General features: G+C 39.3%; 6 protein-coding genes across 6 annotated transcripts in view; 3 read left to right on the top strand and 3 right to left on the bottom strand.

The window, feature by feature from the left end:
* The window catches only part of SERPINE3 (serpin family E member 3), a 9,060-nt gene extending 494 nt beyond the window's left edge, over positions 1–8,566 (bottom strand). The window contains exons 1-8 of the mRNA XM_053456057.1: positions 8,482–8,566; positions 7,008–7,289; positions 6,001–6,234; positions 3,865–4,062; positions 2,184–2,382; positions 1,333–1,433; positions 1,156–1,242; positions 596–679 (exon numbers count right to left, since the gene is read on the bottom strand). Coding sequence (XP_053312032.1) covers positions 596–679; positions 1,156–1,242; positions 1,333–1,433; positions 2,184–2,382; positions 3,865–4,062; positions 6,001–6,234; positions 7,008–7,289; positions 8,482–8,566 — 1,270 coding nt within the window. The remainder of the gene's footprint in view (positions 1–595; positions 680–1,155; positions 1,243–1,332; positions 1,434–2,183; positions 2,383–3,864; positions 4,063–6,000; positions 6,235–7,007; positions 7,290–8,481) is intronic.
* A 7,735-nt stretch (positions 8,567–16,301) lies between these two features.
* FAM124A (family with sequence similarity 124 member A) lies at positions 16,302–39,051 on the bottom strand. The gene is made up of 4 exons (XM_053456315.1): positions 38,867–39,051; positions 29,497–29,528; positions 20,646–21,382; positions 16,302–17,653 (listed from the first exon to the last, which is right to left on the bottom strand). Exons 1-4 carry the CDS (start codon positions 38,920–38,922, stop codon positions 16,883–16,885), a joined length of 1,596 nt encoding a protein of 531 aa, XP_053312290.1. The 5' UTR covers positions 38,923–39,051; the 3' UTR covers positions 16,302–16,882.
* Positions 39,052–51,078: 12,027 nt separating this feature from the next.
* Positions 51,079–52,922, top strand: C2H13orf42 (chromosome 2 C13orf42 homolog). Its single transcript, XM_053456786.1, has 3 exons — positions 51,079–51,495; positions 52,180–52,327; positions 52,693–52,922. Exons 1-3 carry the CDS (start codon positions 51,079–51,081, stop codon positions 52,920–52,922), a joined length of 795 nt encoding a protein of 264 aa, XP_053312761.1.
* A 1,177-nt stretch (positions 52,923–54,099) lies between these two features.
* On the top strand, positions 54,100–73,716 carry LOC128473830 (guanylate cyclase soluble subunit beta-2-like). Its single transcript, XM_053456056.1, has 15 exons — positions 54,100–54,105; positions 56,141–56,214; positions 56,958–57,052; positions 57,786–57,946; positions 60,733–60,832; positions 61,949–62,172; positions 62,525–62,576; positions 63,239–63,342; positions 64,440–64,656; positions 65,553–65,873; positions 66,550–66,698; positions 67,589–67,735; positions 68,367–68,521; positions 69,537–69,706; positions 73,592–73,716. The coding sequence occupies exons 1-15, from the start codon at positions 54,100–54,102 to the stop codon at positions 73,714–73,716; spliced, it is 2,100 nt and encodes a 699-aa protein (XP_053312031.1).
* Positions 73,717–74,571: 855 nt separating this feature from the next.
* RNASEH2B (ribonuclease H2 subunit B) lies at positions 74,572–84,140 on the bottom strand. Its single transcript, XM_053456314.1, has 11 exons — positions 83,983–84,140; positions 81,778–81,849; positions 81,513–81,620; positions 79,920–79,996; positions 78,464–78,581; positions 77,870–77,934; positions 77,534–77,639; positions 77,044–77,125; positions 76,444–76,486; positions 75,801–75,878; positions 74,572–74,748 (listed from the first exon to the last, which is right to left on the bottom strand). Exons 1-11 carry the CDS (start codon positions 84,044–84,046, stop codon positions 74,635–74,637), a joined length of 927 nt encoding a protein of 308 aa, XP_053312289.1. The 5' UTR covers positions 84,047–84,140; the 3' UTR covers positions 74,572–74,634.
* A 5,473-nt stretch (positions 84,141–89,613) lies between these two features.
* Positions 89,614–91,463, top strand: DLEU7 (deleted in lymphocytic leukemia 7). Its single transcript, XM_053457754.1, has 2 exons — positions 89,614–90,287; positions 91,096–91,463. Exons 1-2 carry the CDS (start codon positions 89,760–89,762, stop codon positions 91,297–91,299), a joined length of 732 nt encoding a protein of 243 aa, XP_053313729.1. The 5' UTR covers positions 89,614–89,759; the 3' UTR covers positions 91,300–91,463.
* Positions 91,464–137,331: the final 45,868 nt, after the last annotated feature.

Genomic DNA, 137,331 nt, shown 5'->3' with positions numbered 1-137,331 from the left:
AATCGGTAATGTCTACTGTATTGTAGTGCCAGAATTAGTGTATGTAAGTGGATAGTATGTGCATCTGCATTAGCGTGTATGGTGTTGTGTATGTTATAGTATTTCATTAGCATAGTGTCTGCATAAAGTGTGTGTATTTGTGTATGGTGTTAGCATGTGTGTACATAAGTGTAGACTGTGTGTTGCTCTAAGGTGTTTGTGAGCATAAGGGGTTAGCATGTGTGTGTGAATGATTAAACAGACAAGATTGAGTCTTTGTGGTGTAACCCCTTGTCATGAAGGGGTTAACTGCTGTACTGTACAATCTGGTGCAACACTGAAGAAAGGTATGTTTTATGTTGTATTTCCCCAATTAACATCTTCTAACTGCAGACCAGGGGGTAATATATGAAAATAAAACCATGACTGGGGAAGGAAAGCTGCAATATATAGATAATATGTCTCACCACTAACTGTATTTAGTTTCTTCCCTCCTTCATTAATACCAAATTATAGAGACAGACTCGAGTGGACTCAGTTAGTAAAATACCAGAGGTAAATGATATGCGTTCTTATTGAGTCTCCGATGTTAATTGAAAGCGTGTTGATACAGTACCTGAGCTGGCTTGTCTTAAGAAAAAGAAAAATGGCCTGTCTGCTTTAAACACGGGCATTCTGGATCGTTTCAGCAACACCATAGCTAGTAAAACAAGAACAAGAATGGCAGAAGCTGTCATGGTTATACAAATAACAAGGTAACATGGATATTAAAATATTAAAAGCATACTGCAAGTCAGAGGTTTTTGTCTAGGGTCTCTAACGGTTTAATTACTGTAATTAAAACCACACGTGCTAGTAGTTGTATCAGAAAGTCTTTCGACTAATGGGCTATACCTGGGAAGTCCTCAGGACCGGTCCCCTGAATGTTTTCTCTTCCTGCTCCTTGTGGTTAATGATAGACAGTAGTAGGGCTTCCACCACCAATATACAGGAATTGAGGTTGGCGCTGGGCAGAGCAAAAACGCCGATTCCCAACATAGATGAAATGCTGACCTAATGCCTTGTAATCGGTGGCGGGTCCTGGAGGCTCTTGCACACACCTTGAACGTTCTCAGACATTGGGTGCGTAATGTGCTCCTGAATACAAACAATGGCACAGCACACGCTACCACTTACCTGTGACGCCTGATGCCCTCGTGCCCCCTTCTGCCACTTCAATCTCTGCTTTATGGATGGCTTGGGATATGTACAGACTGTCTTGTTCTAAAAGATAAGTTGCAAGCTCTCATGCAATTTACTGGTTATCGTGGCAATTTCCAAAAATATCTAAAAGTGAATGTGAAAATCAATTACCTGAAATTCCGTTAAAATTAGCTTTTGCTGGATCAAACAGGTCAGAGACTCCAAGGGATGGCAAAACCATCCTTAAATCACTGTAGCTTTGTAGTTTGAACCTGAAAGCCAAGGTAAGGTTAAGCCATTGACATATATATATATATCGGCATATTCTGCAGCGCTGTACAATGGATAAACAGGACATAAGTCATGCATAACAAGAAACATAAGGTAAGGAGGACTCTGCTGAAAGAGCTTACACTGTTTTTAAATGTTACATGGCAGCTGCTGTGGACTACAACTCCCATTAAGTCAGGCATGAACTGCCATAGGAGCCAGCATGTACAACTGAACTAGTGTCCTTGACCAGAATTATGGTGCCCTTATTTTGATCACTTGCGGCACTTCCCATGGCCACTAATATAATTCCTGTTTCCTGTTACCCTGATTCAGGGTACAGTTTATTTCTTAAAATATATATTCTACATTATATTACAGTAAACATGTTTTATCTATGCAGACTGAGACAAATGTAAAAAAAAAAATTTCATTTGTAACCAAAAAAATAATCCCTACATGCTGGCAGCTGATCGATTGTAATATCAGGTTTCCAGCATGTCAAAAGAATAAAATGAATGCGTGATAGTACATAACACCCTCCCCCCAACCTGTTATAACCCCCTCTTTCAAATACTAAAGAAGAATCCCTACTTACAAGCAGTAATCAGAGTTTTATTAATGTTACTGAGTTGCTACAGGTTGATCGCTGTGACTATTGAGCAGCCATTTCTCTGTCCATTTGGCATCTAAGAGGATGCCTTGTTTGGCCACCCAAATGACATCAGATACCTGCCAATCTGAGAGTTTACCTGGGCAAGAAGATGTCCATTTTGATCCGCTTCATGCTGCTAGTCCACAACGCAATACTTTTTGACGTCAGGTTTGATTCAATGCACGACAATTGTGTATTTTTATCCGTTGGACGCACAACAAACATGCTGACTGTGTTCCCAAGGTAAGGCAGTTCAACAACTGTATACCTCTCCGCGGACGGGGTGTAAAACTGACCTTAAAACACATACAAGAATGGCTTTTGTTCGATACAGTGTATTTTTAAAAACATTAAAGAATATGGGGATTATGGATTAAAGGTGACCGGTTATAAAGTATCTCCATAGCAGCCAATGAAAGTACTGGGCATGTACACTATCTCACAAAAGTGAGTACACCCCTCACACTTTTGTAAATATTTTATTATTTATTTTCATGTGACAACACTGAAATGACACTCTGCTACAATGTAAGGTAGTGAGTGTACAGCCTGTATAACAGTGTAAATTTGCTGTCCCCTCAAAATAACTCAACACACAGGCATTAATGTCTAAACCTTGGCAACAAAAGTGAGTACACCCCTAAGTGGAAATGTTTTTGCTTATTTGTTACATTTAATTGTTTCAGACCATTCAACTTAGTTAACAATGACTTTGTTTCTGATCTTTTCTTGAATTTCCTTAGATTACGATCATGAGCTGATTTTTGAGACCTTTTAGCCTACTTCACTTTGCAAGACAGGTTCTGTGTACATGATGTTTAGATTCAACAGGACCGTCAGTAATCACGCCTGGGTGCTCTAGTGAAATTGAACTCAATTTTCAATTACATTTGGTTAAATAGTTAATTTAGTAACTAAAGGGGGATTACTTTTTTTTTTTTTTTATTTTTACTTCGGGTCGGATAGCTATTTTTTCCTTCTATAAATGCAATTATTTAAAAAATGCATTTTGTGTTAATTTGGGTTATCTTTTTCTAATATTAAAATTAGTTAGATGATCTCCCTTCCGAAAAAAATACTGCAGTTTTTTCTGAAGTAATACTGCAGTTTTTTGGACATGAAAAAACTGCAATACTGCACTTTTACTGCAGTATTACTGCACATTTACTGCAGTTTTACTGCATTTGTACTTCACTGTACTGCAGTTGTACTGCAGTTATTTTTGTACGGAAGTATAAATGCAATAAAGCTGCAGTACATTGAACTACAACTGTAAGTTTGCAATATATAAAAAAAAGTGCAGTAAATGTGCAGTAATACTGCAGTACAGTGAAGTACAAATGCAGTAAATGTGCAGTAAAAGTGCAGTATTGCAGTTTTTTCATGTCCAAAAAACTGCAGTATTACTTCAGAAAAACTGCAGTATTTTTTTGTAAGGGCTGAAACATTTAAGTATGACAAATTTGCAAAAAAATAGAAGAAATCTGGAAGGGAAGGTGTGTTCTTTTTCTCATTTTACGGTAGTAGTGTTTAGGTGACAGCAGTGAATCCCACTTTTTTTTATAAGGTAAGTTTTTCAGGAAAATGGACTCCAGATACCCTCGCCTCTGAAATGTATAATTTGCCTGTGGATGCTTTTCTGCGTGCTTGTCTTTCTCAGCTATATGTCCTCATAAAAATACTTTCTTTGTACTCATTCTGTCGATCTGTGTCTTTGCTTCTCTTTATACCCTCAAGTTTAGTCTTTAAAATGCTGAAATATTTGTTAAAAGTCTTACCATAGTTGACATCAGCAGTTTGATGCATCATGGGAACTTTAACCACAGATCCATCGTTGCTGATGAATGGCAAGGTCTGTGTGTCCGTGAAGGAGAATTTTGTTTTCCACGTACTTTTGAAGTACATGGTGCTGACCAGAGCAATCTGCGTAAGTCCAGGTCCAAAAGCTTCAGTTGGCACCAGGGTATGTGTCCCACCTTTGGAAGGGAATAGATTTATATACAACAGTATCCAAAATATATAGGTGGTTCCCATTAACTGTAAACATTTCTTTATTACAATGAAAAGGATCATTATAGGACAATGATGTTATTTGGAAATCTATTTACATAACTCATTTATTATTAGCTTCACTGGGAAATTAGTAAAAAAAAACTGTTCAATGGAAAAACACAGAATTTTACTTGTTTGGTCCCTGTGCAAGTCTAAAATAAGTAGTAGTAAGTTTTCCAAACAGTAATAAGGGGCTTTTCTATTAGAATTAGTTCTAGAATTTGATGAACAATTTTAAACTCCTCCAAAATAGATTCCCAATTTAAAAGCCGGAAATATAACCATTAACAGAATTTTGAACAAATGCTAAGATTACAGAAGGTAACCTAGAATTATTTTCCATGATTTACCAATCAGTTACCAGACTGTTAAGATTGAGAGAGTAAGATTATTTTTTGATAGCTCGAAGTAGATTCCAATTACAATATACAGTGGCAAGAAAAAATACCTTTTTTTCCCCCATCAATTGTTCAGAAAATGTGATCTGATCTATATCTAAGTCACAAGTATAGACAAACACGATGTGTTTAACAAATAATACACAAACAATGATAAACGTTCATGTATTTATTGAACCCATTAAACATTCAGAGTGCTGGTGGAAAAAGTAAGTAAATTTAATTGGATTTAATAACTGGCCAAACCTCTTTTGGCAGCAATAACCTCAAACAAGTAGCTGCGGATGAGCCCTGCACCGCATTCAGAAGGGATTTTAGACCATTCTTCCTTACAAACCTGCTTAAGCTCAAGCATATTCTTAGGATGTCTGGCATGAAAGTTTCTCTTGAGGTCATTCCACAACATCTCTAATGGGTTGAGGTCTGGGCCACTCCAAAAGGTGGCTTTTCTTTTTTAAAGACCGTTCTGGAGTAGATTTACTTTGATGTGCTGCATCACCCAACTTCTACTGAACTTCAGCTAGTAGACATCCATCCTGACTCCAATTAGCTTTTGTTGAAGTGATTAACTTTAAGAGTTCACATACTTTTTCCAAACCAAACTTTTAATGTTTGAATGATGTATTTGTAGTCAATATGGGCAAGAACGATAAAACAGTTTGTGGTATTAGTTAAACAGATTGCATTTGTTCATTATTGTAACTTCGATAAAGATCATACAAATTTATGTATGTTATTCCAAAGGGTTCCCTTTAAAAAAATGAAAATTTATAATTTATTCTAACTGATTTATACTTAAGAAGAGTGAGCTTTCTGCACCTCCAGACCATGTGCAATTTGGTTTATTCAATTTAGGCCAGCTGGCAACCTGTCCCTTCTCATAATCTCAAGATTTAAATTTCTTCTACTGTAAATGGGTCATAATTATTCTGCAGGGACTAATGCGTGCCGTATTCTTGTTTATATTACATAGCACTTGGCAACGTAAGTATTCAGTTTTTGTCCAAAAGGTAAAATGTACACGTCAGGAAAATTAAAATATATGTATCATTTGTTGAACACATTTCTAAAGCTTCAATGCCATTGTAAATAGATTTGAATGTACAAATCCTGCCTGTAAATAATAATTTAATCTTGTCACATAAAACAGAATTAATTTTCTCTGGGTAAGCTTAATTATCTGTAAACACATGACACAAAATCTTGAACGTAAAGAGTGTAAAATAAAAGCACACAAACGGAAGGCGTCCAGAGGCTAAAAGACATTGTTGCCATAGGAACATAAAAATCTTCTTCGTTTTTGGGATTTTTGTTTGTGGTTAAATATTCCAAGGAAAGAATAACACCAGACCTATTGAAGTTCCTTTTGCTTTATAAATAATAATAATTATTATTATTATAATGGGTTATTTTATTTTAGCGATACTTTAAAACAAGTAACTTTATCATTGGTGGATTACTTACCCCCTGTCTTGCTGGTAACCCATTGATTTATCTGCATCACAGTCCTGTTATGTTCTCTGAAGTTTGCCAGTTGGATTCCACTGTTTGCCCACCGAGCAGCATATTCAAGAAAACGGGGTGAAAGCGGGGTTCCTGTTTGCACAAACAGGGCATATGCCAAGTGAATCACTGTATCGTGGCTCGAGTTGGTCAGCTCCGTATGTATGTCCTGCATGAAATTCTGCACGTTTTCATCTGGGGAGGGACACAAAATCAAAGTATATGAAATCTCAATGTATTGCTAATGAGACGTTCTGCAAGAGACCAGTGAGAGATCACTAAGAGGCCACCAGTGGACCCTTTGATGACTTCTGCTGCTAATGAATATTGTAATTACCAGCCATGCAGGCATTCATTTTAATCGCTAGTTAAATGGTATATTCACTTGGTGCTGGGTGCATTTTATATTCTTAGGTAATGTCTTTTGGTTGAATAAATCAGTGCCATTGAGTAGTAATCCTGGGTTAGGGTTACAGCAGTACAATTATTGATTATTGCTTATATTGATTCAGTTGTTGTAACTTGTAACCACTAATTCAAATTTATTGGGGTGATATGTGGTAATTTAAATAATATCCCCATATGACTATAAAATATTTGTTTTGTGTGCAATTTTAAAGTGTGTTTGCGAAGGGGGGGGGCTTGGAAACCCTAGGGCTTCATTAGCACCAAAACTCTGCAAGGTCAACCACCAAGCAGGAAGTGGAAGACTAGACGGACTACATATCTGTAGACATGTTGGACATCCAGTAAGCAGGGACATTGTTGTCACTCACCTATGTTAATTTAGAGCGAAGTCATATGAGTTTTTATTTCTGTGTTTCCTGTGTAAACCCATCCTAGTAACTGAAAGATGGTATATTGCACTCATAGCTATATGGTATAGACAGCCTTGACAAGGGATAGCTTTTGATGACCAATAATAACTGTGTGAAAACAATACCACAATTCTAAGCATGTATTGTTACCATGGACATCGTATCCCAGGGCATTTTCCATCTGAGTAAATGTATTCCCTTGTGCCCCAAACTGTAGTAGCCCCAGAGAGCTGGCGACGCTGCTTGGGGAGACAACCAAGTTAGTCCTGTTCTTGGTCTCCACTAGCTTCTGGTACAATCTGATGGCAAACTCCGTGTTCAGTTCTCTTAGTTTATCATACGTATTGCAGCATCCTTTGCCGAGGCAGCAGGAACCCACAAGGAACAGGATTAAACATACAGGAGGCATGGTGAATGCAGCAATGATCCGACCTACAGAAGCAAGAATTGTAGAATTACAGGGCAGACATTTGTCTTGTCCTATATTTCAGATTTTATTATCGTGTAATTTTATTTTTTGTATTTAAAAAATGTTTTATGTTATATTATTTCACTTAAATGTATCTCTTGTATAGATTATTATCTATATTTCATTATCATGCTTATTATTTGCTTTTCACTTGGATTATTGTGTTTTTTCTTTTGATCTAAATATGATACATGAATAATGTGTATATATATATATATATATATATTATAATATATTGTCTATTTTATATGTTATATACTCCTGTTATTTTCAATAGAGTCTCTATAATGAAAGTATTTTATATCAAGTTTTCAATTACGTCGATTTTACCGAAAGAAACAGAATGTGAAAGCAGGTAAGAGCATTTGGCTCATCTGTAAGATCTCAAGTACTATTTGTTTAATGGCCTTCTTCGTATAGTCAGGATGCCCATTCTATGTGTGCTTACTGTAGTTACATCTACTACTTCTGCTAGTAGGCTATCCCACCTATCCACCACCCTCTCTGTAAAGTATAACTGTTCAAGTTATTTTTATTTGTAATTGGCTTAGCATGGCATTGCCAGCGGTCTGCAAATAGCATGTACAACTCCTATTTTTGCTCAATTGCTTATGTGTTCCATGCCAAAACGTAAAAATTTTTTTTTGCACTCAATGTTTGTTTTCATAAGTTTAATGCACATTAAAATGTGGTATTTTCTGCTAGCGGTACAAGTTTTGTCTGGCAGTGATGCAGTTAAAGTAAAATGCAGTAACTTTTTAATGCATACAGTACATCTTAATAAAAAAATGACATTTTCGGGTGGCACTTTGTATTTATTAAATGCTATCAGGACGAGGTGGCTGTAGGGCATTTACATAGAGACACAAAGTCTGATGGCAGATAAGACCCATTTGGCACATCGAGTCAGCCCATTTCTCCTGATGTAAAGAATCAGACATTAATCAGTCCTCAGTCTTGTCTAAGATTGAGGATAGATTTATGCCTATCCCGCGCGTGTTTAAATTCCCTCACTGTATTAGCCTCTACGGAGTCAGCTGGAAGGATGTTCTACTTATCTACTCCTCCTCACCATAAAGTAAAACTTCCTTACATTACATTTAATTTATGTATCTATTTGCAGGAGATTAGGTTACCCCAAACAGAGCTACTCACGGTTGGAGGTCTGCGATGCTTGTATCTCCCCGTATACGTCTTTCTTTGCTGTATAGTTGAATGGATCTATGTCACGAGACTGCATAGAAAGTCATCGAGCCTCAGTCTCTGCTGGCACAATCTGTACCACTCTGGACATTCCTGTGGACTCTATATAGAGCGGGGCTGGGAGGCAGGTCACCAACTAGCAAATCCACTCCTGGGAAGCAAACACTTACACCGAGTGATGCAGGCACAGCTCCATTCATTCACTTATTATTGCCCTGTGTGATCGGATTGCACATGACTAGATTCAAAATACATTTCTATAAATAGAAACGACTTAAACCACTCTATTTACTAATACTCACCCAATACCGTATTCATTGCATTAACTACAATCTGGTAATATCAGTTATTCCTATCCATTACTTCTACCTCTGTGACTACAGGCAAGGGAAAGGGACGGTACGGGGAACAGTGCCGCGTAATCATTTGGGGGCAATTTGAATATGTTGGGAAAACTACCAGGGGCATTTGTGATGATGGCGTTCACGGTGATCTTAAATAAAAGACTAAATAATTCAGGGAGATAATGGATTGAAATTAAGGGGGGCATTAAAAAAAGACTGTAAAGGCATCAATTAAACCATGTATCTCCCCAATAAAATTGTTATTTAAATTGACACTACAGTACATAGTTTTAAAACTTTTCTTTCAATATTTGGGCTGGCTACCAATAGGGGAGTGACTGGGGAAGTCACTCCAAAAATCACATGACTCATAACAATGGCCGCCTCCAGATCTGCCAATAAAGGATGTTTATTGAGCCAAAAGGGGCATAAAACCAAGAAGAATCATCTGTTTTAGTTAATTTAATTGATAAACACGTGTTCTTTTTGTATATACTTTGGGGGGTCTATTCACTTAAGGGAGAGTTTGTAGGAGAGCTAAACAATTAATTTCCCTGATATCTCTATGCAATAAGAAAGGCCAACCCCAGCGAGCCTCTCGTTAAAGATGGCTGAACTGATAAAGTATAATGCATAGCTAAATAAGCGAGTTGAGTTTTAAGAACTGTTAACTATGCCTCATGTAGCGCCAACTCAGCCTTTCTTCCAGGAGAAACTCACTGAGGTCAGCCCTTCATAATGTATAGTGATATAAAGCAGTGAAAATGTTCAAAGCACCTACAAACTTCAGCAAAAAGAGGTGAAGAAGATCCACCAAACATCCTGAATCCTGAAAAGATGGACAGAGGGATTCGAGTCCCAGAGAGAGAATGACCCCTCCTAGAGAGAGACCCTTGGGGAAGCATATTGAGAACATCAGTTTCATCTTAAAAAAACAGAACAAAATATTTTTATTTGTTGGAGAAATGGGGCCAATACTGGTACTCCTTTAATGTCACCCTTACCAAAAAAACAGCTGGTGATTATCTGACAATTAAACTATTCCTTATGTGTTTTCTCATCTTTGAACAGTGGTAGAAGATCATCTGGCACCAGGTCTGTAGTAGGAGCGCCTTACCCTAATCATAATCCTGATCACCCTTAGTGCGTTTTATGTAAAATACTACAAATACGAGAGAAGACTCGGTTCATCTTAGAAATACCCATTAATGTGTTCTTATTCCTAAAGATTAACATTTCTTGCGATGACTTAATAACATGATATATATGAATCTAGGGAATAGCATTGTTTAAAAAATATTTGTCACAAACACATATTTTATATGAATTTTATTTTTTCAGGGGTCAACTGCCACTTGTGCCACACAATACACTGCATTGATCAATTGCAACTTGAAAGGTAAATGTTATGCAATTTTTTTCCCCCGTAAACATTCCATATTAATTATTTCTCATTTTTCCAGGTCTTGGACTTTATTCTGGAACAATACGCAACACACAAGATGTACCCATGTGAAACATAGGTTTTTGTTGTTGCTCATCACGCTGCCAATCAGTTTATGGTATTTGCTGGTTCTTACATTCCAGGGTGAATCTCCAGTACTGAAATATGTTGAATTCTATTCAGAGCTTCAATTTAGCAGCAATTTATATAGTTGTGGAATTCAGCTAAATACCTGGCTTTGTTTCCTGGGAAAGATTGCATGGGAAACAGATTGGCATCTTACAGCTGAGACCGGAATGCCAACTAGAATTTATCTTTAATGCAACGTACGCCGATGCATATTTCAGAAAAAATAGGAAATATTATTTGGAAATATCCCAAGTCTTGAAAGAAAAGGGTAAAAATACCAAAACATTATACCTTTAAAGTTCATATTATTACTAGTATTATTACTATTATTATTATATGTATTTCTAGTGGTTACAATGACCCTTTTAGCTCCATGTAACTTTAATATTAATACAGTTAATTTTAATTATTGAAACGCCTTTCTTACCACTTTAAACTATTTCTAAAGTATTAGTTGGGACGCTCATTTGAGTTTTGTAGTGAATATGCGCTAATATGATTTCCGAATCATGTATGCCTTCAGAATTTTAGATCCGGTGTCTGTTTGAAGCCGAGAGTAATTCGAGTTGTAGAAAGTCCTAGTTTTCTTTTCTTTTCTTTACTTTCGGCTGACGCGCCTATCGGTTGTAGCAGTAATTTATAAAATACTCGTAATTGCAGAATTTCGTTAATTTCTAATGGTTGATGTTACGCAAGCAGGTCCATAAGATACTTAATACTTCGTAACCCCCAATGCCCTATTTACACAGAGAGAGACTGTCAGCATGGATTAAACTGATCCTAATTAAGAGAGTTGCTCATATTCGGAGTTTGCGTAGTAATGAACTGCCAGGTACGCAGAGGTAAACTGATCTGGATTAGCTGTCAATATGAATGTGTCCATTTCTCGACAATACCTATCCACAATTAATTAAAAGGCTTGTTTTTCATTTAATACCCATTTACAAATTGGTGTTGTTTTAAGAATTAAAAATAAATGATAAGCTTTTCTGAACAGAAGATTTCATTGTGCTGGTTACAAAATATAAAGAAGAATTTTATCAGGACAGGTAAGACTTGACTATACGGATTGCAGTTTTCCCTAGAATCCCTCCACGTTTACATTAATAAGCCAGTGGCGAAGTGTAAATAAGTGGGGGGCTGAATATGATGTCATACTTCTAGAGTGTAAGCTCATCTTTGCTTTTTGTTAAGTACTATTTACCCTTGTACAGCTCTGTGAAATATGATGGCAGTATAAAACATAATAAATAATAATACTTGGTGCTTTAGTCAGGCATTGGGAAGAACCAAACAGAGCTCTGTCTTGGTTGTAGGCAGCAATAGGCTTTGAATTTTACGAGAAAATGCCACAAAGGCACCAATTATTTTCATTTGATGTCTGGGTATATGTATGTATGTATGTATGTATGTATATATATATATATATATATATATATATATATATATACGGTATATTCACTAATGTGTGAAGATGGCAGGTGAATTTTCAGGCAATTTGAGGGCAGGTAAGAACACTAAGACCCATCTTGTTTGCCCACTTTTTCTCTCCTTGGTCTTGTTTTATATTCAAGATGCCCTTATGACTATCCCATCAATGTTTACATATAATAAGGTTTGGACCTCACAGGCACCTTAAAAATGAAGGATTTCATTCATTCTCTCGCAGTACAGGTCGGACATAGAATGTTACCGTTTTCACATTATCATGAGTTTCCGACCCTTTATTTCTAAGTCGAATTTACTTATTTCCCCAAAATGTGCAGTAACCCTGATCCTTTAAGTGCAACCTTGTTTTAAAAGTCACAGGTATTATTTTTCAGATTAATTTAAAAAACCCTATATATAAACGATTAAGCATGCTTCTGAGATATGATTACTTTAAACAGCTATTGAAGAAACCGTAGTGCAATTACATTTGTGTTGCTTTCAAGAACAATTCTTTTCCTGTGCCCAGGAACTGCTTGGTGCAGCATCACCCCCAGCTTAGATTCATATTCTACTTCAAGCTTTTAATCTGGTGTTTGGTGGCTGGCACCGAAGTGTTAAGATGTTCCAATTTTTTCCCTTTCATGTTTTTTATCCCTACTCTGCTCCAAAGGGAAATCTTAATGCCTAATAAGTTAAGATCTCACAGCATGGTCCCGTTTGTTATGAATGAACATGACAAAGGCTCGGCAGAGCCAAGTGTAAATGCTCAGACATTGCGGCATGAGAAGTGACAGTTTCTATTCTTCTGTGAAATGGAACGCTAAATAATATTTATTAGAATACATAATGAATGTCGTTTTGGCTGAAGACTCTATGCTGTTGTTATAAAACCTGATTTAAATTGAATTTTGATCTTGTTCATGAGGGGGACTCAAGGGGGACACGATATGGTGAATAGGGAAATCAGTTGTGCAATCTTATGTATCTATCTATATATATATATATATATATATATATATATATATATATATATATATATATATTTCTCCTTTAATTAATTTGACCCTAAAATCAGTGCCCTGGTGGTTTTCAGGAAACAAACATCCCGACTGCTTATCAAGCAACTCTTAGCAAATCTGTCAATTAAAACTAAGAAGTATTCCATTAAGGTTGTTTTTGTAAATTGTTTTACATGTTCGTGGTATTTTATCCTTCCACACAAGTTCATCTTAGTCATCCCATGAAGATGCAACCTGAATGTAGGATCCTGTAATACTGATACGGCCTGTACTCTTTTTAACAGGAAATGTATTATGTCTCCAGAAGACCCTTTAGGCAATATGGTTGCCAGATAATTTTTTTTTTTGAAGCCCTGTGGTCAGTGGTTCAGCTGTGAAAAAACAAATACCAGGTGCCAAATCGTGCTAGAACGCCCGCAGGAGGGGCAGATCTTTGTCCTTCCTCTCAAGGGAAGGGACCACTGAAATCTTCAATAGAGGAGGGAGGTCCACTTAAGGGTGCTACTTATCACCGCTCCTCACCAGAAAAGCAAGGACCTTTTCAGAGCCCTGGCTCCACCATGGTTTTTTGTTGTCTCCATCAAAGTGATAATCTGTGCCCAAAAATCTGTGTCACATGAAATTTTGTAATAAATATTATAACTAGTAGGCAAATGTGGTACCTGTAACATACAACGTCTGGGTGAAAAACTACCAATCTCTGTACCACTTGACCAAATTTTAAAAAAATGCAAATAAGACAAAGGGTGGTGTGGATCAATGTTTCTGTCCTTGGTCTGGTCTGGGTCATCGCTTATTACATTTATTTATAAAGCACCGGTAGATTCCGCAGCGCTGTTACAGTCAGTAGACCAATTGCACATACAAAAACACACACAATAACAAACTGGTACAAAAGGAGAAGAGGGCCCTGCTCTTGCGAGTTTACAATCTAGTGGGTGGTTGAGGGGGAAGTGGGACAATAGGAGAGGACTGCTTGGATGGAGATGTGTTGCTCTGGTTCCGATGATGTGTTGTAGCCGCTTTCTGCAGTGGTACCTAGTATGTCGATTCCCTCCTGTTTAACTCCAGTGTAACTCTTACATAGCCACTTATGATGAGGCCACGTGGGGAGAGGCCACAGCAGCTAGATTTCCAAGCAAGCTTGTTTCCAAGTGAGGTCTAGGAATAGATAGGGCTTCCTCCCAAGTGGTCAGATAAGGTGATTGCATACAGGAGGCAGATGTTTCACACCTTGGCTTACAATTGCAATTAAGCTAGACTGGAGGGCACCAAAATTAACCCTTTGAGAGCAGCAGGGTATGGAGACAGGCAGAATAAAGACATACCAAGTGGAAACAGGGGTTACAGCAGGAGATAAGGGTTTCAGGTGAAAGGTGTGAGTCATACCTTAAGAGAAGGAGATATGGCAGACATTAGTGATTGCCAGAGGAGTAGTTGGATGAAAGCATGAAGACCAGGGATGGATGTCTGGATGGTCCAGTGTAACTCTTAAATAGCCACTTATGATGAGGCCACTTGGGGAGAGCCCACAGCAGCTACATTTCCAAGCATTATTGTTCAACGACACTCACACAAATCAAGGATTGTTGTATTTTTTTCTTCTACAAAAAAAAATTAAATAAATAATGTTGTTGCCATTTTTTCTTGATAATTTAATATTCTTGGTTCTTTATTGGGTGAATCTACGCTATCAAACATGTTTCCAGAGTTTGATTCTACCTGGTGAGGCTGAGTTTATAATCTTTCTTTTACATTCTGAACACATCATGTGCATTGTCAGGTTTGCCGATGGCCGTAAACTGAATTATTTTATTTCCGAGCCCTCTGGATGTAGTAAGCAGCAGTTTTTTTCAGCCGTAATCTTCTTTTCCAAATTCTGAAAGCAAATCTCGTATTTGTGTGTTACCATTCTTGTATTAGCATTGCCCTTTGCTTCTGACTTAAGGAAAACACAGCATTCATGTTTCCAATAATAATTCGATTCGTTGTGTATAGTTTGGTCATTTGATGCACCCAACAAGTCTCCTAGATTTCATTGGATAGCCTCAAAGTCTGTCTAGTTGTGCTAACCCCCCTGCTGGCCATGATTTGGACATTCCAGGTCTTTCCACAAAAGGTTGTAGAATGATACACATATCCTTGTGTTTAAAGGGTTAATAGGCTATATGCTCTCTGTGAAATGTGGTTAATAAGACTTTGGATGCATAAATAACATGGGATTTTAATATTTTATTTTTTCGCCCAAGGCTGTGGTTACTGGCACAATAATTAAAAGTTGGTGCTGAAGCCAAGGCCAGTTAGGTCTCATCTCCGTTCCCACCACATGCTCTCGTATGATTCGCAACATATTATAACTACTGAACCTCACATTTCTCCCCTTCACCTCTTAGCACCCAACAACACCCAGCAATACAACAGTTTTACACCCCTTACGCCGAGCAGGGAGAGCCAATCACCTTCACAACTGTGGTCATATGGGCAGGACCTGAAGTAAACATCTAAATCATAATCCACCAATCACACCATGACTGGACCTCTGCATTAAGCCCCTCCCAGTGGACCCAGCATTAAGCCCCTCCCATGCACACTGTGACATGATATAATATATATACATATACACACATATACATACACACAGAGAGATGATAATACACTTAATCTGACAAGTTAGTCTGATTTAACAGATAGGATGTCCTATGGAAGATAATTATTCTTTGACCAATAAATACAATGTCATATACAGTAATGTAGTTTTGGAAAATTAGGTATCAGGTATATTATTTTGTTTTAATATCTGGAGACCTGTAGTTTGCCTATATAAATCAATAATAATTAATAATAATACTTGTAGGCAGTAATGATACTCAGAGACACACACACACACACACACACTAAAATACCCTCTCACAAACATACCCAGACATACACTTTCACTAACATCCCCAGAAAACATGCTAATATGCCCAAAGACACACGATCACACACAAACATATGCAGACACACACTTTCACTAGCATATCCAGGCACACACTAACATACTCACACATGTTTACACACTAACATACATGCCCAAAAACACATATTCACACACTGATTTATCCCCCCACATATATAGACAAACACGCAACATACCTTGCAAAGCCTCACCCTGTTTTTCATGAAGCTCGCCCTGGGTATATAATATGGCTTCATAAGAAAACCCTGTTAATCCTTTAAAAACAGTATATCATTTGTTTGTACACAGTAAAATGAGAATTGGGAAAATTGTGATTAAACAATATGAAAAGCAACAGTCTTTGGAGTTTGGTCCTGAAGGGGTTAAACGATTGTTTTGTTTAACGCAAGGCAGGGCTAAGCTAAACAATAAAAACATATTACGTAGAATTTAGACAAAAAAAAATATTTTTTGTTTTGTATTTGATTTTAATGTGATACCAGTAATAAAAATGATCAAGATCATGATCCCTACTGCCTGAAAACGATTGAAAATTGGGAACGTATGGTGACAGCTATGGAAAATAATGTATTCCAGGTTTACTAACATACGTAAAATATATTAACATAATATATAAACATTATTTATGCTCTGTTGTCTATCATAGCAGAAACGTTAATGATGAATGCTCTTTAACTGGGACATAATGACAATGACTACACAATAAGGCACTGGCTTTTGATATCACACTTTTCTTTATCCGCATTCCTTCAAACGCATTAGCAACGTATAATGTGTACATTAAATTATTAAAATTATTCTAAACATATTTATGTTACTGGGAAATTAAATGTATTTTTAATGATGGAAATATGACTAAAGCACAGATATCCCCATTTGCTAACTTTCCTATGTTATGTACTCAAGCAACGAGTGGCTTTCAGGGCAAGGCAGTCAGTAAAAATGCTGCAAAAGTATGATTTTATAACTGATGTTCTGAATGTGTCTTCAAATATATAGCCATGTGTTGGTGAGAAGAACTGAGAGATCAGATGTAGAATTCTTCCTCTTCTGTGTTCAGAGAGTCTGCCAAACGCTTGGTTATTTTCACAGTATTTTGATAATGGCTGAAATGATCTTTCCGAGACTCTGTCTGTGAGTTTGAGTTGCATGTAGCGGGGCATACTAATGACATGAAGGAGCTGGAAGACCGTTCAGAAATGGAAGATAATGACTCATAAGAAAGCTCATGGAGATTATTCCTTGCAGGTACTGCATTGTCTTGGGAGGGAGTTTCTTGGTCAGAAGGAAGGGAAGCTTCTAAATCTCTAGACAAGCCATTTAGTGGTGAATAGGCTGACACAACAGACAAATCTGATGTGGAAAGCTTCATTCCTGTGTCAACGTCTGTCTCCTGAGCCCCCTCAAGGTCATCAATGTTAAACTTGGGACTGTTCTTCCAGATGGCTGTGCAAAAAACGTCCGCTTCTTCTCGACAGGACTGCGCTGGTTCACTGAATGGGAAGGATGCACACGATGGGAAGGATTGGAGTGATGGCAAACATATCAAAGACTTGCTTCGCTGAAATAACTGTGCTGCACTACTAGCGTCTTCTGAACTTTGAAAAAGGTTTCCTTGGTTTCTTGTGAAGGCATTCATTGACACGCCAAAACATGGAGCTTGTCTGTTGCCGATATGGGCCTTGTGTTTGTAAGACTTTGGCTTGTGACCCTGATGGGAACCGATGCTGATGAGCGGCATTGCGGTGAAATTTCTCTGATGCTTCCAAATAGTTTTTCTGGTCAAACGGTGCACCTGCTGGGAAATTAAATAAAGATATTTCACAATGCCACACACTGAATTATTGAGTATATATACATACATAAGCATTTCCAGGGAATATTTTGCCTTGCTTGCATTTGCCATTGTCAAATAGACAATACCTGGCACTGCAGCTGCTGTGGAATTCATTGATAGCCTCAAACAAGCAAGCCGTGGAATTTATTATAATTTTGCGAGTGAGGTATCATAACCTGCCATTCTGTGTCTTATACACGCAGACTGGCCGAGAATAGGACATGAGAGGTCTACTCCAAGTTGAGCACTTAAGGGCAAACCTCCAGTTCCCCTTCAGAAAACAATGACTACCATCTGTAGCACAATCTCATGAAGGTACATTGTATAGTTACAAAATGGGAACCCCAACAAATAGGTAACCCAATTCCACACATGACCTCATGATGCCTCTGATATGATAACATCAGGTGTATAGTCATGTTTATCCTGTCCGGATTCTCTTTATATGTGTTTTTACAACCATATAAATTGCTTGCTTCAAAACAGAACCACAACAAAGACAGAATGTGTTGGCTGTATATAACTTAATATATTTATTAATAAAATATAAATAAAATACTGGGTATTTTCCCTTCACAGTAAAAGTAAAACTCTGATTTACCAAGCAGATAACACATATTATGAATAATAATAAGGTGTGTTCTATTTTTCAGTGTGGGAACTAAAGAATGCAAGCCATAGTACAGTAGATTTTATTTCATTTGAAGCTAAGCAGTATACAAAGCGCGCCAGACTCCAGGCTTTCCATGGGTTACAATAAAACTAAAACAGACACTTAGGGCCCTTCTGACATTATGTATCAGACTCCCAGTCGGTCATACACAATATACCGTGTAATGACTAACTGTTGGCATAAAATGGTAAATAAATAGGGACCTTTGTAAAAATGTCTGAAACGATGCCGCTGAAAGGGCTATTGCAAGACAGTAGATTGTCCAGTAGATGGCGCTGTCACTTTGTGTACAAACTGTGCCAGACTTGAATAAAGCTTACAGCAGGTGAGAATCAGACTGGCAAGCATGTCTAAATGTATAATGTTACTCTCTTTAATAATGCATTCTTCAAGCTCTTAAATCAAAACTGCAAAACACAAAAACCCTCACTCCTCATCCTACGTAACAGTAATAAAAGCAGCCTCCGCAAGCAGCAGAGATGATGTCATTTGTGCTTGCTAAATCTATAGACATTCTTCCATTGAAGGTATTATTTTATGCCCAATAAACCGCAAAAATGGTATATATATATATATATATATATATATATATATATATATATATATATGATAGATAAATGGATGGCTAGACATATAGAATGACTGATCAGTATGAATTTAGAAAAATTTTGTGGTGGAAAAAAATGCAATTAGCAGACAGGTACAGGGATTGGTGATTTCCAACTCATCTTCTCTAGGAATAACTAAAGTGGATTCAACTAAATTTAGAGAATTCACTGCTACTAATAAACTAGTAAACTTCTAAAGGTAGACAGATAAAGTTACTTGCAGGATAAACAACTTTAAAATCATGATTTCTGTACTTGTATAGAAAACACATGGGATGTAATTTACTGAACAGACAGGAATACCGGTAATATATTTTTTTTCCCAGGAAGTGGCCTGTCAATATATTTAACACATTGTTGATGTCCCTTTACGCAGGAGATTGATTTATATACAAGCTTCTTTAACATAAGAATATTTATGGCAGAACCATTTCTTGGCTATACGTCTACCAGGTGGAGTAATCATTTATTGCAAAGCCCATTCCAAAAACACTGATCTAAGGGATCAATATTGGGCATTCCACCACACTATATGGGCATATATCGCTTTGCCTGCCACGTTATAGTACCACAAAGTTTTTGGCGAGTCCTTTCTAATAGATTACATATGACTTTGAATGGAATGGTATTCCCTTGGTATGCCCTGAATTCTTGCTTTGTTTTGTGTACTTACTGGTTATTATTCTAGCAGCAACCCTGGAATCTGAATGTTTATGCCTTTTACGCTTTTTTAGGTTGTGCGCTCCCCTAGTTTGTATTTTTTGTGTTGTATTTATAGCAAAATACATATCAATTATGACAATCTATCTATGCTAAAGTAAAACTAACCCATGTCTTTTCTGGCTATTTCTGTTTCTGTTAAAACAAAGTTGAAAGGTTGCAAGCTGTCTAAGCTTATAATTAATAAGAGATTGTTGAAGCACATCAAGCATATACAGTATGTGTTTATATCGAGATGGAATACATCATTTAGAACAGAAATGAGTCTGAACAGTGCGGATTTCTGTTCCCTAACAAATCCACTGGTTGTTGTGGGGTTTTCTCCAAAAACTTGAGGGCGCGTACAGTCTTGCTGGTGTTGCGGGCGGTCAGGCACTGTACCTGCGGGTCCCGGTGATCCTGCACACTCCCGCGAGTCAGCCTTCGCGCTGCTCCCTTACAGCGTCTCTTCTCTTGCTCCGCCCAGGAAGACGGCGGAGTCACGTGATGTGACGTCACTTCCCGTGACTCCGCCTTGTTCCTGGGCGGAACAAGAGAAGAGATGCTGTGAGGGACCAACTCGAAGGCAGCCTTGCGGGACTGCGTGGGAAATCTGCAGTTCAGATAAGGAGGTGGGCGTGATTGGCCACACTTGTGGCGGGAGCGGGCGTGATTGGCCACATTTGTGGCGGGGGCGGGCGGGATTGGGTGGAACACCCACATTGCGGGGGCGGGCTGAATAGGACAAAAAATCAGCGGGAGCGGGATTAAAAAAGCAGTCCTGCGGAGGGCTCTAGTACCAGGCATACCTTCTAGCTGCCAGGAAGTAATTTCTAGCTGACATGGCGACCTAGCACCCAGGATTTATCCAGCCCTGATATACACATATATATATATACATACTGTACAGTGGAATGTTTTTTCAAATGATTTGACTTCAAGTATCATTGCATGTATGATGAAAAACAATTACCTGTAAAAGTATTTTATTGCCATCGTGATCTTCAGTCTGCCACCTTCCTTCACTTATGGGACTGCATTGGTTGGGCAACAGTGGAACAAGCTGTCCGAAGTCTTTTACTCTAAACTCTAGCAATGAAGACTCCAGAGGAGTTGGGCTTTGTCCTTTAAGGAGCCTCTTCAGAGAAAATTCAATGTCTATGTCCATATTTGAATAAATTGGAAAAACACAAAAATCAGCCTTTTTCTTCCACACAGACCTTTTTAGTATAAGTTCATACATTTTCATCATATCTGCAAAGTTTTCATAGCTACAGTAGATGGTAAATCTGATAATTTCTTTCCCATAGTGCACCTGCCTAATGGCCCACAAGGGCGTTCCATTAGCTAGAGTAAAGAAGTCTTGGTTACATGGCATGTAAGGAAGAAACTTGCCATGTACACGCTCAGTGTGATGAAACTTCCAAGGTGGTTTCTGAAAGCAATCGTGGAGATGTAATATCTGTTCTTCTCCATATTCTTCTTGTACAAACAGAATGACGGCAAGGGCAGGTTGTGATGCAAATCCTTTACATGGCTTCCTTTTCTTTGAAATTCTTCTTTCTGAAACACGGAACAGCTGGAGATCTGGGTGTATCCAAGCCAACAGCTTGTCAACAGCGTCTTGTAGGCATCTGGATTCTCCAGGGTCGGTGATAATATGAATGCTGACTAGGAATGGATCCTGGGCATCTTCTACGGAGAGCTCACCTATTAAAACCAACAAAGAAAAACAGTTTTGTAGGTGCAACTAACAGACTTCTAATGAGCTCAGCTCTAAATACGTAAAGGATCCCATGTTCTTTGTTACAGTCCCCAATAAACTTCACCATCATGAGGGTATAGCTCAGTATTTCTCCAAACATGTGGTATTTATCACCGACGTGTAAATAATCTCAAGCAGGACTTTTGATTAGTTAAAGAACATGTGAAACAAATTTATATTAATAAAAAATGAGAATAGATCCCTATAATACATTACTTTAAATGTTTTTTTTGCAGTTACCTCAGACAATTAAGATATTCCATGATTTCACAAATGTTTCTTATTCATAAAATATAATAATAATAATATTCCACTATAATTCTAATCATTTTGTCTACTCCAAGCCATCTCACTACTACCACAGATATCATTTAGTAAATTGACATTCGAGTAGCTAAGTATTAGATATTACAAGAAGTCAAGTAACGACCAATTCGTACTGTTCAAAATTTAGTTCTGTTATCCCTTATTCTTCTCCCTTATATCTCTTTAATAAAACATTTTGATAGAAAAAATATACCACATTTAGCTCTGTTACATTTTGAATGCCCATAGCTTGCTAATTTAAAGGAACAGCTATGTCAAAACGATTGACATAGTTCCTTTATCTTAGATCAGTCAATCCTCCCCGGTCCCTTTGCTCTGCAAAATGTTTCTGTTTTCAGCTTGATGGAATGCTAGCTTGGCTAGAAGTATAGCATGCCATCAGCTCTATAACTTTCCTAAAACATTATATCTCGCCCCACCACGGGACACAAGCTTTCAGACCAACAATATCTGGTTCTCTTGGAAGGGTCCATGCCAGTGTCCAAAGGAACCGTTAGCCAGCTGAGTGGGTGAAAGAAGTAGGCATATGCAGAAGTTAACTTTTACACATAAAACTGTGGAAGAGGGTCTTTCAATATGTTTTGGCATTTATACTGGCGGACATTGGCACTTAGTGAAGAATCTTTCTCAACGTATTCATTGGGAGTACATAACATGGGCATTCCATGGGTATGGTCATGGCCGTATTAAACCATAGATTTTTTCTTCTTCTTTTGTATATGCACCCTTGTAAGCGGCTATCATTACTTCGCAACTTCAAGCCTATATAATTCTAGTCATCCTTTTTTTAGAACTACATGTTTCTCTCTTCTTTTTTACTCCAAATGTTATTTGTCTACCAGTTGGGCTCACCAAGAGATAAACTTCTTTTATAGTATAACAAGTAAAGTTTGTAGAATCTGTGTGACAACACAGGAGAAAAGGTACATAACGACAATAAAAGATTTCCCTAATTCTTTTCTTTGGCAAAGAGCGATCCTATGTGAAATCCAAACTTAAACGTCTCCAGCAACCTCAGAGGGGATTGAGATGTGAAACACAGAGGCATCTCTCATAATGCAGGCTCTGTGCTTGTTAGAAAGGTATTCTTACTCCGTCACTTCACTCTCTTGTCTCTCAGCATGATCTGTGCTCTAATGAATGCTCTGAATGATGATAAAAAGCAAAGCTTTGTGAGACCCATCACCATGAATTAGTATTCAGAGGGCGGCAGCAAATGTGTCATTTGGGCTAAGATGGTAAAACAAACAGCTTCAGAGGACCACCAGAAAACTGTACAAAGCCATCATTGGGAGCTAGAGTTACATACACAGAGGAGAAAATCTGCTTTTGTTGAGCTTGGCAAACGTGAAGGCTAAGCCAGAAAAAGAACAAAAAATGGCTTAGCTATTTAGCTTGAAGTGTACTGTCCACTTCAGAAAATCACAGAACCTTCTCTTGTGTTTTTGGCTTTACACCTGCAATGCAGCGACTCCCTGAAATATAATCACATTACGACTTCTTGACCATGTGAAATGTGACGGAAAGATAAAAGAAGTGGCTGTGTCCGGGCAGCTGTCAACTTTCAGGAATCCTTCCAAAGGTCTCTGCCTTCTAACAGGTGAATTGAAATCTGCAGGTACGAAAGGATCCCACTCCCTCTAATCTTTAGTAAGCAACACGTTTTCAAACAGAATACAGCAGAATAAGGAAGTGGAAGGGAACTATTCAATTTAAGGGTGTTTTCTTCAATTTGGAAAGGCCGAAGATTAGCACTTTATTGACAGTGACGTAAAATAATCATTATTTAAGTTATTGTGCAAAAAAGCCAGTACTCCATTAAAGGTGCATTACATTAACCCTTTCAGTGTTAGAGGGCCGGGCACTGAAATGGTTATAATAATGTTGGTGGGCTTTGTGAAACCTGATCTGGCTGCCAATTAATGGTTTGAGTCAAACTCCCAGTAAGTGTTTCATTGAGCTGCACCATGTGCCTCATTACCCAGCAGTGACAGGGTGACTGGACATGCTTCCTTTCCCGCTTCCTGCTGCTTTAGGCACCCTTCTGACACTACAAGAATAGCAGATTTATAGCTCTATTTTGAGAAACATGTCACTCAATATTAAAGAGGTACGGTCCTAGCTTTCAGCATAACTAATTTACTTTTTTACCCAAAGGAAACTTTTTGTCTCAGGGCGGCAGGGCCAGCTTTATCTAATCAATTTCCTCTGCTTTTTCCTCAAGTCACTTGTGCAAAGGCTGCCTAAATCAATCAACAGCATTCAGTAGCTTCACAATAGCAAGAGATAACTTCATGGGAAGTATATTAATACAGATCCAGTGAACAGAAAGTTAATATCCGTTGCTCTCTTGGTATACATTTGAGTTGGCTTTTTTTTTTAAATGTTAATATTTTAATATGTAGTTCTCATTGCATTGATTTATTTAGATCTGTAAAATGTAAGACTTAGGAAAAAAAATAACAGATCTGTTGGCACACGTTATAATGCCCTTAACAACCTTATGATGTAATACTACTTTCTCATGACAGGCTGGATGTTTCCATGTCTGTAGGAGCCAGCATCACTCAAATGTAAGTGGTGCTCTGTTACACTTAACAGTGTCTGAATGCCTAAACTCCTGTTCAGGCATTCCCTTGCAGCAGTGTCAGGACCGACACAGCCGTAAACACTAAGTCCCGGTAGTAGTGACCTGCCGGGACCTCTGGTGACCCCCTGCTGGTTGACTGCACACTACAATCAGCAATGCAGGGCTATACATTAAACTGCTAACATTATAGTCTTCCCATCTGAATCCATCTAAGGAAGAAACCATTGATGTTCCGAAAGTTCATGTAATTTTAATTCTTTTTCTATGTTGCCCCAAAAAAAGATATACGGTACATTTTGTCTGAAGACTTAATTTTCTTTCTAATAATGCTATATGGATTGTCCTCAGCAAGATTAACATTGCTGGGAATTTTGTGAATTAAACAGTTAAGTAAAACTTTCAGATATGAACTTGACATCATCTTTTAGGACAAACTTAATAGGACAATGTGGTTCCTCTTTCACAGCTTTCACAGAACTTTCATACCCAATTTTAAAGAGTCACCCCACCCTCATCTTCCAAAGGAAATGACCATCAGTTGTCATGAGCCTTGAATAGATGACCAGAAAAGCTGATTTCTTCCTTAAGATGGTAAATTAAAGTAAAACTTAAATTAAAAATTAAAGGAAGACTATGAACATAGCCAGAAGCTGCTTTTTTGTACTGGTGATTTCAATGTACATGTGTTTTATTACTTTCCACTCTGTGTCATCCTTTCAGTTTTACCCTAAATATGCAAAATAGTACACGTGGGAATAGATACGTCGGATACATACAGAAATGCGTTTCTGTCCTGCTTTTTGCATCCAAGGTTCATAATGATGGAAAGTCTTGAACGAGAACAGATTACTGGCAATTCCTTCAACAATGTTCTCATATCATACGCAGGTGCAAGAGGAAGTGCAAAGTGTTTTTGTTTTATGTGCATTACATTTATGCTCTGGGTATTCAGCAATCCCTCTTGTGTTTGCTTTGCAATCCGTGTGGGATAGGTGGGAGCCATGCATTCTAACCCCCCCGACTTACCAGGGCAGACTCCCGGGTGTCTTGCAGGGCCGGCGGAAGACATCTACGCAATACGCGTATACAACTTCCGGTGCCGGCACTTCCGCTGAGTGCCGGTACCGGGAGTTGTATACACGATGTGCATAGATGTCCCCCTCCGGCCCCGTAAAACACCCGGGAGTCTGCTCTGGTAAGTCGGGGGGGGGGGAGGACAGAGTGGCAGCATATCGCGGGGAGGACAGAGTGGCAGCGTATCTCGAGGGGGGGGGCAGAGTGGCAGCGTATCTCGAGGGGGGGGACAGAGTGGCAGCGTATCTCGAGGGGGGGGGACAGAGTGGCAGCATATCTCGGGGAGGGGGGGAGGACAGAGTGGCAGCGTATCTCGGGGAGGGGGGGAGGACAGAGTGGCAGCGTATCTCGGGGAGGGGGGGAGGACAGAGTGGCAGCGTATCTCGGGGAGGGGGGGAGGACAGAGTGGCAGCGTATCTCGAGGGGGGGGGACAGAGTGGCAGCGTATCTCGGGGAGGGGGGGAGGACAGAGTGGCAGCGTATCTCGGGGGGGAGAGGACAGAGTGGCAGGATGTTTTTTGGTGCTTTTTTTTTAAAGAAAAAAACTTTTTCTTTAAAAAAGCACCAAACTTTTAGGGTGCGGCCTATATACGGGGGCGGCCTATATCCGAGCCAATACGGTAATTTTTTTGCATAGTTACATTTGTGCTTGCACGACCCTTAGTAAATCCGGAAATGTGGTGTGACATCATTACATCCCCTACGTGTCAATGGCAGCCGCCAGATATTTTCTTGTGCACTAATAACAGGTATTATCCCTTATCTTTACCCCTGATAAAAGCGTCTATGGCGAAAAACAGGTACATCCTGTTCATATTATATATCTTACCTGAGATTGCGATATATGAATATTCATTTATACTGATGTGCAAATACAATGTAATATTTAACTTATTATGTACTATGGCCTTTGAATTACAAATCTATATAGCATTATTGGTGTGTTGCCTTTGTTTGACTTTTTAATGTATTATTGGGAGGACAATCCCTTAAGGTTATAGAACCTCTCTCTCCTGGCCTTGCGTTCTTGCTTGTGCTTTGACTCCTGAATCTCTTTATATTGGACATAGGATAGATAAAATCGAACAATAATAAGACAGTAGAGAAGACGAGAGCAGGGCCGGACTGGCTATCTGGCTCACTGGGGCCACAGCCCCACATCGTTCCATCCTCACTCAATCCACTGCTCCAGAAGCAGATCAGGTCCTGTAGTGTGGGGCCACCGGGCACATATGTCTGGCTGCCGGTCATATCCACCCATCAACTGCGCTTATGCCATTAGGCGGACATTGGCCCTGAAGTGTCATGGCTGACTCATTATCCCCAGCCTAGCCCTGCCAAACATTAATTTTAAATAGCACTCTGTCCAGTAACCAGCCATCCAATAAAACCTGCGTGTAAATATGCTTTGGGCTGTATTTCACACTGTTAATAATGAGGTGCCAGGATTTATCAAGGTTTCCTAGTTGTCTACTTCTGCCAAAAGCAAGTAGCTGCCTCGAATAGCTCGCAAGTATAACATCTGGCTTAGCATCATGAGATTTGCAGTTTAATTTCAATAGGATAACTACTAGCAGCTAGCCACAATACTATCATCGTCACAAAAACCTGTTACCAGTCTTTCGATCATGGTTATCAGCTTCTAAATGCAAAATGAAAGAATAAAAAACTCTTTTAATGTTTTAACGGGAAAAAACCTAATTTAAGACTAAGAAATATAATAACAGTTCATTTAAAATAGTGAATTTTTAAACATGGTTCTGTCGCAGAAATCTAAAAAAAAGCAGAGGTGTTTTAAAGCCAATAATAGCTTTAGAATAATTAAGACGCGGCATTGCTATCGGAAAGTTTCACCCTTTCTGAAACTGTGGGAAAGTGATAATTTCCTGAGGCAATGGAACACTGTCTGCTATCTGCGCAGCGTACTGCCGTTACAAACAAGCATTTCATTAATCTGCCCCTCTACCCGCTGGCGCTCACACTGCACCCATTTGGGAGACATAGGACTATGCAAAATTTTGTTGAAAAGCACTATAATAAACCTTTTGTAAAATATACAAATAACTTATAATTCCAGATCAACTCTCGTTGCTTACAAGTCACGAAAATGTGTTTTAGAAATGAAAAATGTACAAAAAATAAAATTAATTGAATACCCCAGTAACAGGGGAATGGTTAAATGGAATGTTTTGGTGACATGAACAAGACTGACCAAGAACCATTATAAAGTGTTCTGTACTAAAAGGGTAGGATGGTTGGGTAGCAAAATCTAAGACAAGGACAATTTGGCAATTTGCCACCATTGGCGCTTTAGAGCCCCCCACTGAGACTGTGGCAGTGATTGGGGACTACCCAAAGATCAACTACAAACATAAACGTTAATGCACCTTCCTCCCATCAGTGATTATGCCATATTCCGTAGCTCGGAGTCATATAGGTGTGCGGTACCTTTTGCTGCTACTATGGTAGCTGTGCCCATTCAGAGATCTCATTTGGAGCCATTTTGCAGCAGGTAAGACTAAATGAACATGTTATTTTAATTTTCTTCATGTAAATGTTATTTCTTTTCACATGACCCCCAGTACAGATCACATTGGGACTTAAATTGTTCTGTGCTTTGCCTCCATTATTTCTGGAGGCCGCACATATGACTCTATATTAAAGAATTCCACGGAAACACCATGACAAATGTTTATATTAATAATTAAGTGAAAAGATCAAATGCAGTTCACTGTTTAAATAGAAATAAGACATCCGTACAATAACATTTGGTAGCCTCTATTCCTTTCTGTGACAATTCAACCTTCTGCCTTTTAAAACTAGACTGTTTTGCTTCATTATAAGCACACTGTAGACACATTAGAGGGATCAGTTTGTAACTTGCCTGTGTCTGTGCCCTTTTGTCTCTTGTAGGCAGTGCATTGTCGGAGCTGTAGAGCTCTTTAGTTCTAACAAATGACTTGATGTGGAAGTATGAAGACAATTCCTGCTGTATAAAATGTAGTGGTCAGCATGGCGGCAGGGTTACTGAATAGAAGCTGTCAGTTGTGAACTTCATGTCACTTAATCATCTTCATTCATGTCTAACCGGGCACGAACTGAAGAGAAATATTACACTGCTACTGTTGCCTGGGACTACTACAGAGTTACTTTGGCGTTTGTTTCTTAACTACTGGAAAGTGTTAGAAGTCCTTTTCATGTGTGCATTTGGAAAGCTGTGAATATTCCAAGCCACAGTGGGTGACGTTGTTTTTTAAGGTTAATTATGAAAGTACACACATTTTCTGACTTTCCTACTGTTCTTCAAGACTCTTCTCTTGTATATTACACTAGTTAAGAGTTGGGTGGTCCTGGGCCCAACAGCTGCCTTGTCCCAAACTGTCTGAAGGTATGAAGTGAGGAAGGCCTAAAACACCTTTTCTCTTTTTTATGTCCAGCATGTTTGTTGCAGAAGAAAGAAGAGTACCAGCAAAGTGATATTTTAACAAGCCATTCATACACCAAACAACTTACGAGATGAAGTTGAAAGCAGCTGGATAGCTGTGTGTTGCCCAAACTACAATTCTAGAAGAGGAGATCAGGTGAAGAACCTGACATTCTTACATGTATGTCTAGTCCTGGAAGTGGGCTAGCTTGCCAGTGGTGCTGCCGGGGTTAGGCCAGATCCTGAGCCTATCTCTCCAAGGGCTGCTTAAGCTGCCTCTTCATAATGCACAATGAAGTTGGTGAATTGAAACTGCACCACTTCTATAACCTAATTTACTGACTCTAGTAACTAAACTGTAATGAGAAAAGTCCAAGTTTGGAATCCTTAACAGAAACATTCCATAGGCTTCATGACAGACCACCCGAACGTCAACACGTGTCCTATAAATACCTTCATACTTGTAGTAGTAACCATGTCCTTACATTTTAAGTAAACCAGCTTAAGGCAAATGGACACGTTGTCTAAGGAATGGAAGCTGCCTTTTAAACCATAAAATTGACTTGACAATGAAATTCAATATCCATAGTGGTGCTGCCACAAATTCTTGCGTTTGAAATATCAAATCTCAAGAGTATACTTACTGCTTGTAGAGGACATGCGGCTGTAGTCTGACCTGCAACGCAAACACAGGATTCAATTACAAGGCCTTGAATACACATTGATAATGAAAGAATGACAGGCAGAAAAGGGCATTGCTCAGATATTCCAAACAGATGTCTGCATACTGTGTGAGATAATCAGACACATATGAGTTATTTTTCTAAACTGCGTATCAACAAACATACATTTCTATCATGAAAGATGTTATGCATGTACATTGACTGTTACCATAGCCTATTGTATTTAAATGTCAAAAAATTGTTCATTTTGCTCATTATACTCTTTTTTGTATAACTTGCTGGTAACAATATAACTAGTGCTTCATCTCATACGGCTTTGCCCCTGCAGAGCTTTTTAATAAGATGTTCCTGACAGCATCATCAGAACTCAACACATATTAACCCCTTAAGGACAATGGGCGGTCCCAAAACCCATTGAACACAATGCATTTTGTGCCCGTACATGTACGGGCTTTGTCATTAAGGGGTTAAAGTACTTTATCAAAAATGAAAAGAAAAAGATACTTACCCGTATCTCCTCTCCTCCTCTGTGGTCTGATGATTCTAACCTCTGATTGACTGCCAATCAGTTGCAGGTAAGTTCCCCACTGAAATCCACATATAGGCATGAAGGGTCTCGTTAGACCCCCGCAGTGTTTGCCTAGCTAGCCCTGGAGCTGACTGGTGGTAAGTATATGACACGGCAGGAGATGTTTTTGGCCAAACACATCTCCAGCAAGCAAAACACAGAGGAATGGAATGCTGGAATGTTCCTTTAAACAAAGAACTAGTTGACAGGAGACTAATAGACCTATTAGGGAAAATTTATAGCAATTTTGGTTGCACCCAAACCATGCAAACCAACTAATGGAAAGGTCCAGTCAGCGGCAACATTTAATTTTTTGTTATGGCGATAATCCCACTTTTAACAGAAGCCACTCTATAACCTACAAACAGACAATATTTAAAATAGTCATCAGATCGTAGTCAGGTTAATAGTTTTTACATAATGAGGCATAATTGTATATTTTCTTTTTTTTTTTTTTCTTTTTTTCCTTTTCTCTTTTAAAAATAAGATTTATTGTTCACGTATAGAAACAAATACATAGTACATGTGTACATTTCAGAAATCACAAACGTTCAATAAAGCACAGTACCGGTCAAAGGAACATCTTGTCTGAAATCATTCTTATAATATAGATAGAGTGATATCTATAATTGTATATTTTAATATAATTAAGCATTGTCCAATAAAAGACAGCCTGTTGAATATTTTATATTATGATACATTATCATGGTTCCACCAATGAAAAAGGGGCACTTTTACCTAATGACCTTCAATGAACTGCAGAGGTGACCTAATTATTAAGTTGATGCTATAATTATAAAGCATTTTCTCTAGTTGAGAAACAAAAGAATGGGTAATACATTTCAAGGGGGGTATGTATTTATTGTAGTTTGGGTCAAAGCCTCTTTCTCCAAACTGCTGGGGCAGCCAGTGGGTTAATGGTTAGACGGACCAGAGCCCTCGCTTATTTAGAAATTGAAAGCACACACTATAAACAAGGAACGGAAATTCGGTAGATCCTAAAGTCATTTATTTCCTCTTGTTTGAAATGGATGCTCTAGTATCTGGATCTGATCTTGTTTTCTCAAATGACTTGGTATGGTCCATAAGAATGGATGTCACATGTTCTCAGCACACTGATGGAATGCAGACCATCTGAAGGATTGTTATGAATTGTAACAGATCACATGAATCTAGATTTCGATATAGAAACACAGATCTCGTTCCTTGGCAGGATGTTGAGCAGAATTCCATTGATACTGTTGTGAACGTGTAAACTAAATGGGATATTGATTTATTAGATTGGCAGGACAGAATAGATTTGATTTATGGAAATGTACCAAGGATTAACTCTCCAATAAAAATGTAACATACATGCTTAAAAAATACTTTATGTGTACACCATGGGTGTAGCCATCATAATGTCCTGTTTTCATGACTTATTTCTCACCATTACTATTTGTCCCTTTTGTTAAGTTGCTGGTTGTCTTTGTTGGCAGCTTTTATAAGAATGAGTGAGGAGAAGAGAGTGGACTTTAGGCCAGGAAACTAATGCTTTCTGCTATTGATCTCAGCTTCTCTTTATTTGAATACTATTTTTTTTATTGATTTACAAAATATGCTATTTTAAAATTTTAAGAGCCAAACTAACACATGGTACTATAGTGGATCGGGTAAGACTGACCCATACATTGCCCTATTGTGGCCTTAGAAATTTAAAGGCTGCTTACCACAGGGGTTGTTTGAACTACTAACTTTTCAGAAGGAAAACGAGGTATATGTAGCATTAATAAGTGATTTTGTTACTACTAGTATTAGATTAAAAATATATTTTCCTAAATACTGTGTTGTGTTTTTTTAAAACAGTTCTAGTTTCAGACACTCTAATGAATGGAGTCTATGGAGGACCAGACTTTATTAGGATTACCATAAAGAGTCAGCTCAGTGTAGTGTTTAAGCTGCACTAGAAATGTCACTCGACTGACGGCAATGGCAGCTGCCTGGTCTGCAGCTAAAGGAAGTTTATTGGAAGAAAATGAGATAAAACCAGGTTTTTAGTAGAGTCGTGGGAAATTATATTTCATTTTAAGACATCTTGCACAAACAACAGGTTAATATGCAGGACAGAAAGCAGAAAGTCCTATGCCTGAACTGAATGAGATCATCCTTTGCCGATAATTCATTTACCACGTGTTTTCTTCCACTGTGCAGTTGCAAAGCTGCAAGATGTAAACTAATTGGCTTTTTTGTACTCCTTTGTGGGTTCACTCTTATCGGATTCTCTCATTATTCTGACACTATTTTGGTCTCGTAATCTGCTTGCCAGCTTCCCTCGCTGAAAGATGTGTGGCAGCATAAGGGTATTTTATAATGAATTCAGAAAAAAAGCATTCCAAATTGAAATGAATCGTTGTTACTGAATAAAGGCTTTGAATGAAATCAGTTTGGAATTGAGCAGTATCCAGCGGCAGCAAAACACAACTGCAGAATCCTTTTTCTTAAAAACATTAAACAGACTGTAAGTCCTCAAAGCAAATAACTCTTAAAGCATGATTTTTTTTATACATACAGTGGAACTATGAGCTTCACAGATTGCATAAAACTTTTTTCTAGCTGGCATTCTTTGCTTTTCAATCAGATGAATTGTTTAGCGGATGTTTCCGTTAAAATGAAGAGAACTATTTCACCGAGGGGAAGCTGAGCTATAAAACTAGCATAATAAGTCTTTTGTGCAGTGAATTGTAAAATCTAGGATTTGGGAAAGCAATAGATTCACCCTGATACCTTTAATTTTCACTCAAAGGCTGTGTGTTTCTTTAGGATGCATTTTTGGGGCAAATATGCTCAATGTGCTTTCATACATTCTTGGTAGAAGGCAGCTCCTGCACTACCATAAAGTCAACCTAGGGGGCGCCCAGTCATTCCTAATCCTATATTGTCAAGCAAGTGAATGCTAGATGAAAAGGGGCATTTTCAACTAGGGTGGTAAAAGCCCCAGGACTGACCCTGGTAAAAGGTCACTCAAAGGTTGCAGAGAGATCTTGCTGAAAGCCTCCCACTTTCTGGTTGTTGCAGAGAGAGACTGTATATAAAAAAGATTAATAATAATAATTATTATTATTGTGTTTGCTGGCTAAGATATTTACTTTTCTGCTTATCCTGAAAACTGAAATGATCTGCAGCTGCAAAGGATTAAAGTTAGTTTCCTTAATTACCTTAAATACATTTACAAGGACATTTCTATTTGCAGTGTTTATAAGTACGAGAAACAACATCTATTATTTCGTATTATTAAAGGGGAGCTCACACAGCCATCACAAAAATTACCAAAACAAAATTCATCAGTTGAAATTTCCTAAAGATTGTACCTTTGTCAGTGAGTCTAATTGTTGATGTGCGCTGCATTTGGTTCTAAAAGCCCCAGGGTTGGGAACAACTAGCATTACGTAGTTAATTTTCCGCCATGATTTTACTTTCCTTCTCCTTATTTTGCTTTACAAAGTTTGTCCAAACCAATCAATAATTAGAAGTTTAAAAGGGAAGTCTCATGAAAAAAAATATTTTCTTTGAGAATTTAATAGCGCTGCATACAGTAATGTAGGTTAACATTGGCAAAAACTTGGGTTTATTCCATTGTCATGAGCTGACACATTGAGCTGATTTTTTACAGCAAAAAAATTACTTTTATGGTACTGCTACCCGGTGCAACCATAAAATATTGATGCAGCCATTTTAGGGCAGATTAATGCAGTTCATTAATTTAATGTTAAAAATATTTGTTTTATTTTTTTAAACGCCTCGTTGTATGGACTAGCTAGTTATATGACCAGTGTGCCCTTCCTGTTGCCTAAAAACTATGAGTAGATCTCATTGTATGCCTCTTGCTTCATCAGCCTTTTTAATGCAGAGGTCAGTGACCTTGACTGGGGACTCATTGAGCAAAATATATTTCTGATAACACCAAGGGATTCTGTTGTTCTGATTCTTTTATGTCTATAAACGCAAAAAAATTACTATCACAATGTTTGACTGGTGGTATGGTGCATGGAAAGAGTTAAATACTAAATACTAGTATTTAAAATACCATGTGGTGTCTAGTTTTCAAACATATATGGTTTGATGAGGGTAAATTGAAGAGGCCGGCTTCAAAGATGTCCCAAATAGGACATAGGGGCAGAATGGCCATATTTGAAAAAAATGTCTTGAAATAGCAATATGCTACTTGTACTTGTTGCCCTATAATGTCCAAAAAAAACTCGAATAAGGAGGTTTGATGCCATTTGCCAATTTTACATGATTGTGTTCCATGCTACAAAGTGGGATTGATGGAATAGCGCACTGGGACCGTCCTGCGGGAAACAGGATGTATGATAATGGCAGCCAATCAGAACACTGTTTAACTACAGCTGCTACTCCCATTAATTGAAGCGGAAGAAGTATACATATTAATTCTTCCTTGTTTCAGCATAGGGATATGGGGGAGAAGTTAAATGAGGAAAAAATTCACATTTTTAACCAAAATAATTGATTATTGATCACGCAAAATGAACTATATTAAACATTTAGCATTAAAAAGATCTGGAGTGGACTTTTAAAAACACAAAAACAGTATCCTAAGACAACAGCCATTCATATCAGTTTAAAGGTAGAGTGACAATGTTTTTTTTCATTTTGAACCTTAAGCATTGCTCAAATTCATGGTCAAATTCATTAACTAATGTAATGAATTTATTTTAACCTTTTAAATGTTGTCTTTATTTACAGATTCTAGTACCTAGGTATTTCCTCTTTCCACCATGTTAAAAAAACTGAGGTTATCTGACTATGCTGCTGCAAACAACAGAATCCCTTGGTGTTATCAGAAATACATTTTGCTCAATGAGTCCCCAGTCAAGGTCACTGACCCTCTGCATTAAAAAGGCTGACGAAGCAAGAGGCATACAATGAGATGTACTCATAGTTTTTAGGCAACAGGAAGCGCACACTGGTCATATAACTAGCTAGTGCATACAACAAGGCGTTTAAAAAAATAAAACAAATATTTTTTAACATTAAATTAATGAACTGCATTAATCTGCCCTAAAATAGCTGCTTCATAAGCAGCTTCATCAATATTCTATGGTTGCACCGGGTAGCAGTAGCATAAACTTAATTTAAAAAAAAATCTACTTACTCATTCTCTCTACATGTATTAAGATATTCAAAGAGCTTTTATCATAAATGCTCATTACTGCCCATCTGGGGCCACTTTCCAAATACAGAAAGCAGGGGAGCCTTAACATTCCCAAACATTATAACATTTATGGCATTTGACATCCACAAGCAATTACTTTTCACAGCCTGATTCCATCTATTGCCAATGGGTTGACTAAAGTCTACCAAGTCTCCCAAGGGTTGAAGACCAAATCTTGTGAATGAGAGAGACTTCTCATCCTGCTTTGCCTAACATGTCAATGGCATAGACAGGAAACCAGTGTGTTCACTTCCAAACCAAGCCACAAGAGGCGCTGTGTCTTGCTTAAATATAGGAGTTTTTAGGTAGAGAAAGACAGAAAAGGAATGATATCCCTTAAAAATAAGATGGTTGTATGGCAATTTGAAGTTTTCTTCAATCCAATATGTTTAAAGAAAACTTTGTTTTAATGTTAAAAGCATATTCATGTCTATTTTGCATTTAATTCCTCCCCAGCTGCCTCTCCTGAAGTGATAATAATATCAACAATTTAGGTCAGTCTTCAAAATACCCTGTGTAGCATTTGAAAACAAACCCCCCACTACAGAAGGAAAGAAAGAAAGGTGATATGTCATGACATGAGACATGTCCAACCAAGGTAGGATATTCTAAAATGTTAACAAGTAATACCATTAATTAGAATTAGACTCCTTCATCTCCTATCAGCCAGATCTCCAGGGAGGACCTAGTTGTCCCGAATTGAACTTTGAGAAAATGTGGAAAAGAACCAGTGGGTAAAAAATAAAAACAATTCTATTTTATCCCATGTGCTTAAACTTTTTTTTTTTAGTGTGGAAGGATCCCTTCTTTCAGCGATAAAATACCTTTATATTTTAATGATGTTTTAAACCGTGTATGGGACGTGTTCTTTTGAAATGACGTTAAAAGATATCCACCACTTAACATTCTTCACACTTTCAATGTTTAAATGAGATTGGATTGTGTTTCAGAAAGAAGATAAATGGATTATTTAGATGGAGTTCCTGTTTTTAATATTTTCCTAGCCACCAAACGCGACGTTGTTGGTGGTGTGAATAAGGTCACATTGTTCCTGTACACCGAAACCAGTTTACTCTGCCCAGTCTTGCCTAATGTGTTTAGAACAACAGGAAAATGACCGCTCCATCCTAACAAACGGCAGGCAGTTACGGAAGGATTCATAATCAAGCATTAAGCTACATTCTGTATTTACGTATGTATATAGATTCAGCATTGTACAATTTACAGGAAGATAGCACTGTTTTTTAATGTTTAAGTCTTTTCCTTCTTTTGCAGATCAGCATTCTGCACATCCATTCAACGCTGATGCATTGATCAATGCAAAAAACAATGTAACCAGGACTATCATAACGCTTTTATATCTGTGGTTGTATTGATAAATAACAAATTTATGCATGAAAGAATACAGTTTTGTACAAGAAATGGCTAGCACCAAAATAGTGCTGACAATTCTACTTTAATAAAAAAATATTGAAATATATATATATATATATATATATATATTACAGTACTGTGCAAAAGTTTAAAAAATGCTGTAATGCAAGAATGCTTTCCAAAATAGACAAGTTAAGTTTTGCATCCACATTTGCAAAGTGAGTGAAATCCAAATCAAATCAACATTTGGTGTGACAGCCCCTTATCATCAAAACAGCATCAATTCTTCTAGGTACTTCCAGGATTTTGTAGGCATGTAGTTAGGTGTATAATTAAATAATTATACCAAACAGGTGCTAATGATCAATTTAATATGCAAGTTGAAACACAATCATTAACTAAAACAGAAACACCTGTGTAGAAGGGATATAACTGGGTGAGGAGCAGCCAAACTCACTAAGGAGGTTTAATGGCAAGGCTAAGCAAGCAACAAGACACAAGGTGAGTATGGCTGCAGCCACTGAACTAGATTCAGTTATACTGCATCAGCAAAGTCTCTCCCAGGGAGAAATGTCAAGGCAGACAGGGGTTTCCAGATGTTCTGTCCAAGCTCTTTTAAAGAAGCACAAAGAAATTGGAAATGGTGAGCACCGTAGACACAGTGGTGGGCCAAGGAAACTTAGTGGAACAAAATAAAGACTCATCATGCTTACTTCCCCTTCACACTCGGAAGACGTCCAGAAGTGCCATCAGCTCAGCTTTGGCAGAAAACAATAGGACTCTGGTTCACCTATCTTCCGTCTGGAGATGTCTGATCAGAAGTGATCTTCATGGAAGACTTGTGGCCAAAAAGCCATAACTCCGATGAGGAAACAAGATCAAGCAACTCAACTATTCACAAAAACACAGGAATTGGGGTTGCATTTCTGCCAATGGAGCTGGGAATTTGGTCAGAATTAATGGTCTCCTTAATGCTGAGAAGTACAGGATGATATTAACCATTATGCAGTCCCATTAGGGAGGCATCTGATTGACTCCACATTTATTCTGTAGCATGACAACAATCCCAACACACAGCCAAAGTCATTAAGAACAATGTTTTGTATAAAGAAGAACAAGGAGTCCTGGAAGTGATGGTATGGACCGCACAGAGCCCTGATCTCAACATCATCGAGTCTGTCTGGGATTACATGGAGAGAGAAGCAACTGAGGCTGCCTTAAATCCACAGAAGAACTGGAGTTAGTTCTCCAAGATGCTTGGATCAATCTCCTGCCGAGTTCCTTAAAAATCTGAGTGCAAGTGTACCTAGAACAATTGCTGCTGTTTTGAAGGCAAAGGTGGTCACACCAAATATTGATTTGATTTATATTTTTCTTTTTTTCTCACTTTGCTTTTTGTTAAATTAGAAAAATAAACTAATGTTTTTCTAAAACTTGGCCTAAATCTTTTGCACAGTACTTTATATTTATATATCTTAATAAGAAATAAAATGTAATCTTCACGACTATGCACATATTGACATTTTCATACCTTACATTTTTCCTGTTTGTATATCGCTGTGGAACTTGCATGCATATCCCCAAATCTATTCACTTCAGCTGATTAGTGACTAACCTTTTCTGAACAAACCTACTAAAGTGCAAGCCCTTTTGGTTGTCCTATATTGTTTCTAACAGGTTGTCAAATACACTATTTCTGTAATTCCAATATTTTCCATATTGTCCTGTGCTAGCTGAATACTTAATCTTATATTATTACATGACACAATATTAATAGAGATGCCATAGCGCTATTACAATAGGGGGGAGAGAACAACTGACAAGAACAGTAATACAGGTGATGACACACAGGTACAGGAGGGATAGCTTACATGCACACATACACATTATATATATATATATATAATTATTATTATGTGTATGTGTGTATTAGCCCTTTTAGTCGCAGGGCTAATTAACTCACTTGCCTAAAGTGCTGGCACAAAAGGAGTTAAGGGATGTGTTTCTATAGCAACAGGCACACAGCACCCCCCTTGACACAGATGCCTGACTGTACTAGTTAGTGTGTGTGCACAGATCCTGCTGCATGGCCAGGTGATGAGAGCCTTATTGCTGCATTGCTGCCCCATCTGCATGTGTGAGGCAGGGAGGATGCAGGTCATTCACACCACACCTACCCTCCTGTCTCTGCCCCCGAGTCCTCGCAGTCATCCTCCCCGGCATTCTTCTCCATAGCACGAATCAGCGGCCCATCTGCAAGACCCTCACTTTCCGCGTTCTCTGTTGCCCCCGGTCACTGTGGGCGAATGGCCGGTCACCTCTGTCTGTGTGGTGTAGCCCCAGGATCCCCCTGCGCTTCTTCCCCACCTCTCCTCGCTGCCCTCCCCTCCGCCTTCCCTCCCCTCTCTTGCTGTGGGAGCCCCGCCCCCTGTCCTTTGTGTCGGCCAGTGGAAGGAATAACCCCCAATCCATCGTCTGCAGCCACCTAATCCCTGGATGGGGCGGTCACTGCTAAATCTCATGGTGGTACTGGGTCAGAGGGGCACAGCGCTGCATGGGGGCTATTACTACACTGGAATGAGCCTCTCATGTTGCCAAATAGTAGCAGTTTCATGTTTCGCGAGCAACCTCATTCACATTAAAGTTTCTTTACATTTGTTTCCAAAATAACCTCAAAGCATCTCTCTGCTGCAGCGCTGGATCACGTTGCAGGCATTGGTACTCTAGAGGTACTTAAATGTATAGGATAATTTAACGATTAGACTCATAAACCTAACCCATTCTGTGCCAGAGCCTTGCTAATCTATGTATTGCTGGCGTCTAAGCCAAATAGTCCATTGAAATGCTCAAGCAGCTCTAGGATACCCTCCACATTCTCTGTTTCTTTAAATATGTTCTTACATAAATTAAATTATAATTATTATGAGTATTATTAAGAAAATAAATCCAACAACCACATATATAAAAAAGGAACAATGTTTCAATATTTTGGGTATCACTAAACTGAGCTAATTCTGTATGTCAAATGCAGGGGCGTACCTAGAGTATTTGGCACCCGGGGCGGATCCTGTAAGTGGCACCCCCCCCCCCAAATGTAAAGACATCTACAAAATTATGTTGGCAAGAATATTTATTGCACCAATTTGTAAACTGTATGTCAACTGTAAACAACAAGAAATCTGAAAAAATAAATTAATAACTTATAAGTAAAATAAATATGTTTAAATAACATTTACTGAACATATAATAGTGCTTTCTTTAATAACCCCCCCAAAAAAACAACAAACACAACAAGTTTCTAAGAAGACCTAACAAATGAGTGACAAACATTACAAATTAAGTACTGGCTAAGCAGCTAAAGACACTATAAACTAAAAAAAATTCTGATATTATAATCCGGAGTCACCATAACATTGTTCTCTTTTCATTTGAGCATTTGCATATATAGTGGTGTTGCCATGTCGACTCATGATTATATATACCATATGAACCAGACACTGACTCTGGTATAGCATGACACCTATCACTATATACTGAGCCAGGCAGTGACGGTGGTACAGCATAATGCCTATCACTCTATACTGAGACAGACATTGACGGTGGTGCAGCTTAAGTAATTTCATTATATATTGAGGCAAACATTACAGTGAAACAGCATAACTCCTATCACTATACACTGAGCCAGATACTACAGTGGAACAGCATAACACCTATCACTATAACTGAGCCAGATATTGATGGTGGTACAGCATAGCCGCTATCTTTATATACTGAGCTAGACACTTATAGTAGTACAACATAACTATCATTATACACTGAGGCAGACATTGACAGTTGTGCAGCACAACTGCTATCATTATATTACATAACTGTTTCCATTATATACTGAGGCACGCGCTGACGGTGGTACAACATAACTGTTATTATATACTGAGGCCCACATTGCCGGTGATACAGGATAACAACTATCACTTTATACTGAGCACACATTGACGGTGGGGCAGCGTAATCCATATCACTATACATTGAGCCTGACATTTACAATAATGCAGCATAACCCATATCACTATATACAAAGCCATTGATGTGGTGTAGGCCTATCACTTCAGTGTCTGGCTTAGTATATAGTGGTAGGGGTTATGCTGCATTATTGTAAATGTCTAGATCGATGTATAGTGATAGGGATTATGCTGTACTGCCCTCAACTGCAGATCAGGGGAAGACTGTGAGAGTCAGTACAGCCTTCCCTTCTTCTGACTGCACCGTGACATTGGGAGGTCCTCTCCCCGTAATCATCCCCAAAGTCCATTTGTCCCCTACGTCACTAAACCACAACTCTCTTTTAATTACTCCCTGTAGTTCAGGTATAGATCAAATAAACAACACATGGAAACAGCACGTGCAACTGAATAAGACATAAATATCCTGTATTTACAGGTATACATAAATAATGTATGGAAACATAGCATTGCAGGTATAAATCAACAGAACACACAAACCCAGCATTGCAGGTATAGATCAACTGGAAATCACTCAGCACTGAAAGTATAGATCAAATAAACAACACATGGAAACAGCACCCCAGGTATTGATCAACTGAATAAGACATACAAATCCTGTATTTGCTGGTAAACATAAATAATGTATAGAAACATAGCATAGCAGATATAGACCAACACATTAACACACAAACCCAGCTTTTCAGGTATTGATCAATTGGAATTCACATAAAAACTCAGCATTAAAGTTATAGATAAAACACCCTAAATTACAGGCATAGATCACAGATTGCACACCCCAAAGCCAGCGTCCACATTGCCCACATAGAACCTGACCAGCACCCTGCGGTGGGGGTGCAAGGCCTCTGTCTCCCAGCATTGCCACTGTACGGAACAGTATAGAGTGATGGGAGTTATGATGTACTTTAGAGCATAATTATAATGAAAAAGACATTGGAAATGGTACAGCATAACACCCATCACTCTCACACATTTACCAATCAACATTTACCAATCCACAGATTCCACACATACCAATCCACAGATTCCACACATACCACACATTCCAATCCACAGATTCCACACATACCACACATACCAATCCACAGATTCCACACATACCAATCCAGATTCCACACATACCAATCCACACATACCAATCCACAGATTCCACACATACCAATCCACAGATTCCACACATACCAATCCACACATTCCACACATACCATTCCACACATACCAATCCACACATATACCAATCCACACATTCCACACATACTAATCCACACATACCACACATACTAATCCACACATACCACACATACTAATCCACACATACCACACATACCAATCCACAGATTCCACAGATTCCACACATACCAATCCACTCTCACTGTCACTCAGTCTCAATGAATGATTTCCTACCTTCTTTTCTACCTCTTTTCTTCTTACAGCAGTCTTTTCTTTTTACAGCAGTCTTGCTCTTCGCTCCTCTTCTTCTGTCTTCTTCCGGGTCAGAGGGCACTGTGGGCGCGGCTTCAGTGCCGCCGGGGTTTGTTGTCAGATCCCGGCGGCACTGAAGCCGCGCCCACAGTGCCCTCTGCACAGCAGCAGTTGCCGCGCGGATCGCAAGGGAGCAGTATCGGAGGTCTTTAACAGACCTCCGGCTCCCTTGAGTGATTTTAAGCCGGTTCAAGGGAACCGGCTTAAAATCACTCAAGGGAGCCGGAGGTCTGTTAAAGACCTCCGATACCGCTCTCTTGCGAGCCTGCTCCTCCAGCGGCGGACATTACTGTCCGTCTCTGGAGGGGTGCCGGGTGCCGGCAAGTTGGCACCCCCCTGATGAGCGGCACCCGGTGCAGACCGCCCCCCCCCGCCCCCCGCTAGGTACGCTACTGGTCAAATGTAAATAAGTCCTGTTTATCTAACAAAGGTCCTTGATAGGCTTTTATTAGTCATTGTCTAGAAGATTAAGACTGAGCCATTCTATTGTTTACCACAAGGCAGTGTGATAAGGAATCAGGATGTTTGCCTTGTAGATTTGTCTAACATAAGAGAGCTGAACACAAACAAATAACCAGTATGACGCTGTCTGGAAACATTATAGCATGTATAAGCTAGACCCCACGATCTCTATTAAACAACAACAACAACAACAAGTATTTATATAGCGCTTTTCTCCCAGTGGGACTCAAAGCACTTTACAGGTATATGCATACGCGAAAGAGTGAATTATCTGAAGGATTGGGAGAAAAGATGGGTTTTAAGTCTTTTTTTAAAAGTCTCTAAAGATGGAGCCTCTCTGATTGAAAGTGGTAGAGGGTTCCAGAATGTGGGAGCAGCATGGCAGAATGCGTTGGAGCCGGATTTTGTGCGCACTTTGGGTAATGAGAGAAGAGACATATGTGTGGATCGGAGGGGGCGAGCAGGGATGTAGGGTGTTAATAGCCAGGGGAGGGCTGGCAGCCTAAGGCCTGGGGGGCAAGTCTAGTCAAGTGACCCGCTGTGCCACTGAATCAGCACACCATCCATGCCCATCTTTTCCTGATTTTCTAACGCATATTGATGTCATGTGATGGGACTGGGAGTAAAAAAAATTATGTTTAATACATTAAAAAACAGCTAATCTTTGTAATAAAAAAGATAAGCATCAAGATAACATTAACAAATTACAGTCCAGAGTGAGCCAACTTTGTCCTCAAACAGCCCGCCCTGACACCAGTACAGGCTCTGCCACACCGACACCCAAACACACACACCAGGACAGGCTCTGCCACACCGACACCCAAACACACACACCAGGACAGGCTCTGCCACACCAACACCCAAACACAAACACAACAGGACAGGCTCTGCCACACCAACACCCAGACACACACACACCAGAACAGGCCCTGCCACATAGACAGCCAAACACACAGACGCCGGGACAGGCTCTGCCACATCAACACCCAAACACACACCAGGACAGGCTCTGCCACACCAACACCCAAACACACACACACACACACACACACCGGGACAGGCTTTGCCACACAGACAGCCAAACACACAACACCAGGACAGGCTCTGCCACACCGATATCCAAACACACACACCAGGACAGGCTCTGCCACACTGACACCCACGTCCAAAATTGCCCCATGTGGATATGTGCACCCAGCCAGCCCCACTTTGTACATTATGCCCTTTGTGTATTGCCCCATGTGGATTTGGGCTTAATGATTTTAAAGCGGCCAGCGTGTCTTACCGTCGCTTTAAGACTCGCAGCCACATCGGCTGCAGTGGCATCTCGGTGTGCCGGCCAGTTCGGCCGGTCCACCGCGGATGCTGCGGGCATTAAAGACGGCCCTGGCGTGGCCGAATCGGCCACTTAAATGGGCGGCCGTTTAATGTAGATTCAGTGCGGCCTGGGGGGCAATTGCCCCCCTGCCCAGCCCACCCCTGTTAATAGCTCTTTCAGGTAACAGGGTCCCTGTTAAACATTATAGTATGTATAACCTAGAACCCCATGATCTCTATTAAAACATTATGGTATGTATAAGCTAGAACCCCAGGATCTCTATTAAAACATTATAGTATGTATAAGCTAGAACCCCAGGATCTCTATTAAAACATTATAGAATGTATAAGCTAGAACCCCACAATCTCTATTAAAACATTATGGTATGCATAAGCTAGAACCCCACGATCTCTATTAAAATATTATAGTATGTATAAGCTAGAACCCCATGATCTCTATTAAAACATTATGGTATGTATAAGCTAGAACCCCACGATCTCTATTAAAACATTATGGTATGTATAAGCTAGAACCACACGATCTCTATTAAAACATTATAATATGTATAAGCTAGAACCCCACGATCTCTATTAAAACATTATAGTATGTATAAGCTAGAACCCCACGATCTCTATTAAAACATTATAGTATGTATAAGCTAGAACCAGAAACTTAAACAGCACAATATCTCTATGAAAATATAATTAGATTTTTTTTATTTTGGAAAACTCGTTTTAATGTGATTATAGTATTTAGATTAAAAAAAAAAAACAAAAAAAAAACTCTGACAGCATTTTCACTTTAAAGCCCAAAACAATATGGCAAGAGAAAGTAAAGCTAAGGTTTAGGAATAAACAAATAGTAGCAAACTAAATTTACCATACACATGGGCAGTTACTTAATCCAAATTACTCTAATTGAGTTATGAGATAAAATTTAAAAGGGATTAAGAAAATTTAGGTGTAGAAATAACTCTTTTAACAAACTGATTGTCAAAGAAGGTAAAGTGAGTCATAAGCATTTGTTGTGATGTAATTGTTAGAGAAGGATGATCTCACACCCTTTTGTACCACAAAATAGACATTAGAAGTCACTGTCCTCCTCCATGGCACTGAAAGGGTGAAAAAAAGGGGGGGATATCAGCACTCAGGGCTCATCCCACAATGATCCACAAAGCCATTGACTGATATTTTTGGTCCAAGGAAAGGGGCCATCCAAAAAAATATAATAAAGGAAAAAATCCTGACATAAAAGAAACAAAATGCAGAAAAAACACAACAGTATTCCACCTTCATCCAATGGCAGCAGATTGTAAAAGGCCACTGGTTGCATGGCAACATGCATATACACTGCCGTGGACCAGCAGCCCCCGGTGTTTTGAGGACACATTGCATCCTCCGTAAATTATTAAAATGGGGGCTATGGACGTAAATGGCGTCCATAGACTTCAATGTGGAGGGCATGGGATGGGGTCTGTGCTAATTTTTTAAACATTTTTGTAACCACTATCACCCCAGTGAGGTTATACATTTATTTTGACCCACCATTCTCACCAGGGATGGGAAGTGGGGTGCTGGGGAGGCACGGCTGGGGTCTAGCTGGGGTCCACCCCATACCTCTGCATATATATTTACACTTTTACCCCAGGTTTAATTACACACCACAGACAGGGTGTAGGAAAAGGGGGCAATTGCCTCCCTCCTTGGTTAACATGGTGTCCTAGAGACCCCTACTTCTTTTTTTATTTTATTTTTTTCTTACTTTTATGTAGGTAGGACTTCACTCACAAGTCACCTGCCAATCCCCTGGTTGTGGGTTCCAAATCACAGGCAATTTACAGCTTGCCTCCACTTATATTCCACTCTCCTGATGGTTATTTTTTGCAAGTGCTTATGAGAGTTGGCTTTAGTTAATTTACAAGTCAGATTTTTATCCAGCACATATGGGGAGGAATAATCATGCAGAGCAGAAAACAAAAACGGAAAGTATATTTTCCATGGTATACACATACAGTGTGTTTAGCTGCCCTGAGGGTTTATGGCATGGGCCAAGGGAAGTAGGATCAGCACTGTGACCGTTTTGGATCAGCCGCTTGACCCTTTTTAAGCACAGCGCTGAAGGTATATATATATATATATATATACAAACCAAAGGGAGCGGCTGCACACTCAGAGAATTTATTAATATACACAGGCTTTTATTTGCCCAGGTGCTCCAAAAATAGCCAGATATATGAAACCAAAGAAAAAATGGGCACTCACGGGTCTTTGCAGTAAAGTGCATTAAGCACAATTTTATTTCAACCAGCACAGCCCAGGCTGTGCTGGTTGAAATAAAATTGTGCTTAATGCACTTTACTGCAAAGACCCGTGAGTGCCCATTTTTTCTTTGGTTTCATATATATATATATATATATACATAGGGAAATCATAGAGTTGCTTTAAGCCTTCTCGCTGAGAAATGTACCATGTCTTCGGATTTTCAGCTATAGCACAAAGGGCCCAGAGCGAACCCATGTGAAGCAGATTGTAGTGTCATGCACTGGTGGTGCACTACTGTCTCGTAGGTACAATGCCATGCCAGCCACTTCCAGGACACTAAACCATTGTGAAATGGATATCTGCTTCCCCCAATGTCCACAAATATTTTCAATGAGCTATTGTCTTTGTTTAACAAACAGCTCCAGTGTTTTGTTAGAACTTTATTCATGTAATTGGTACATATTCATGTAGTTAAAGCAGGGGGCGCCGACAGCAGAACAGCCTGCAGCAGCGAACCGGCGGCCACGGTCATTCATTAGAAGCGCGGACACTTGATGGGAGGCAGGCAGCCTCGCAGGCAGTGCAGGCTGCAGCCGGGAGCCGCGGTCATTCAGTAAGCGCGACCGCGGCTCGCAGTCACTATGGGGAGGAGTGTGAGCGAATCAGCCAGTTAGGAGAAGGTGGGGTATAAGTGGGAGGGGCAAATGGGAGGGGCTTGTAGGGGTGTAGCCAGGGGACAGCAAAATTATGTTTTGCCTAGGGTGGCAAAAATCCTTGCACCAGCCCTGAGTTAAAGCATAGAGTAAAGTAAAGATTCACAAAGTATATATATATCTTTATCCTAGAGGTAGGTTGAGTAAAAGATGTGTTAAATGAACCATACTGCTAGAAATAACCTGAAATGAACAGCATGTATTAGACTTGTGCACATCAAGCAAATGTACCATATCCAACCGAGAAATGAAATTACCGGAGGATGTATCGCTCATGATCTAAATCCAGGTCATCATCATTGACCTTGTCGATGGCCGTATCCCTTCCCAAAAAGGCAGAGTAACACCCACTACCTCTGCAAGGGTTGACCATCCTTCTTCACCTCCAGTGGGCGGTCCTGCTGATGTCAGGGGGTGTTCCTGCTGGCATTGGGGGCATTCCCGCTGATGTCAGGAGGCTTTCCCACTGACATCGCAGGAAACACCCCTATTTAAAGGGGAAATGGGCGGGGAATGGGGCCTGTCAAGGCCCCCGCTCCCACGACCCAGAGAACAGGTCAAACCCAGAGAGTTCCCAGGTATGCTAATAACTAACTGTCACTGTCTACAACTCCAACTCCCATCAGTCTGTAACTGCTGCTACTCATAAGTAAAAATGGTATCCACACATTAATATATCTAATGTTTGTCCCTCTCCTTGTAAATGCTGATGGACAGAGTGAAAAAAGGAAAAACTCCCACAGGTTGCTGGACCCATCAATCACAGCCATAACCTGATTTTTTTTTGGATACTTCTACATATCAGTCATTGGTATGTACCCTCCTATGCAAAGTCCTTTTCTACTTTACCTTATTAAAGAGACATGAAACGGTTGTTAAGGCGCCAAAACGGCTTGTAATGGTGGCTAAACGTGGCCAAGAGATGGACGAATCTAACTAAAATTTCAGCACTTTTGACATTTGTTTTTGTTTGTTTTCTAGGGGGGGGGGGCTCTACGTTATTGGAGATCTATATGAGTGCATGAAGCAGGCAAATCTCGTTTAAAATACAGTTCGTAAATACGAATGCACAAGTCTGGTATATACAGGGACACTGTCCCCAAAGCAGCCTATGGAACTGTCCTGGTCCTGGACTTGTTAGGAGATATGGAAAGCTTAATTGGGCTGTTCATCCTCATTTCAGCCCCTACAAGATAAATACAGTAATAAAAAGAAATGGAGCTCCTAATTTGAAGCTTCTGTCCCTCGTTACTACTTGTCCCCAAGAAATGTCCCCTGAAACCCACTAAGACTAAAGATTTTTATGTTAGACCCATACCTGTAAACTTGCTGGGCTTAACCCAGTCTCCAGGTAAAACCTTGATTCCCAGAACTCCAGGTCAGTTTTGTCGACCTCTAAGAAGGTTACAGGTATTCTTCTTGCTCACCCTTTCTAGGCTTCATCCATCTACCCACATCCAGTGACACCTTCTTCCCACCAACTTACCTGATGCTAGCCCGGCCCCTTCAATGAAGTTACACACACAGGAGAGGGGGAACTCCAGGTAGCCTACCCTGTGACGTTTCCAAGTATGCTACATGTGAAGATCAGGCCTGGGGCAACAACCCCCATAGGTAACGAAACGGCCCCTAATGACCTTCAGTCAGAATGATGAATATCATTGGAGCCTTAACCCATAGAGGTGGGTGCAGTTGAGAAGCAAAACGGGTGTCATCTTTTTGGAAATATCTATTAAATGTTTAGTGTGTTTCCTTGAGTACTTACAAAGTATTTTAATCATTGGTATAGTACAATAGACTGACTTTTTAACCAGCAATTAGTGATCCAAGAAGCAGAGGAGAGATTTCTTATTAAAAATGGCCAGGCTCTAGATTCCCATAAGCCTCTATATATGTGCAGGCTCATCACCGTTCATACATGTGTAAGCATGACTTGAAAACAGTCCGAACCATAAAGAAATTTCAAGGCCCCACACCAACCCAGCCATGTTTTTTTGTGCTTTAATAGCACCATCTAGTGGAATGGTTTGGAATTTCCTCAATAGTCTTTTAATAATCCTATAAATATAGATTATTACTATTATTTTTATTCATTTTTGCTTTTCAGCAGGGTCACGCCAATTGTTTTAAGAGAGAATACCAGGGTTTGCTGTGATGTAGGTTTATACACTTATGTATGGAAAGGCCTAACTTTGGCAGTTGTCGGTCCTACTGGGCTTCACAAGGCCGTACCTCCCAAGTGTCCTTCTTTAGGACACAAGCACAACCTCTATAGCAAACCTTGCTCAGCACCACATATGCTTAAATTGAAGCTGATCATAGAGCGTGGCTGCTGTCGAAGTAAGTGGTGGTGGGCAGCTGGGGCACTGGCCTAGGCCAGGTTGTACAGTGAGTAAAAAGGACATACCATGTAGTGTATCACAAAACATTTGGGACTTAACAGAAATAAAAGGTAAGACAGACCCTACTGAAACGAGCTTAAGTTTTTGTTCTTCTAAATACCTTACTGCATTTTATAACAGCTATTAATAGGTCATAAAATCTTGGTAAAAATCTTCCCACTGGCTGCACCTCAAAACAAATCCCCTAAAACAAAAGTGTCCGTCTTTGGCCATCTGAAAAGTATTCAAGGCCACATCCAGCTGGAATATTTTATGCCTGCTGTCTTGGGCCTGATCAGTATAGCAAGACCTATTACTTATTATAATTGGGTGTTATATTTGTGACTACAGAAGCAACCTATGTCCAATGCTCCTCTGTCCTCCTTGGGTAGGAAAACATGGTAACCAGATGGTTCCTTTAATCGAGGACGCTTATAAAGACGCATGTAGGGCTGTAATTATTTTAGTACAGCTTCAGAGATGTAATGTAACAATGGTTGACTTTACTGAGACAGTAAGTGGAACATCTTCCAAGCAGAATTTGTAGGGGCTAATATAGTGAGAGAATTAAAGTATGCATGGGACAGGCATAAGGCAATCCTGAATCGAAGATGAGACCAAGGAATAATTAAGGCTTGAGGAAAAATGGGCAGATTAGGTGGACTAAATGGTTTTCGTCTGCTGTCAAATTCTATGTTTCTGTGTTCCGCTATGCACCTCCTTATGAAATAGTAATTTTGGCCACCATATTATATTTTAGTCCCCCTGGTCTTAAAATAATATGCCACAAATATATGAAAAATCCCCTTCAGGTAATAGCTAAATTCATTTATGTACAGTACCACTACTAGAATGGAAAGGTAATATTGGCCTTGGCCCTCTAAGGCCAGAAGGCAATTACATTTTACAGTGAGCAGTTGCCTGCTGGATAAAGCTAACTTTCTTGTAAATCCAGGGCTATACATTAGATTTTAGAGTTGGCTTTGCTGGTGTAGACATGCTGGTCATGGGAGTAGCATGAGCTAGAATTGGGCTGGCTAAAACACCTCCTGCGTCTCCATCTTTGGGTCCACATGCCACCAGGAGGCTGGGTTCAGTAAATTAGTTGAGATCTGGCTTGGCTCTGGCCTTTCTTGTGCAAAGTCAAGGCTGTTTTCCTCACCTCTGCTACAGAAGTTATTACCCTCGGTACGAATGGTAAAAAATAATATATTTTAATTACTTTGTAAGCCGTATTCGATATCCACTGATGATGTATGAATCAGCTAGTGCTGCATCTGTTAGAACTTCTACCCTGTATGCATTCCATCTTGTTATCTGACTCTTCCATTTCCTTAACAATAGGCTGCCATCAGATAGTCATGTACCTTCGCGGTTGCCATGGTATACAAAACTTGAAACCATCTCTCACTAACTGTATCAATGTACCTCAAGCTTTGTTTCTGGACTTGCTACCTTAGACATGGAGTCTTTCTCCTTCAATCGTGTGTAAAGAACCATAATTTAATGGAATATTTGGAAAACAATTCCGAACCATCACATTTTTTTTTATTTTTGGATGACGGTTATGTCCTCTTCTTGATGAAATGAACAACAGCAGAAGACATAGATATACAGAGCAAAAGTGTATTTGTAACATGTACTTTAACATACAGGAAATTACGAGATCGTATTGAAGATACCAGTTTACTGAGGTCGACATGGAGATATCCCAAAAAAACTGACTGCTTCTGGATACAAAACCTTTAATAATATGTTACGGAAAATCCATTCAGTACTTCATCCAAGTTCCTGCAGTCGAGATCTTGTAGAAGGAAATTCATCTTATAATGGGACAATATCCCCTGTGCGACTGGTTCGCAGTACATCTATGTATGTGGTCAGTCATGGGAGACAAACTTTCAGTGAATCCTTAAAAAAGTACAAAAGTATCGCAGACATTGATGTTTCTGGTGGCTGCCAATATAAAGATGATGACAAAGCATGGATGCTTGCGAAGACACAAGACTTTTTGCAGTATCTTCAGGATCTGTTAGCTCTTAGAAAAAAATATCTGACCAGTCTACACACCTTAAGGTCCATGACCGCCACACCTGAATACTGCCCCTCATCCACCTCATCTTCCAAAGAAGGGAAAAGGTTAGCAGCAAATCAGACAAAAGATCGCAAGGTATAGCATGGTGTGGTTATATTTTGTGTGGTTAGAATCTGTGTCTATGGGTTTGCATAGTATGCTTTTTTACTTGCATAAATGTCTAAATATCTGCCTGATTATTTATTTAGAAATGTCCTTCTTATTATGAGGATCCCAAAAAGCAGTTTATATGGCAGCTTTCCCTGACAAACAGGCAATGGGGAAGGGGTTGAGTAAATATACTCTGTCAATCAGTAATGTGACAATTGTAAATGAAGACATTAGAAGGGCTCCAAGAAGCAATCCTGGGAAGTCCCTTCCTTTTCAAATATGTTTTAGAATAAGTTAATGCCTTTTATTGGACCAATGTAGAAAAATGCATAAAGTTGCATAAGCTTTTGGGACCTCTAAGGTTCAGGCCTCAGATGTCTCTTCCTTATATTGAAGGCTTCCATCTGATGAATAGACCTGTAAGACCCCAAAAGCTTATGCAACTTTAAGTATTTTATACATGCTATACATTTTTATTTAGTGCTTTGACGAGAGACAGAAAGAAAAGCAAGTCCCTCAATTTTGTATATGCCTTTGTTGAATTGTGTTCCAGGGTAAACGGCAATTTAACTACTACTATGCAACTTACATCAAATTGATTTGAGATGAGAAAAATATGGTTCTAGTGTATGTGAATAGAATATTCTCTATGTGTATTTGTTTTTGCAGGACACAAAGGGGAATTCAAGGCAACATCCCAATTCTGATATCTTGGAAGCAATAGCATATTTTGACTCTGTTATTGCGGAACTTGACTCAGAAAGGAGAATAAGAGAACCCAGCAGTATATTCAGAAATGCAGATGTGGACTTTGATGGTTTGTTAAGTAAAATTTAAGCGCATATGTTTAACAGGTTCATAAATCATTTGGTGTCTATGAGCAACCTCCCACACTCCAGATGCTTTAACGTAAGGAAAAGTACCATATTGTCTTTCCATTACAATCCTGTTCTGAATAGGAATGATTTTGTCTTCCTTCTACCTATTTTAAAGAATTTCAAGTTCTAGTGCTTTCTGAAAAGTACTTTTTGAAGTACATTTGAAGATTTCTGTCATATTCCCAGCCTTCCTTTGATCTTCTGATGAATACCATGGACACTGCCATGATGTATCTTGTTATTTATACATTTCGTTTATACATTTTGTTTGTAAAAGATAAGTTATTTTTGTCTATTCTCCCAGTGGCCACCAGTAGCAGAGAACATAGCTTGCATTCCAATTGGATACTGCGGGTGCCTCGAAGGACCAATGATGAATTCTCCAGAACAACAGTCGCTAACAGTCAGACATGGAGAACCAGCAATGGAACAACGAGCATCAAGAGAATAGAGAGATATCCAATCTATTTGCCGAAGGCTGTAGAAGGGGCCTTTAATACCCTTAAATTTAAACCTAAATCCAAAACAAAATGAACCAGCTTATGGTAGATAACAGGGAATATAAACGGACATAGAGGAAAACACAAATACGAAGACACACTGCGTATATACTCACTCTCGCCTACTGTGGCTGGGTACATCAGCATTAGAAAGCCAGATGAAAAACAAGGCCATTGATAGATGCCACGGGCAGCTAGAATTAAGTTCCCTCTATTAATGAACCCGGGAAATCCACTCCGGTTGTTTGGTGTTTATCAAGTTCAACCTTCTTAAATTGCCACAAGCTTTAGCGAATAAGAAAACTATTTTTTGTTAACTGCCAATTTGTTTTTGTCTTCCATATTCTTGTAATGGGCCTATATTAAAAGATAATGTATTTGCACTCTCTTGCAATGTTAATATTAAAGTACGGTATATATAACAATTATGATCCACTTATCTACAACCATTGAAATGCTTTGGTGGTTTATGATGGCCAATAGATGTCAGTGTAGCACAGCAATCAGATCCAAAGCATCATGCCATAAAGAACATGATTAAGTGTACCCTAATTTTTAAGGGGAATTCCCACCTTACTGTTATAGTCCTGTAGTTTTAAGGAATATATAATATTTTTCATAAAAAGTCACATAAATATTAACTGTATTATGTATTTGTTTCACATGACCTATCACCTACATATGACCTTGGCTATTTGTGAAGCTAGTTCTCGCAACCTGGAAGCCTCTTGGAGGCGATTACATATTAAACGACCTTACCCAAGCCAATTATTGTCACAAATATAGCAAAATATATCTTTGTAACAATACGCTGTTGTTGCAAAAATCACTTATGACTTCATCCCTTAGGGTCTGAAGTCCAGCTAAAATAAGGGACACCAAGCAAAATGTAAAGTACCGGTATGTTTTTTTCCTCTTCTTCACATTGCTAAGTGTGAGTTTCTCTTTAATAAACACGTACTGAAATATTACACTCTGCAAAATCAAAGCTCAGCTTTCTTATTTTACTTTTCTTTTTTCTCCTTGTTTTTCATCTATTTTCATTTGGAATAGATTTTTCCCTTATGTATAGTTATATTTTCTTCAGTTGTTTCCATTTTTTTTTAAACAAAATTAAAAGAATACAATTGTTATTGAAATAAGAATATTACTCGCATTTACTTTTAACATGCATAGTTTGGTTATATTTATGGACACAGGGCAATTTCAAAATGATGGTACCTTTTACGTTTAGCAAATACCTTTAAGCATAAAAAAAACACATTTTTCATGGTGTTCCATGACCATTTTAGTGTTTAATAGACATCACAGGAGATATATCACAAATACATAAAAAATATATAATCTTACTACATTTTTTTATATTTAACCATATTTAACACCAATAACCGATTTTTTTAAAACTAACAATATATGTTTTTTTAAACCTTGTTTAACCCTTTGATGGAGGGGCTCACATTTTACCATGTGAGGTTAGGCAATTTTTTTTAATTTAGTGAACAATATTCAAACAGGCAAACAGCGCGCTTCTTTCCTATGCCAGTAAATCAGAAACATACGGAGGAAACCAGCCTGACATGTTTCGCCAAAATGGCTTAATCGTAGACAACACCTTACACAAAACAACCCACATTTAAATTGCAAGAAACCAATCACAGTCTAGGTTGAGCTGTCTGACCGTAAAATCACTAATTAAAACTATGCATAGTAATTCTCTAATCTAATAGAGTGAAAAAACAATCCGTTAATGGCTTAAGTAACATGTATTTATCATAATATGCAGAGTATCATTAGCATACAAAATTAATTTATACACATTATTACTCTGAGATTTACAGCATTAATATAAAGCATACAGGATTATATATATATAGTTTTACTACAGTTATATTGAGGTGGCAACCTTGTAAACTTTTCCTTGGCATACTTATACATATACTTTTAGGACATACTGTAATAAGATTTTTGCACTTGCCAAGTTTAAGACAAAGTGTGCATAATTTTGCATGATAAAACAAAGATAAAGCATTTCCCCCCAAGATTTCCCAGTATCAATAAAAACAAACGTATGTAATCAAAGTAATGAAAACAATATTTTTCTGAAAAACCCCACCACAACCTTAATAAATGTTAATAAGCATGTATATTGTACATGAAAAACATACCATATCTCGCAGGGGAGACGCATACTGTATAAGAATACCTACTAACCATCCCGACTTAAATGGTACACATCAGATTTTTGGGCCCGTCTTTGGTCTGGAAGAACTTGACCGGCCCGCATAGAGCTCTGATCTCAACCCCATCAAACAACTTTGAGAAGAACTAGAATGGAGATTGCGAACCAGACCTACTTGTCCAACATGACCGCACAAATGCTCTACTGGATGAATGAGCAAAAATTCCCACAGAAACTCTCCAAAACCTTGTGGAAAGCCTTCCCAGATGAGTGGAGGCTGTTATAGCTGCAAAGGGGGGACCAACTATATAATAATGTCTGTGTATTTAAAATGAGATGTCATAAAAGTCCCTGTTGGTGTAATGGCCAGGTGTCCCAATACTTTTGTCCATATAGTGTATCCAGTATCTTCTTCCTATGTGAAGAGACATCCCTGAAGGAGACATGTTATCACATTTTTTAAAAAAAGGAATGTTTACCAATATCACCAATGTCTGAAGACTCTATCTATTATGATTTATTTTCTTGTAAAGACAAAAGAATGTATTCCAAAAGTAAAAAGAAAAAAATATAAAAAATATATATTTTGTTATCATTATTTTTTTAGTTTAAAGCTTAAAATTGGCAATTTATTATGTCCCAAACATTAAAAGTGGGCCAGTTAATATATTTTTTTTTAAAGAAAAGGGTGGTTAACCTGCCTCTCTGCCTCGGTTTTATAATTTTCCAGCCACCAATAAGCAGGTGTATTTAAATGCACAGTGCGCTATATAATCTGCTGTCTTGTAATGGTTTAGATACTAGCGAGTGACAGTCACTAACAAGACACCTGGAGAGACTATTTCTCATTGTCATTAATATTATCATGGTAAGTCTCTCATCAGTACCACCAAAACAATAGAAAGTAGCTTTAATAAATGTAGTGATTATTTTGAATGTTTACGTGCTTTTTAGAGTTTTATTCTATAGTCATATCTAGTAGTCACATCTACAATGTCCTTTGCTTTGTTCGTCTTTTTTCTGCATTTAGTGTCAACGTTCAAGATCTGATACTATCCATTTGTTTATTTCAGTATGGTTTCATCAACACCTGTCTCAAATCCCTAGTAACAGAAAAATTTGGAGAACATATATGGGAAAAACTGAGGTGGGTAACCCATCAAAACATCTAAATGCTTTCATGATTATCGGTAACATTTTTGCATTCATATTAGATGTTTAAATATGAATTTTTAATGTGTCTAAAGTTTTGATTGGCAGTATAAATATAATATATATATATATATATATATATATATATTGGCATTATGGCATTATTGCATTCTCCAATTTTTATTACATAATAAATGTACAATAATATCTAATGTATATGAATCATGTTGTATACTGTAATACAATAATACAACAATAATACAATCTCTGGAGGTGAGAGGCAATGGTGACTGAGACAGCATCCTTATCACCTGCTGATTAACTCTTTAAGACTTATCACGTAACCAGAACTACTAACAAGGCACGGCCGGAGCTGTTCTGTCTGGGGTATCACTGTTTTTTTTAATGTTGAGTAAATACCTTACTTGGCCTAGGAACCTGTATAATGGTACATGTATTCACATCTCGGCACAAAGGGGTTACAAATAAAATACTTGCTATATTGGCCAGACGATAAAAAAAGACTGTTTTCCATAAAGTTTTCATTCATGAAACTAATATACACCCTAAATTTCATTTTTTGTTTGAGATTTTGAACTCCATAATACATAACATCTGCTTGTGACATCTATATTCAATGCCAATACACTACATATGATGGTTTGATTTGTAAATAGAATTTATTTTTATAGCACAACAGTGAGTACACTCATACTCATAAGTATGTTATATTTTCAGAGAACGGGCTCAGGTCCAGGATACGTTCATGACTTACGAGGTTTATGATGACATCATCACAATGAGACTGATAAAGGAGGCATGTCATATGCTAAGTAAGTGTACTTTTTATTTGTTACTTAATGTTTTTTTTTAGCATTCTATGTCTCTAGTAAGTAATTTCTTTTCCGCTTGCTCTTTTAATTTAAGTGGCTGAGCGCCTCCTCTAGTCCCACTTTGTTTCATTTTATCTATCTTTATCTTAATATCGTAAGTGGAATTTAGCTGGGATTGCTTGGACGGGAAAAAAAGTTACGATGGATGGGAAAGTTTAGAAACATTGAGATAAGCTAAAATTTAGTTAACATTTCATGTTTTTTTCACAATAATTATCACTCACCTTCTGGTGAAGCTGTGATCAAAATGGGTAAAGTGAAGGGGATTGAATGGGTTAAAAACGAGCCGAACAGGACCCTCTTCAGTATGTCTTAGCCTGTGTTAATATCATTGTCAATTTTGTATACGGTCAATTTTTACATCATTACATAGATAAGTAAGTTGGGAAAGTTCATAAATGTCCCAGGTTTCCTCGCCCAAGAAGAATGCATGTTATAGTGCTTTACGAGTACTTTAATATGCATTCTTTAAAAAATGTTAAAAATTAAAACACTTTCCATAAACTTACTGCTTCCTCCGTGGTCCCATGTATCCCACCACTGGTTGGCTGGGAAAACGTTCCCATTGAAATCAGGTGCGGCCACGTTTTTGAGGACATAATAGTTTGTCATAAGGTTATGAAGGAGCTCGGTATTTCCATGTATACTTTTATTGTCATCATTATGTTTTCAGATGTATCTGAGGAAGAGATACTTAAATTATTTGGAACGTATTTCTTCTCCTTCTGTAAGCAGTCTGGATATGATCGCATGTTGCGCACATTAGGGGGGAATCTGATGGAATTTATAGGAAATCTAGATGCTCTTCATAGCTACTTGGCTCACTCTTATGAGGTAATATATTTATTGTTTATAATGTTGCTGCATACATGAACGACTACTGAGAATCATGCTTCTGCAGTTGTGGGGTTTGGTTCAATGTACATGTTAATGGGTTTTTAACTATCCGCCTAAAACCCAAATTGCGATTTTGTATTCTAAACTGCAACTGCTAAAAAGTTATTGTGCAAATGGATAATCCAGACCATTGTAAACTTTATCCACAAGACATATTTAAAGACCTTCTAGGCAGCGTAGAAAGAAAGCCCCAGGCGAGAGTATGGAGCAAGAAGGGCGCATGACTGAGGGGACGACAGGCAGCCCTCTCCCCCCTCCCGTTTTCCTGTTTATCTGAAATTCTGCTGAGTCAGCTCAGGGGGCTGTCAGTTTATGTTGATTGACGGCCCTGGGCTGAATATGATAGGAGTGAATCATCCTACTGTGCTTAGGGGTGGGGGTCACTATATATATGGGAGCCCACCCCATTTTAGGTCACTTTTTCAATTGACCTGAAAAGCTTTCCCTCCCTCCCACCCCTCTCTTTTCTTTAGTTGTCTGTTCCTTGGCGGTTGGTTATCAAGCTGGCATAGAGCAAGGGTTAACCACCTTAGGTGTGGTTTTACCCGTGGTGCACAGGCCCTCGGCCTAAGTGCAGGACACTCCCTGGGCTTGTGCCTTGGTGAATCCTAGCAGTGACAATGGCTGCCGTGCAGGGGACGCCGGTGGTTTCTACGGTTTTACGGTTTTACGCCTGTGCCAGCCGGTTCGGTAGTTTCAGTCGTTGTTTACAATTTAGGGTTACGATGTGTAACCTGTACATTTGGTTTACAATTGTTAGTTTTAAGGCTTGCACGTGTCATAAGTAAGTCGGGTGGTGCGGCACGTGCATCGCTATATTATTATATGGTGTTTACATAATAAAGTTTATTTTCTATTAATAAAGTTATTTATATCTGTGTCACGGTGTGGAAGGCGTAAAGCGGACTGCACCGTGGCCTTATTTTTCCATAAGTTGACTATAATAAAGCATTATATTGTTTACTTTGTGTTTGTGTATTTATTTGGGAAGGGGGGGTAAAAGAGGGCGACGCATTGGCGCTACCTCAGTCAAGCTAAATAAACTCACTGCACATATGCAGAGAGAGACAAAATCACAGTATACCGGTGACAAGACATCAATACCACTTCCAATGCCAAATCTGGAACTATAACATAAAAAGAAGCCGCTACATTATCCCTACATGAATGAAAATTCACTAAACTACGAGTTACTTATACTCACCACATCAGATTCCCAGTCACTGACACTGGCGCGACTTCATATGTTATCATATATTCTCACTTGCATCCCAATATTTGACGCATACATGTAATTATGTTATCTTTTTGAGTGTATAGATAGGTAAAAATACTTGTCTTGCTATTGCAGCTAATAATATTTATTATTATAGTAAACACATAACACCAAAAGAAACATCAGCAAACATAAAAGTACTCACACCACTGACTGTATCATTTGTCTTTAATGAGCTTCTGTCGTGGCAATGACATGTGCTAATATCAATAAGAAGTTTTCCTCTGACCTGATTAGATAAACAGAATGACCGATACAGAAACGGTACACCTTGTGTACATTAATGTGTACAAGCATTTGAGCAGTTAGCGATTGCTTTCTGGATTGTTACATTGTGATTGAGTCGCTTGTTAGCAGGACATCTTTTATTCTAATGGAGGGTTAGGCAAGCCTTTGTTCTGGGGCCCCATACATATACATTATGCATTTTGAGGGACGATAGATGACCATGTAATCACATAAACCCACCTTAATTTATCCTAAGCAGACACTATAGCTAGATTTTGCTAAATGTTGGTTTAAATGTTTATACATAGATGGGCCCCTGAGGATTTCTGGGATCTTGGGAGGCTTCCCCTTTTACCCTGTGGATGACCCTGCTTGTTAGTGTGATTTAAGTATGTGATCCTCACTTTCTGCAGAAGTCAAGGTTTCAGATGGTTCATTGAATCAAGTCCTGATCGTCATATAATAATTTAACCGCAGGCAAATCTGGAACACATCTGGATTTTTTTTCAAATTTGGAGCAATCTCCATAGAATGTTTTGCCTATTGTTCCAAGTTTACCCTCATAATTGCTTCACCTTTTGTTAAAGTTAACCCATTGTGAACACAAAATAGATAGCTGCCCTATCCTATCCTTGGTGATTAATAATCATTGCAAATCAGAATGTCCTCTTGAAGTAGGTCTTCAGCAGATAAGAAACAATCTGTTATCTTTTTTCAGATCTTATTTATTATCTACTCTGATACGTATACTCTTTTCAAACAGCTACATATTAGTTTCTTTATAAATCAGCCATAACATTATGACCACCTGCCTAATATTGTGTAGGTCCCCCCTAAACAGCCCTAAACTGTCGAGACATGGACTTCACTAGGCCTCTGAAGGTGTGCTGTGGTATCTGGCACCAAGACGTTAGCAGCAGATCCTTTAAGTCCTGTAAGGTGGGCCTCCATGGACTTGTTTGTCCAGTATATGCTCGATTGGATTGAATCCTGAATCCTCCAGGTCACCGAAGCGAGGTCTTGACACACCCTACTCCCTGACCTATTCCCTTTAAATACAGGTCGTTCCTGCGACGTCAGCGGGAAGGCCCAATGACATGAGCAGGAACGCCCAGACGTCAGCGGGACCGTTGACGTCAGTGGGCAGTCCAGGCCCGCAAGGGCCCAGAAGTTCCCAGGTATGTATATATAATAACTAATATTTTCCTTAATTTTGAAGGCAATGAATGCTCCATCGTTTCGAGCAGAAAAAACAGATGATGGCACTATGCTCCTACACTACTACTCTGACCGACATGGATTATGTCACATTGTCCCAGGTATTTGTTTTCTTTAAATTTTTACAGTTTCCTCTATCGTTAAATCATAAGAAAAGATTGTTTCAATGGTATTTTCATTGTTGCAAAAACTACACTTTCTAGCTGTTACTTTTCCTAAAGATAGGAATTCATGAGAGGAACATGGATACACCATCCAGGAGATTCACATAAGAAGAAAGTTTAGGATGAAAGTTCATAGTCTAAAACTAGAGGGTAAAAGACACGGATGTAATGTAAGGAAGTTTTACTTCACTGAGAGGTTTGTAGATATGTGGACATCATTCCAAAAAGTAGAAAGCATACATGGAATAAACACGTGGCTATTCTTAATATAAGCAAAGGCCAAGGACCAAAAAGCTTTGAGGTTTTTAAAGTAGGAAAAATAAGCAGACTGGATGTGTGAAATAGTTCTTTCTTAAAAAATCTCCCAGAATGGATTAAGTGCTAATGTCCAATTAACCAATTTGGGCTGCTATTTACTGTTTTTTATATATTTATTCATGTTCCTGGCTCACAGTAGGTGCATGGGTCAGGAGCACATGCCACATAGGCACAGGCATATGGCCAGTCACTGAATCAGCCATGACCCAGTACTCAGCATTTGAGTGGCAGCATATTGTGGGCATGCTTTTCTACATCAAGAACTGGAAAAATTGACGAGAGGCAGAAGATGCCCAGTGGCGCAAGGTTTAATTTGTTTAATTTTCCTTTCAACAAGAAAATTCCTGTTTTGACAAATTATCTAAAAACAGAACTTAATGAAGCACGTGAGGATCCATACAGGACTGGGCAACACCAGTACTTCCAACTGTAATTACACGGCTCACGTGATGCTTACCAATCTCTGGGAGTCCATCACCTCATATGATGCCGTTGGTTAGCCCTGATCCATGGATGGAGATGTACAAAAGAGTTTCAAACTTATGTTGGCTTGTAAATCAGAACAGGAGATGTGTCAGTTAAGAATTATATAAAAAAAATCCATGTAAATCCCTCCTTACTATATATTAAGTATTTGTTACTTTAATATCGTGTGTATTTGACGCGGAATTATGTACCCCCAATGAAAGAAATACAACCCTGATTTACCATTGTTGTAAAATATCACTGTTACAGGGATTATAGAATCAGCAGCAAAAGACTTCTTCAACATCGATGTCACCATGAAGATTATTTATCAAAATGAAGAAGTGGAGCGTACAGGAAAGAAAGAACACGTTATATTTGAAATTCTTCAGAGGATGGAATGTCATAAAATTTGCTCAAATCAAGGGCTTGTTGTGCGAAATAGAGACCCTCTCAACAAGATTACAGAGGTACTAACAGTAACTGTGTTCTGTGTTCAGAATTAATGTCTAAGACTTGAATTTATAATTCCTACTTCCAGAAATGTCCCTGCAAATGGGAATCCTTCTTTAAACCTCAGCTGAGTAGCACTTATTTGAAGTCATAAAGTCACTGAACTACCACACGCTGCAAAATATATTTCATTAAAAATAGTATTGAAGCATGGGTGGGCATAGTCAGAAGTATGTGGGGTTTGGAGAGGAGACGGTGGAGCGCCTTTAAACCCATCTTTTTAATCTTTGTGTGTTTTTAATCCATTTCATTTGGTGTAATTCAAAGCCACAGAAGAAACGCCATGAAGCAATAAAGAAAAGAATAAATCAAAGCAATGCATCATCTCAACAGAATAAGAAATCCTATTGGGATATCATAAGAAATGTGGTGATATTTGCAAAAGGTACGAAGCAGCTGTCACAAACTGCATTTTATAACATTACTAGATAAAAGATAAACTGATCAACAATGTCTGTTTTTCTACCTTACAAGAAAATTGCCAGGGTGAGTGTCAGTGTTCAGTGAGTGTTTCTCAAACATTTTGTACCACTGGACCACCTACTTACCCTATATGATTTTATTTAGAAAATGGCTTGAAATTGGTACAACTATTAGTTCAAGTTTGTACCCTCATGCTACTCCTTTCCTTTCTATGAATAGAGATACCCTCGTTCTCATATCCATTGCATCATCTTGGTGAGTTAAAGCGTTGTGGGTACCACAGGCGTCTATAGCTCACCATCTTTACAAGTGTATGAACCAAACAAAAGTGCCATTTCGTGGGCTGCGTCAAAGAAAAACTTCCAAGAAAACTAGAATGAGCATAAGTCTCTAAAAACTAATAAAAATGATGGATCCTGTGAAATATTTGCTTATGAGCTACTTAGATGTATATACGATCTTGATACTAGTTAGATGTTGTTGAGATCCCTTTAGAATGTGGATGGTCATCAAAAATGTCGTAATCAATGTGACTTGGAAGTAGTATGTAAGGAGAAGCAATTATGACGTAATGCTTTCTGTTCATTCTGTATTTTCACTAAAAACATATACTTATACTTTTAGGAAGTCTGTTGAATACGTTCCAGCCGGTATATCCTGAGACTTTATGGATGGATGTAAAAGCATTTTGCAATGAATTTCCCTTTCACATCGTGTTTGATAAACAAGTAAGAACAAAGTTTAAAAGCGAAAGCGCTGAATCGGGGAATTTAGGGGAATGAACACGTGGACAAAAGTAGGGGGCAATTATATATATATATATATATATACACAATCATCAAATAAATTAAATATCATCTCCACATGCAACATGCATATATACAAAGCATTTTTATAAATGCTGAACAGAAATGATCAAACCCCATCCTGCTGCTAAGGCTCAGCTATAGTCCACTAATTCTTTACTGCTGTCTGGTCACCGCCTCGGCTGGCTGTCCTACCCGGCCCACACGTTACAAAAAGTTGATGAACTTCATAGGCACCACAAGGCAGTAATTGTTAGGTTAACGTATATCAGTGCTTTCTTGCAGCAGGTATAAAAAAAAATCGCCAGTGGAGTTTAAGTTTGGGTGCAAATGGGAGGGCATGGCCCCTGTCTGCCCCCTAGCAAGGTCACTGCATCAGAGTTTCATTGATTCACATTCTCAAGCCATGCTTATACTTGAATAAGTGTTAATTGAACTGGACAATGATAACTCGAAGTGAATATCAAATCTGACAGTTTTGTTGTAATTATTTATGGTGGACAAATTTGTGCAAATAATTAACTTACCAAAACATATTTATATTTACTGCAGTGTATGCACAATGTATTGCATATATCAGCCTGTATCATTTCCTATCTTCTCTGTTGTTTTTATCTTTCTTATCGCTGTTCTATGAATTTTCCTATCCTGTTTGACATTCTAAGTATTGAGCTCTGTTTGTCTTGCATAACTAATGTTTTCTTAGAAGATACTGCAATATTATCAATTCCTGCAATTGCACAACCGAGTAAACCATTAGGCCTTAAACGCTATTGAAATCCAATTAGGTATTCCCCAAAATTAAGGATTGTGTGCAGTCTTTGTGGACTAATATGAGCATCATTGGCCTAGACTAAGTAGCAGAAGGAAGACAGTTTCCACATCTCAGTCAACAGCAAGGTTGAAGTTGAAGCACTTGTGTCTTTTTTCAACCTAATTTACTGTTACTATGTTCCAGTCCTAAGAGTTCATGAATCGAATATTCACATGTATTTCAAACTTCTCTTTTCCTGATACAGCTCAAAGTAAAACAGGCCGGGGTAAACATACAAAAAATTGTTCCTGGCATACAGATTATGGATATCAAGTTGGATGAATATTTCACAATTGTCCATCCACAAGTCACTTTCACCATTACCAACATCCAAATGTTTCTCAATAGTCAGTTTGTGCTGAAAACAAGGAGGGAAATGATGCCTGAGTCCTGGAAATATCATCCAATGCTAGAACTAAGAGGTATAGGTGTGATCAAACGCTTGTCTGGTGTGATGGGTTTTTTGAGGGCATAGTTATAGTATTACTAATATATGAAGTAAATAATAATAATAAACACAGCTATAAGGATACTGGTGACAGGTAACCTTCTTTGATCTTAATCTACCCTCAGTAGTTGGCTTGTCCACAAATAATCCATATAGAGAAGGGCCTAAGGGCTTTATCCCTCAAGCACAAAAGGCATTCTGCCTTTGAAGGACAATAGCGCTATTTAGGCTGTGCAGGCTAGGCAAAGACCACCATAATGCAAATAGACCTATTACAAAGGCAATCAGATTGGTGGACCACAGAACCAATCACCCAATAAAGTGATCTGTTCCTGGTCACGCAGCACAGAGGCTGTGCCTCTTTAGACCGGCCATTCCCCTACACAAGCTGCCTGAGACCTACTCAGCCTAGGCCAGAGTACACTGCTGCCCTATTCTGCAGTGCGTCTAAAGTGATTTATCACCTTCCCACAAACTTAATGCTACGGATAAATTAAGATCATGTCAGTACTCTTGCAAAAGCTGTTCAAGCATTTAACTGTGTAGAAGAGAGTGGGGAATTATAAATGAGTCACTTGCCTAATCTCGATGAGACCATATCTAGACTATATAATTCCAAAGAAGTATATTCTAAAAAACTAAGAAATACCTCTGCTCCATGATTATAGCATTTTTGTGTGTGTAGCATTTAGTTATAGTGTAAAATTTAATATCAAGTGATTTATACGTGGCCAAATTATTGCTAAGATTAGTATTTTTAACTCCATTCCTTCTTTGGATTTCTATTAACTTAATTAATCAATATCTCGTAATATATATTTTTTCCTAATGAGTTGGTTTTGTTGTTTTTATTTTTTATTTTTGCATAAGGGTATATGATATGGATGGAGTCGATACAATGCATGCTATACATGTGTTCCCCAAAACTGCGCAGCCTGCAGGAGCTAGAGGATCGAAATATGCATATTTCCGACATAGCAAAGCATGATGTAACGAGGGATCTGATCCTCCTAAACCAGCAACGACTTGCTGAGATAGAGCTGGCCAATCAGCTGGAGAGAAAGAAAGAAGAGCTGAGAATACTTTCAAAAAACTTGGAAATTGAAAAGAAGAAAACAGAAACTTTGCTGTATGCCATGCTGCCCAAACACGTGGCAAATCAGCTCAAAGATGGCAAGAAAGTCCAAGCCGGTACGTTTCCTGTAGAAGGACCAACCTTAATGCAGTAGTTAAGTTTATACAACATTAAGTAAAACATTATGAAAAATGTAATTATTAAGTAGAATGATCTATACAATCATGATGAATATGTTTATATAACACATTCATTGTCATACCTCCCAACTGTCCCATTGCGATTTCCTGCCAAGATAGCACCACTGCTCAGCTGACTGGCCCACTGAGGAGTAGAAACAATTTGTAACATAGAATTTGATGACAGATAAGAACCATTCAGCACATCTATTCTGCCCATTTTTCCTAATGTAAGACTCAGGTCTTAATCAGGTCTTGTTTCAGTTTCCGACCTATGACCTCTTGTAACATTTCCCCTCCTTTAAAATAAACTTTCCTCCTGTACTTTGCTAAATCCCTTAAAGCGTTTAAATGTTTCTATCACATCTCCTCTTTGTCTTCTTTCCTCCAAGCTATACATATTCAGTTCCCTTAGTCTTTCCCGATAATTTTTATGCTGCAAATTATTCACCAATTCTGAATCTCCAACATCACATTTAATGATTTAAATTTAAGGAAAATATTTGGTGATGGCAAAATAAATAAAAATAAAAAATACACAGGTTATAAATGTTAGTGGAATTTGTAAACCGTTGATATGACATATTTTTTTGTTATTTTTTTCCCTACACAGGGGAGTTTGAAACCTGTACGATATTGTTCAGTGATATAGTGACATTTACGAACATATGCTCTGCTTGTGAACCTATTTATATAGTAGACATGCTCAATGCAATGTATTCAAGGTTTGATCGCCTTACAAGTATTCATGATGTGTATAAGGTAAGTGAGGGCATCAGTTCTCAAAGCTGTCATGTAAGCGTACATGAAGTCATACATGAATTTACTCTTCTGCATACTCCTTTTACATGAATTTAATATAAATGACTCAAACTTAGACCAAATAGAAGCCATAGCCCCAGGTGCATTATTATGTTTTATTGTTTTATTTAGCACCATGATAAGCCACTGTTAGAGAACGATCAGCCACACTGGTGACACTAGTGTCAGAAGGCAGGAGAGGGACTAGGATAGGTGAGCTAGGGAGGAAGATCTGAACACGTTACTTCATAGACATCCTTAAAGGTGTATAAGAAAAATGGTAGCCTAATTCAAAATGGAAAAAAGGGGTACAGCACGGGTGAAATACTTAATACGGGAGTCGAAGAGGTAATGACGTTAGAATAAAGATGCAAGTCATGAGTGGAGGGAAGAGAACGGTTAGGGCAGTATTTGGACAGAAAGGTAGAGATATACAGGGGATGCAGATTTGTTAAGGGCTCTGTAGGTCATCGTCAAAAGTTTGAATTTGATTCTGAAGGGTATGGGGGGGTCAATGGAGTGTCATATCTTGGTTCTCCACTCAGCTCAGCATGGACCTGGGAAGAGCAGTAACTGGCCTATGAAGCAGCGTCTCACCAGGGAGCCTGATCTCCCAACATGATGATTTCTCATGGTTTTGCAGCAAAAGAGCTGCTGGTCCCTTTACCTGCTCTCATAGTCCTAATAGTCCCTCTGTTACTGAACATGTTACCGGTATGCTGTACAGCAAAACAAAACGACAGAGGCAAGCGATTATTCTATTGTAAGTCTTGTAGGATAAAATGACTATTCATACAATTATACAATTTTTAATTACGCTATCGTACATATGCTAATATATAATGTTTCAGGTGGAAACTATAGGAGATGCATACATGGTTGTCGGAGGTGTCCCAGTTGCTGTTGAAAGCCATGCAGAGAGAGTTGCCAACTTTGCTCTTGGTATGAGAATAGCAGCGAGGGAGGTTATGAACCCTGTATCCGGAGAACCCATGCAGGTAAAGAATTTGTACAATTATGGCATATGATTTGATGCCTTAAAGGCACCTATCAATAGCTTAATGTCTTGAAAAAATTGTAGGTTTCCCTAGGTGAACAGTTAATAAGGTTGTATCTGAAATATGGCAAAAGCTACAAAAAATGTCCTGGCCTCCCTGGGGTGAAAAAGTATCCAGACCCCAACACTTAAATGGTTAGAAGATACTACACTATTTCAGCTTCTACAAAAGGGGAAGGTCAGGTAACAAATGGGGAGGAATTGCTAACGGGGAAAACACTATAGACATACTATTCTAATACACACATTTGCTTGTTCTGAAGTGTAAATGCTATTTTATACAATATGTTTAGTATACTCCAAACCAAACGTGTGTTTATAGGTGGGCAGGACCAATGGAGAACCATGGGCAGCTACCTTACTTCTTGCAATGTAATGAAGTCAACCTCTGAGATATGACATCATATTCTGGCACTCTGCTTCACTACAACACAAGGTGGCCATGTGGAAGCTGTGATACAATATCACAACGAGGGGGGGGGTTATGATTTTCTGTATTGAACCATAAAATATAGGATTTGGGCAAAATGACAGATCAGTTTTGATTAATGGCTGAATTATGGAAATTACAGATTAGAGTGGGAATTCACACAGGACCTGTATTAGCTGGAGTGGTTGGAGACAAAATGCCCAGATATTGCTTGTTTGGTGACACCGTAAATACAGCCTCCAGGATGGAAAGCCATGGGGTACCAGATAAAATCCACCTGAGCCCCACAACTTTCAGGTAAGCATATAATTATTCCTTTTAGAAATTTCTCACATTACTAATTAGCACTTTCTTAGATTACATATACAGCCTTTACAAACACCAAGTAGTTTGTATGTCTTTTATAGCTAGTCATTTAGATGCTTGTAATTATTTCTATGACATTTTGTATGTTGAGCACACCAGGGAACTTCACAGGGTAGGCAGTCTGGAGCTCTCCTTCTTCTGGGGAGTGGATTTGTGAAAGGGCAGGATAGTCATGCATAGGGGGGCAAGCCTAGCCCCAGACACCCTTTAGTGGGAAGTGGGTTTACCAAATGCTGCTCCCCGCCTAGAAAAAGAAGGAACTGTCTCGAAGACTCAGGGAACCAGATCCTTATCTGGAGACTCCGGATCAAACCAGGAGAGTTCCTAGGTATGATTAGGAGTTGTGCAAAATGTTCTTGGCATAATATTAAACTGATGCCCAATAGATGAATGCACTCTAAACATGAATATGCACAACATCCACACATGGGTTTTATGTCCCACCAGTAAATATTTTTGATGGTACCTTTCAAGGATGCAAATTAGAAAAACTGCAAATACACTTAGATTAAATAAATACAAGTTTAAAAACAGATCACAAGATTTCAGTGTAAAGACTGGGAGCATAAAGATCAGCGTAGTATAGTGTTAAGCACAGAATCCTATGCCTTGAGTGCCATGCTGGCAGAGGCGCCACCATAAGGTTCTTTTCAAGGAAAAACATGTATGAGTGGGTATGTGTACTATATAAATTCTAGGGTTTTCAGACATATGTAACCCTGCAGGAGACATTTATATATTATTCAGGACTGGCCCTATGTGAAGTGTGCCCCCTTGTACATGCACTTGCATGTTAATGAAGGAGAGGACCTTATTGTGGCACCTGCTACCAGCTCAATACCCTGGGTAATCACCAAGCTGCATATGGCAGAGCCAGCCCTGTCGCTGTATAACTCTAGACAATGAATTACTTTACACTGAAAATCACGGCACTGATGTCTTTCAGTTGCTTAAAACATCTAGATTTTGAAATAGCAGAAAGAGGAGTAATTGACATTAAAGGAAAAGGGAAGATGAACACATACTTCTTGCTAAGGAATACCTGTGTATCAGAAGACGACATAATGGGCAGGAATGGACATTGCGTTTCGGAACCGAGCCAAAACGGGCATACAGGTAACTGATGTGTTATAAGGGGGTAACAGAAATTGTAGTTTCTCTGTGTAAAATGTATCTGGTTCTAATTTCCCTTTACTTCACAACGATTATAGTTTATCTTCACCCAGTATAACATTTTATAATCTGTGAACATTTTAACGGAAAAAAATCTGCAATATGCAGATAAAATAATCTTTTGTGTCCTCAATATTACTGTATTCAATAAAAATAGTTAGCACAAATAAATTCTAGGACTTATTGTGAGATCCTACTCTGCAATTATCTTATCTATGTGGCGATAATGATCTCTGCCAAGTGTGATAAATGCTCATTAGATGTGGTCTCATATATCCAGGGCTGCCATCAGGGAGGGGGGGTACAGCTATTACAGTCATAAAGGGGCCCGGTCCTGGGGAGGAGGGTCCGCACAGGGAGACAAAGTCTCGCTCCATGTTTTCTAAAATATAAATCAGCAGTTCCCTCAAGCTTATGATCTCGAAAATGCAGGACCACCAATTAAGGGGGGCTGGGATGGGTACCTCACTGGCAGATGATGCCTGCTGGGGCTGGATGTGATCCAAGAGCAGCAGCAAGGTGGTTGTAAAATGCAAGAAATAAGGTAAGGTGGAAAACAAAATAATTACAATTTGTAATGAGACCCCACTGTCACCTTTGACCCCAAACAGCTTGTCACTGCCTCCAAACAGATTGTCTGTGCCATAGTTGCCCCCAATCAGCCTGCCAGTGTCACCAAAAACAGATCGCGGGAAACCCCCCCCATTTATTCCCTGATACTATTGGTAGATGTCCTTTTTTTTTGGCCAATTTTATTTATTTAATTAAAATTTTGATTTAACAATAATGGTATAAAACGGTGATCTTGGTACTTTAGTCACATATTAGCGAGTATGCAGAATATAGCAACTACAAGCTCTTAAATGTTTCCGGGTTATATCCCAAAAAATCAGTTCAGTTCATTGTCACTTAATAAACTGAAAAAAACCCAATAGAAATCATATGCTGATTAGGAATATTGATACACATTTTTATAATTATTCTATGTTGTATTAATATTAACTTTACTTCTGCAATGCTTGTCACCTATTGTACAACCTTAAAAGAAAAACATAAAGCAAATCTGGGCAGAACCATCGTCTTGGATAATCAGAACACTACTTTCAATGAATCACTAAATGGTGGGTACATTTTTATTTATTCATTTTATTTTCAATTTTAATAAACCACCAGAAAGTGACAATGATATGAGTATATACATTGAAGCTTAATGATATTCGGAAATAAAGAATATGATGTAATTGTATTTATTACATGGTTTTGTTTTGACTTACTTGACGTATATGAGTTAATATAGCTTGTCAAGCCTGTATTAATGTATACAGCACTGCAGTTTATGCTCAGAGACCCCCCCATGGGATACACTTTAAATTTATATCTTTGAGTCAATACATGTTTTCTGTTTTCTCTGGTTCTAGAGTAAGTCTAGATTCTGAAATTTTCTGTCATAGACGTTGTTTTCTGTAACTGTGTGACGGTGGGTTTACTTATCCAACTATCCAGGTATCCCATCTGTTTTAGATTCCAGCGTGCCAGCGAACACAAGGGAAGAGCAAACAACACAGAACAGAAGAACGCAGTACAGAAAACCAAATGTAGGAACGAATATTTATAAATCCAATACCTGCCTCGTGTTGTAACTGGAAAAACCCTAGAATATGGTCACATTAGAAAATGTTTACCATACCTCAAATGTTGATTTATTTTTTAACTACCTTTGTAAAATCGTCAGTTACATTTTGTGCAGTCTTCGGTGGATAGAATGTAATTTCTAATGGAAATAGTTTCTGTAGATTACATGTCAATTTGGCACAAGCAGAATTATGTATATGGTATTTATGTTCCGCAAACAAATGTATACCTCGCAAATAGTTACTACACTAATGGGTTGTGAAAATCTATGAATTCACGCTTATTCAGCTGGGCAGTATGATTGGAGTTGAGAACACGCACGTCTGCAAACAAATCTGAACTATTTTTATTGCTTAATTGCTAGCTTAGATATAGGCTCGTCATTGTGTGCATTGTTTGATGACGCATATTATGACCAAGCTTGAACGTTCTAAATGAAGATTCAATGTAACATGATAGGGTCACAGATGAATGGGACACAGATGAATTGTGGGCAGAAAATGGTCATGAAGATGGCAGAGCACAGCTAAAATGAATGTGGCTTGGTTGTGAATAGGCCGAACAGTAGTCTTAATTAACTGCAGTCCTGAACTGGCCATGTGGCACACCGGGCAATGACACCCCATGCTCACCAGTTTGGGTGCTGCAGCGTGTGGCCAGAAGCGCACAGCCATTTGCTAAGATGTAGCATGCAGCCGCGCATATCCGTCCATCTGCCGCATCTACATCATCAGGCAGCCGGTGGCCCTGCTTAATTGCACATGTAGTAGTGAAGACAGGATCAAATAACAACTTTGATCATTGCAGGTAGTTTTTTTTAAAAAAAAATTTTAAAAACGGTATAAACACAGTGAGCAGTGAGATGCATGACCTGGAACACAAAACGCCTGCCAGAACTCATTCCATTCTCTTAAAGTGAAACTACACCACATTTAGGGGTACTATAAAACTCCATAAAAACATGATAATCTATGCCCCAACCAGGTGGCAAATGCAACCTCATGAGAAACCACATTGAATTTCTTCTCCAAAATTGGATGTATTCAGGGCCATACTTAACGTGGAGTAAGAGTGAAAGCTGTCCCTGGGCCCCCCACTACACCATGCTGTCAAGTTTAGAATACAATGGTGCTTTATAAAACAAATAATAAAGAGCTGCTATATTACATTATGCATGATAGCCAGAGTATCATCAAATACTATTGGGCTGGGAGGTTTACCCAGGGCCCAATTAATATCAGACAGTTTTGGTTGAGTTGGCCCTTAATACCGGGTATCTGGTAAGGCAAGGTTTTTTTTGCTGCTCAGTTCAGGGAATATAGACAAAGTAGACCAGTACAGGTCTTTAAAGTCCATAATATATATTTTTCAGATATCATGGTATCAGCAGTACTAAAACAATACATTTCCCCTTCTATTGGTTTTTGTTTGTATGACAAGGAAAATGCAAATGCTGCCCCTTATAAGAAATATTTATATTTTAAAGCTAATGACTCCCTAGTGGCTTATTACATCTAGCTTTCCACCTGACTCGCCAGGCAACCTAACAACCGGAGCACAGGCTCAAGGCATTTTACCGAAATTCTGTTTTTAACGCAGACCATGACACCCAATATCGAAGGCTATCTAGTAAAAGCAATTTTGCAGGATTAGCATCCCCCCCTCTGCCGGCACGAGATTTGAAATAGGGGTAAGGTTTTTACGCTTCACACACATTAAAGATGCTTTACTTGCAGCTCACATACCAAGTCCTCAAGACACTTCAGGTCTAATGTTAATGTATAGTAGCTGACCTTTTAAAAGGGGTATACTAGTTTAAAAAAATTAAAACGCACCATTACACACACTATTATAGTTTGCATTGTGCTTGGTCAAACAAAAGCATATGGTTTAATGTTATATTTAAACATTGTCATTATGATTTTGTATTCATACGTTTGTTAAAACAACTATACCATGTTGGAATGGGTTTGAAAATCAAAACCGCGAATAGACTTCAGTGCTTCATTTCGCGCATGCATAACCGAACCTCCGTCCCCAGTGTATAAGATTGTTTTGTGACCAGCTTAATCCCACTTCACATCTTGTCCCCGTTTAAATATCACACATATCCACGTTGTCGATAATTGGTTTCTCTGCTTTTCACACCACTAACAATTCTGACAAAATAATTGGACTTTTATTTTGTGTGCTCAGATTCCAAAAACAATAATCCTTTTGCCTTGTTATGCATCTGGAAATCTGAAAGCGCAATTAAATGTCTGGATAATCTTCATTTCATACAGCAAATGACTCTTCGGACAATTCGAATAATGGAATAGCCCTTTTTGGTCAATTTGAATGTATTAAACAGCTTTATTTTTTTCTCAGTCAACATTCTTAAATATACATACATTTGAACAAAATAGTATTTTGACTATTTGGATTATTTCACTTGGGGACAAAGTAACTTCTGAAAATGTCCTACTCACAATGATTTTCAGAGAGTAGGGTGCAGGCTTGCCGCTATCATAATGCCTCTACAGGAAAAGGCGTCAGGTGCTCCAAGCTCAGACTTCCATTGGAAACCTACAGGAGCTTTCTCTTCCAAGGCCTCCAACGCCTCCAAAGCTACACTGTGATGGTGATCAATGTGGCCACCAACACAGACCTCTTCCAAAGTGCACCATTGTGGTCTGAACAGCACCTGAAGCTACAGGTGAGATTATCCTGGAGCCCAATAGAAAATGAATTATCGCTAGTGGACAGATACGTTCTGTGCACCAAATTCACCCAATCTCCACAGCACTGCAATTTTAGGGACTAAGAGCACTAGGGAAAGCTTGCCTGGGGAGCCATTACTGGTAAAGCTGGCTCCGGTATGGCCATATCTAAGTTATAATGTATACATACACATGCCTTCTTATAGGACAAATGCTAAATCTTATCCCTAAAAGAGACACCCTCCGCCAATAATTATTGTGATTACAGACAAAAGCCAGTTGAACATCTTGTAACTGTTAGCAAAGCATCTGTTTGGTTAATTACTAACGTTAAGAAGTGACTCAGTAAATAGACCGTGTCAAGGCATTGAATTTATGTCACTACAAAATATTGTAGGTTAAACTGGATTAGAAAATCCACATTTAGGTGTTAAATATCCTGCAAATGCAGGCACACAGTTCAAGTAATACAACTTGTTACAGAAACAATATTTTTATTATATAAAATATGGCTTTCAATACAAAACTGTTTAAGATTTATTTAGCTGCCTTGCTCTTGCTCTTGGGACTGAAAAACGAGGATATGTTTTTCATGCCACTTTTGTCCACTTTAGCCAGTGATTTCTGTGCTGCTGTCATCTTGCTGTTGGGCTGTAAATGTAAAAATGCAAAGGAATTAAAAGATATATAAAATTAGATATATTTGGGCATCAATACTAAAAATAAAACATGTTAAAGATTGCTATCGGGTATACGGTCTGTGCATTTAAAAAGTGGCTTGATATAGTTCAGAGAAAGGGAAACAGTAGCATACATCTAATTATTCCTAATAGTGCCGTCTTTTCTTCTAACGGGGCCCGGGTCAAAGTCTTTTATTTGGGCGCATTCAAAGATCTTACACATCTGAGAGGGGAATACACACTGATGTGGTCACAAACGTATCCCAATTTAAACTAGGCAGACACTTTTAGCTAAATTTTATTTTTACTAAAAGGTAATTTTTTCTGAGATATAATACATACACACATATCATATATACACACACACATACAAGGTACACATTGAATGCATGCACACAAATATGTTGAAATTATATTACACAAATCAGCCCTGGCACTTTTAGTCATTGTGTGATAAAAGATATACGATGCTCATAGAATTTTTCTGTCATCGCCCAATGGTCAGGGTGGGCCTGGTAGCACTGGCAGGGTTACGCGTTCATAGATTTGTTACAGTTAGTAGCTGAAGCGGATATTAAGCTATAGCTGAAGCTGAACAGTTTGCCGTTTTATGGAGTGGCAGAGGAGAGGCGCAGGAAGCTTGCATCTAATTTATCATCCACTGGCCTCATCAGGGTCTTCTTATAATTGAGCAAATATGGTAATAGAGGGCTAGAAGAAAACTCGCCAATGATATTTAGTAGCAACAAGTATTTAGAATAAGCAAAGGAACGTTTACAACGAAAAAAGCATTACTAAGCGGCAGTAAGAAGACAGATTGCACCAAGCATTCATTGTATACATTATACAGATAGCTCAAGCGCCATATAACCAGCGTTGCATACAATAGCACTGCTTAAGGTCAGAAATTCAATTATCCCTCTTGCGCGCAAAAAGTTTAAAAGGAAGATGTAAATCAAAGGGAAAATGGTCACAAAAAGCCAAAAGGTAAATGGTTAAATGCAGTTGGAAAAAAAGCCCCACCTTTTTGTGTTTGCTGTCTGAATTAAACTTTGTGTAGTCCTCCTCTGCTTCCACGGGTAAGTCAGAAAATTTTCTTTTCTGCAATATCACAATGAGCTCAGTCAGTCACTACTCCAACACTGATGTGGACCCAGCTTTTTTTTAAAAGATTAGTAGCAGAGCTGCTCGGCATGTAGACAGGGACACGAAAGCAGAGATGGTAGGGAGACATTCAGAGCGTGAGAGCATGAAAATGAAAGACAACGAATTTCGTTTCTAAATGTAAAAGGAAAGAAAAGGAATCGGCAGGAAACTATTTGTTTTTCGAAAACGAATGGACCAAAAAGAAAGTAAAAAATTTGGGCAAGCTTACAACTATTCTGAATGTGTCTACAGAAGTCTACTACCTCATTTGTATCAAATAAAAATTCTAATATCTTTCTCATCAAACTATTGATTCAGGGTGCATTTTAATTCAAATAGCATAACGTAAATTCATCCTGAATGTGTCCGTACGAAGCAAGCCAACCACCATTAAGCGGTTAGTAATTTGCAGTGATCTGCAACCATATTGCACAGGAAAGGCGTTAGTCTGTTGATTGAAAATGTATTAAGGATTATGCAGACAACTGCGCACACTAGTGCAGCAAAGCATTTCGTTTACCTTTGAAGAAGGTTCTTGAGCTGGGCTCGATGGTTCGGGTAGTCTGTTTTTGAAGATAAAAAAAAATTATAATAATCCCCTGAAACTGATTTCTGGGTGTTACCAATAGCTGAAAAAAGACTAGCTGACCTTTTAAATCAAACTGGATAGTTACTATAAATAAAACAAATTGATGCATGAACAAGTTTGATTTTTACAAACAATGACACAAGTCTCTATGCTGTGCTGCTGGTAGATAGAACTTTTATTTCTCATTTCCCAACTCAAGAAACCTGGTACGTATAAAATATCCATGTAACTTACTGAGGTAATTTACTGAATTGAAAAAAGGATATTTTTGAGAAGGGGCCTTTTTTTATTTTATGAAACCAGGTAAGTACCTATTAGAAGAGTCTTAAGGGCTCAGTAGATTTTTTTCAAGGACAAAATTTTAGGTGACTTTCTAGACTTTTTGAATGCAGATATGTAATGGCGTCTTTCACAAAAGTGGTTTTCTTCAAATTTCTCTAACCTATATTGCACCACTCCACAGACACGAGTTCCAAGAGAATAGACTCTTAAAATAATAAAATAAAAATAGCATTCTCAGGATAAACTTACTCTAAGAATTTTGACAGTTCTTCTTTAAGATCAACTGGCAAGTATTCCGATATCAGCCCATGGGCGTAACAAGTATAATCTTCTAAATGACAGAAAGTAGGAGAAAAGAAATTTAGACCAAGTGAAGAAACAGAAATATGTTTTTTTTTTAATCAGCTTTACAATGCATTTGCCTACAATTGTGAGGGTCTGGGTCCAATTATTCTTATCATAGACAAAGTATTTTAATTACACCAAATTTGTGCACGTTTTATGGAAATTGGAAGTAGTATACTTGACAAGGTTCTGCGTATCAGTCACTAACTGGTTAATTAAATTCATTCAAATGTGTTTTGTCTTCACATAAATGAAACATTGTACATACTGTACAATAGCTATATATCAGCAGCTGTCAAATGATAACATACCATTCTATAAACATTACTTAAAATTAAATGTGTCAATAACATAAATAAATACATAAATGGCAGTTGTTATTAGGCATACTTGCCTTCTTTAACATCTGATTCTTGCTTAGTCCGAATAAAATTAGCAGACTGTACACCGGCTCCGACACAAATTTCACTGCTTTTTAGGACCTTAACAGTCTGATCAACCTGCAAAAAATTTTTGAACATTATGTTTGACTTTTGAATGCAATTGTATTTCAGCCCTACGCTTAAGTAACACTCATTTGTGTATAACGGTCTGAAACTGAAAAAAGCATCTAGCCAAACACAACATATATTAACACAAATCCTTACGAATGATTTAGTAAGAATACTCTTCAAAGCTGATGTAATGAGAAATGAAAAACCCACACAACGTCTCCAATAAAATACGTTACCTTCTTCTTTAACCATGCCAGTGTTTTTTCTTTGCTGTACTTATAAAATTTCTTGCTGCTAATTTCTGGTATTTAGTGGAGAGGAAGAAACATGGAATCGTTAGTTATGTAAACTGCACATTAAAAAATGAATACAAACATTGGTTTCAATTAACTGGAGTAATAAACAGAACCAAGAGCAGCAAACACTTCAACCCAGAACCATAAGCAGTCATTTCTCTTCACATAAATTATTCATTCTTTTATACAGGGCTAGAATATTCCACAGTGCCGTACAATGAAAAGATTAGAACTATAAATAACATCCGTGCAAACTACAGAATATGCGGAGGAGATAAAGATACCAGAACAGCCATAAGGCATAAATATTCTACATTGTGGCCCGTTTGCCAGCTTCTTATAAGAACTACAAAGATGATCTACGCATTTGTGTTATGCTGATTAACGTTGTACTCGGAGTGGTTACATTAGGTGTAGGCGAGTATCTGCTATGAAACTAATCTCTTATTATTCTTGATTATGTGTAATTGGCAGATATTCTTTCCATCCCCTTTTAATCTAAAATGAACAAGAAAAAAACTATTTACACTGTACCTTTCTCTTCTGTCACGTGATGTATGGATTCAGCTACCCGAGGACATTCCAGTAACATATTGCATGAGGGAAATTCCTCGTCTACCACAATCTGTTCCAATGGCTGAAACTTCTCTTGCTACCATAAAAAGGTAAAAATTGATATTCTCACTGTACAGAGCTGCGGAATATGAGGGTGCCATACAAATCAACATAAAATACTAAAATAATTGTGGATACAAAATGCATGAATTATACTAAAAAGAAAAATGCTTTGATACAATGTGTAATTTTCTTCCGGAAAATTACAGATGCTAATTACATCAGTGGCACCCATGGATGGGCAATAGCTTTTAAAGTGTGATTTAACAAAAAAACAAAACAAAAAGATTTTCGTAAACAGTATTTACCAAGGATGACGTTTAGCTCTTACACAGTAGCTACCATTTTTCTTATTACTACAATGTTAAAAAAACAAAAAGCAAACACGTTTTTCTCCTTGCACCTTAAAATAGTGTTGTATACAGTAATGCAGGTAAGACTTGACAAAAACTAGGTTTTATTTCTTTTTGCTTCAATAAAAGTGTTATCTGCAGACCTAGAGTCTACCATCATTGTCAGGCATGTGATATTTTGGATGTCTCTCCCTGCACAAACACAACACTGAAGTGATGCAGGACTTCATTGGCAATGCCAATGAAGTCCTGCATGTCCTTGAAATAATTCCTCCGTGTTCCCCACAATGCAGTAAGAGTGTGTGTGTGTAATTTTTATATATATATTATATAACATACACACACACACTGATCAGCCATACAATTATGACCACCTGCCTAAAGTTGAAGGTGTGCTGTGATATCTGGCACCAAGATGTTAGCAGCAGATCCTTTTAAGTTAAGTTGTGAGGCGAGGCCTCCACAGATGCATCCTGGTGCCAAGTGTTCTCCAGGTAAGCAACATTCATCAGACCAGGCCACCTTCTTCCATGTTGCTTTCAGCAGTGCACAGGGGTGAGCATGGGCACTCTGACTGGTCTGTGGCACGGCCTTCGCCCCCCCCCTCCACATGCATCAATGAGCCTAGGCCACCCATGACTTAGGAACACCCACAAGAGCTGCAGTTTTGGAGATACTCTGACCCTACCCATCGTCTAGCCATCACAGTTTTGTCCTGGTCAAAGTCACTTGGATCCTGACGCTTCCCAATTTTTCTTCTTTGAAGTTGAAATGTTCACTTGCTGCCTAATATATCCCCCCACTGACGGGTACCATGATGAGATAACCACTGTTATTCCCTTCACCTGTCAGTGGTCATAATGCCATGTCTGATCAGTGTATGTGTATCTATAAACTATATCAATTCTCAAGCCCTGCATTTGTAATCTGTGACAAATCTCTGGCTCTGATGAGACTAACCTTGAAAAATATTGTGCAAAAATAGCCATGTAAACATTGTGTGGAATATCTGAATTGCATACCTCTCTGTAGGCTTTAATCAAATAGTACAGCACCAAGAACAGGGGATCCATTGGAGTGGCATACAAAAGTCTTCCGTCTACAAATAGAAATCATAATATAATAAAATATTAACCGGTGCATCGAGATCTTCACATTTATATGACTTATACAATAATATGCCATGAAACACCACTGTAATAGAAATCTAAATGAATGCTTTTAACAAGACGCCAAGTTATAAAAGAGGTTGGTGAGGCACTAGTTGCTGTGGTCTTATTTCCTTGTTTGTTTAAAGATATCAACTATTTGAAAGATTGCTAGTTAAGGACTGAAGGGTCTGTTCCCACATCACCTTGGAAAATTATTGTCAATTAAACCTACAGAAGCATTTTAAAGATTATACTGTATGTTTGTAACATGTTTATGGTTACAGACAAAGTTATTTGTCTGTAACATAGACTGTAGTTATTTATCTTCAAACATATGAAAAATACCTGCTAAATTTAGAGTTTAGAAATATGCAGTTTTCATGATTTTTTTCTGCAAGTTATAGGGCAACAAGTACCATATTGCTAAGTATCATATGGTTATTTCAAAACATTACCGTATTTGCTCGAATATAAGAGTTTTTTCGCCCCCAGAGCAAATGCCCTGAAATGGATCCTCCTCTCTGGTAGCTGGTGGACATCTGCATGATGCGTGCAGACAACTTCCGTTGCTGCCCGGCACTTCTGCGGGGCTTCTATGAGGGAGTGATGGCGTGACATGACCTTCATAGAAGCCCTGGTGGAAGAGCACAGGGGCAAGTCTAGGGATTCATCGGTAAGTTGGGGGGGGAAGGCATATAGGGGGTATAAGGCATATCTGGGTATCAGATGTGCATAACTGGGGGGGGCAGGTTGGCAAATAAAAGGAAATAAAAACAAGAAATGCATTTTTCACAATCATAGTTTCATTAAATATACATTTTTTTACATGTTAATATTTACTAGTAAAACCTTTTTTCCTATAGGGTAGTCTTACATTCAGGCTTTTCATTTTTTTCTAAATTAATATTCAAATTTTGAGGGGGTTGTCTTATAATTGAGCAAATACGGTATTTTTTCCAAACTATATATTGTTAAAAACTAGACACCCCAGGGTATTTCAAATGGTAGTATTTAAACTCGTTCCATGCATACTCCTACGTCCAAAATTTGTCAAAGAAGTCAAAAAAGAAACATATTAAATGATGAAAGATTAAGGATTCTAATGTCACTATATATTGCGTAAACCTCAAAAATAAACTGTAGACGTTTGCTAGTCTTAAAATAATGAGCAATTATTTTTAATGCTGTGAAAAATTCATAGCATTTGTGGCCTGGGGATACAGTTTACCAAAAAGTGACTCAAATTCACATTAACGTGTTCACAAATAAAGTCAATGTAAAGCTGACATTTGATACACTTATCTTCCACAATGGTTTTTATTCTCAAGCTATACATACATACATAATATGACAAAATTAGATTTTTCCCTAACCCCTTCCTATATGCGGACCAACACATTCGGAACATTATGCTTCATTGTAATAAAAACATCTAGAAAGCAGCTGAAAATGCAAACCGCGTACCTTGTTGAACTGTCTGCCCTACGAACCAAGAACGGTACTCTTCATGAAAAGCTTTCAATTCACAGATCTGTTCGCCAGAGTTAATAAACAGGAACAAAACTCCTTTTTCTAGAATGGAAAAAATTATACATCATTCTGTTCAAGAGAGGTATGACCTTCTTTTAAAATTATAGAAATACATAACACAATAATTAGTGACAGATAAAACAAAATCTATACTTTATAATGTAGGTGCCACCGCTGAACAATGACACCTATAACGTACCTGTAGATGGACTGCGTAGTTTTACAAATAAGGTCTTATTTGTTGGCTTTTGAGCGCTTTCATTAAGGATGTCTGGAAATAGACAACATTGAATTATTTTCAGGAATCATGTACCATACTTGGCAGGTGTAATTAAGCTTATCCTAGGAGCGTGACATGTATTAGAAATCAATCCAGACAGACGTTACATGCTTACACCTTTGGGGAACCAAAGAGAAGAACAACTGTGTTGTTATTAAACTAGGACTGAGCTGTACATTCCTATGACTGCTAAGACATAGCCACAAACCGCACAATATTTTATTCTATACCAAATACTAATACATAACACCCTTATGTTTTGTGAATGTGTTTGGGGCAGTTAACAGTCCCAATTTTTTTCCCTTATAAATGTTGATCCTTGGCTCAGGCAGCCCTGCAGAATGCATACACATTTTCCAAGACTAATTTAAGTATGATGTACAGACGGCCATCATAGCGAAGTCAGCACAAAGAAACTAACTCTCCTGCAAATTCCATCTTCAGTGAACAGCCCTCTGTGTCTTCTAAGTAGTGCCATTTTATTATTTTATACAATCATAGTTATAACACACCATTATTTGCTTTGTGTGCTACATTTGTAGGGGAGGGTGGGCAATTTCTAACCCAGGGGCAACACCAAACTCTGGCCCAACCATGCTACCCACAATTCAGTCCTACCACATATACATATGTTAAGGCCCAAGAAGCACATTAAATATGCAAAGTAACGCATGGGCCAGCAAATACTGCCAACCAGCTCCTGCGTTGCTTCCAGCAGGCAATGAGTGGCGCACAATTGTGACCACAGAGAAGGTATTGTGCTGCAGCTTTTATTTTAAGAAAAACGCTTTGGACCTGCCCTTTTTAACTTTAATTAGTGATATTACGGAAGGTCTTCATGGTATGGTATGTCTTTTTGCAGATGATACAAAGGTCTGCAACAGGGTAGACATCCTTGGTCGATCAAGCTAAATGATTTAAGTACATTAGAAGAATGGTGTGGGAACTGTAGTTTAATGTTGATAAATGTAAAATAATGCACTTGGGATGTAATAATCCCATTGAGGCACTGGTCTGTCAGTGACAACCTAAGAGAGGGATTTGGTAATATTTTTTTCTGAGGACTTGAAGGTAAGCAGGCAAGGCAATAAAGAATCACAAAAAGCAAGCAGGATGCTGGGTTGTATAGTGAGAGGAGGTTCTGTCACTTTACAGATTGCCTAGAGTATTGTGTACAATTCTGGAGAACCAGAAAGATAGAGAATTTGGAGAATATAAAAAATTCTCAGTAAAGTCTAAGAGAACTCAATATGTATGTATAGCTTGGAAGGAAGAAGAGAAAGAAGGCATGATAAAAACAAATAGAGAATTTAAAAAGTACAGAATAGAGGTTTATTTCTGAAGACAAGTTTAGATGTAATTGAGGGAACTTTTACATCACTGAGAAGGTGATCCATTAATGGAACAGCCTCCCATCAGAAGTAGTAGAGGCTAATACAATGACGGAAGCTAAACATGCATTGGACAGGCAAAAAGCTATCCCGAATCTAAGACAAGATCAAGGTGTTGCATTAGAGAAAAAAGGGGCAGACTTGATGGGCCACATCCGCTCTTAAATTATATCTTAATATTTATGCAGACAAGTGTCCCTAGCAAGAGCACAAGTAAGCACTTATTCACTAAATGGAGTTGGCAGCGAGTAGGGGCTTCTTCAGCAGTATGGGCTGTATAATCCATTACTCAATGTGTAAGGAGACAAAATCTGGCTCATTTACCAATATATTACACAGAGCCATCCACACTTTTTATTCTCCAGAACCCTCCCTTTAGTGAATAGACCTTAATAGACATAACATTGCACATTACACTCCTGTTTTCTGAGAGGTGTTCCCTACAAATGCACCCTCAGATTCCCGTTATGTTTAGGAGCTCAATTCGTGACACAAAATAAAGTAATGATCCTAATAAAGACCCAAAAACCAAGTGTTACTGAAATGTGATCCCTAGCACCGCTGAGACAAGCTATGCCCTACTTTATAACATTACGGAACTATCTTGGCCAGCTTGTGAGGAGTGAAATCGCTCACAATTAATACAAGAAACTTTATCAACTTTGTTACATTGGTTTGACGTTTGTCTGAAACCGAAAGCCACTTATAGCTATCTGGCCGGGTAAAGCATTACCTGGGGCCACCAGCACCCACTGGTCACTCCGCACCGCCCCGGACCTCTTCTTCCTGGAGAGCATGGCGTCTATACCGGACTAACGTCAAACCACCAATTCGCCTCACACACAGCCTCGCTGTCTTCCCCAAACGAGATAGAACCTTGGCGCTCATCTGGGCTGCGCCTACCAGCAGAGGAGGGATACACTCTTTTAGAACAAATTCATACCCAGCCTACCCAAAACATTAAGACATATGACAAGACGAATGGGTTGAATCAACGTTTTAAATCGTTTCCTAATGAAGTCGGCGTGTATTTGAGGAGGTGAGGTTTCCGTAGCAGGCTCTTGTGATATATGCAGTCCCTCTCCCCCCACTCTTTAGTGTTGAGATGGTAGAACCCGCTCTGTGTAACATTGTTGCAGGAAGCGATTTCCGGACTGTTTCCTGTTACCACGTGAGGTGCTGGTGTATAAACACACACGCGAGGGTCTGCTTTACGGCTAATGTCATAATAATACATAGCAGAGTATATGTTTTGTCAGATAGGAATCGGTGGTAGATTTAATAAGTAAACGAAGATCAAATTTTACAATAAGAAAATAAAATAAACACTTCTGAGCTTTAAATGTTTGGAAGCTTAAGATGAGACTTGCTGAAGCACCTTTGTCCTACTGGTGGGAAAATGGTCATATTCACTTCAGGACCATCTTGTTCCCAATCACTACTAGCAAGCTATTAACTAGTGTTTTTTTAACCATCTCATGAAAAGCTAAAAGTTAAGAATACTTAAAAGTTTCTTAACATGACATTTTGTAAATCAGTATTTGCATATTTTGATATTTTTTATTGCAGTGTATTGTAGGTGTAGATGTAGTTTAAAAAATAAAAATCTGATCAATATATATTAGGTTATTTTATCATTTTGAGAAAATGTTAATTTTCAGGAAGCAGCGTAGTTAAATGTTAATGCATATTTAATATTTAATTACACATTTGTAAACCACACACCGTGCCTTTAATGGTTTTTTTTAACTAGCTTTGTGACTTTTAAAGGAAGCACAGAGACGCTGCTAATTGTATGTTAATGTTAGTTTTAATATTTCATTACATGATTGCTAGCAGCATATTATACCATTGAGATTTTTGTTGTGCATTTTATTAAATAGTTTTGTATTTGTGACTTAAACAGAAAAATATAATTTGGCATAAACATTTTTAACCCATTTGTTGCTCTGGCTAAATCCTAAGAAAATTTAGCATATTTTAAATATTTGAACAACTTTGTTAATTTCCGAGTATATATGATTACTATACAAGATTGTAAGCTTGTGAGCAGGGCCCTCTTTACCTAATGTTTTGTACTTATTAATGTATGAACTATAAAAACAGCTCCTTAAATTGTCGGCACTATATAAATAAAAAACAATGTCTGTATAAAATAAAAAATCTGAGTGTTTACTTTCCTTAAGGTAAATCAGCTTCATTATTCTGGTATTTCAATACCGTCATAGGGCCCTTTCTAATGGAAATCTTGTTTGATTTTTTCTTTTAAACGGTAATACATTTTTTTAGTTTTGTTTATAATACCAAAACCTTGGATTGTATGCTGGGGTATTTTTTTTCTTCAGTGGACGACGTATCTTCCTTAACAACCTTTTATAGTATTTTTATTTACATTTATTCTTAGAATTTTTTTTATTTTACTAATCATTTCTGCTTATTTTCTAATTTTAATATACAGTATGTAAGGTAATTTTGACCCCCCCTTCCCTTATGTTTCAGTCCAAATTGTTATGTGATGCACTACTCGCTATGTTCTTTTTGCCCAATATACATCACTATAGAATATAATGGTTTAATATTAATCATTAAAAATAATCATAATATGCCTCAACTCTCAAGTGATTACATCATAATGCTGTTCTAAAAAACAAAACAGAAAATAATAATAAAGTGAATGAGTATCTAAAACAGAATGGCACTCCGTCCTACAAAAGATAAAAATAAAGCGTGACTATGTAGTAATCATTGCCAAGTGACAACACCCAGGGTGTGTACTAAGGAAGAAGATTTCTGACATTGGAACGTGATGTATACTGAAAAATACCAGTAATAGTAATGAGCCCAAATTTTCGACACCACTTTTTGTGTTACTGAATATTATGGCCAATATTATGGACGTTTTTTAAGGAACTGTCCCCTGAGGCTTAAAATAAATACTTACCATAATCCTTGTCCATATTAAAATCTCCATCAATTATTATTATATTATTGAATATACAATTTCTTCAATAAAAATGACATATGGGGACATCACTTACTACTTTTAAACTATTATAGTGTGACTCCTCCTCTCTCAACTTGGGTACCAACATGTTCCGTTGGCATTAGGTCTTCGGAGCCCCACTGAAAACATTGATAGCTCGGATTACAACTGGGAGATGGTTTAACTTCCCTTTTCTGTTTATTACTTGTATACAAAAATATCCCTGCAAGGGCCAATTTGCTTTCCTTATCTTCAACTTTAAAGTAAATAAAAGCCTTATATGAGATATAGGTACACATTTTGGACTGTTTGAGAGTAATATATGGGTTACATCTTCTGGCAAACCTACATTGAAAAACAGAATCTGACAACAGATCAGAACCATCTGCATGCTTACAAGGCTTGTTCTTGTCTTAAATTAAAGACAACCTTTAAATCCTGCCACTGTATGAACCCCTACCACTTCTGCTGGAAGACAGTTACACTTATTGAATATCCTCTCAGAGAAGCAAAAATTCCTTACATTATATCTAAGCCTCTAGTATATGTTTTTTATGTGTCCCCAACTCAGCTCCACTTTCATCACACATTGTGTAAAATGCTTGTTGCAACATTCCTTTAAATAGTCCAGTATTTCACAGTATAGTGCAATACTGAGTAAGCGGTATTAAACCGAAAGTATCACCAGAAGGTTATTTCTGTGGTCGCAACATACTGTGGAGAAAGTCTCAGAAGGGTATTTTATAATCAAATCTCTTTTATTCATTATACCCAGCGTCACATAACATGTTGGCACTTTACATGAAGCAGATATGGCAGATTTGTGTTGGTCACAGTAAATTGTCACATAATAGTTTAATCCATGGTTCAAAGAGTCTAAAATGTACATAAACATTCTAATGGGGTGGCTTATTTTCTATAAGACTAGATAAAAGCCTAGGGTACCATTTACGGTTCTATTCCACATCCTTTTCAAACATGTTAACTTCTGTTTTATGTAACTATGCCGATACCTACATACATGATCTTTTTTTCTTAGTGGTGTCTGGAATATAATTTCAGGCCTGTACCTGCAGTGGTGGTCATCATATGCACCCATCAATAAAGGAACCATTAAACCCATCCTGTCTGCCTGTTTTTCTTGATGCAGAGACTCAGGCTTTAATCAGGGTTTGGTCTCATCTCATACTCAGGATACCTTTATGCCTGTCCAATTCATGTTTCAATTCTCTTACTGTACTAGCCTCTACCCCACCGATAGCAGGCTGTTTCACTCATCTACCACCTTCTCAGTAGCATTTCCTTTTAATACAATAGCAGATGACTAATGTTCCCTGCTGTAATTTATTTACATAGCAGTCATGTTCCTGTGAAAATAATGTATACGGAATAATTAGGGATAATGGTGCAAATGTCTGCCATGCCAATCAACATTAGAAAAACAGTCCACTTACTAAAGCAGTATTCTATTATGAAGCATATGCACGAACGTTGTGACGCATCTCTTAAGCGTCTCATACAAGGATACCAAACAAAGTAAATGGGTTTAATGGAGTTTTGCAGGATGCTATTAAGTCACGCAGAGCACGCCTTGTGCCTCTATCCTCAACCACCCATCCTACGTTCCAGAGATGAGCTGGTTGCAACATTACATAAAATTGGCTTGGTTTCCTCCTAAAACCAGTTGTGTTGGTTTGTTTTATTTACTGTGAAAGATGATGATTGATCTGAACCTAATTATCTGGGTTGAGTATAATTGTATGTTACGGGTATCATGTACGGCAATACTAAGTAAAAACATAGGATAGTAAAACAGATCACGCACTTGCTCGTTTACACCTCAAAAGCACCAGCATCATGGTAATGTATACGAATGATAATACATTATTTCTTGATTTTCGGATTGTACTAGATGTAGAGGGGATGTTAGACATTTTATTAATAATTGCTACAACAATAACACAGGAGGGAGGAGTTGAGGAGAATTAAACAATTCTGTGAAAAGTGAAATAACCTGAAAGCTTTACACAATATAAATGAATAGCGATCTAAGCTCTATTGTTTGGAGGCGATAACACTTTAATATGTAGGTACCAGGTTTCTTTAACGTCTGCCTGACTAGTTTTAAGAATTATATCCACCAATGAAAAAGTATCATGAAGCAGAGATGTTGTCCAACTGGATTTACAAGCAGGAATAATGGGCAGACTAGATGGGCCGAATGGTTCCTATCAGCGATCAAAATATCTTTCTATTTTCTTTTGTTTCCTTAATATTTGAAGACTTTAGTTATATATTTGTATTATGTTTGTTACTTTTTTAAACCTAGAGGTTCTCCGTAGTACTATATATATGTATTTAGTCCAAACATAATAAAGCAGTTTCCTGTCCGAGTTAAGAGTTTGGGAAGCTCAAGCCAGGCTTGAGCTTCCCAAATACTTAACTGGTGCTGTATTTGAATATTATGGTCAGAAGCAGGAGTAAAATAATTGTGGTGTTCTTGTTTTTGAATTTATAAATATAACATAACATATCTTACCAAAAATGCTTCAAATGCACTGGCTGGTTAAACTGCATAACCAAAGGAACTCCGCAGACATCAGATTGCCCAGGGAAACACAGAAAAGACACCTCTAGGAAGTTCAGTTCCTGTTTGGATATTATTTTTAATCAAAAGACTGTGTTTTGTCCCGGAAAATGACTGCCTGGTGGAATATGTAGTCATTGTAGCTGCTACATCATGTAACCTATGCTATACAGTTTGAAACAAGGAAATGGCCCACATGGCGTGACTCATAGATACAAGGATATGTACAAAATAACCAGATAAAACAGTGTTCAAATTGTTGCTTTCATGAACAGCCCCTTGTTTTAGCCACAATGAGCTGATTGCTAGGGATAGTAAGCCTGAATCACCCTAGGGGCGTTATAACCCCATAATGGCCACATACCCTATACTAAAGCACAAGACAATATTCAGCTGCTGTAATTTACTCATATTTTATGAAATTGCTTATTTGTATATCAATTTATTAAATACAAATACTTAACGAAACATGATTTTATCAAATTAAAGCTAAACTGTATCTACTATTGTTTTTAGATTAAATTAAACAATTGTCAGCAGAAGGTGGTCACTCTCAAAACCAGCTTTGTTTGCCAGAAGGGATTGTTCTGTTTGCAGAATAGACTCACAAAATCTAATATTGTAAAGTAGATAAGAACATCTGTGCGTTATCTTTTGTAAGATATCTTCTCTTTAAAGTAACAGAATTATCAGCCACTTATCAAAGCAGATTACAGAAATCATGTAAGGCCAGATAAACTCTTATGTCCTAGAAAACTTGGTCAAGACTGTGTGTCTATACCATGATTTAGCTTATAGTGATTAGCAAGTGCTCACAGCAGCCAGCCAGGGTTCTCAGGTTTCACATTTAGTCTTAGGCTGAGTTGTTGGTATGACCCAGGTCTCACAGCATCTCATACTTGTGTCCAGCAGCTGAAGAGGACTCAGTAGCACAGAAGACATGCCTGGGCCAGCTCTTGTAGGAGTCACGATGATCCACCAAGCCACAGCTTTCAGCACCCTAAGAACTTTGATTGAGCAGCGAGGTGTTAGCATTCTGGAACCACAAATGTATTTAAAGGAAGAAACCTACCAGGAACTGATTGGGGATCCACGGCCACTTAACGGTCCATCTGAGCTGGTTTTACTACATAATGACAGTGTGGAAGGTACTGCAAGTAGTAGGTTACGTGGTCCCTGTAGCCAGGACCACAGAGCCATCGTGGATGTGACATCAGCTTTGGGAGAAGATCCAGCATCACTTGCCACTGAGACTCCTAAACATAATGCAGGTCCATCGGTCATAACCAGAACTGAAACTCCCGGTTCAGGACCAGCCACACACCCCGGTAAAGCCCCCACCCTGGCCCAGATTGCATCAAGAAATCGCCTCTCCCGGGTGCTGCATTGCACTGCCCAGCTATTGTTAGTTGAGCAGGACGCATTGAATCATCTGCCGCTGGACCATCCGGTTACTATCCAACTCAAAGTAAGTTTTGTATTTTCTGGGTATGGTTTTATCGCCATCTAGTGTTGTAACATTAGAATGCAACGCATGTCATGTAAAGTCCATACCGAGACCGTCAGTTAGTGTTTCTCCTTCAGGTCTACAGCTCACTATTGTGTCCCGACAAAGGTCATAGCTGATTGTAGCCACCTGTAAAACATTGTCACAAAAAACACAATGAAACAATAACTTTTCTCCAAATGGAAAAGCAATCACTTATTGAGTCTCAAACTCCTCGGACCAACCATATACCTGAATTATTATTCACTTGTTTGTTTTTTTTAAATACATTTTGAATGAAATGTGACCAGCATATTTTGAAATGTATGTTGTATTGGACAGGTCATTTTCAGAGCTTTACTTTACATTTAGATGACAATCATATACTCAACATAAACGTTAATTAAATAAAACCTTCAGATCTTTTTTCAGGACAAGTGAAACTATTTATAGATACCTAGTTTAGAGTAAATAGTAAAAATAATGAATAAGTTTCTTAAAAGCCCCCCCCCCAGTAAATGTATACAATAGATATGGTTGTACATTCATGCAGATGGCAGATACAGACAGTGAAGGTTATGGTACATGATATAGTGCATGGTAGGCATATATAGAAAGGATTTAAATTCTGTAATCTTGCTACAGACACAAGCTCTGGGTAGAAAATACATATGCCCACAAGTATGACATAGTTTAAACTACACCATTTACGATGCAGCTGCTTACATTGATGTGCCATTCACTTGTTGTATTTGTTATAAATGTCAACTTTTGTTTTTCTGCATTTTAGGACAGCATTGAATTCAGAAATATCTGCACGCACATGGCTCTACAGATAGATGACAGAAAATTTGATAAGGATTTGAATGCAGCAAATGAGTGTTTGAGGACTATTATTACTGATCTGATCCTGGCTCTTTCTGTATTCTCATCAGACTTCTTTGAATCGGCCACTGAGAAATTACGACAAATACTGAAAAATCTTGATGGCTGATATACTCATAGCGTGTCATACCTGGGAACTCTTATGATGTTACCTTGAGGATTTGAAAACCAGGAGCCGATTCCTAGGCCAGTTGGTGTGTTTTATCTTTAGACAGGTCAGCAGTGTTTGATCACACGTAGGTTCTATGTATACACAATCTCTTCCAGGTGTTATCAGAGCCCCTCCCTCCAGGTGAAGAGGTCTTCCATGGGGACAAGGTACAATAATGGGACCGTTTGCAGCTTGTATATATAATAACTTGTTACACTTTATGTTCAGCCCATCAAATGTGAAAAGGCCATCTTTGGGGCCAATGAGGATTGAGCTCTGTGTTCATCAAAGAACACCCTAGACCACTGACCTTAAGTTAGAATATATTAAAAACAAGAGGTCTATTTATTAAAGGGAGGAGTGGGCAGGAGAATTGTGGGTTCAACTCTTTCGCTATTTCCACTGATATTCATTACTAACCATCAACAGTAGCAGATTCCATCTGCTAGAAGGGCTGAGCTGGCCTTGAATGGTGCATCATTTCATGGGTGAAGAGACTTTGGTGAAATTTCACTGGTTTAACTATGCATTATAAAGAGCTGGCCAAGCTGTTCCCGCATCATGCACTTATGGGGTTGGGCCTTTATCATGAAGAGTGAAGCTAAGGAGTTCAAACCATAGATCTCCTGCAAATTCTCCTACCAACTCCCCCATTTAGTGAATAAAACCCAGGAGGCAAGCACATGTAATGTTTAAATACACAGTGCTTCGAGATTATATGTGTGTGTGAGGGAGTTCAGTTCTATACGGTTTAGGGCTTTGAGCATGTAAGCTCAAGATCCAGAACTCATCTGAAATTAGCTTTCCTTGTATTAATAAAATGCACTGAACTTACTTTATGACAGTTTAATAAATATTTTAAGTTGTGTTTTGTTTGAATTTTAAATTGGCATATCTTGCAAAATATACATGTTATATATGTATATATGTTCTGCAATGCTTCTTATCCATGGTCTCTTTGAATTGTCCACTACATTTTCCAAAATTATAGTATTATTTTGCTATTTGTGTTTTTACTGCGTTTTCGCTAGAATTATTGGTGTGTTGTATATCTGTTCAATTTAATGATACGCTAATTGCAATATTTGCAGTTTTTTGTTGGCCCCTTGGCTCCACCACTTGTATCCCCTTTTGCCCCAGCACTCTTTGTCCTTTTCTTCACTGTGCTGCCTCCACATAGTTCAGGTATAGATCAAATAAACACCACATGTAAAAATAGCTTTGTAGATATAGATCAACTGAATAACACATACAAACACTGTATTAGCAGGTAAAGTCAATAAATAAATAAATAAAGTCAATAAATAAATAACACATACAAACATAGAATTGCAGGTACAACGCAGAAAAATAACACATAAACCCAGACTTGCATGCATAGATCAACTAAAAATCACAAGCAAATTCCGCACTGAAGGTATAGATCAAATAAATAATGCATGAAAACCCTGCACTGCAGGCATAGATCACAGGTCACACTTCAAAGGCCAGTCCTAGCACCCAGATTTCACACGTAGGACTTGCTCCAGCACACAGATTGCCCACATTAGGAATTTCCCCAGCAACTAGGTTACACCCACAGGATTTGTCCCAACACCCAGATTACACACAGACATAGGATTTACCCAGATTGCAGCCACCGGACCTACTCAGCACCCAGATTGCACCCACAATGGTTTCGTCTCAGGTCTCATCTCAGTCAGGACTTCTCTCAGTCTAGCTCAAACTCTCCCTTTATTCATTCTACACCTTTTAGGCTCAAGAACAATAACAATAATGTGCCAGAATACACACATATACACTACCCTTACAAATGCCTGCCCATAAACACATACATATATGCATGCACACACTTGCTTGCGCTAACATACAAAAACTTTCAAAACCCTCTGTCCCTTTTCTCATAATTTCTACTCTCTCAATATCTCTCCATTTTCTGCTCATCTCTTCCCTTTCTCATTAACCCCCTTTATATCCCAACTTCTCTTTGATGCCCCTTCTCTTTCTATTTCTCTATTTTCTCTGTATTTCTCGTCTTTTTTCTTTATCTCTCCCATTTCTCTGTATCTCCCTACTTTATCTTTATCTCTCATTTTTCTCTTTAGTTCTCCTACTTCTCTTTGATCCACCTCCTTATTTTGTCTCCTCCACTTTCTCTTTCCTTTCTATCTCTCCTCTTTCTTTTTATCTTTTTTTTGTTTTCTCCTTACCTCTCCTCTCTCTTATCACTCACTCTTTTATTTGACCCCTTTTTCATTATCCCTCTCTCCCATTATCTCATCTCTCCCATTTCACATTATCTCTCCTATATCATTTTATCCCTCCCTTTTCTTCTACTTCTACTTTGTTTTCATCTTTTTATTGCCTTATCTATCCCTTTTCTCCATATCCCTGCTTTTATCATTATCTGTCCCTTCTTATCATCTCTCCCTTTCCTCTTTATTTCTAATCTTTCTCTTTATCTCTTCCTCTCTTCTTACCATTTTTCTCTCACCTTTTCCCCCATCTCTCCTCCTCAATATCTCCCCCCTTTATCTCTATCTCTCCCCTTTTTTATTATATCTCTTCCCTATATCTTTCTCTTCATTTATTTTTTACCATCTATTCTATTTTTATCTCTCCCCTTTCTCCTCATCACTTACCTTACTGAAGTCTCCATCACAGGGAGTATGACCTCACTGCTGAGTGTTGGGAAATGACATAATGCCTAGCAGCACTGGCAGCATCACTAGAGGGTGGTGAAACACCCGCTCAGGCCTTTGCATGTCACTGCTACCTCATGATACTCCCAGTAAATGCTGAGGAGCAGTGAGGTTGGGTGCACTGCCGGTTAGAGTTAGATCTATGATCTCCCCAAACAATCTTTCTTTTCCAGTGGAGGGCAGTACCGCAGAGGAGGCACCCACAACTGATTGGCACCCTAGGCCAGTGCCTACCTTGCCTATAGTTAGCGCTGGCCCTGCATAGCAAGAACTTATTGCTTGGTCATTGTGCATGAACTTCCACAATGTCTTTTAGTGTTGCTCACGCTTGACCATTAACTCTCCAAAAACATATGAGTCTAGATCATAAATGGAACTGTCACCTTTATCGCTTTTAGAATGACATGTAGTTTCCCCTTTTTGTTCTCCATCTATGTAATAGTGTTGGATATGTTCGGTTTATGCTCCTTTATGTTATATTATGATTAATAAATTCCCTCGCTCATGCTCTCTCTCACCAAACTATGGCAAAATGTGGTAGCAGCGTAAGAATTTAACTTATATGAACAATATGAACTTTAGATATTTGATCATCTATATAAATTAAGTTATAGTCAACTTGATCCTTGTTTGCATATAATGATTAATATATATATATATATATTTTTTTTTATTTTTTTTTGATCACAATATATATATCAGTGCTGCATGGGACCTGGATCCTCCTCTCTGGCATCTAGCATTGCCATGAAGAATCAGCTAAGTGTGGTGGTTGTTCAGGGATTGTCAGTCACTCAAAATATCGCATGACTGACAATGGCAGCCTCCAGGTCTGCAGATAAGGGGAGTTTATAGGAACAAAAAGAGAGAAAACTTCCTCTGAAAGACTCTCTCGTATTTTTGCTTCTCAAATTGTTTAGTCAGATTGACAAATGTAGAACAGAAGGTGTCACTGTTGTGCTACAAAAACAAAGTTTATTTTAACCGTGCTAAAGTTAAATTAAATGTCAATGATCGTCGGCTTCTGTCGTGATAACATCTTTCGGAAAGGGATATGGTATGTTAGATCCCATTTAGCCGAGTAAATTCATAGAATTGGGACGGCTAGAGGAATGACTTCCTGCTGACATTCTGCATACATATTATGTAAGAGAGGTGGATAAAATATGCTGTAAGATGACAAATATCAAATTTAATTGTGACAATGTGAGAACATTTCTATTTTAACAGCTTTCAGCGGCTCATTTGCCTTGTACAATCTGTGTGGTCTTATGTTTGATTCTCAGTTCCCCACAAAAGTTATTATTCTGGTTGTTACTGGGTAAGGGGACAGATGGCAATGTGTGCCTGAGCTGCTCTCATGTAATCATGCTGAAGTTAACTTTTTATTTGGCCAGCTTCTAATTTTTATTTATATTTTGATCTTTTTGTTTTAGACCTGCAAGATGTGACTTAACATCACACTGCAATAAAATGTTTATGAATTTTAACTGAACGAATGGCCGAAAACAAGGAGAGACCCCTAATGAAAAAGAAAAATGAAGAAGAGAGCTCAGAATTTTCATTTATATTTTGTTGGGTGTTTCCTTTTCTCACACTCCCTCATGATATCTCTCAATGTTTCCCTATCTCCTTGCCAAACTTTTCAGCGTTCCTGGGTCCTTTTCTGCAGCAACACTTCTTGATTTGCCTCTGCTTTTTCTTCTGTATTCTATATTATTTCCTTTTTCTTCTTTCTTGGTCCACTTCTCCCCACTATCTGCTTTGTTAACCTGGCCTCACGGAGTGCTTCCGCAAATGGGTGGAACCTCCTCGTACACCCTCTTCCCAATTAAAGCAATGAGGGAAGGGCCACCCCTGTGTGAGGCCAGAATAATGCAGGATTTGTGGAGAAGAAGCTTTCTGCAAACCTGTCTACATTCCAGCATTTTCCCAGGAGTTCTCGTTGATCTCATATCCTTTCGACTGGATGAGATACTGAAGACGACCCCGAAATCTCAGAGAATCCAGAATTTGTTCGACTTCGTATTCTTCAGTATCATCAATAGAAATAGGAGCCGGAGGATCAGGATGTCGGCCCGGGAAAGGATTGGTGTTCCAAGGCTTCAGGAGGGAAACATGAAAAACGGGGTGTATTCGCATCGAACCGGGTAGTTGCAATTCCACAGCAGCAGATGAGAGGACACGAACAATAGTATATGGACCAATAAATTTAGGTCCCAATTTCTTAGTAGGATAGTTTCAGTTGAATAGTTGGCAGCCACACCTTGTCTCCAGGTTTGTATACAGGCGCAGGAGAACGATTGGTATCAGCGAACCTTTTGTATCTTTGTTGAGCCTTGGTAAGTGTGCTGTGCAAGGATTTGTGGATAACAATCATCCTTGTGACCTGTTCAGTGACAGAAGGAACTGAGCTGGGTATCGGAGAACCTGGTAGCATGGATGGATGGATACCATAATTTGAAAAGAAGGGTGTTGAAGAATGTATGTGGTTATTAAATGCGAATTCTGCGAGAGGAAGAAATTGGTACCAGTCATCTTGTAAATGCGAAGTAAAACAGCGGAGGTATTGCTCAAGGGTTTGATTTGAGCATTCTGTTTGTCCATTGCTCTGGGGATGAAAGGCTGTAGAGAGAGAGCGATGTATGTGAAGCTCATCACAAAAGGCTTTCCAGAATCTGGATGCAAATTGAGTCCCTCTGTCAGACACAATACGTTCCGGTAGTCCATGCAATCGGAAGATCTCTTTTACAAACAACACCGATGTTTCGTCTGCTGTAGGTAAGTGTTTGGTGGGGATAAAATGAGCCATCTTCGTCAATCTATCAACTACGACCATAAGCGTGGTGTGTTGTTTTGATGATGGTAAGTCTGTTATAAAATCCACGGATATATCTGTCCATGGTCTTACGGGAACTGGCAGAGGACACAGGAGGCCGGCATTTTTAATATGAGAGTTCTTTGCTCTGGCACATATAGTACAAGAGATTATGAATTGTCGTACATCCTCTTGAAGCGTAGGCCACCAGAACTGTCTACGTATAAGATCCGTAGTTTGAGTGATACCTCCATGTCCAGCTGCAGGAGAGTCGTGGAATTGTTGTAGTACCTGCAGGCGTACCCCAGGAGGAACATAGAGCAACCCATTGTGGTAGTAGAACTCTCCATTAGAGTGCAGCTGCGAAAGTTCAGAAGGATCCATGTTCGCACAATGCTGACAGATGAGATCCCACAATGATTGCGTGATTGTCAGAAAATGACCTGCTTTCAATACAGTGTCTTCCACTTGTGGATGTGTCGTAGGTATTTCAAACATGCGTGAGAGAGAGTCAGCTTTGGTGTTACTGGAACCGGGTCTGTAAGTTATATGAAGCTGGAATCGAGAGAAAAATAAAGACCATCTGGCAAGTCGGGCTTGAAGTCTCTTGGCAGTTCTGAAATATTCCATATTTTTATGGTCGGTGTAAACCGTTATGGGATGAAGTGCACCTTCTAATAAATGTCTCCACTCTTCTAAGGCCATTTTCATGGCCAACATCTCTTTTTCCCCCACACCATAATTTCTCTCAGCAGGGTTCAGAGTTCTGGAGAAAAAGGCGATCGGGTGAAGTTGATTGTCGGTATCATCCCTTTGGGACAGAATAGCCCCCACAGCAGAATCAGAGGCGTCCACCTCCAGTACATAGGGCCTTTGTGGCACAGGAAGAATCAATATTGGCGCTGTGGTGAACCGTTCCTTAAGGAAGTCAAATGCTCTCTGAGCAGCTTCCGTCCAACAAAACTTCTTTTTAATGGATGTGAGAGATGTAATAGGTTGAATGACCTTTGAAAAGTTCCTAATATACTTCCGATAGAAGTTAGCAAATCCCACGAATCTTTGCACACCTTTTTTATCTGTGGGAGGTGGCCATTGTAGGATGGTAGCTATTTTCTTAGGATTCATCATTACTTTGGTAGGTGTCAAAATAAAGCCCAGAAATTCCACCGATTGAGTCTCAAACACACATTTCTCTGGTTTGGCATATAATCCATTTACTCTTAGTCGCATCAATACTTTAGACACATGTTCTCTATGTGTTTGTAAAGAGGAGGAGTATATCAGGATATCATCCAAGTATATCACATACATATACATATTTATGTATATCAACATAAAGTGTTGAAAAGTGGCAGGTGCATTACATAAGCCGTATGGCATCACCATATACTCGAAGTGCCCATATCGTGATCTGAATGCTGTCTTCCACTCATGATCTTTTTTGATACGAACCAGATTGTATGCTCCTCTTAAATCAATCTTTGTAAACACTGATGCTGAGCGAACACGTTCCATCAACTCCTGTATTAAGGGTAAGGGGTATCTGTTTTTTACAGTTACATTGTTCAGTTCGCTGTAATCCACGCAAGGTCTTAATCCACCGTCTTTCTTTGGTACAAAGAATATGCCTGCTCCAGCAGGAGATGTGGAGGGTCGTATAAACCCTTTGGCAAGGTTCTCATCTATGTATTCCTTGAGGGTGATGAGTTCTGGTTCAGACATAGGATAAATTCTACCGAATGGGTGCACCCGGAAATAGTTCTATGGGACAATCATATTCCCTGTGCGGTGGAAGACAGTTTGCTCCCTTCTTTTCGAATACATTGGAGAATTCATGGTAATGAGATGGAATCTTGGGAACGGGTAGAGAACTATAGTTGTGAGCCACATTGATAGACATAGAGGAGTTGCGATAAACAGAACCTTTATTAGCACAGAAGCGAACAGAGCCCTTCTCCCAATTGACAACAGGATTATTGGTTCTTAACCAGGGGAGTCCCAATATGACATGGAAAACTGGAGAAGGAACCACATCAAACTCAATATCCTCACTATGATCAGGAGAAATATACATGCGTAGTGGTATAGTCTCTTGGGTGATAGGACCTGTCTTCAGAGGGCTTCCGTCTACTAGTTGAATGGATATCGGGGTGGTTTTCTTCCGGGTGGTGATTCCAAGACGTTGAATGAGCTTGGCATCCAGTATATTGCTGCTGGCCCCTGAATCAATCATAGCTGCCAAGGCGAGGGTTCTTTCTTTCCACTGTAAGGATATGGAAAGGGACAGATGGTTTGAGAAATGTGGAGGTCTTTTGCTAGTATAGGGAGAAAACAAGGGTTTGAGCTTACCCTTTTGTAGAACGCGCTTTAGTTCTGCATTCATCGACGTAATGGCCCTTGCCACCGCAGTAAAGACACAGATCAAGAGTTGTACGACGTTCTCTTTCTGCTGTGGATAGAGGACCTTTGATGAGGCCCAATTGCATGGGTTCTCCAGGAGGTTCCTTAGGACTTGTCTTTATGGGAGGTCGCAGGGTAGACCATGAAGAAGAAGGAGTTGTAAGCCGTTCAGCCTTTCTTTCCCGTAGTCTCCTATCAATCTGAATGGAGAGTCTGGCAAATTCATCGAGGGAATTAGAAATGCTGGTGCGAGCCAATTCGTCTCTGATGTTATCCGATAACCCCAACTGGAATTGATCATGTAACGCTGATTCATTCCATGAAGTCTCCATGGAAACACGTCGGAATTCAGCTATATATTCTTCCACTGGTCTTTTTCCTTGCTTGAGGGCTCTTAATGTACTGGTAGCAGAGGTGGTCCTAAAAGGGTCTTCATATAGAGCGTCCATGGCTTGGCGGAAAGAAGCCCATGTCTCCAATAAAGGACTGTTGCTATGCAGTAGATGGTGGGCCCAGAGCTGGGGCTCTTCTGCCAACAAAGCAATGACCGTGTGAATTTTAATATAGTCTGAAGTATACGTTCTTGGTTTCAAATTAAACATTATTTGGCATGATGTCATGAATTTGGTGTATTTCTTGCGGTCACCAGCCAATTTTTCAGACATAGGTATTGGTGGTTCAGGGGCGGATGCTCCCTGGAAACCCATATTTTCTTGACTCATAGAGGGAGCCTGAAACAGATCTCCTGGAACATTAGGATTGGACTGTAGGTGATGCATCTGTTGTCTGAGCTGATTTTGTCCTGTCTGGATATCTTGCAGAGATTGAGTAAATGTACCCATCTGTTGGGTAAGTGCTGCAACAGCTTCAGCCAATCCTGCGGGTTCCATAGTGTCTCGGTTAATATGTCACAAAGTTTTTGAGAATACAAGTGAGGAACCCAGTATGCAGCAAAGGCACTGATGAATCAAAGAGACAAGCCGAGTCAGGAGTGGAGAAGGCAGCGAAGTCACGAACAGGCACGGGTCAGCAACGGAGATGGTTTTCATACAAGCCGGATCAGGAGTGGAGATGGCAGCGAAGTCAGGGACAGGCACGGGTCAGCAACAGAGATGGTTATCAGACAAGCCAGGTCAGGAGTGGAGAAGGCAACGAAGTCAAGAACAGGCACAGGTCAGCAACGGAGAGACAATCAGGTAAGTAAACTTGTAAGGCACTGCTCAGCTGGAACAATAACCGAGCACTGAATGGAAGTCAGTGCTCGGCTTTTGAATCTGCTGCTAGACCAGGCTCCGCCCCCAACGGGTGACGTAACGTTAGTTACGTTACGTCGTCCCCAGGGAGGCAGGCTATAAGAGAGGGGGCGTGGTTCAGCCCCGTACGTACCACCCATCACTTGCGATGGGGATACCGGGAAGGACCTGCCCCGGGTGCTTGCTGGATGCTGGCACCTCGAAGCAAGGTCCCGGAACTGCGGGAGAGGTAAGTTTCGAGTACCCGCTAGATCACAAACCAAAATAAACACTATGGGCGTAGAGAGTCTAGACAAAGCTGCCTACTTACTCAGTGTTTTAGGATAGTCATTTAAAGATGGCAGATATCCATTGTGTCAATGATGCATCTGTGTAGGGTAAGCTGTGACCAAATAATATGTTAATGTATCAATTAGAGGTTTGTATAGTGTTTTGTTATTTTTTAGTATTTACTATTATTTTTGTATAGTTAGTATGTAGTAAAGCACATTGAATTGCTCTAAGGATTTATTTTGAATTGTAAACTACCCAGCCCTGGATGCACTTTGAATCAAACCCATTATTTTATATATACTATTATTCTACATAACTGATTTTGTGTGTTCATTATCAAAATACCCAGGCCACGTCTAGTTTATATTTAACACAAGCTGCACGTTTTGTGGAAAGAACGTCATCTCCTGTCTACGATTCCTTAAAACCCCCCCCGCAAATTATCTACAGTGAAACAGGTTAAAGTGTACTACATACAAAGGAAAAAAGGAATAAATCAAATGCACATGTGCAGTCATTATTCATGTATACTTCACGTCCCTTGCTTAATAACAGCTGGTTACACGCACACATATCATTTTTGGATTCAAACGTTATTAATTTATTTTTTCCATCAGGCCCCAACATTTTGATAAATGCTGATGAATTAAGAAGTAAAAGTTGAACGACTTTGACCCTCTGATATAAATGACTTAACCCTTTGCAAGGTTAAAGGCATTCATGGTCCCTCTTGACAGAAGAACCTTTGAGCATGGTAGTTCCTCTGGTTGCCCATGTCATGCTTATTACAAAAAAATAGTTGGGAGCAAAGTCTCCGGTGTCAGACTGCATATTGGGTGAAAACGAAGAAAGATTGCTTTTCTGGGCTGACACTCAGCTGTTTGTCCTATTCACCACCCACATACTCCTTGAAACAATATCTCTTTCAAATGCTCACATAAGAGTTTGAATCTTCTATCTTCCCAGCTGGAACTTACACAAAGCCAAGCAGACTGAATACATTTTCTCAAATAATTACTTCTCAGTAACTTAACTTACTACTCATTTCATTCCTTAAGCTACTAAAAAAAGATTCTATCCCTTAGCCGACCTTATTTTTGAGATCAGCACTTTGATCTTTTTAAACTGGTAGCCGGGGAAGCTTTCAGCAATATCAGCGATGCAATTTGTGTGTTGAAACGCAAGCATGCGTGATCAGCATGTGATCCATAGATTTAAGGGCTATGGATAAAAATACATGATTGTGTTGATCAAATCATTTCATCAGGTTGCTATGATGAAAAAACAAAAACAAAAACCAACATTTCAAACTTTGTACCAGAATATTTTTTATGCAGAACTTAATATATTTACAAATATATATACAAATATATTTTACATGACTTTTATATTAATTACCATTACACAAAATGCCTAAAGGTTGTTCCCCGCTCCACTTTACCACTAATTAGTTTAATTTTAACCACTATAAAATAAAAAAGGTTTCCAACTGACTTTGGACCATATGATACAAAACAAGCTGTGCTTGGCCCATTCTAATTGTCATAATCTTTCACATCTCTTAACTTCTTTATAGCGATGAGTGGAGATAATAGTCGAAGCATTTTTTCTTCAGAACCCACAATCTTCTGTATGTACTAAGATTCACGTAGCTCATAGCAGATCTTGTCCACATATCTGTACCCTTGTCTGGAGATAAAATGTTCTAATGTTCTAACATATATACTATCCAAAACAAATAATCTGACTATGGGACATATTCTTCTCTGCTGAGTGAAGCAGTGCTTTATATTATGATGTCATATCCCAGCGCTTCACTTTCTTACAGATGCAGCAATCACAAGCACGATGAAGAGCACCTTTCGAACGAAGGGTAAAAAAAAAAAAAAAAAAAAAAAGGAACCCCCGCAAACCCAGAGGAAAGCCCTCTATGTAGCAGGCCGTTGAGCCACTCATATCTATAGGTGAGCGAGCCTCCCTGCGCTTGAAGATGCGCAAGCGAGAGCTGTATAATTGTATTTTTTTTTTATACAAGTTTTAACTTGTTCACTCAATTTCATATCTAATGAAGTGGAACATAAATTGTCCAAGGGGAAAAAAAAATGTACACAATAAGGCCTAATATATCAGTATATATATCCTAATATACCGGTATAGCTATATGAATGGAAAAACCTTAAGCAGTTTGAAAAGTTTTATAACAATAACAATAATGGAAAAAGAGCAATCAAGAATGATCTTCTACTGGTTGCTTAGCATGTAGGGCTGTTTAAACTTTTCAACCAAAATAACTTTTAGTGAACATTGCTAGACCATAATAATAATAATAAAATTATTTTTAGTAGTATGACAATGGGTCTCAGATTTAGAAAGCATGGAAAGACGTGTCAGTGTCATAATATGGTTAACATATCAAAACCTATTCCGCCTTCAAACATGAGCCAGATTGGTAATGCATTAAATACCAGTCAGGGTCCAATATAAGAACGCTCTACCCATATATAGACTTTTTGTGGATCTGTAGCATTTTAGAGTGATTTTGAGGAAGTTTCTCAATTCTTTCCAAGTATTCTCAACCCTGTCCTCCGTGAAGCAATTGTTTAAAAACATTCGTCTAGTTTGGGAATAGTGGCTCCAGCTGATGTTGAGTATACCGTGTCTGCTATTTGGAGTCTAGGGTAATCAGCATTAAAGTGCAATATTTTGTTTGGGTCAAGGAAGAGAAGTCAACACAAACTGAAGTCCAAGAAGCAATTAGTCAAGAACTAGTCAGCAACATTGCACAACTGTGATCAATCATCGCAGAGGCTTTTTTATTCTTTCAAGCAGCTGTTTGTTTTTAACTATGTCTTGATGACCTCAATGAGCCAGGTCAAGTGCATGGTCAGTGGATATGTAAACACAATTTTTTTAAAAAAATATATATTTTTTGGGTACAGAAAGTGATCAGGCAATTGTTTAGCAGCCTGGCAAATAATGCATGATTATTATTTCATTACAAATTCTATAAATATTGTATCAAGCGTATGATAGTTAATTTGATTTATTGCAATTCTTTAGATAGTTCAGTCTAAGTATAACATTCTAATGAATATTGGAACATTTCTTTTAGGGTCTAATGAGCATTTATTTTGATCCCTGAATGCATTAATGAAACTCACTGAGACCCCAACTATTGGTTGGCTGTCTTCTGGTGGGGATAGTACTTTATAGTAGATATTCAGGTAGATTATATTATTAATCAATTGAAACAGAAAAAACAGGCTATCTACATCTCCAAAAAATAAAACAGAACTTTTGCCTATAAATTCCCTTTTACTTTAAAAAAAAACTTTGTTGAATCTGTAAAATTATATATATATATATATATATATGTATATATATATATATATATATATATATATATATATACACACACACACACACACACACACATATTATCTGTTTAATCTATTATATATATTTTTCTGTGTGTGGCATATTAAAGCCTTTAAGCAATGTGTAATATACACACGTGGATGTGTGTGATTACAAACCATATACAATTTTTTTGCGGTTTTAATAACTCAATGGAGTTACAGAAACATTCAGGTTTTAGGAATGTAAATTCCTATTTCGTTCATTAATAAATAAAGTAAAAGTTTACCTCCATCATCACCCAAATTGTTTTAAGAAGAAATTGTGATAAAATGCTGCTTTTCCAACTTATTGCATAACATGCCTACATGTGCATGACACTAGTGTGTATGTACATAATCACAAGTTTTTACACTTAATGCCTTTGAAAAAGCTTTATTACCAAGCTAAGGCAACGATACAATTTTTGTGATACAATTTCCCAAGTGTTCTACAAAGAAAGAAGGGGGGATTCCAAAGGACAGGTGAGGTTTCTTGACGCAACCTGAAAAACTGGTATACTTCATTTTAGTACTCAAAATTATAAAATGTCATTGGAGAGATTACTTGACATAAAGCACTACAAGTGAAGCAATAATAATAAACATGACATACCAACAGGTGAATAGTCATTATGGGATAACACTTTAAAAATAAATGAGTATAAATGTTTCAGAACTCATAAAGGTTATACAAACTTGGAATAATGCGGTTTTTGAACCTGAAATAGCAGCTAGCAGATGTTCACCAAGACAGCACATCCATAAAGCAAGGCTAGAAGTCTACTGAAAGAAATAGTTTTTCTAGGGAGGAGTTGCTTAATTTTAACAAATTACTTTATTTTTATTATCTTTTATTTATATAGCGCCAACAATCTTCAGGATCTCCGCGAGTAAGTACAGCTACCTCAGTCGGTGACTTTGTTCCCCCCTCAGGATTTGCTACTTATAGGACCACCTGTGTTCATGAAGGGCAATACATAAAGCCTCCACTGCTAGTGTGGTTGCTGGCTGTTGAAATTGGAAATCCAGCGCCAACCAGCCACATCCATAAATAAAAAGTAACGCTCATATCACGGGGCAATATGCTTGTTATAAGGGTTTGATGTTATTACCAATGTTTTTAGTGTAAAAATGTATTAATGAACCACAGATATATTCTCGATTATAGTTCCCGAGTAGATATCTGGGATTTATGCCAGAAAAGTATCCATTCTAGAAATATATCAATTTAAAAGCACCATCAAAATAAAAATGTTCTTCTACTATGCTTCTTAATGTGTACATGGATTTACATTTTGGCTTTGTGTCAGGGATGAGCCTAGGGTTAGTGGCACCTGGGGCCCCCCGTAACTAAAATACATGCACATACTAACACATAAACTTGCTCTAACACCCACTCACTCTAACAAAATGGACGCTCAGACTGGCCTTATGGCACACCGACAAATGCCAGGTGGGCCGCTGCCTAAAACACTCAACATTGCTCCATACACACCTGATCTGCCGCTTCAGCAATAGACCAGGCATTGCACTGTGTTGCTTTTTTTTCCTGGTTTTAACCCCTTAGTGACAAAGCCCGTACATGTACGGGCTCAAAATGCATTGTTTTCTATGGGTTTAGGGACCACCCATTGTCCTTAAGGGGTTAATACTATGGTATTTATAGTAAACAAATGCACCTTTCTAGTCTTTCTTCATAACTAACCACATAAACACAGTCATCTGTCAAATGATCAATTTCTGTGTTTGATTGTAGGCATAATCAATCACTGTTGCAGTAAAGGTATTTATAAAGTGAATAAAAGAATTGCATCCTGTATTGGGCACAGGAGTTTACCTCCCTTTGGGTTGACAACGAGGTACTTTGCTCAGCATTACATTTATATATATTTTGTTATACTTACACAGCTTTACTTTATGGCTCTTTGTCAGTTGTGCTGAATAGGGCATGGCATTTTTATGAATGTAATACCTTTAGTAAAAACGAAAATAAAAAAATAATGGGTTAAATACCAGTGGGAAAGGGTATTACAGAAAGTGTTTTTTTTTTATTCAGCCTTTTCACCAGTAGGTGCTGCTGTAGTGCTTTAGTTCTTTCTATTACTGTACCCATGCTATTATTTGTTGGGTTGTGAATGGTCACATTGTGAGAATAAATTGAGTGCGTGTAGAACTACTAGAAATCACAGATTAGGCACGGTGGCATTCCATCACAGAAACAAAACATAGCAAAACAGTTTAATAGGATATCTGGAAACATTGAGCACGAGTGTCCAGCTATGGACATGTCTTGGCTAACAAACGGGAGAAGGTCCTGTTCAAAAAAGTGTGATTCATTTGTAGATGATATTGTTGTCTCTCATAAAATATAAACATACAACTTTTTATACTACAATTTGCATGGCTTGATGTTGTATGGCTTGTAGTGTCCTGCCACACTTTGGTAGTTATATATAATAATATACATATATATATATATATATTACCCCTGGAATCAACGTAAAGTTCATTTTAATTTGACTACTTTAGCCACCGATCCGGAGATTGTAATTCGTCCCGCCGACAAAGGTGGTGGGATAGCGGCCCTTAACTACACAGACTACAGAGACGAAATTATAAATCAACTCTCAAATCCAGAAACACATGAGACACTTACATATAACCCAACGGAGACATTTTCAGCTATGACTAAAATATCAATACAGCGAAGGAAAGAAGCTGGTTATTTGACTCCAGATGAAGCCAATTTTCTAATTCAAGAGTTTCCATGTATTCCAGTATTGTATACCTTACCAAAACTCCACAAGAATGCACGTAGGCCACCAGGCCGACCCATAGTATCCGCAAAAGGTGGACTTCTTGAGCCATTGGGCAAATGGATAGATTGACATCTACAAGATGCGATCCAGAACACCAGGAGTCACTTGCGTGATAGCCAAACACTAATACAAATACATCTTTACCAGAGGGTGAAATTCAACTGGCGATGATGGACGTTACCAGTATATACACATTGATTCCCCATGACTTGGGTATGCAAGCTATCACCAATAATCCACTTTATAAGGGTCCGCCAGTCGAGTTTTTGTTGGAACTTTTACATCTTACTCTTTCTTTGAACTACTTCAAATTTGAACATATATTCTACGTACAACGCACTGGAACAGCTATGGGGGCATCTATGGCACCCTCTTATGCCAATGCATATATGTACCGTTTTGAAGAAGACTACTTGATGGATATCTTGGGTGACCAAGCCTTATTGTACAAACGCTACATCGATGAATGCCTAATAATTTGGAAGGGCACCAAACAGTCATTTCTGGAGACCGTTGACCAAATTAATGTACTCCCCTGTAAGGCACGTACCGCCCGGCGTACGGTACGTGCCATTCAAGGTCCGGGACTTACCTCCCGTGGCAGACCGCGTCTGCTCGCGGCAGGCTCCCGGTCCCTGTCGCGGGGAGCTGGGGAACACGCCGGCGACGCGGCTCTGGTCCCCACGAAGGGGGCGGCGCTCCAGCACGCCGCCCTAAGTTCCTCTCCTCCTGCTAACAGTGTGCAGGGGGAAGAGTGGGGATAGAGGCTTCCCCTGTAGGGGCGGCACCTCTGGTGCCGTCTCACAGGAGAGAGATGGTTGGGGGCGGAACAGAGGGCGGAGATCCAGACGTGACGTCAGACGCCACGTCTGGGATCTCAATAAAACCCTCAAGCTCCCTGTCGGCGCTCAGATATTCTGAGACGCTCTGTGCCCTACACAGCGTCCCCAGTACTGTGCTCCTTAACCTATTTGTTTCCTGATTTGATCTGTTACCTGACCCTTGCCTGTGACCTGTTTATGCTACCTTGCCGCCTGGACCTGACCCTTGCCTGTGACCTGTTTACGCTACTTTGCCGCCTGGACCTGACCCTTGCCTGTGACCTGTTTTCGCTACTTTGCTGCCTGGACCTGACCCTGGCCTGTTACCTGTCTATGCTATTTGGAGTACTGCCTCTACCTGATTTTTCTACTGTGCCCTATCTCTACTACTCTGGACTATTCCGGTTACCACCAGTAGTCCTGCATTCTGGGCTCCTTCTACCCTGCTAATACAGACACTTGCTGGTGTCTGACATCCCCACGCCCATTCTGATGACATCAGAATGCAATATGGATCTTATAAATCGTCAACTACATTTTTCATTATTTAAAAAAAACCTACTGATCGAAATACACTACTCAGTTGACAAAGCTGTCATCCTCCTCATGTGTTTAAAGCCATCCCCTATGCACAATTCCTGCGGGTATTGCGAAATAATTCTAATACTGACAACACTGAACAACAGTTAAGGGAGATGGGGAGCAAATTCCTACATCGTGGATATGAGCAGAATTTACTAAGAAAATGTTTAACTAGAGCTAGAGAGACGATGGGCCAGGACAATATCTCTACTCCAAACATCGGACAAAGAAGCTCCGACAGATTGGCGTATAATATGCGATACACCATGGCTTCAAAGGATATCTCAGATGGGGTTAGAACCAACTGGAATCCGGTAACAAACGATAGAAGCCTTCCTTTATCATTCAAAAAGCGGCCAAAAATGAGCTATACGAAAGGCAGAAGCATTAGAGACATAGTAGTTTCCTCTGATCCTATTCACTGTTACGACACTAACTGGTTGGCTAAACTTCCGACTCGAAAAGGATGGTATAAATGTGGTGGCTGCGTTACCTGCAGCCACATGAGTCAAACTAAACCATTTCAACATCCACATACAAATAAGCAGTTTGACATTAATCATCATATCACCTGTAAATCCGAGTTTGTTGTATATAAAATCACATGCCTGTGTGGCCTCTGCTATATTGGAAAAACGGACTTGACAATATGGGACAGGATCCGGGGACACCGGTCAGCTATCAATATAGCGTTCCGTGAAGGAACAATTGATAAGCCAGTGGCTAAACATTTTTTGAATGAGAAACATCACTTGAACTCTTTACGCTTTGTAGCCATTGATATGGACCCCCTTTGAGAAGAGGAGGTGACAGAGCCAAGTTATTGCTTCAACGCGAGACCTTTTGGATTAAGACTCTTAATACCCTCACACCAGTGGGACTAAATGAATATGTTTCTTTTTCCTCATTTTTGGACACTCAAATTCAGCATAATACTTTTTCTATGGACTTATGCTCGTTGCATTTATGAAATCTCAATATGTCCTGTTTTTATTCACTGCATGCATGATATTTCTTTGCAGTCTGCAGAATTCTCTGCCTTTACCAAATTTTGTCTATTATAGATTCTTGTGGTATGGTACTATGTATCTTTTAAACGTACACATTTTTCATTCTACGTGCACTATTTAGTTGCTGTTTCACTGAGAAGTTTTTCTCTTTTACTTGTATCATCTCACATGATTATTCCCCATAGGACTTATATGTCGAAGAGAATTCAGTATATTGAACGGAACGGTTTTAGGTTCCGCTTGTTGCAGGGGGGATGTTTTACTAGGTACACACTATGTTTAACTGGGGATATGCACATGCTGTTCTGGTGATTCCAGTCTTCATTCCCACAGGATGATCGTTTGAGAGGTGGGGTAAGTCACTCCTGTTGTTTATCACATTAATCATTGCACTGCATAAATTATTTCACTTTGCCATACAGCACTTGTTTTGAGAAAGGACCGGAGGTGGTCCGAAACGTTGGCCGTGCTGATTCAAATAAACTAGTGTTTAACGCACTTTACTACAAAGACCCGTGAGTGCCCATTTTTCTTTGGTTATATATATCTGGCTATTTTTGGAGCACCCGGGCAAATAAAAGCCTGTGTATACTAACAGTATTTTTGAGTGTGCAGCCGCTCCATTTGGTTTATATATATAAAATTACCCAGAAGAACTGCTGAAATAATGCCTGAACCGGCAACAGATATGGAAGGAAGATCAAGTAGAGGAAGTACCATGGCAAGCCAAGACCCTGAATTGGATGTACCATTAATAAATATCTGAGGTGGCTGGAATTGGGAAATCCTACCAGTGGCTGGACAGGGCTGGACTCAAAAACAAAAAAAAAAGGCACTGATAATGGCAGCACAAGAGCTAGCACTAAACACTAGATCGTTAGAGGCAGACATCTATCGCACCAGACATGACACAAGGCACAAGCTACATTGAGAGACAGTTCAACACATAGTGGCGGGTGTAGATGCTTGCAGGAACAGCATAATCACGTAGCTGGCATTGTGGTACAGTAACACCTGCACAGAGTATGGGCTGAATCCTTCCAAGTCCAAATTGGAGATTCCATAGAAGGTTGTGTAGAATAGCAGGGCTAAGATCCTGCGGGACTTCCAGATCCAGATGGGTAAGCCAGATACTGGCCAATTAACCCGACGTGGTGGTAGACAAGGACCAGAAGACAGCTGTAGGGTAGATGTAGCGGTGCCAAGTGACAGGAACATCAGGAAGAAGGAGTATGAGAAGCTGGAGAAGTACCAGGACCTGTAAAAAGAACTAGAGAAGATGTGGAGAGTGGATGCCAAAGTGCCTGTGGTCCCAGTGGTCATAAGAGCACTTGGGGCTGTGACTCCTACCCTGGGAGAGTGGCCCCAACAAATTCCAGGAACAACATCAGAACACTCTGTCCAGAAGAGTGCAGTTTGGAATAGCTGAGATACTGCCCAGAACTCTCAAACTCCCAGGTAGAGGACCCAAGGTTAAGGAAGACACATACCACCAATAGGGGTGAGAAGGATTTTTGTTTCTTATATACCATATGACCAAAAGTATGTGGACACCTAACTATTACATATATGAGAGGGCCTGGCTCGCAATCAGTGTTCTAATCCATCCCAAAGGTGTTCACTGGGGTTAAGGTCAGGGCTCTATGCAGGCCACTCAAGTTCCTCCACACCAAACTTGTCAAACCGTGTCTCTATGGACCTTGCTTTGTGCACAGGAACGCAGTCATGCTGGAAAAAGAAAGGCCCTTCCCTAAACTGGTGCCACACATTTGGAAGTACACAATTGTCTGAAATGTCTTTGCATTCTGTATCATTAACATTACTCATCATTGAACCTAATGGGCCCAAACCCTGGAACACAACCCTAGACCATTATCCCTCCTCCACCAAACTTTACAGTAGGCACTATACTGTATTTTCTGGAAGGTAGGGTTATCCTGACATCAGCCAAACCCAGATTCGTCTATCAGACTTTGAGACAGTGAAGTGTGATTCATCACTCCAGACAACAGATGGCTGTGCTTTATACCACTCCAGCCAACGCATGGCATTGCGCACAATGATCTTCAGCTTGTGTGCAGTGATTTTTACACGCTGTGCATGTGTGATCTACCGCTTTGTGTACTCCCAGACGCTTCCGCTTCACAATAATAGCGCTTACAATGGACCGGGGCAAATCTAACAGGGCAGAAATGTCACAGAAAGGCAATTATCTTTTCTGCATATTAGCTACGGATGACACATTAGTTATATTCTATTGCATCAGTATATAGACACTAGAGTATATCTCTAAACAGTTCTTTAAAATATCCAACTACAATAAGTTTATATAGCTTATGATCAATTGGTTTCATGATATATTAACATCAAATAGTCCAATGGGTGGCTGAGAAAAAAACAATGCCAGTTTCTATTGGATAAGCAGAATACAAAAACCACAAAATGTTTACTCTATTTAAAATTACCACGTGGCTCTTCAAGATTTAATCTGAAAAATGATTTTACTTCCTTAGGTCGTGGTTTTAAGAAAACATGATCGGGCAGCCCCTCTTGTTACTGCACGCAACTCCACTGCTATCTCCTTCCCCCTGCTTATAATACGATCTGATACCGCCTTCCCACCCTCTGCACACATGATTCGGCAGCCGATTGTACCCCAACATGCAACATGATCAACAGCCCTTATCCACCCTGCACACTGAGCTATCTGGCAGAGCCATGGTTTGAAACCTCAGTAATGCTAGGCAGGGTATATAGCAAAGATCCACTTCATTTAAAGACCTGCCCTTAATGACAGACAATTCTGATGGTGACAAGGCATTTATATGTGTACTATCTTACACGCCTGTCAAAACGATGTGCAGGTTTTTCCCTCTGACTCATTCTTTATTCTTTCATTCTCTCGCTTCTCACTATCTTCACTTTCTGTTTTCTCTTTTCCCTCTTCCTTTTGTCTCTCCCGCCCCGCTCTTCTCTTCTATGTCTCCTTTTTCAATCTCTCTCTTTTTTCTGTCTCTTCCGTTTCCTTTCTGCTGTCTATGTTTCTTTTGTTGCTCTTTTTTCTTTCTTCTGTCTCTCTTACTTCCCATTTATCCTGTGTACAACACTGTCCAGGAGCTCCTCACCGCGCTGTGTACACAGAATCGATCAGCAGCCAGTAAACCAAAGTCCACTCATAGTGTACTTTACTTTCAGCCCTGCCTATAGTGGCTGAAAACTCCAATGGCGACAAGGCTATTTTGAGTGTATGTATATATATGTATGTATTTATACTGAAATCCATATATTCCACATTCTAGAATTAACATTTTTTTGTATTTTCACAAAACCCGAGTCCCTAATGCATTGTCCGTCCACTAGGTATAGTCTGTGACCTCTGTACATGGTCCTTTTTAGATGACTATCACTGAACAATTCCCACACAGAAAAGCTCCTGAATATTGTCTCCTGGGAGTAAATACAAGAAGGTTTGTGGTAAAACAGTCTGGAAAAGTATTTACGTCTGTAAACTGTAGATAGAATGATGGGACCACATGTGTCTCTTGGACCACTGACTGGTTGTGAACCTTATTTGGATAAACATGAAAGGAGCTTTAGGATAATGCATAACAAAACAGTCTAGCGTTTGGATACTTTGAAGATTTCTAAATTTATTTTATCTTTACGTTTGGGGAATGTTGCATGGAAGTATATTTTTTGCACTTTATTTAAAGCTATTAGTGATTGTCTCCAAGCGAAGTGGGAGTTTTGACTTATTATGGTAAGAGGAAGAAGTCCAATTTTAGGGAACAGTATTTTGTTTTAAACAAATTTTCAAAAATACTGCAAAGCAATAGTTTTTTTTTTTTTAAATAAAGTTACTATATCTTTTAAATACAAAAATTAAAACACAAAAATATGATAGCTTTGAAATAGACCCAAAATTAAAAGATATAAGGAAAATTAAAATTGTTTAAGGGTCTACATATTATATTAGCAATAATATCAAGTTGATCATTTTAGTGGAATTAGCTATTTTTTTGTATATTTCATTTGAAAACGAAACTCGTACCTACAAAAAATGTATTCATTTAAGTTTGCTCAAAATGGAAGTTCTAAATGTATTAATACATAAAAATATGCACAAATGTGTAAATTCTCAATTAAAGTGTACATTTTTTTTTAATTAAAAACACAATATTCTGTTTAGCTTGGCTTCTTCTTAGGCAAAACATAATAAATAATATTGTATGTTATTATATTTATAAACTGTATTTTATATTCCTAAATCAGACATAATCTTTAGCTCTTTGTTTTCTTTTTTTATTGGTTGGCCCATGAATCTTCAAAAAGTGTGTTCGTGGTCCCAATGCATTGGTGGAAATTAAAGCTTCTTCATCAAAAAAAAATGAAACTTTCAAAATTGACAGACAGCACTGTTGTCAATGATATACAATTCAGTTATGTAGAGAGTGGCAGGTCTTGAGTGGCAGGTCAATGGGAGATCTTTGATATCCTCAATGCATTTACCCTATAGAGGCTGTGCCGACTCAGCGTATTAGAAGGGACTGCATATGACGTCTTATTCCGGTGCTCAGCGTTTTAAAGGCATGGCACATTTTTAATGCAGCGCAGATGATTGAGGAAAGGGCAGTTGGGGGCTCTGGTCTACGTTGGGTATAGGGCAACATGAAAGTTACATATGTTGCTGATACTAATAAGTATTAACAATACACACATCCTACTACATAAAGACTTGATTATATCAATGCCCATTTATCCCTCATAACTGATATTGGTATAGCATTTATTTTTTTGGTAGAAGCATTTGAATTAGGAAGTTGGCTATCAACATATTTATCATGCAGATGGATAACTTATGTTGTTGATTGGTTGCTTCAAGTCATATATAAAATATAGATTTTTTTGTCCAAAGCCAATCTTCAGCACCCTTCGGTGGTGTGGGTTTTCAATAAGCCTCATAGGATCACAGGTAGGAAATCTTAAATACCTGCACGGTTTCATAGAAGCACACCACTGATTGTGTAAATTATTTTTCTCTGTGCAATAAAAACTGTGAGATGGATGTTGGGAAAGTGTCTGGTGTTGGAAAGATGGTGAAAAAAAGGACAAAAACCCCAGAAAGTTGCTAATAGAAGAAAAAAAAAGACACGTAAATTAGTGGTGAACATAAGGTAGGGATTGAAAGCCCGAATGTTAAACTCGAGAGGCCCCGCTATCATATATGAATTTCTAGAGAGCTTGTTGATAACCTTCTATATTCTTAGAAAGTCCATTTTTTAACATTACAATACCTGCTGTGAATATTAAATAATAGTATAACATCTTATGAAAGCCATTCATTCTGACATGTCATTTTTTTGTTAATAGGTACATAGCGGCTTTGAGACAGCAAGACAGCATTGCACAGCTGGCTTGTTTCTGAAGAATAATAGAGAAAAGAAAAATACTATTTGCAGCATATTATTTTCTAACAAATAGATTACAATAGAAATGTATACTTTGACAGCAAATAAACATTCAGTCCGCGTAGCCTGTTCTGTATATTAAATCTAACGGCAAAGCAAAGAATCAGAGCACACCCAACAAACACCATTTAAAAGTGCATATGTGGGACATACCTGTTAGGGATTCCATCACACTATATGGCCATATATTGCTTAGCCCACCACTTTGTCAAAGTACCCCAATTGTGGCAAGTCATATCTAATCCTGACATGGCTGAATTGCTTACCATGGAGCGGAATCAGTGTGACTATCCTGTGTTTTATCTGACTGATACTCACCTTCGATTTAAAGCTCTCTCTGGATACCATTAAAGAGGCACCTGTGTGGTGGGTGGAGTGCTTAACCCTAAGGTCACCATAACTGGTGTACTTTGACATAGTGGCAGGCTAATCAATGGAGTCAGTAAGAACAGAACGGTTCCTAGAAGTGAATCTTGGGGTATTCCAGCTGAGAGGTGAAACAGAGAGGATGAGTTTCTGAAAATGGAGTCAGAGATGTAGGATGCGAGCCCACAAAGAGCAGTGTCATGTAGACCAACATCATGGGTTGGAAGAAAGAGAGGGTGGTCTATAGCGTCAAAGATAGCAGAAGGGTCCAGAGGGATTAGCAAAAATAGTTACCAGTGGATTTAACTGTAAGTAAATTGTTGACCACTTTAGTAACAGCCGTCTCAGTAGAGTGTTGAGAGTGGAATCCAGGTTGAAGGGGGTAAAGCAAGGCATTTGAATCAAGAAAGTAAGTGATCCAGGTATCATGCCTTTTAAGATGCAACAAGGAAATGAGGGAGGTGAAGTAGGTTTGTTTGGCAAGAGGTATGGCTGAGTAATAGGAGTGTATCATGAATTTATGCACAGCACATGCTACATGAGCATTGAACATAGCATGCGACTGCGTGTATCCAAATTTCGGCATTATCTATGCTTTGAAGTGCCAGGGCCTCCCTGTCAGCAACAATCTGGCCCAACTTTCCAGTTTTCTGGAAGCTCGTTCCTGACCAGGATCCACCCTTTCTGTTTCTCTATTGGAAAAGGATCCCCCCTTGGATCGAAGTGATGGGAATGAGAATCTTGGTGTGTGCTGAAGATACATTTTTGGTTAATTGATTTAAGAGCCTCTGGTGCACAACATGAAGGAATAATCCTCTCATAGATCAAACAAACGCTACTCTATGAAAGTCGTTCACTTGAAGTGACTGCAGTTTGTCCACTTCGATTCTCCTGTTATCTCTATTTTCCGTCTAGAAATCTGTTTTTATTTGCACAAACATAATAAGTATAACAATTGCTTATAAGCTCACTGGGTTAACGTTTGGTTTTATGATTACTGAAAATGGAAAGCTGTATCTGGAAATCCGCTATAATATTAAAATAATAATTTACAAAGACACAAAGCAGCCAAGCACATATATAGAGTTTAATGGATTAGATAGACGGCTTTTGCTTTTCACGTAATCCTGGGACTATGAGTCCGTCTCAAGGGGATGCTTCACATGAGAAGGAAAATTCATAGCTCGAAACCCATGGTTTCAATTTGCTACCACATGGTTTAAATTAGACATATATTTATTAAGGTTGTTAAATGTCCAGATTAACTAAGGGAAGAAGGTCATTCAAGTTAAGAGAAATCATGTTCAGTACTTTAGTTAGCTACAAGTTAATTATGCAGTAAAATGCTGACTAAATCATACAAACATATGTTAAGAAGGTTCTTATTACCAAAACCATTTTTTTACTATTTAACCCTTGAGTAGTGGTTGCTAATCAGAATACGAATCCTTGCTTATCTTTTATGCTTATCTCCCCTTCCTCTGCTAACTCCTCTCTCTAGTGCATAAGGGTTAAATTCTGGGGTGGCAAATTGATAATAGTGTTGCCCTTTGATGCGGCATCTCAGTGAGGTCTATTCACTAAAATGTGAGTACCTGCAGATTGATAACAATGTGAGTTTGGATTAAACTGCAGCTCACTCATTTACTTGCATGATCCCTTATAAATAATAAACTGCAAGCGTTTTGAAAAAAGTGACTCAGGGATTCATTAACCCATTAGTTGCTTGTATGTAGCAAATGCGAGTTAGAACTTAGCACCCAAAAGGTAGCTTGATGGATCTCATCTCATGGAGGTTTTGGGAGTAGGTAAGGGTTTTAGCTAAACACTACCCAATCCTCTCCATAAGGCAAGATTGGAGGGAGGCGGGGAAGCAAGGGGCAGTTGTTTTATGCAACCGCAATCAGGTCAGGTCATTTGAGTTAACCTTTGGCTGACCACTCAACTTGTTAATTAATAGACCTAAATATATTTCAGGGATATGAGCCTTTTGTCAACTAAAATGTCAGTTGTATATATACGAAACAACCTAGAAACAAAGAAATAAACCTAGAAAGTAGTTAACTATCCATATGTTAAAATACAACAAATAGTCTAGTAAACTTTGTGAAAGGAACAATATGTACATTGCTGTAGGCGATAACAGAAAAAAATGTGCATGTTGCATGAGTGACTACTATAGCTAATGGTATGTATCAAAGTCACTTTTTTGGGCATCATTTGTTCCATCCATGTAATGTAATCCTGGCATATTTAACTGATTAAATAGCCATTTTGCTATGTTCCTATTAGCTGGTATTTTTTGTCTGCTGTGACTGTTGGCATTAATGTGGTATTAAATATTTGCCAAAATATTTATTTTTTATAATTTATAGTAATTAGCACTTCCACAAACCATTCTTAAATCTAAAACATAAATAAGTCTATCAAAGATAGAATGTCCTCATAATGTCAGAATGAGAATTTTAATATATTTTCATATACATTATAATTTTTTTAATAGAACACGGTATTGGATCACATTTGATGTCATCATGCTACACTGGAACTTAAAGTAGCAAAGTACATTCATGACTAGAGAAAGACATCACATCAGCATGTGAATATTCCGTTTTTCTGTTGTTGCTGGAAGTTTTAGAAAAAGTGCCAAGATATTCCTGAATCCTACTACAGGAAGAACATTTTTGTGTACATATAGAAATGACACAATGCCAGCATTGAAAAAAAGAAGTAATAAAATCTGCCAGGTAAGTAGCATACTATAGCTATGATATAGTTTTATATACCAAATTCCATGCTGGGACATTAAGTGAGTAATCCAAGAGTTGTTCTTAAGAAGCATTATAGAACAGTAAAAATCAATTCCACTTGTAAACTATATGGCTGGCAGGCATCTGATGACATAAGTGTGGACAAAGACTGGATATGTGCGTCAGCACGTTACGTTTTTATGCCTTGCGGCCTGGCTTATCCAGCTGGCCTCCGCGCAGTGCAATACCCGATCTGCATACCTGCCAATGTGGAGACCCCGGCTAACCGGAGCCAATCCTTGCAGGACGCAGCCAGGGCTGCCCACAATGGCCGTTCCCGCTAATGTTGGTGGGGGCTCCTGCTGACATCTCGGGAATCACCCCCGTTTAAAGGGGAAATGGGCGGGGAGTGGGGCATGCCAGGACCCCGCTCCCGCCAGCCGGAGAAGCAGGGCCAAACCCGAAAGGGTTTCCAGGCCTGCTTGCCGTGATGAATACGACTACTAAGACTCATTCCTATACAAATGCCTAGTGCTCGTGATACATATGCACTTTTAATGCACCCCTAAGTTAGCCTTAGTGTTACTCATGCCCCGGTGCCAGCTGCTTTGATTAAAAATACTTTTATCCATCAAACCTGGGCTCATCACAGAGCTCCTTGAAACTTGGTGACTGGAGGAGACACCTAGTGTGTCCCAGCCAGCACTAATAAAGGGAAAGCCCAATAGAAGAATACATTACTATAAACAGCAATGGAAAGCAAACAACATGGTTTTCTCTCACTTGGTTCTAATAAACCTTATCTACAAACCAGGAGGCTGCCATTGTTGTCAATCATGTGATGTTTTGCAAGGTTTTCCCTGTTCGAACACCACTCTTTTATACTTCTTTGACTGGAGATCCCTTTGGGCTCTTAATAGACCTTAAGGATCTGTCTTGTAACCAGAGGGTATGCGTTATGATGTCATGGTGACATCATTGGGGTTGGTTTGTTTATTTTTCATTTAATTGAAATCCTTTTTTTTTTCTTCTTTTCACTTTGATCCTTGCTGCAGCTAATCTTAAAGTTATCTGCAAGCCCTGCACACTACCCTTGATCTGCCTGTGGGGGTCATCCATGGTCCCTGGATAGACATTCTGGGAGCGCTTTCATTCTGAACATTATTTCTGGCAATGTCGGTGACCATTGTACCTACACTCAATCTGTCAGCACAGAGCCTGCTATTTTGTTTTTTTTCTGCTACTTGGCTTCCTACTCTACGTAGTAATACGTCCTTAGGTCATTAAGTTGTTAAGACTGAGCCATTATTTTTTTTTACCAGGAGGCAGTGTGATAGAGTTTGTTTTGTAGATTGTGCTAAGATATCAGAGCTATAACATATGAAGTACTATCTGAAAACATCAGGGCCGGCCCAAGACTTAATGCCGCCTAGGGCGAAGTTTAAAATGCCGCCCCCCCCATTTTAAACTTCACCGACGCCATTATCTACCCTTACCCCCCCCCGTTTAAAAGTACTTACGTTTAAACAGTCCTGCGGCGAGTCTCCCTGCTCTGCCACGGTGCCCGCTTGTAATGCCGAGCGCCGGAAATTGACGCCACTTCCGGCGCTCAGCATTACCGGCACCGAGACCGAACAGGGAGACTCACCGCGGAGGAGAGAGAGAGAGGGGGGCGCCGAGCGGGTAAGCGAAAACCACTCGGCGCCCCTCTCTCTCCTCCGCTTAAAAAAAAAAAGCGCTTGGGGCGGCAAAGTGCCGTCCCTTCAAAAGTGCCGCCTGGGGCAATTGCCCCAGTCGGCTCCAATGTAGGGCCGGCCCTGGAAAACATGATGTAGAAACTGCAACTGTTTAAAAAAAGGAAAAAGCCACATTACTTTTAAAAGCTCATTTTTTTTATGTGATACTATTTACAAAAAATGTTGGTACAAAATCCCCTAAGGTGGAGGACACTTTGGGGTATGAGCAAGGGTTGAATGGGTCAGCAACCTGAAAGCCGTTATTGAAACTTATATTGCAAAGACTCTTTATCCAGCACGTCTACTTATTAACACTGATTTGCCTTTTACGAGTTGTAAACATTATTCCATAATTGCTTTTCAAGTGTCTCAGTACTGTACCATTACCAACCTTCTAAGTTTAACTGCTACAATAACTGTCAATTTGATTCACTTGAATACAATTAATAAGGCAACAGTTATCCGTGATAAATGAAAACAGGTGTAACATACGGAACATATGTATATAACATAACATATGAAACACTTTCATCTGTGTAAAAAAAAATCACAATGTGGGAAATAATTTTTTCAGTGAATCATTTAGTTTACATAAAACCTCCTGCTTGTACATAACCACACAAAGTAACCACATGATGTCTCCTGCTTAATTTTTTCAAGCAAGGTTTGCTCTAATTTGTTTTTTTATTATGTCTTATTTGAATCCCAAAACATTTTCTGTATTGCAGACCACCCAAGGAAATTAGTAAAATAACTGACATTTTCACAAACCAAAAAGCCCTCCTACAGAGTCCCCAAAGAAAAAGTTATTTAATTTAGTCTTCAAGGTCTATGGTTTTGGAATTATTTACGCTAGACGCAAGGGATAACATTTATTAATCTGTTTTGTGGACCTATTACACTTACCAAGGTTGTCTTTTAAATGTTGTTCTAAAACTACATTAATACTTCACCTGCATGTGAATTAAAGTACTTTGTGTGTGCATAGTATTCATTTGTATCTTTAGTACTAATATGTATATAGTATATTAGGTTATTCTGCAAATTATTATGTAGATGTAGATGTAGATAGAACCATAGCTTTTTATGGCAGATCAGGATTATTCAGCCTATCTCGTCTGCCCAGAAAGTCACTGGAAGTGCCACCGTTTTGCTCTACAATAATCGTGTGTGAACTTCAACCAAAATGGTGGAGCTTCTGGTGACATCCTCTCCTCTGATTGGAGAATCGGGGAGAGGCCGTCACTGGAAGCTTCGCCTTTTTGTGCTATAATAACTTTGGGTGAACTTCCGCCCAAATGGCGGAGCTTCTGGCAACGGTAGTTCGCCAGGAGTTTAGGTCCACGGTGATGTGGATAAGGAGAGAAGAAAGGAGAGAGAAAAGAGAAGATGTAGAATAAGAAGATGTGAGACATGGAAGTGGAGCTGAGAGGCACGGAAGCAGAAGTGGTTGGTACAGAAGGTTAGGAGACATAATGATAGGAAATGTGGGTGTTGGATAACGATTTCTGTTCCCGAATTGTAAATGGTCCCCGATTTTCATCCTAAATGAATGGGCAGGATATGGAATTACAAAAACAAATGGACCAAACACAAACCGAAAATTTGTCTGAATCAGGGTTTTAAAAATAACACTGGCATCTTTCTGCTTTCTAAATTACACACAATCTAATCAGTTATTAATGAGTTAATGATATCATTATTATTGTTAGTATTAGTAATTATTAGACTTGAGCATTCATTTTCGTACAAGATTGCTTGTTTCTTGCGTGCGTACGTTCATACATTTCAACCACGTATAGCATTTTGGACAATACTAGATAAACATAGCAAACCAATTAATTCTGGAAGAAAATTAACAATGTAAAATGTCATAACCCAGGAGCGCTCACCACCCTGAATAACCTAGAAAGAGCTGAGCCTTAAAACAAGCGGACAGGGACTTGGATGATTCCAACAGGAAGGCTCGGGTATAGGTAGATATAGAGCGTGAGTGTAGGTAGAGAAGCACCACTGGAGTAACCGGGATTCCTGTATCAGTACAGGTAAATATCAGCACAGGTGCCACAGAAAGCCAGGTCCCGTACTTAGAGCATGTTGATATTAGATTCTGGGTATGGTAAACGGGTAGTTAGACAAAGTCAGTACACGGGGTATGCAGTCAGAATAGCCAGGAATGGTACATAGATCAGGTCAGCAAACTACAAAAGGTTAGAAATCAAATCAAACTTTAGGAACTGATGTAGCAATTTCAAATAACAGGGCCAAACTAGGGTGCTTCTGCATACCAGTTAAGGGTTTTTTTCCCTAGCACCTTACCTGCCTCGCCCCTTGCTGAGTGCCACGGGTGCGCCCCCTGCTGCGCATCACAGGTTGCCCTCTTGCCTTAACTCAATGACTGAACCACACTGCCTGTTGCAGCTACTAGCAGCATAAGAAGGCAAATTAAAAAAACAAACACATATTTTGCTAATTTTAAATACTAAAATAATTATGACAATTACTTTTCTAAGATAATGATCTTATTTTTAAATAAACTGTTTTCTCCCAAACTCAATCAACTTGAGCTGCTCTTTTTGTTCATTATATGATAACTAACTACATTGTATTATCTGTGTTTATTACACTGACCTACTATTTATTTTATGGTTAAATTATACACTTTTGTTTGATAAATGTCTATAGTTGGCATATTAGCCCAAACAATTTGGCTAGACATTTGGCTAGACATTTTATAATATAGGCTTTGGTCACAATGAGTAGGATTAAATTAGCAGATTAAATCATTATGAAATAATAAGCAAAGCTCTTCTTTGTTGAAGTTAAAAAATGACATTAAACAAATCGCATCCACACAAAGACAACAAACAGGACAAGGTCGATGAAACTCAAGTGAAGATTAATGCATTGGTTATTCAGCAGCCCATTTATCTCAGAAACGGTAAATAATTCATTCTGATGGCTGGGTTAAATATTTTTTCTAATTCTGGAATTAATCCTACCACATTTTACTATGGCCATGAACAATGTTATACCCTGATACTTTAAGCATGCAGCCAAAAGTTGCAAATGTCTAAAATGTAGCAAAGAGTTACCCCCTCCTGCAGGGACATGCTTGGTAGCATATGGAGCTTAATGCAAAATCCACTAGAATACCTGGGAATTTACCCGGAGGTCTCCCTCTTCTGAGGGCATGACTTTATGAGAAGGCAGGGGTAGTCATGTGGGTCTAACTGTGCAAAGGGACTAGGCTAGCCAGACAAGTAGTGGGCGCGACTAAACCCTACATCCCTGCCCAGAGAAAATGAACAAGAAACTCAGGAAAACAGGCTTTTACCTGAAGACTCCAGGGTCAAACCCAGAGAGTTCCCAGTTATGTTCTAGGCAGCCATCTTGTTTGCTTATATGGAAAGGCTATATACATACCTGGGAACTCTCCGGGTTTGCCCAGAGATTGCTGGGTGAAGCGCGGCTTCTCCGGGTGAAAACCCGAATCCTCCGGGTCGCGGGAGTGGGGTCTTGACACGCCCCGCTCCCTGCAGATTTTTCCTTTAAATGGGGGTGTTTCCCACTGCCGTCAGCGGGGACCTCCCACTGATGTCACCGGGGGCCTCCCACTGATGTCAGCAGGGACCGCCCGCTGATGTCAGTGGGCAGTCCTGGCCGCGTCCCGCAAGGGAAGGCTTCTGGTAGCTGGAGCCCAGAAGTTCCCAGGTATGGCTATATATATTATATACCTAGAGCACACATGTAGACACATTGTAGACTGCAAAATAGGATGAGTGGTAGTCCAAGCATCTGTAAGTATGCGCTATCCATTCTTTGGCAACATTTTTATATTATTCCCTTACTATTTCTGTCCATGCTCTTTCTTGAAATCATTGTGGTATCAATGTCATTTTACCAAATTCTTGTTTAACCATAATTTCCCTTTTATATGTTTAGGATACCCACATGACTTATATTCTTCATAGGGTAGGTACTGCTTATCAATATTTTTAAAGAATGAATATAACCCCTTAATGATAAGACTGTTTCTTACGCGTATTACACTTTGGGACAAGGGCTCTTTTAACATTTTCAGTGTCACTGTTTTTGTGCACCCACACACATTATATATTGTTTTTGTTCAGGACAAGCAGGGCTTTCTTTAGATATCATTATTTTTATCATATTCTCTAATTTTCTATAAAAAATTATTAAATATGGTGATTTTTGTTAAAAAAGGACTCACATTTTATCTGAAAAATCTTTTACTCATCTGCAAAAACTAATGAAAAAAACCTGCTAAATAGATTCTACTATTTATTCTGAGTTTAGAAATACCCAATGTTTTTATGTTTTTTGCTTTTTTCTGCAAGTTATTGGGCAATAATTACAAGTAGCGTTTTGCTATTTCAAAACCATTTTTCCCGAAATCTGGTCATTCTGCCTCATCTGCTATTTTAGGTATCTTTGAAGCTGGCCAATGCAATTTACCCCATCAAACCATATATTTACATTTTTTTCACACACGTTATACCAGGTGCGGTAAATTCACACCTGAAGTACATGTCCCTGTCAAACAAGACCCCTATATGTGTTCAGTAACATCTCCTGAGTACAGTGATACCCCCCATGCATGGGTTTGTTGGGTTATTTGGGAGGTAAAAGACCACCTTTGTGAGCTTTTTTCGGCATTTGAACATCTGATCCTACTGCCCTCATGTCCCATATTTGGGACATCTTTGAAGCCGGCCAATTCGATTTTCCCCATCAAATCATCCATTTTTTTTAAACTAGGCACCACATGGGCTTTTAAAATGCCAGTATTTTAACTCTTTCCGTGTGACAAGTTTTGTGAAGATAAAGCGCTATTGTAGGGCTTGCTCATAAAAAACATATATATATATATATATATATATATATATATATATATATATATGGACTTTTTTGTCCATAGTGTGAGAGTGGGGGATTATTTTGACATGTTGCCAATTTTTTTCAAATTTTTTAAATTAATTTTTTTAATTTTATTTTAATAATTTTATTTTACTAATTGTGATTAGTGAGCTGGGCTCCATTGACCTGCTTGGTTTACAGCAGTACTTGCATTCAACCTGCAGAGGGAGATTGAGAGTTCTCTAGAGGGTCTAGAGCAGGGGTGTCCAAACTGCGGCCCTCCAGCTGCTGCAGGACTACATCTCCCATAATGCTCATTCAGCTAAGGGGCTGACTGAGGAGCATGGGAAATGTAGTCCTGCAGCAGCTGGAGGGCCGCAGTTTGGACATCCCTGGTCTAGAGAGACCATCTGTGAACTTTGAATTGTGACAGTTGGTGCCGCCATCTTGTGAATGGCAGCAATGCCATTCACTGATGGCCCTTGTGGTTACTCTTCGGAGCAATCACAAGGTGATCGGGGCAGGGGGTTGTGTTACTGACATGCCTCGATATCGAGGCACGTCAGCAACAACGATTATTGCCGATCGCTTCCTAAGCACTGTTTTAGCCGGCTTTTTTTCTGAGGGAGGGCTTTCTTCCCATAATCCATGGCCAGCCTCTCTTGTGAGGCTTCCGTGGATCCTGCAAAGCCGCCGATCGCATTGCAGCTATTAAACGGCAGCTCGTACATTTATGGGCTTTGTCACCAAGTACTTATAAAGCACTTTATGTTTCGTTCTTTTGTGAGGCTGCCCAGGTCAGGTAGGAGCCCTGTCGCAGGGGATATCAGAGGGTCAGTTTGTACCTCACGTTGCATCATCACCAGGAGGAAGGTACACACAGGCAAAATGAAACGCACCACAGGCTGAACAGTAATATGATACGGTCTGTATTGTAGAAACTGGCAAGACGGGACTGTAGACATTATCAAATAGGGCACAGGCAAAAAGACAGATGTACAGTACGATAGCCCCCTAGTCAGACACAAAATAGTTCTAGGACGCTGGACCGGCGGGGCCCGCCATCTCTGGAACACGGCTTGAATGCCTGCAGACAGCCCCGGGCACACAGCAAGGCACTGGACACACAGCAAGGCACACGACAGGTGCCAGGTCAGAACCAGTAAGACGATAGGTGTTTGCTTATTTGTGCATGTTCGCTGTGTTGAACAAGTGAATATCTTGTGTTAATTTTTTTTTTACAGCCTCCTAGCACATTTTGTCATTGCAATATGTAATTAAGCCCCCTTACCTGTCCTTTTAGACAGGAAACTTTTGCAGACTTCACATCATATAGCCGGTAAAACCCATCTCCTTTCTTAATCTCTGTGGTTGACTGTTAGTATTATCAGTGATTTGTGTCCCAAGCTTTTAACTTTTATGTTGTTGTTCCTCAATAAATATTGGCCGTAATTGATCGTACAATTGACTAACTTTAACAATTTGGAGTACAAGGTATTCTTTATGTAGGGGGATAGGGGTTTTCCTTATCTTAGGGAATTTGTCTAGGTTTTTGTTTTTAGGATTCGGTGCCTTCTACCTTTTGTAATTTGGTGGCATTATTTTTGGTAGTTCCTCTTTAAACAGGTCTAAACAGATGTTTGAGACAACTGAAATTTATCCTAAAAAATGAAATAATATAACTACATTTTTCTGGAACTTAAAACCTACAGAACAGCAGAATATAGTAAAAGGTGAAATGACAGTTTCAGTATGATCTATTTCCACGTGACCAAACATTTCAGAAACACTAAAACAAATATAGCAAGAATTAACTATTATCTAGTAGTTTTTAGTATTTTTAGTGAAAGTTCAATGTGGTTTGTACGCAAGATGTTTTTGATACCATGTTGGATGAGACAAAAATGACTCACTTCTTTTTAAAAAGAAAGCTCTTTCCCACAGCATAATTAACGCTGCACTGCATGAGGTCATCTCTATTTCTGAAATAGCTACTTAATTCAGATATGAAACGTATGGCCAGCAAAGAATTGGCTCTCATAAAACATGATTACTTTTATTGTGAGATATTGGCATGGTTACCTTTAAGCAGTAATTTATAGCTGTAAATCCCCGCCATACATTACAGGGCTTCAGACATATTCATGTTTGTATTGAAATAAAGCTTTAACTATGATAGGGGAATAATTATCAAAGTAAGTTTCAGTTAGTGTCAACTTTTGACCTTCCAATATTCAAGACAGTCACCTGTATATATAGCTATATACATACATAGCAACATGTACATATAGGTGGATTTACTAACTGTTAAAAAACTGAAAATATCTATATTTTATGGTCTCATTTAACAGTTATTCAGTGAAACCCCGACTCCCCCGAGCCAGTACTGCAGTTGACTTGAGGTAAGTACGCTGTATGACCAAAAGTATGGGGACACCCCTCCTAATTACTGAGTTTAGGTGTTTCAGTCACACTCATTGGTAACAGGTGTATAGAATCAAGCAAATATGCACGCCATTTCCACAGACAAACATTAATAGAGGAGGGGGTTGTTTAGAAGAACAAAATCTGCCCCTGTCCACTCTAAGTGCTATCATTGTGAAGTAGAAGCATTTAACAGTAACAGTTCAGCCACAAAGACGTAACCCACTCATACTCACAGAGCAGGGCTGCCAAGTGCTAAAGAGTGTAAAAATTCCTGTCCTCTGCAGCATCACTCACTACAGAGTTCTAAACTGCTTCTGGAAGCAACATCAGAACAAGCCCTGTGTGTTAGGGCCTTTATGAAATGGGTTTCCATGACAGAGCAGCTGCACACAAGTCAAAGATTACTATACACAATGCCAATTGTGGGACTCTGAAGCAGTGGAAACATGTTCCCTGGAGTGATGAATTATGCATCACTATCTGGAAGTCTGACAAATCTGGGTTTGGGCTAGATCCTTTAGTTCCAGTGAAGAGTAATGTTATTGCTACGGCATACAAAGACATCTTAGACAATTGTATGCTTCCAACTTTGTGGCATCAGTTTGGGGAAGGTCCTGTCCTGTTCCAGCATGACTGTGTCCCAGTGCACATAGCAAGGTCCATAAAGGCATGGTTTCACAAGTTTGGTGTGAAGAAACTTGAGTGGCCTGCACAAAGTCCTGACTTTAACCCCACTGACAACCTTTGTGATGAACTGCATCGCTGATTGCGAGCCAGACCTTCTTGTCCAGCATCAATAAATGCCATCACAAATGCTCTTTTGACTGAATGAGCACAAATTCCCACAGGCACACACTCGAAAATCTAGAGACTTATAGCCACAAAGGGACTCCTTTTTAAGGCCCGTGGTCTTAGAATGGGATGTCCGAAAAGCTCTAGGTATGATGGTTAGGTATCCACATACATTTGGACATTGAGTGTATATCATGTACATGGAGATATGTTTGGCCACACTGTACAGAAAATAGCTGAGTGGGTGTGGAAAGGGTGAAATGCATAGGAGAGGAGGATTCTGTAGAATTCCCCCATGCCTTTGCAAAGAGGACACCATGAAATACCATGAGCATGTGGCAATCATGTGCATTAAAGTGTACATGATGGGTGGCATGTCTCTTTATTGTAGAGAAACACCAACCAGAAGAGGCATTGAAAACACAAAAATACAGAAATAACTGTTGTAATTGAAAACATAATACTGGAAAATATTGGCCATACATGAACTCACAAACATATATAAATGAGTTGCCCATAGATTTTACCATATGTGCTTTCCTGTGGGATGTTTCACCTCCTTTGCCTTAACAAACAAAAGCGATTCCACCACAGAGAATAAAACTAAAACTATTAACTATAACAACGTAAATGACTTAGAAAGATATAAATTCACTTCCACAAGAAATTCGGAATAGTCATAAAAAACTTTTTTCTAAAAACGTTTTATGTGTAGCATCCTAACAGAACCGCATTTTAATCTGCAGAAGTACACAACAGAGAGCACTAAACACATTATGGAATTCCCTATGACTAAGTCCAGACTGCATGAAATTCATTGGGTGTTTAGTGCTGTTCACTGGATGATTGCATGTTGTAGACCTTTATGTAAAATGCTTTAGGCATGCAATGTTCTATTTTAGATATGAGACCATAAAGTATATGATCGTATTACCACTTTCTGTGTTGCCATTGATACCATTGACCTTATGGTCTTGGTGGTGCTAATTGAGTAATTTATTTGGCAATGTGGGATTCCCTGGAATCCCTGGAAGTCCATACTGTGACTATACTATATGACATAAAAAGATAGTATCTGGGTTACATTTTTCTTAATTTGTCAGTTACAATCATAGTATCCAAATAATTTAACTATCTGCAGACACAATTTCTTACTGTATTTGAATTAAAAAATTATATAAATCTTGTATTATATAAATTAATTGCAACCCTGTTTCATAGAACACAGCAAATTCATTGGAGACTTCTCTTAGGAGAGTTAAGTCACTATTGTAAAGAGATAGCTTTGTTTCATCGTAATAATAATAATGAAATTACCAAGCACAATGGTTCCATCAGAGAAACTGATTCCATAAAGCCACAAAGCCAAACTTTAATGCAGAATGGGATGTTGGATACTGATTTATGTAGACCTACATGATGGAGATGAGGTTACCAGATGATGAAGAAGAAAAAATCGAAGACTTTGCAGGAAGGTTTCAAAAAAGGAGCCCATGGAGGAGACCATTAAGTCACGGTCATAAATTCGCCCGAAAATCTGACTAGTGACTTCTCCAGTTTCGTTATCCCCTCAAAACTGAATCCTACGAGCCAAGTTTTTTACCCAGTACTCAAATCGGAGACTAATTTACACTAGGAGAGTCAGGACATCAAGCTTCTGGCAACCTCTTAACAGGAGAAGATACAGGAGGAAAAGAAGAACCAATTGGGACATCTCAAAGAGATGTGTGGCGGGGTCAAAGAATATGGCAACCTCCTAGAGTCTTAACTTATGATTTTGTTGGAGTTCCCAGTTACTCACCTATCATATTTATACAATCAATTATAGTCATTCTTCTACATGCCTTAGCTGGTGTAGGAGCACATTTGTATTAGATTAAACTGTTTAGTATTTGCATGTAACTCTCTTACAGGGCATGGTATTTGCATCAGACATCCAATTTACTTTATTTATGTATTTATAAAGCAATTTCCCTTCTTTCTGTGACAACAGCTCATTTTATTTGTTGTAACCTTCGTGACAATAGCTGTTTTTTAACATTTCTGTTAAAGCACTTGTTTAGCTGTAATTGTCTCATTTACTGAACCCACACGTTATATTGGGTTTTTTTTCAGGACAAGACAGGCTTACCATTATTTTTAGCATATTATCTAACTTAACTCTAAATAGAGTCTACTATTTGTCCTAAATTTAGAAATGCACAATGTTTTTTTTTTTGCAGGTTATATGGCAATAAGTACAAATAGCATATTGCTATTTCAAAACCCTTTTTTAAACTAGTCATTCCGCCACCATGTTCTATTTGGGACATCTTTGAAGCTGGTCAGTTCAATTTACCACCATCAAAACATATATTTTTGAAAACTAGACACCACAAGGTATTTCTAATGTTAGTATTTTAACTTTTCCCATGCACAAATTCTACCACCAGCCTTTGTCAAACTTTGGGAGTATTTATTTTTTGCTTTTATTTTTCACAGACATTTTACTTCAGGTATACCAGCTCCTGGTAAGCCACTGTCAAACACCACTCCAATATGTGTTCAGCAACATCTCCTGAGTACAGTGATACCACCCATGCCTGGGTTGTATTGTTTGGGGGATAAAAGGCCACATTTGGGGCATGCAGAATTCAGCTTATGAAATTGGAATTTTGACATGTTAAAAATTCTGCCTCCATATCCTATTTGGGAGATCATTGAATTCAATTTACGCCATCTAACAATATATTTTTGAAAAATAGATACCTCAGGGTAACCATGTAGTAGGTTGCAGTAGTATTTTTGCGTGTGTTTTCACACACATTCTACTTTAGGTATGAATTTAGAGCTCCTGGTATATGTCACTGTCAAACAACATGCCAATATGTGTTAAGCAGCATCTCCTGAGTACAGCGATACCACTCATGCATAGGTTTGCCTTGTGTTTGGGGGCCAAAGGGACACATTTGGAAGGTGTGCATTTCTCAATTGTGAATTTTGACATTTGGTGATCCTATGCCCATGCCCTACTTGGGACATCTTTGAACGCGGCCAATTCAATTTACCCCATCAAACCATATACCGTATTTGCTCGATTATAAGATGACCCTGATTATAAGATGACCCCCCCCCAATCTGAATATTAATTTAGGAATAAAAGAAAAAGCCTGAATATAAGACGACCGTATAGGAAAAAAGTTTTACCAGTAAATGTTAATTCATGTAAACTATTTTTTTTAATAAAAGCTATGATTGAGCAAAATATTTTGGTTTTATTTCCTTCTATTTTCCAACCTGCCCCCCCAGTTATGCACATCTGCCCCAGAAATGCCCTTTACCCCCTATATGCCACTGTGCCCCATGATATGCCTTTTAACCCTATATGCCACTGTGCCCCATGATATGTCTTTTGACCCCCTATGTGCCACTCTGCCTCCAGAAATGCCTTATACCCCTATATGTCACTCTGGCATTAAGGGGGTTAAAAGGCATATTATGGGGCAGAGTGGCATATAGGGAGGTTTAAGGCATTTCAGGAGGCAGAGTGGCGTATAGAGAGTTAAAAAGGCATTTCTGGAGGCAGAGTGGCATTAAGGGGGTAAAAAGGCATTTCATAGAACACTCTGCCTCCAGAAATGCCTTATGCCCCCCATTTAACACTCCCTCCCCCTCCCTCCTCCAAACTTACCGGTGCTTCTGACTCCCCTGTCATGCAGCCGGGGCAGCGTGTAGATGTCTACGCGATTCGTGTAGACAACTTACGTTGCAGCCGAAAGGAGGTGGGGCTAGCAGCGGGGGTTGTCTGCGTCCATCGCGCAGACCTTCCCTGACTGTCAAAGAGAATTTCCCGCACAGGTACCGGTGCGGGGAACTCTGATCACTGACAGCCGGGGAAGGTCTGCGCGATGGAAGCAGACAACCCCCGCTGCTAGCCCCACCTCCTTCCGGCTGTAGCGTAAGTTGTCTACGCAAATCGCATAGACATCTACACACTGCCCCGGCTACGCACCGGTAAGTGGGGCGGGAGACAGGAGCAGCTGCGGGGGATCTGGATCTTAGTCGTCTCATAGTCAGACCTATTTGAGGTCAGATTATAAAACGACCCCGATTATAAGACGAGGGGTATTTTTCAGAGCATTTGCTCTGAAAAAAACCTTGTCTTATAATCAAGCAAATACGGTACCTTTGAAAACTAGACACCCCAGGGTATTTTAACCATTTTCTTAGATTCATTTTACCTCTAGCCTTTGTCAAAATTTGTAGTAGTACATTTCTGGTACTTTGTTTTTTCACACGCATAGTACTTCAGTTATGAATTTATAGTTCCTGTTATATGTCAATACAAAAAACAACCCAATATGTGTTCAGCAACATCTCCTACAGTGATACCACCCATGCATAGTGTTTTTTTTTATTTTGCCATGTAGTCAGTTTGCACCTATGCCCTATTTGTGACATCTTTGAAACCAGCCAATTCAATTTACCCCATCAAACCATATATTTTTGAAAACTAGATACCTCAGGGCATTTCAAATGGTGATATATTAACTCTTTTCATGGCAGAATTGGGAGTAGATTCCAGAGATATGGGGCAGCTTGAGTGAAATCTTGTAGACTGGAAAAGGAAGAGGTGATAAGTGAGGAGGAGAGCCTTAGTCCATGGGAAGAACGTAGGGATCGAGTAGGAGAGTATTTGCTTACACAACATTGTACTAGATTACATATTATATTATGTATTATAACAAGCCCATGCTGTCACTCAAAGAAGTATTATACAGGGTGGTGAACTTTCAATGGATTTTCTAACCAAGAGTGCCTATGTCTTGGATTCCCCTATGCAGATGCAACATGTACAGATAACTGTCAGTTAACTGCTCTTAACTACATATGTTTTTTTTATATATATTTCAATTACTCTCAATAAAACAATCATTACTTGATATGTAGGTTTAATATCTAACCTAAAAGTAGAGTCATATGTTTATGATTATGTGCAGTGAACAAAAATAATCTTATTTATTTATTTATTACTCATCCGGTAGAATGTTATGCTTTATAAAAACTATAAACACTAAAATAGTTTTTAAGGAATACAAAGTAAAAGCATAAGAAGTGCATAAATAAAGCTAACTTTTCTTTATATAACCCTAATGTATGTTTCTGATGGTATCCCCAAAGCTATGTGCTGTGTCGGTTATAAAGCTATGATTAGGACTATATAGGATATCCTATGTGACATCTAAGTAATGTGTTTTACAGGGTCTTGCATAATTCTTTTTTTTATAGATGCTAAAATTTTTTTTATTAACGGAAGTGTTCCAAATACTTCTACAGAAAGAATTTGTAGGGAATGACTATGACCCAATTAGAGTGGTAGAGTGGTGTAACTGAATCATATATTATATTAGGTTAATATATATATATATATATATATATATATATACATGTCAGGACCCTGGTAAGCAGGTCGGGTAGGAGCCCAGTAGCAGGGGATACAAGGGGTTCTGTTTGCACCCCACGATGCATGACGGAAGTGATGTGGTACGGACAGGCGAAATAACACACAGCACAACAGAATACGAGGAAAGGTACTGTATTGTAACAGGTGATATGACCAGCAAGTAATGCAGTAAGTCTCTAGGCAGGATGCCCACTGGCAGGGCTGACTGGTACGGAGGCCCACTGGGTGGGCTGACAGCAGGAAGCCCCCTGGCAGGGCTGACGGTTATGGAGGCCCACTGGGTGGGCTGACGGGTACGGAGGCCCACTGGGTGGGCTGACGGCAGGAAGCCCACTGGCAGGGCTGATGGGTACGGAGGCCCACTGGGTGGGCTGACTGGTACGGAGGCCCACTGGGTGGGCTGACGGCAGGAAGCCCACTGGCAGGGCTGACGGGTACGGAGGCCCACTGGGTGGGCTGACGGGTACGGAGGCCCACTGGGTGGGCTGACGGCAGGAAGCCCACTGGCAGGGCTGACTGGTACGGTGACCCACTGGGTGGGCTGACTGGTACGGAGGCCCACTGGGTGGGCTGACGGCAGGAAGCCCACTGGCAGGGCTGACGGGTACGGAGGCCCACTGGGTGGGCTGACGGGTACGGAGGCCCACTGGCAGGGCTGACGGGTACGGAGGCCCACTGGGTGGGCTGACGGGTACGGAGGCCCACTGGGTGGGCTGACGGCAGGAAGCCCACTGGCAGGGCAGGCGGTTAGCTCAGGTACAGGCAGGTAGCTCAGGAACAAGACACGGGTAGCTCACGGTACAGGGCCAAAGCAGAGCGGTCCATGCACTTCAATGCAAAGGCCCTGACTAAAGGGCAGGGCAGGTTAATAAAGGCAGGGCTTCACTCAGGTGATCAGACTCAGCTGACCTGGTAATCTGATCCTGAGCACTCCAAAGGGAGGGGGAGGGTGGCCACTAGTGGAAGCAGCAGGACATTACAGCAAAATAAATCATCCATGGTCCGGGCTAGTAGGGTGGAACCCTGACATATCCCCACCGCTAGGAGCAACCTCTGGGTGCTCGAAGGACTGTGTATGGCAGTAGTGTCACCGTCTGTGGCGGGACAACCTAGTTCTGGCACGTAGCGCTTCCTCAAAAACATGCTGATCTTCACGGCGTATGACAGTTCCATTGGAAGCCACTACACGGTCTGGTGGCAGCGCCTCAGGTGTGCTGGCCTGGGTGTTCCGGACCTTAGCCACTGGTGGCACAGATGCGAACGTCGTGGTAAGTACAGAAGTCGGACCAGGCAAGCATTCGCCAGGGGATAGGAATACCCCCTGTACACTGTATCCCTCTGAGTGGTGTTGACCAATACCGGGACTGGACTGGGTGGAGACAGGAATGGAGGAACGCCTACCAGCCGTTTGATCACGCAGATGTTGCTCATAATATTCCAGCTCCTTTCTGTGCACGATTGTCCCGTTGGTTGCTAGGACATAACCAGGAGCCCCAAGGGAGTGTCTTGCGGTTTGGAGTCTCCCGTTCCTACTCCTGTGAGTGGTAGGAGTGGTGTTCCTGACCGCACAAACGGCCGGGGGGTTCATATCCATTGATGTGTCTGTTACCTCTGCCTCAGATGACACACTGTCCATATCAGACCCCTCGGGGGCGTCAGACAAGGTCTGGAGGTCATCTGACATTACGATGGAGGGCGTAGGATTCTCAGGTGCTGAGGACTGGTTAACCCCTGCATTACCTGTCTGTGATCGCGACAGGGAATGCTCCTGCTTTGTGACATTGCTGGCGTCATATGCAGGTTCCCGGGCATGGGGTTTCTCGATGTGGGTAGCAGACGGTTTGGCTGGTTTCAATGGACAATATGAAATCCTATGACCAGTCTCTCCACAATAATAACATAGGTTATCTACTTGCCTTCTTTGTTTTTCCTCCTTGGTGAGTGGCTCACGCTTGTAGCTCTTCTTAGGAGCCTTCTTGCTTTTGGTCTCTGTCTTGGTCTTGGTATCACCATGGTCGGGTTTTAAAACAGTCCGTACAGATATACATATCTGGAGAAGACATTCCGCCAGCAATTCCAGTACTGCAGGTATCCCCGTGGACTCCTTGTATTGGCCTTTGCATTCTGTCAGGACCCTGGTAAGCAGGTCGGGTAGGAGCCCAGTAGCAGGGGATACAAGGGGTTCTGTTTGCACCCCACGATGCATGACGGAAGTGATGTGGTACGGACAGGCGAAATAACACACAGCACAACAGAATACGAGGAAAGGTACTGTATTGTAACAGGTGATATGACCAGCAAGTAATGCAGTAAGTCTCTAGGCAGGATGCCCACTGGCAGGGCTGACTGGTACGGAGGCCCACTGGGTGGGCTGACAGCAGGAAGCCCCCTGGCAGGGCTGACGGTTATGGAGGCCCACTGGGTGGGCTGACGGGTACGGAGGCCCACTGGGTGGGCTGACGGCAGGAAGCCCACTGGCAGGGCTGATGGGTACGGAGGCCCACTGGGTGGGCTGACTGGTACGGAGGCCCACTGGGTGGGCTGACGGCAGGAAGCCCACTGGCAGGGCTGACGGGTACGGAGGCCCACTGGGTGGGCTGACGGGTACGGAGGCCCACTGGGTGGGCTGACGGCAGGAAGCCCACTGGCAGGGCTGACTGGTACGGTGACCCACTGGGTGGGCTGACTGGTACGGAGGCCCACTGGGTGGGCTGACGGCAGGAAGCCCACTGGCAGGGCTGACGGGTACGGAGGCCCACTGGGTGGGCTGACGGGTACGGAGGCCCACTGGCAGGGCTGACGGGTACGGAGGCCCACTGGGTGGGCTGACGGGTACGGAGGCCCACTGGGTGGGCTGACGGCAGGAAGCCCACTGGCAGGGCAGGCGGTTAGCTCAGGTACAGGCAGGTAGCTCAGGAACAAGACACGGGTAGCTCACGGTACAGGGCCAAAGCAGAGCGGTCCATGCACTTCAATGCAAAGGCCCTGACTAAAGGGCAGGGCAGGTTAATAAAGGCAGGGCTTCACTCAGGTGATCAGACTCAGCTGACCTGGTAATCTGATCCTGAGCACTCCAAAGGGAGGGGGAGGGTGGCCACTAGTGGAAGCAGCAGGACATTACAGCAAAATAAATCATCCATGGTCCGGGCTAGTAGGGTGGAACCCTGACAATACAGTATCTCACAAAAGTGAGAACACCCCTCACATTTTTGTAAATATTTTATTTTATCTTTTCATGTGACAACACTGAAGAAATGACACTCTGCTACAATGTACGGTAGTGAGTGTAAATTTTCTGTTCCCTAGCAGAGTGTCCCCTTCAGCATACCAAGACATTTTGGACAATGCTATGCTTCCAACTTTCCAAAATGAACCCCACTGAACACCTTTGGGATGAACTGGAACGGAGATTGTGAGCCTTCTCGCCCAACATCAGCACCTGACCTCACAAGTACTCTACTGGATGAATGGGCAAAAATCCCCACGGAAACACTCAAATATTGTGGAAAGCCTTCCCAGAGGAGTGGAAGCTTCAAAGGGGGGGGGACTAACTACATATTAATGTCTATGTATTTAGAATGCAATGTCTGTGTTGGTGTAACGGTCAGGTGTCCCAATACTTTTGTCCATATAGTGTATATGTCTAAATAAATCCACATTCTCTCTTTAACACGCACTTTTCCACACATGTATGTTCACTCATCTGTGAGTTCTACCTTGAACGTGCTTATATTTTACATTTGTGTGATGTAAAATTAGTTCATTGTCCATGAGCTAGGTTCCTTATGCCATCTTCCAACTCCACTGTGACATTACTATAAGGGCCGGTCTGGAGATTGGAATCAGCCCAGGCCAGCTTCTGATAACATTATATAGATGTGGCTGCCTGTGGGATACACGCAGCCACATATTGTGCTCTTACATGTTTGCAGTATGTGGCCACATAGTAAGACGGGATTTGCCACATGAGCAGCAAAAATAAGGTACATAGAAAATATGTTTGTTTGTCTGACTAAGCTTGATGGTCAGTCCAACCCTGATTACCATGCAG

The sequence above is a fragment of the Spea bombifrons genome, chromosome 2 (genome assembly GCF_027358695.1).
Source record: "Spea bombifrons isolate aSpeBom1 chromosome 2, aSpeBom1.2.pri, whole genome shotgun sequence".
Lineage (NCBI taxonomy): Eukaryota > Metazoa > Chordata > Amphibia > Anura > Pelobatidae > Spea > Spea bombifrons.
The sequence above is the reverse complement of the archived record's forward strand: the minus strand, read 5'-3'. Positions and strand labels throughout refer to the sequence as shown.

Excerpts from the sequence above, each read along its gene's own strand:
- RNASEH2B (XM_053456314.1), bottom strand. The coding sequence starts at position 84,046 with ATGCTCTCCAGGAAGAAGAGGTCCGGGGCGGTGCGGAGTGACCAGTGG. Across the intron at positions 77,640-77,869 it reads TGGCATGGTTAAAGAAGAAG|GTTGATCAGACTGTTAAGGT; the intron begins GTAACGTATTTT and ends AATTTTTTGCAG. Across the intron at positions 74,749-75,800 it reads CAGACAGCAAACACAAAAAG|CCCAACAGCAAGATGACAGC; the intron begins GTGGGGCTTTTT and ends TTACATTTACAG.
- FAM124A (XM_053456315.1), bottom strand. The coding sequence starts at position 38,922 with ATGGAGAAGAATGCCGGGGAGGATGACTGCGAGGACTCGGGGGCAGAG. Across the intron at positions 21,383-29,496 it reads CCGCATGTCCTCTACAAGCA|GTGAGCTCTCCGTAGAAGAT; the intron begins GTAAGTATACTC and ends TGGTTTTAATAG. Across the intron at positions 17,654-20,645 it reads GCAATAAAATACTTTTACAG|CAGGTGCACCGTTTGACCAG; the intron begins GTAATTGTTTTT and ends TTAATTTCCCAG.
- LOC128473830 (XM_053456056.1), top strand. Across the intron at positions 62,577-63,238 it reads TGTGGTGATATTTGCAAAAG|GAAGTCTGTTGAATACGTTC; the intron begins GTACGAAGCAGC and ends TTATACTTTTAG. Across the intron at positions 67,736-68,366 it reads TATCCGGAGAACCCATGCAG|ATTAGAGTGGGAATTCACAC; the intron begins GTAAAGAATTTG and ends TGGAAATTACAG.
- C2H13orf42 (XM_053456786.1), top strand. The coding sequence starts at position 51,079 with ATGTTACGGAAAATCCATTCAGTACTTCATCCAAGTTCCTGCAGTCGA. Across the intron at positions 51,496-52,179 it reads ATCAGACAAAAGATCGCAAG|GACACAAAGGGGAATTCAAG; the intron begins GTATAGCATGGT and ends TTGTTTTTGCAG. Across the intron at positions 52,328-52,692 it reads TGCAGATGTGGACTTTGATG|TGGCCACCAGTAGCAGAGAA; the intron begins GTTTGTTAAGTA and ends CTATTCTCCCAG.
- DLEU7 (XM_053457754.1), top strand. The coding sequence starts at position 89,760 with ATGCCTGGGCCAGCTCTTGTAGGAGTCACGATGATCCACCAAGCCACA. Across the intron at positions 90,288-91,095 it reads CGGTTACTATCCAACTCAAA|GACAGCATTGAATTCAGAAA; the intron begins GTAAGTTTTGTA and ends TCTGCATTTTAG.